Below are 144,179 nucleotides of genomic sequence, written 5' to 3'. Positions count from 1 at the left end.
TTAAAAGCATTTGTTTGTTTCCTTCTTTTCTGATGTGTGAAGTGATAATTGCTAACAATTACATTACACCAGACACATCTAAAGGTTTTACTCTTTTAACCTTCACAACACTCCAGTGAGGTAGGCATCCCATTTTACAGGTAAGGCAACTGCTATGCAAAAATCATATGTGTTTAATTGCTTTAGGTCACACAGGAGAAAATGTAAGGCTTGGAGCGCTATATCTGAGGATCTCTGCCTTCAGAGCTCAGGTTGTATCTATCTTCCAGGAAGCCCAACTCTTGGAAAAACCTTAGCCACTGTGCGCTATGACAAAGAAGACATTGCCACTTCACTTCAGTAAACTCAGTGCTCTGATTGTCTATTTTTACCTTGAAATTGGAGCTTTCTTTTAATTATATTAGAATTTTATTTTCCTACATTTCTTTCAGGTTGCTTAGTCTTTTAAGGTTGTCTTGACTGTTTCACCAGAAAAGGATCACCACCTAAGATTTCTCCCAACATTTTTAGGATTTAAAGAGTGGGATTTATTTATACTTAATTATTTGGGGGTTTAGGATTATTTTCAGATAAAAGCAGATGATCAAGTCTTAATAATCTTTGATAGCTCATTGTTTTGTTCTGGATTTAATACCAATATTTATATACATAAGAGATTAGAAAAAATATGCAAAGGATATGATGGTTCAATGATTATCCTCGGGTGCCACAAAATTCAGAATCCATATGTCCTTCACTTCTTACTGTCATAAAGGAATGGAAGAAACTGTAAATGTCTAACAATCTTGGAGGCTATATTAATGATGGATTCCATGCAGCCTTGGCTATTTTTGTGTAACAGTTCCACCTGGCAGCCACACAAATCACAACTACGTATTCCTTCTGGCAACTTGCCAGGAAGGCAAGGAGCACAGCGTGAGTAGAGACTGATTGTCCAAACTTACTACCTGGGTCCCGGGTGGCCAGGAAAGGTGTACTCCTGGACAGGGAAAGAATTAAATAAAACATTCAGAGTTAATCCTGGTCTGCGGCTCTTTTACTATTTCAGTTTATTCTTGAGACAGAGTACAACTCTTGTTCTCTCATTTGTTCCTGGAGTTACTAGAATGTTCCGAAGGTTAAAGTCAAGGTTCTTTGGCCTCAACTATAGTGCAGGGTCATTGTCCTGTGAGGGCCTCGGGGAAGTGCTACTTCGAGGTTCCTTTCTTATCTATCAGGACTTACCTCTGTTTAAAAGAAGACATGTCATACCTAAGGATTGCAGGATAGACAGAACTCTCCTAGTAGAACTCTTCGGTTAGAATATAAATCCTCACTAAATGGAAAGTAGTATGATTTTGAATCACATATATACAAAGAACCCCACACAACTGGTGCTTCGATTATTGCTTGTTTGAAGGCTAATTCCTCTCTCTCCCCACCTCGTGACATGTTAAGTGTAATCAGTAGACTTGTATTTTTAAGATAGAGGAGTACCTATGGAGGGGATACTGATGGGAAGTGAGCTGATTTGCCCCACAGAGCTCTGGAAATGTTCAGGAATTAGAAGTGCTGAGGACCTCAAAAGGCAGGTAAGGAGTGTGTGTGTGTGTGTGTGTGTGTGTGTGTGTGTGTGTGTGTAAAGAGCAAAAGCAGAGGGATTGTTTGAAAGTCTGTATAAGCAACAGCCAGATTCCCAAGTTGCCATCTACTCTCCGGACCCCTGCTCCTCCCCAACACTTGCAGCAGAGGGGAAGCTTCTGAGAAATGGGACCAGAGACTCTAGATTTGAGGATGCCAGGAACCGGGGAGAGTGAGGATGAGATGACAGATTTAAAACAAGGTAAGTGATACCCTGCATACTGAAAGGTAAAACCTCTTTCTCCTTCCCCTACTGACTTTCAGAGTAACAATAGTCAGTCTTACAAACGCAGGCAGGCGATGGAAAGATGTGCAGCCTCAGGAAAAAAATGCCTATGGACGCTGACCTTTAGGGTTCCACGAAGAAAAAGGCAGCTGGCCACCCAATTGCTCTAGAGTGAACACGACCAACCAACAAGCACTATTCATTCATAATACTTCAATTAGGTGTGAAAAAAAAAAAATATATATACACACGTGTGTGTGTGTGTGTGTGTGTGTGTGTGTGTGTTACAATATCATAGTCATAGTAAAGAAAAGCACTGAAAATAGATTTAACCAAAATTTGGGAAAAGACTGCATTGGAAGGATGGATTAGGAGAGGTAAGGGAGTGTAATTTCTCTTCCACCACAATAAAAGATCATTTAGATAACCTCTAAAACTGATAAATAGAAAACTAGCAACATTTGCATATTACTTAGAAATATGAAAGTAAAGCTAGAAGAAACATTAAAAAATTAAGTAGTTCCATCTCAGGAATACAAGATGAAGAGGGCAGGAGATTGCTGTTTTGTTATACGCCTTTAATAATTATATGATATTTTAAAACTATGGACTAACATTACTTTGATGAAAGTGATATAATATACATTTAGTAGTAAATTATTTCTTTTCAATGAATAATTTAGAGAGTGTACACCTTAATTTAGCCAAACAGTTTATGGGCAAAATAACCCTGTGACCTTCCAGAAGGAACTATAATAGACAGAGTGCCCTTTTGAAAGATACTTCCCATACTGGAGCTAACTCTTTAATGAAAGACAAAGAGATCCCCATTAAGGTAATTCCATGAAGACATTAGAACCCAGAGAAGGGAATGAGAAGAGTTTCTTTCATTAGATGCACCACTCTTTCTAAATTAGCTTGGATATCTTTGCAGGAAATGAACATTACCTACCTAGAAATTCAAATGCTTCATTATTAAAGCATGTTGTTGAGCTGTAGTCTGAGAAGGTAACTTGAAAACTGTGGAGTACTGCACGAATGAAAAATTATTTGAAAGTCTTTGATAAATACACCATTTCTTCATTAACTGTACAGACTCTTTAAAAAATATTTTAAAAAACATTATCTCTTCATCAATATTAGGTCATGTACCAGGTAGAAATCAAGACCAGCCACAGATAGTAAATGAAAAAAATCTACGAGATTAGGAAGCATAGGTCAGGGCTTAGCTGTCCGATTATTCAGTACGAAGGGTTATATGAACTATTTAAAGACCCCTTTGAAGAAACACTGATACTTTTTCCTAGAATCTTCTTCTCCAGGAGTAAGTAATATTATGACCAAAGTGGAGATCTGAAGAAACAGGCTGCTAAAAAAGTAAATCTTAAATTTATTCTATTTCCTCAGAAATTTACCAAAACAAGTTTTAATTCAATGACTAATCAATTCATGTCTTCCCCTATAAAAATATATCCCAGTTTCAGTAGGGATTCTCTCTACTGAGTATCAGACTATCAGAAACCTTAAACAAATCAGAAGAAATAACCAAATGTGACGAGGAAATCTCTAAGCCCAGAATTTCTGAAAAAGCATTTAAAACTCTGTTTACCATCTAGCTTTGTACAGTGGCTTTGCAAGACATGTCAGAAAGAAGTCAGTAAAATCCAACATTTTTAATGTGATGGCAGTATTCTTGAAGAAACAGAAAGGGTCAAAACAAAATTATACAATCAGCAATCATTTCAAAGTATAGCAATGTCTTGGCATGTCTCTCGTATGTACCGAGACAGTATTTGGACATTTTCACCTTGGACTCTTTTGTTTCCTAAAATCATTCTGAAGTTCTCTACCAGTTGGTAATGTCATTCACTGTTTGATGAGGGCAGAGACTGATGCCTACAAAGAAATAATTCAAATAATTTAATTGAAATGCTGAGTAGATTTTTAAATTCGTATCTGGCAACAGAGTCTGAAATCACAGCATTTTGGATTTGTATGAGCCAAGCTTTTGACTGAGAAATGGTTTTGTTTTGAATTCAAAGAGGGCTTGGTTCCAAAGTTTGAACCAAACTGGAGGACCAGAGTTTAGGCTTTATAAAAAGCAGCCATAGAGTAGGGAACACTATACTCCATGACTCATGAGCAGTTCCTCACCTGGCAGGCAAAAAAAAATCAATGAAACTTTTCCAGGGCTGGGAGAGAGGAATCAGAGAAAGAGAGAGAGGAGAGCAAGAGAGCTGTAGTGCCCGAATGGGGACCGTGTTCATTTCCTTCTGGGAGCAGTCAGAGCTGCAGTGGGGGGACATGTTGGCAGAGCTTGATTCAGTAATCAGGGCAAAAGGAGCCTATGCCCCACTTCCCACAAGGATGGCTGGGAGGACACCCTTGCAAAGTGTCCCACGTCACCATGCCTAGCCTCAGTAGAGGATAAATGATACGATGATGAGTTTGGTAGGTGAAGAAGACAACCTGAGTTGGTGCCCCATTGGTTTCCTGTGATCTAGACAAGATCCATTAGTTCTTGAGTCAGGTGCAATTGGAGCCCTGGGTACACAGACCAGGTGTGCGAAGTGGAGTAGACACAGGATAGCTGGCAGACGAAGAAAGGAAAGAATTTGGAATGCTATATTTAAAGCATCTCTCTTGGACTCTGAATTGTTCAAAGAACTGAACCTCTTTCCAGAGACATAAAAACATGAAGCATCAAGAAAATCATAAAGCAGGGGCGGCCGGATGGCTCAGTTGGTTAGAGTGTAAACTCTGAACAACAAGGTTGCCAGTTCGATTCCCACATGCGCCAGTGAGCTGCGCCTTCCACAACTAGATTGAAGACAATGAGCTGCCAGAGGGGTGGCCGGATGGCTCAGTTGGTTAGAGTGCAGGCTCTCAACAACAAGGTTGCTGGTTCAATTCCCGCATGGGACAGTAGGCTGCACCCCCTGCAAATAAAGATTGAAAACGGAGACTGAACTTGGAGCTGAGCTGCGCCCTCCACAACTAGACTGAAGGACGACTTGACTTGGAGCTTATCGGCCCTGGAGAAACACACTGTCCCCCAAGATTCCCCAATTAAAAAAAAAAATTAAAAAAGAAAATAGAAAAAAATTTTTAAAAATGTCAGTAGGCTTTTAAAAACAAAAAAAGAAAATCATAAAGCAACTTGGGCTTTAATTGCAGAAACTTAGGGGGTATTTGGAAAGACGAGGTTCTGAAAAAAGTAACAAGATTTTACAGTTAGGCCTGAAAGAGAGCCCATCACTAGTGCTATGGAAGCTGAGCAGATCTCAGATGTGTTGAGGACACAGAGAGGAAACAAGGGGAGGGCCATGCTGGTGTGAGGACAGCCTCAGCTCAGGAGCTGACAGCCCTTTCTTAGCCACAGGCCAAGGAGGACACTGCCTCTGGCAGGGAGAAGAGGAGATTGGCATTGAGGAATCCGCCCACACTTTCTGTTGCTCATAAGGAAGGACTGTAGCCTACCTTGTTGATGTGAAGGAAGCGAGGGTCACCATGTACAACCTATGGGGAGGCGGGTGTTATACATACAGACTAAGATAAAAGTGGTGCCCCAGGGCTTTGCAGCACACATCCTGCAAACCTCTACTTGAGGGCCCGGGCTAATGCCTGCCTGCAGCTTATCCCCCATCAAGGAAGTCTGTCTGTATCCTGGCTGAAGCTTCCTAAGAGGCGGGGTCAGTGAGAGGATGCACAAAAGCCACTGATGGAGGGATGTGAGGATTTTACTTACGACCAAGGTCATCAAGGTAAACCTAGAGGGCTTGCAAACAGAGATAGAAAACAGATTCGACATAGAGGGTTTCTTGGAAGTGGGAACAGCTAGATGAAAATAAATGTCTTTGTGGCGACTATGGATGATTCACTAGGAGGAAGTGAACTTGGAATTTGGGGTGACACTGGGAAATTTTAAACCAAGATTTGTTTTCCTTAAGTAAACAAACTAAACAGAAATAGATTCATAGATACAGAGAACAAACTGATGGTTGCCAGAGGAGAGGGGGGTTGAGGAGCTGCGAGAAAAAGGTGAAGGGAGTAAGAAGTACAAATTGGCAGTTACAAAATAATCACAGGGATGTGAAGTACAGCACAGAGAATATAGTCAATAATATAGTAATGAGTATGTATGGTGCCAAGTGGGTACTAGACTAATTGTGGAGATCCCTTTGTAAATTATTTAACCCTTATGCTGTACACCTAAAACTAATATAAAGTATTATTGAATGTCAACTGTAATTGAAAAGAAAAAGAAAAAATTAACAGACGTCTATTAGAAGGAAAATGGGCCAAGTAGAGATCCTACAGAGAATGAATGCTTAAGGTCCATAGGGAAAATGAGCTATGTTTAGAATAAACATACTCATTGGGGGAAGACAAAGATGAATATGTTTGTGTGGGTCAGAGTATGAAGGGCTGGGTTTGCATGCTAAAGCAATAGTACTTTATCCTTTAGGCCAGGACTTACAAACTTGAATTTCTACAGATAATATTAAAAAGTGAAGAGTACAGAGTAAAGTATTTCACATTCTTATACTCCACGAATCAACACTGAGCTTCATAATGAACAGCACCTGACTTCGAGGACAAAAGAGAATGGTGGGAAGTGTGACAACACAGAAACATGCACTCAGTTTAAAAGCGGTGATGTTACTCAGCTCCTGCCCCCCCACCTTTTTTTAGGCACAGTGTTGTCAGATATTATGCTTTTTTTCTCAAGAAATTACAGAAATCTAAAGTTCTATTTGAAGTGACCTGATTAGTAAAATTTGACAACCATTTCAATGTAAAAAAAAAATATATATATATATATATACACACACACACACACACACACACACACACACATATACATACACCAATACTGTGAAAACCAAACAAACTATATCTGCAAACTGGATATAGCTTGAGGGACACAAATTTGTAACCTCTTTTAAGCCATGGAAAGAATAAACGTCTATGAAAAAACTTCAAAGACAAGGTTTTGTGTTCTTTCCCAAAATAATACTTGTTGCCCAATGATTCTTCACCAATTAGAATGGCATTTATTGCTTCAGGGAAAGGCATATTCAGCTAGAACGAAGGAGGCCACTGAAGGGCTGAAAAGTAGTGTGTTCTAATGTGTGTTCTAGTGTGTGTGTGTGTGTGTGTGTGTGTGTGTGAGTGTGTAGTCTGTGTGTTTGAACTCAGAGCAGGAATAATTGTCTGAAACCATGCATACACCATAGGTTTAAAGTTTAGTGTCATAATGGCTCAGATAGAAAGAAATTTAAGTTTCTTTATTTGTCAATAAAAATAGAAAAAGCCCCTCATTTCTACAAATGGTGGCAAACATTTCATCCTGCCCCAGTAAAGTACCTCAGACCTCTCCAATTTAAAACCTCATCTGTTTTGGAAAAATAACTGAAGGGTGGCAGAATATGCCACCTCCAAACATGCCACTTTGGCATAAGGATTATTTTGAGGTAGAGGCGATTGCGAAGAAGCGGATATTAGAAAGGTCCTGGGGATGCAAAGCGCAGCATGGTGACTTTATAATTAATAACACTGGATTTCATATTTGAAAGTAGCTAGGAGAGTGGATCTTGAAAGTTCTCACCACAAGTAAAATAATTTTGTAACCACGTATGGTGATGGATATTAACTGGACTTATTGTGGTGATCAGTTTGCAATATATACAAATATCAAATCATTACATTGTACAACTGAAACTAGTATGTTATGTAAATTATACCTCAATAAAAATATTTTTAAATGCTATTTGTCTATGAAATCACTTCCTTAAAAAAAAGAGAGAGAAAAAAAAGTTCCCTATCCTCTCCCTATTTGCCTAAAAACAGAATGTAAATTTACAAAGGTCTCCTTCCTCTGCTCTCTACTGGGAAGTGCAAAAGTTAATCATGGGAGACTAGACCCTATAAGCCTGGAGACAGCACCAGTAGAATCTACATAACAAACTTTAATAACTAGCCTTTGTCTCCCATTAATTTCCCATATATTCGCCTTACCACAATTTGTCACCCCTGGAGACTTAAGGTCCTTTTCCTTTGTCTTGTTACTTCTCTAACATTTATTGTTCCTTTGCTAAGATACCATATAAACTAATGTTCTAACTAAACCTTTGTTACTCACCTCTAGGGTCTCCCATATGCTACATGTGTGATACAGATGTTAATAAACTTTTGTTTGTTCTCTCTTGTTAATGTCTTTTGTTAGAAGGGCCTCCACTAATTTTAGGAGGGTAGAGGAAAATTATTTTTTCCCTCCCCTACATCACCAATTCAAGATTAAATTTAGTTAATGCACAGTCAAACTCCATGTTTAGGCTTTTCTAACTCTTCCTACACTTTGCCCCTAGGGCTGTGCTCTGAGTACAGGTGGCAGGTGGCACACAGCCAGCATTGAGCTATGGAGATGAGTGTGTGGGCCACTTGCAGATCTGCTGACCTCTGCACCTTGATAGCCTAAGGTAATACCTTGCTCAGTACAGACGTCTTAGTCACTGCTGGGTGCACCACTAGCCATCACCTGCTTGTGAGATAGGGCGGGGGCGGGGCTGCCAAGAAAAACCACTAACTGTCAGAGTAGGCAGGAAACTCGTGCACCCAAATGTGGTACAAACCAGCCAGAATGAGCCAAGACCAAGATTCATCTCCAAGGAACCTTCAACCACATTACACAGTCATCGCAATACATTTCCATACTAAATGCCACACCCCCACGCCATGACACTTCCAGAGAAGCCCATATAAGAACAAAACAGGGAGTGTGTCTCAAATTCTTGGAAAACAACCACCCCTTCCAAGAACTAATAAGAATATTACTTTGGGGCAGCCAATTAGCTCAGTTGGTTAGAGTGCCGTGCTCTTAACAACAAGGTTACCGTTTGGATCCCCACATGGGCCACTGTGAGCTGCGCCCTCCACAACTAGATTGAAACAACTACTTGACTTGGAGCTGATGGGTCCTGGAAAAACACACTTAAAATAAATTAAAAACAAAAAATTCCTCCTCCTTATTCCTACATTTGAAAGCCTGACCAATAAAAACCACGGCTGTAAGCAGGATGGGGCTGTCTCTTGCCCAAGGACAGCCTCGACTCTGGCTGTGGCATAGACTACCTCTCAATCAACTCCTTTCCTTCTATTACCTAGCTCGCGCTTGAATTCTTTCCTGCAGGAAACGAAGGACACTCTTTCCGGCAACACTTGGATCCCCTGCTCGGATGCCTATGGTGCTGGCCGGTGGCCTCCCATTCACACTGTGCGCTTTGCTCAGCTGGAATCCTTCCTTCCCCAGGAACACCCTTTTAGCAGTTGTGCATCCCACGTAGAGGCACATGGCCTCTGGATCTTGTCCAGGAATCACATAACCTCAGAAAACCCATGGAAAACTATCATCACAGACTGTTCTGTGCCTAAGCACCCTACCTCACCGCTGCCACTCTACTGTCATTCCCATGTTGGTGTAGGTCATTCGTTAAGGCGGTGTCCTTTCAAATTCCAGACTGAAAATGGTGTACAGCCTCCTCTTACGTAGGAATGTCAAGCGTGAGGCTGTTTATCCCCACCTTTCCCCATTCCTGGAGCTGGAGAATCCTGCCTTCCTCATCCTTTCCTCCAAGCTTCTCCCTGCAAAGCCAGAAAGGTTTTTATTGCCTTTTTGTGTGACAGGAAATTGCCATGACACCGTATCCTATACCCTATGGTTTATATTAAAAACTCTAAACTTGGCCCTCCATGCGTTGGATCTAAGAGATTTAAAGAGAATGTTTTACAAGTTGAAAACAAAACAAAACAGAACAAAAGCCTGTTCTATCTCACATGGCTGACTTTTGTAACTGGTGTGTAGATCCTGGCCTGTTTGCCCTCCAGTCCTTTCCTGCCCGGCGGGGGCCAACTCTCTGGTCTGGGTGGGGTTGGGGGGGCGTGCTTGTAGGCCCCCATGGCAGCTGGCTCTGGCTGGGTTCAGCCACTGGGTGACACTAACAGGAGAAGGGGCTAGGAGAAGGAAGAGAGGCCTGGGCATTTCTCTCTGCCTCAGTAGTATCTCTGGCAGGAGTTGCCTTATCCCACTGTGGATCTATCTTCTGCAGTAACAGTCCCTTCCCTTTGTCTCTCCAGTTTTGCAGCTTCTCATCTCTGGGTGACTTCACCACTCACTTCGGTTTCTCACCTCCTCCATCTCTTGTGAATCCAATTACCTGCCTTAACTTTCCTCTGTCTTAAGTTCTTAAAGCAGTTCCTGTTTTCCTGGTCAGACGCTAACTGTGTCCCTGGCTTTTAGACTCTTGCTTTTGAAATGGGCTACAAGAGTTACACAATGATTCTTTGCAGTCCTGCTATTAAAATCTTAATCCTTCTTAAGGCAAAAAAGGCTAAAAAGTTAGAGGGAAAGTAGTGCTTAAAGAAGTACAAAAATAAAAAAGTACATTAAACATTTCGAAATATCTCATCACCAAAGCATCCACAGTGATTGCGTTCATTGTATTGTTACCTGAATAGACATTTTTGCTGCCCTTCTATACTTAATAGGCAAAGTTCCCAGGTGTTCCAATAACCATGTGGCCTTTCTTGGGTCCTACACTATATCTTCCTTATGATAGATTATACCCCATTCAATAGCAATCCACACAACCCACTCAGCTTAATGGCAGATATACTCAGTTGTAACAAAATCAATTTTTGACACTGACCAAAATGTGGATGTAGGAAAAAGTGTTAGAACATCAGTGTGTAATGACTGGTAACATCCAGTTCACTAAAGATACGAAAATCTGAAGATCCAAATGGGCAGACACAGAGAGCACCCAAATCCAGACAGGTGATGTGCCTGAGAAAGTGGACCCTGTGTATTACAACAGGAAGTGGTGGCATGGTGGAAACTAGAGAGCAGGTGTGTTATTGAACAGGGAAGTGGCCTCTGCCCAGCTCCAGCTCATTATGCTGTGTGAGAATGGGGACCTCTTGTTATGCAATGTTACAATGTTTGAAGAGAAGCCAGAAACCTAGGTTGCGTGTGAAAATCTCATCATTTGTACAGAAATGTCAACTAATTCAAAAAAGTTTTTAAATGTGTAAATTTGACAAACATATCTTGAGCTAGATAGGACCTCATGCCACTAGTTTGCAACCTCTGTCCTAAATAGATGTTATACTTGGGAGCAATACACATTATGCTCAATATACAATATATGTTATGTTCAAATAATGCTGCCTCCACTCAATAACATTTTGGCGTTACCTCCGTAACGTGGTCTATTCTTTTGAATATTCTCATTTGTATGAAATATACATTCGTTAATAAGAGGCTAAATTTTTGAAAATAGCCAAATAATAATAACAGGACTACTTCTTATAAACAAAGAAAAAGTGGGGAAAATGAATTTTTTACCTCTTCCTTTCACTATCCCCACACACATTTATTTCTTCACATCTTTGAGTTTTAAAAATATCTCTGGCATTCTCATTGCTACCATCCATTTGAAGTGATGAGTCCCTCTAGTAAACCATTCCAATAACTTTCCATTTCTCTGGGCTCCTAGGCCATCCGATGTGCATCTTATTATGGAGCAGTTAACAGGTACCGAGCACAATGTTAGTGGCTCAAAGATAAACTGGAAAAAACTCTCTGCCCTCAAGAAATTCACATTCCAGACAAGTTAGGAGGTCCCAGGGCTGTGGTTTTCGGGGGACAGGGAACGTGGATGAGCAGAACTTGGTTCTTTGATGGGAGCCTTCCTGCCACTCCCCACACACACCCCCACCGCTGATTGAATTAGCTATGATCTCTTCATCTCCGCATTGAAAGCAAGATGATCCTACCTACCGTAAACTACCTGTCAAGGCTTATCTCTGCCAAGTAAGCTGTCCTAGTTGGTGTTCCCTGCACATATTATTGTGCTTTTCTGCCTCTGTGTTTGTTTAGGCAGCACTCTCCACCTCAGCCTGTTGAAATGCTGCTTAAACTTCAAAACATAAATAGTGTACTTATCTTATCTGAAAATAATTTGCTGTCTTTTTGGAGTTATTCTTTCTTTTGCGCGTCCATGGAACTTCTTGTCTGTATTTTTCTTTCTCTTTTTTTTTTTTTTTTTTTTTAAGATTTTATTGGGGAAGGGGAACAGGACTTTATTGGGGAAACGTGTGTACTTCCAGGACTTTTTTCCAAGTCAAGTTGTTGTCCTTTCAATCTTAGTTGTGGAGGGTACCATTCAGCTTCAAGATGTTGTCCTTTCAGTCTTAGTTGTGGAGGGCGCAGCTCAGCTCCAGGTCCAGTTGCTGTTACTAGTTGCGGGGGCACAGCCCACCATCCCTTGTGCCATCCCTTGTGGGAGTCGAACCAGCAACCTTGTGGTTGAGAGGATGAACTCCAACCAACTGAGCCATTCGGGAGCTCAGCAGCAGCTCAGCTCAAGGTGCCATGTTCAATCTTAGTTGCAAGGGGCGGAACCCACCATCCCTTGTGGGACTCGAGGAATTGAACTGGCAACCTTGTGGTTAAGAGCCCGTGCTCCAACCAATTGAGCCATCCGGGAGGTAGCTCAGCTCAAGGTGCCCTGTTCAATCTTAGTTGCAGGGGGCGGAGCCTACCATCCCTTGCCGGACTTGAGGAGTTGAACCGGCAACCTTGCGGTTGAGAGCCCACTGGCCCATGTGGGAATCGAACCGGCAGCCTTCCGAGTTAGGAGCATGGAGCTCTAACTGCCTGAGTCACCCGGCCGGCCCATTTCTTGTCTGTATTTTGACATTTACATTCTGCTTTGAAATACAGATTCACGAGGTCTTGTCTTTTCCCCACTAGACTACAAGAACATTTAGGGCATCATCTGCATCTTATTTTTGATCTTCTGCCGGGCCTAGCATTAAACTTTGCACAAAGTAGGCCTGAAGATTTCTGTCTTGTATTGGCCAGAAGATGAGTTCTCCATCTAGTGGCAAAACTGAAAAATTGCATGCAACTTTTGCCTCAACACAATTAAGATACCTTGCGCCCCCCTCCAAAGAGTGCCTCATTGATACTACAGGTTGCTTCAAGTTTAATTGATATTGAGGAATGCACTGTATTACATCTCAAGAAGACATAAGCATTTTTGATCGAAATACTTTCTCCAAGAAATTTTTCTAGATGATAAAAGATGATACAAACAATTAGGAAGATTCCTTTAAATAGGCAAGCTTCCTTTATCAAGCGTAGATAAGTGCTGCCATTGCTTTCTTACCCATGGCATAGCTATCTTGAATAAATGCAGATACTCTAATGCAGATATTCTCAGACTGTTCTAATTCAGCCAACTTGTATTTGTAGAATTTGTAAACTAAACAATTCTCTACAAGACCTGGCACTCAGTACAATTGTAACTATTAGTTTACATGATGGGTCACCCCATCCCAGGCCCATAGCTTCCTTAGCAAAGACTGGTCTCTACCTTAAGTGAGCCCTGTCCTTTGTTCTTATGCTTTGGGACAACATACCTTTGAAATGTCAGAGTAATTTTCTTTTCCAGACCCCTTGGAGGCATAACCACTGTCACTAGAGCACAAAACAAGAAATTCCTCATTGTTATCTTGTTGTGTTGCCCACATATCATCTCTATTTACTGTAATGTTCAATGTTAACTATTGCGTACTCACTAATGTAAAAGAAGTATGTATCTCTCCATCTCAGTTTTTATCTAATCCTAAAGAGATTTCCTTGCTTTGCTTTCTGCTTAAATTTTCTCTTTTGATTCTAATTGCATAAAAAGAACTTCAAATGCCATTCTCCAGAGCACTTTCTCAGTTCCTTGAGATCTTGCTTCTGGGCATGTCCTCAGATTTGGCTCAGGTACTCAGTTCTCTGCTAGTTTCGCATCTTTTGAATCTGGGCTGACTTGCTTTAACCAGTAGAATGTGGTGGAAGTGACACTACAAGTTCTAGAGACGCAGTTTCCAGGAGCCTTTCGGCTCTTGCCTTTTCCCTCTGGGAACACTGCCCTAAGACCACCACATGAGGAAACTGGTCTAGGATGCTGAATATAAGAGACCAGGTGGAAGGAGGACCAAGATGCCCCAGCTGACAACTAGTGCAAACTGCCAGCCCTGTAAGTGAGGCCATCTTGGACCTTCCAGCCCAGCTAGCCCTGTGAGTTATGGGTTACAGTCCTATGAGTGAGCCCAGGCAAGGCCTCTACCTTTTAATAAGAGAACCCCAAAGAACTTGAAGCTATCTTTAGTCCATCACACTATTTCTGTTGTATTCATCTATTGCTTTGTAATTAGCTATGGCAAAACTTAGCAATTTGAAACAACCTCCACATATTTACTCACAATTCTGCAATTTAGGTTTGCTGCACTTACCAGGACAGTTCTTAGCTTGTGGGTGGGAATTCAAGATAGATTTTTCCACAAGTCTGTGTCCCATTGTGACTGCTTGAACATCTAAGGCTTCGCTGGTGTGACCCTGTAATAAAATAAGACATATACATTTGGTCTTTGTCCCTAGTTCCTGTCACAGAGCTCCTAAAACTCGTGTAATTTCCTGAGTGATGGGCTGAGAGACTCTTTTGTTAATCACAATAAACCCCTTTCGACCATATCAGAGTTTATGTTAATATGATGACTCGTGGCCCAAAAGCCCCTAGATAGCTTTAGGATAGGGGCTGGTCACGGGAGAAACCAACCATGTGATTAGAGGGTTGGAACTTTCAACCCAAACCCCCCACAGACTTCCCCCACAGACCCCACAGGTTAAGGGCTCAATCCCACAAGACTGCCCCCACCTCCAGGGAGGGGAGAGGGGCTAGAGTTTGAGATGACCCCCCTGGCCAATGATTTGGTTAGTTATGCCTGCATAATGGAGCCTTCACAAAAATGACGAAACTGTGGTGTTCAAAGAGCTTCTAGATTGGTGAACACATCCATGGCTGAGAGGGTTCACACCCCAACTCCTTGGGACAGAAACTCCTGTGCTAAGGACTCTCCCAGTCCCCACCTTATGAACCTCTTGCTTTGGCTAGTCCTGTGCATCCTTTATAATAAGCCAGTGAAAATAAGTAAAATGTTTCCCTGAGTTCTGTGAGCCATTAAAGCAAATTATCAAAGCTAAGCAGGGGGTTGTGGGGATTTCCGATTTGTAGCCAAGTTGGACAGAAGTGTGGGTAACCTGGGAGCCCCTACTTGTGATTGACGTCTGAAGGTGGGGGCAGTCTTGTGGGATTGAGCCCTTAACCTGTGGGGCCTGTGGTAACTCTGGGTAAATAAGTCAGAGTTGAATTAAATTGTGGGACACTCAGTGGCGTCCACAGAGAACTGGAGAATTGTTTGGTGTGGAAAACCTACACACTTGGTGTCAGAAGTGATGTTGAGTAGAGAAACAGTTTTCCTGTAGCCTGGCATCTTCCACCATTCCATCTGGGTAGCTGAACCTCTTTCTATGTGGCTTAGGGCTCCAAGAGGGCAAAAGTGGAAACTGTCTTGAAAAATCTGGCACAGTGTCACTTCCGCTGCATTCTATTTGTCAAGACAAGGCACAAAGCCAGCCCAGATTCAAGCAGGAGGGGAAATAGACTCCATGTCTCTCTGTGAGGAACAGAAAAGATCTTGTGGCCATCTTTAATCTACCACGGTGTATCCTCTGTCCATAAATTACTTGCATTTCTCCCACATGAAAATACATTCATCTCCTCCCAAGACCTCCCAAAGTTTCATTCAATATGGCAGCAGCTCAGTGTTCAGAATTTCATCATCTGGATCAGGTCTGGAAGTGGATGAAGTTGCTTGAGTGTAGCTTTTCTCCATTTGGAAACCTGTGATCTAAAAATGTAAGTTACCTGCCACCATAACTACTCCCCTGCAACTGAACCCCGCATGTAATGGTGAACCCTACTCCTCCAGGGGCGGGGGAAACTGAAGGCACATGGCAGGCACAGGTCCTTAACAATTCTGAAATCCAGACACACGCTTGCTGCCAATTTCTCTGATCCAGAGGCAAGGACTGTTAACTTACTTACAGTCTATTTCTGCTTCCTGGAAATGCTTCCTTAATCTAGCTGTTGGCTCTGTCCTCAGACATCTTTTTTCTTCTCCAGGAGAAATGGTTCATGTTTGCAGCTAAGTAGTTTCTCAATCTGCTTCTTGCTCACAGAAAGTTGGGGACTCAGAGGTCTCTTTTCATTTTGAAAGCGTGTTCCTTTAGCCTGAGTGTGTACTATTTCTTCTAAAATGTTGTGGGTTTTCTATATATTGTTACAATCTACTTCAGTTGACAAAAGTCATCCACACATCTCTTGGAGACAAGCCCTCTTTTCTGTGGGCTATGAAGTTTTAAAACAGGTCTTACAGACACACCCTCAACTTGATATTGACTAAGGTCACATTTTGCTGGCAGCACACTCAGGCCATTTCTTACTTTAAAAACCCATGGGGGCAGGAAGTTCTGGAAAAGAGTTTTATTTTCCATCCCAGCAAGTCCAAGGTTGCAAATATTTTCTCTAAATTCTGCTTGAAAACTGAATTCCTCCTTTTTTGGTTCATCTCTCCTTCCCATATTTTATTACAGGCAGCTGAAAAGAAACAAATTAGCCTCTTCATCATGCTACTTGGAAATTTCCTTTGGTCTGATTCACAAGTTCATTAAGTTCTATCTTCCATGCTACTGTAGTCATCAGCTTTGCTAATTGTTGCACTACTTAACAATACAGATGACCATCTTTCCAGCCTCCAGTCACAATGTCCTCTCTGCGCCTGCCATCCCTTTCAGCCTTTCCCCACTGGCTCAGTCTCAGAATCACCTGTTTGCAGTTTCTGTTACAGCAGCACACCACTTCCAGTTACTTTCTGTTTCAGTTCTCTACTGCTGTGTAATAAACTACCCCAAAGTATAATGGCTAAAAACAATGATTTACAATTTCTCATGATTTTGTGGGTTGGCTGCAGTAATGTGTGACATTCATCTAGTTGCTCACTGGGGCTAGACTGTGCAACATGCACTCATCCTCCAGCCTGTGGCTCCATCATTCAGTGGTCACTTTTCAGCACGGAGAGAGCATTCCAGGAGAACAAACCCCAATGTGCAAGTGCTTATCAAGTCTCCTTTCATCACACTTGCTAATGTCCCATTGGCCAAAGCAAGTCACACAACAAAGTCCAGAGTCAGTGTTTTAGGGGAAACCAAGGACATGAATACTGGAAGGCACGATTTATTGGGAAGTTACTGTCTACCGCATTCTCCAACTTTCTCTCTTACCATTTTCTTCTTTGTTCACTATGCTGAATTTACACTGTGTTCCTAGCTGTTCCTTGACACAGAAATCTCTGCTTTGCCTCAGCCTTTGTTTTTTATTTTCTCTACCTGGATTATTCTATCTCTAGTCTTCAAATGGCTGTGTCTTTTATATTCTTCCCATAGCAGCTGAAATGTCACCCCCCTCATTACTATCACATTACCTTGGTTCCTTTCTTTCTTTCCATCTGAAATGATCTTTATAAATTTTCTAAGGTGTTTATTTTTTTCTTCCACCAACCAAAATACAACATCAAGAGGTCTTGTCTACTTTGTTCACAGCTGTATTCATAGCACCCCAAATAGGCTAAACACATAGTAAGTACTTAATAAAATGTTCTGAATGTATGAAGAATGAACAAATGGATGGACAAATGAATTACCTAAATTTTAGTGTAAAGAAATTTAGAATAAATTTTTTTTACAAAAACTGTATCAAAATTTTAAATAACTGTTTACTTCTAAAAACTAGGAATGATCCAAAATAGTCCTTTTTGAGAACTAGACTTAATATTGGTTATAGCTGAAATATTTAAAATAAATGATATACTTAAGATTTGCTTCAAAATAATTTGGAGAACATGGGGAAATAGGCTGGGGTACAGAGGAAATGAGATTGACTCGGAATTGATACTTACTTGAGTTAAGGGTACATGAAGGTTCCTTATACTGTTCTCTTATATATTTGTTTGAAATTTCCATACTAAAAAGTTTAGAAATTACATGTGGATTAATAAAGGATTGAAAAGCATTAGAGAGATTGTGAAAAATTTTCACAACTATTAACTAATTTATTAATATTCCCACTTTTCCTACATCTTTTAGAAAGAGATTTGTATCCTTACATGATAGAAGGGAAGCATTTTAAAAAATCATCTAGAAAAATCATTGAGGAGATGATCTGAGGCTTATTTAGAAGTTGCATTTAATCTGTAATGGACCTCATTTTAAGATATTCCTGGAACTTTGCATTCAGGACAGATTTCTGTAAAGCAAATCATTTCCCCATTGATTTCCATTCAGTTGTGGAAAGCATGCTCGTACTTCCTGTTGATTTCCCTGTCTGCTAATTATAGCTCAACGCGGGAGATGGGAAGTGCAGAAGCTCAAGTAGGCACTGGCATTTTGCCTTGATTTGGGGCTCAAGGCAGGTATCTGATGCAACACATTTTTGTGTTTTCTGCCTGGATCAAGAAGGAGAACAGGAGTTTGCTCCAACAGATGCCATTCTCAAGCTGATAGTCGCTTTGCCTGGCTCTGATATCAGTCTGGGGAGTTGCTCATCTGTTGGCAGAATTCAATTACGAAGGGACTTTTAATTATTGTATGTTTTCCATACGAGTCTTTATTTGGGGGACTATAAAAGAAATGTGGCTTTGTTCCAGGTATCAAGGACCCTGAAGACTCAAAGGGCTCAGGGACACCACCAGCCTTCATACAGTACCTGATATTTTCCACCCAGAACTAGAAGAAAACCGTTATAAGTTTGAGAGTTGCTACATCCTGGGCATTCGTTTAAGGAATCAGGACCATGGAGCCAAAACCATCCAGTGACAAAGCCTCCCGGTGGAATGAGCCATGGAAAGGATGATGTCGTCGTGTGGGCAGAAGACCAAGTGGCGGGTTTCCAGGCGGAGCGGGATGTTGCTCTCCTCTTCCTAACGACTCCAGATTTATAACCAGGCAAATCCATTTAGGAAGACTGTTCTGCTGGGGATTTCTGCCTCTGGAATAGAGGTAAGGAACCAAATGGGAATGTGTTTTCATGGAAGTCTCTTCGCTGGGATTTTTCCTCATCCACAACTCACACACACTCTTCATGTAATGTCCGATTACAAAGGTGGTTGAAGAAAGGCCAAGACACAAATGAAGGTGTGGAGGGGAGAAACCTGGGGTAAGAGAGGCGTATCTGTTTAGGGTGCTTTCAGCTGCAAGTAACAGTGAACTGAAAGTATGGGTTGCTTCATCCAGTCTTACCTCCCCAGACAAGCTGCGTATGCTCAGGGAGGCCCTGAAGTTATAATGGAAAAAACACTGGGCCAAGGGGCAGGCAACACGATCGCTAGTCTTGATTCCTTATTTTCCTCACCTTCCAAAACCTGTTTTCCCATTTTGATAAGGAAGGAGGGTGGTCTAAATTCTCTAATACATCGGTTCTAAAGGTCCAGGAATCAATAAATAAATGGTAAGATAAAAATGTGTAGACTATTGGACATGGGCAAACTTAGGAGGGGTTTGTAGTTAGGGCCTCTGGAGAACTGGGGCTTCCTGCGAATGGGTAGCCGATCTTTGAGGAGCAGGACGAACTATCCTCACTTTGAGATTATGTTCAAAGCCCCAAACTGAACTTGACTCTTTGGAATAAGTTAAATGAAGGAATCTACCACAGTGCTTAAGGTTAGTCTCCTGCTCCCTTCCCATAAGTGAAGCCCACTTTCCATATGTACAACCAACTCACCCAGACAAGAAAGAAGACTTACGATTTGCAAATGCAAACACGGGCCTATGTCAAGACTTCTTTTAAAAGAGTACTTTAAATGCATTTTAAAAATATATTAGCATCGCATAATTTTGCAAAGATTACACTTGACTCCAGTCACCAAACTAAAAATAAAAATATTATATTTTTATTGGGATTCAGTTGGATTTGAGAATGTTCCCATTTACAGACTCACACAATAAAATAGGAGCTTAATCAAAGATTTGTTTAATGCAAATATTTGGCAGCCTACCAGAAAGACCATAAGGCTATTGTCAAATCAGTTAAATTTCTGTTACAAGCAGTAAGGGAAGCCATCTGCTGTGGTTGGCAAAGAAATTAACATATTTAAAAATGCAAACACATCTCAGTCTCCCCCTACAGATCTCAAAGCCAGCATCTTGGCTATAGACAATTTGGATCTAATATTTAAGGACTTCAACTAAAATGATATCCAATGTCTTTAAATAGATGAGAGATCTTAGTTAATAAATGTTCTATTTATTTGCAATTTATGAAGGGTGACAATTTCTTAGCTTAATACTTTGTGCCTTCTTAACTCTATTTGAAATCATTAGTGACAATTCAATTTAGCAAATGAGTCTAGTGCCTCTGCTACAGACAAGTCGTTGGGCTTGGTGCTTTGAGGTGTATAATGAAAGAGGCCTTGAAAGAGCTTCCAATCTAGTGGGCGTGGGGATACATACCAGCTGGCTGTACCAGGCAGAATACTGTCATGGAGGCTGGAGTCCAGTGCCACAGGAGTCTTCTTATCTGATAGGCAGGGATGGCAAAGGCTTCCCCTCAGATGGCAGTTAAGGTGGGTTTTGAAGGAGAGTATGACTCATAAAAAAAACAAAAACAAAATACAGAAAACAACTTGAGCCAGACTTGGAGGCATAGAAGTGTGTGCTCTGTTCAGGAAACAGCAAGTGGTTTCCTTTGGCTAGGTACATTTTGTAAAATGAAGCTTAAAAAATTGTGTGGAACAATGGCGGGCATCTATTATGTTTTTTGCCTGGCTTCGATTCCCCTTCTTCTGGAAACAGCACCTTGATTTTTCTTTAGGAAAAACTAACTCTGCCCTTTTTTCAGCTCATGTAACTGGAAGCTGATTGGGCAATGCTATGAACACCATCCAAAGGAGTTTAAGTTGTATATTTTAAGTATCTTATTTAATAGAACGAGGAATCATAAAAACCTTTTTAAATGAAAAATTGTCAAATATTTCAGTAAAATATTTTCAAATACAAAATTTTCAAATACAAGAGTAAAAACACAAAACAAAAACAATACACACGATGAATCTCTAAAATCCCAGACATCCTGTGTTTTCACTTCTGCATATTTTAGTATGCCTAAGCAGCATGGACAAAAAGCATGGACAAACAAAATGCCATTATCACACCTTGTGATTGACTAATTCCTTGCGCTTGACTAATATCTAGTCCATATTCAAATTTCCCCAATTATCTCAAAAACGTCTTTTTCTGCTGGGTTTTTGAATCATGTTCTAAACAAGGTACACACATGCCATGTGGTTTTATAGCTCTTAAGTCCTTTTTAATCTATAGTAGCCCCCCTCACCCCACTGTTTTCTTTATGCCGCTGACTTGTTAAGAAAACCATGTCAGTTGTCCCTTAGAATGCTCCCAATTCTGGACTGGTCTGATTGATTCCCTCTGGTGTTATATAACTTGTTCCTCTATCTTCTGTATTTCTCATAAGTGGAAATTACCCTATGTCTGTTCATTCATAATGAATGAAATGTATATTCATTAATATTAATAGTAATGCTAAGATTGATCAGTGGTTTCAGGGGGTAACAACAACCTGATTCTTCCACTATAAAATTTCTTACCCATCCACTATCTATTGGTTTTATCCATTGATGGTCTTTGCCTGAATTCACTAAAGAAAAATTTTCTCTTTGTCAAGTATGGCTATTTGGCCATCCTAAATACAATTGATACAGGAAAGGAAAATTTCCTTATAATTGCCAATTTTCAACATACTTTAAAAAACAATGTTTTAAAACTGCAAAACATAACAAAGTTACAGAAAGCCACATAAAATAAATTAATACCTTAATAAATGACTGTAAGCAAACACCCTTGTACCCCCCACCTTGGTGAGGAAACAGAACTTTGACAGCCACCCCAGAAGCCTTCCGTGTATCCTTAATATAGTTTCTGTGGTAATCATGTCTTTGCTTTGCTTTATATTTTACCATGCAGTATGCATCCCTAAATACTATAGCTTATTTATCTTTTTTTAAATTTAATATGAACTTTACTATGACTTTTTAAAAGTCTCTTTTACTCTATAGGCTCATTGCTTCCCCGCTCCCCATTTAAATTTATTTGTTAAACGTGACTGTTTGATCTATAGTTTCCCAGTCTCCGGATTTTACTGATTGCGTCCCCATGACACTGTTTCATGATCTATGTACTTTGTGTAAATTGGTAATTGGATATCAAGACCTGATAAGGTTTCAGTTTAATTTTTTGGAAGCAAGGCGACTTCATTGTGTGTTGTGTTCTTCTGTTATTAGACACATAATGAGTGTTTGCCTCTTTCTGTGATGTTAGTAGCTACGGAAGCCTATTGTCTGGATCAATTCAATTTATTTGGGGTTGAAAAATGATGATATTACAATATTGTCACTCCTTCCTCATTTATTAGCTAGAATATTTCTATATAGAGGACCCCCGCCCCATATGCTGTTTGGTTATTCAGGGGCACAGCTCACCCAGGAAAGGCCGGACAGAGAACCATAGAATTAGAATATCACAGTTACTGTTTGCATTGTCTTGCTTTATACACACAACAGGCTCGGAAAGATTACCCATTCTGCCACCACCAATATTATTGAAAGAGTTTAAATATTGTTTGCATAAAAAATGCAAAAAAAAGTTTGCATATACTCTCTCCATTGCCTATAGTTGTATTTTATCTACATTTTCAGAGCATATATCCATTACATAGTACCATGCTTCCCCAAAAATAAGACCTAACCGGAAAATAAGCCCTAGCATGATTTTTCAGGATGATATCCCTTAGACATAAGCCCTAATGTGTCTTTTGGAGCAAAAATTACTATAAAACCCGGTCTTATTTTCAAGTAAACACAGTATGTACTCTCCTTTTTGACCCGAAGATAGTCTTGTTTTTTTACAAGACAATAGATTTTAATGGTCACCACCAGTCCTTGGGTCAACATCTCTCTAGTCATTTGGACATCTGAAGTTTGTTCTAGTAGATTCTTTAAGAAATGTGTGAGAAAATAAGATTGAATGATTGTGCCCTCACAATGTTTCCAACAGAGGATGCTGTCAAACTTAGATTTCTTTGCCAACGTGATAGGTGAAAAGTGGTATAGTTTTAATTTGTACTTCTCTTATTATGAGTCAGGTTGAACATTTTTTTTTTCATGTTTAAGGATCATTTCTTTTTCTGTTCATCATTTGTCCACTTTCTATTAGTGGACAATAGGTTGTTGGCTTTCCCCTTCCCCCATTTTTAGAAGCTCTTTCCTTATTAGGATTATTATCCCTTTTTATGTGATATGGGTTACAAATATCTCTTCCTACTTTGTCATTTGTTGTTTGACTTATAGGGATTTTTATATGTGACCTCATTATATGTTTAATATCTTCTAGAATTAGACGCTCAAGCCACTTTTCAGGTTTTTGGGGGGCTATAATGATTTATGGTCTCATTTTTAACGTATATTCAACTCATCTAGCTTTAGAAAAAAATCACTAACATTTTGTTGGGATCATTTTAAATTTATCAATTAACTTGGGGAGAATTGATATCTTTATGATGTTGAGTCTTCCCATGTAGGAACATGGTTTCTCACTTGATTTGCTCTGGTGTAACTTGTGTCTTTCAGTAAAAGTGTCTTAAAAGTTTTCCTTATGTAAGTTTTGCATATTTCTTATTAAGTTCCTTAACGCCAGGATAGTTTATGTTATTTTGTTGCTAGCATTATCTCTTGCATTATATCTTCTAGCTGTTCGTTTATATATATGTAGAATGTTGACTTCCGCATATCAAAAGCTTTTGAGTTAAGGGTTTCTATGGTGACACTATATAGAAATTATTAGAGAAATGAGAGATAACTCAGTATTTCAAATGAGAAATGAATCCAAGTACTAGGGTGGGGTGGGGAGGGAAAGGAAGAAATAAAGAGATACGTAACTCAAAACATATGACTTGGAAACTCATTTGATGTTGAGCAGGGGATGAAGGAACAGGCACATGAGCTTTCAGCTAGGTAACTGCAATGCTGACAATGTTGATAACAGATAATAGGAAGAACAGAAAGTTGAGGAAAGAGAATTAATTTCAATTCTGCACATTTAGCTTTTGAGACTAAAAGTCAGAGAAAAGTCAAATCTGAAAATTTAGATTTGGAAGCCATCAAGTAGAGCTGCAGGAGTGTTTGAAATGACTAGGGAGAGAAAGTAGAACAAAAAAAGCCAATGGTAGAATATGAAAGGATTTCTATATTTAAATCATAGGCAGAGGGAGCTGATGATCCCTGAAAGAGACCAAGAATGTACGGTCTGAGGTAGGAAGTGAATCAGAATACAAAGTTATAGAAACCAAAACAACAAAGTCACTGGGTTTACTAATTATAAAATCACCAGTCATTTTTGAAACAGCCATGTCAAAACTGTTATCAGGGTGAGATAAGATTGTGAAAGATTAAGTAATCCTATTGACCAGGGGTAGATCTATGTAGGACACTTAAACTGTGTGTATTTCAAACATGTGAAATCCAAATACAAGATGATTTAAATAATCATGTAGTTAGCGGTTACACAACCATGATCAGATGACAATAGCTTGGCCTAAATTAAATTTTATTAATGGTAATTTGTTTATGGCCACATAATACAAATTCAAAGTTCAGCCCTTTGTCTGAATACACATTCTTACTTTACCTCCTGACGGATGTGTTTGTGGTTTCAAGTAAAACACCACATTTAAGTGTGAAAAACTTTTCCCACTCCTACATAAACGTCCTTTTATGTAGGCATTTATAACAATCATAATAGCTTATACTTAGGGTTTACAAAATACTGTCTTATCTCACTGAACTTCACCAAAGATTCTGGAAAGTAGCCAGGACAGGGATCACTATTCTTAATAAAGTGCAGAAAGGGGAAGGAATAACAGAACCAAGTCTAGATCTCAGATGTTCTTCACTCCCAGCCTCTAGGCATGTGTTATGAGTCCGAGTTAAGAGTAGGAAATGCTTATTGAAGGCATTTTAAGAAGAAAAAGACTTACTGTAGGGAATTAGCTGCTTATACATCGATGTAATAACAAGCTTCAGACTGTGCATGTAGAAATGACTCCCAGAACAACACAGTTGAGGTGACCATCAGGGAAATGAGTTCATACCTGGAATCACTGGAGGTCAGGAAGCCAGACAGCGAAGTTGCTGATACTGCTGCTGCTACCATCACCGCCACCACTGGACTGTATTGCCATTCACAGAACCGGTGACTTGGCACTGGAACACGGACCCTTGAAACCTAAGACTCTCAAGTACGGACTCCAGAACACTGCTGCTGAAAACCTATGACCTTGCTTGCAAGAAAAAGGAGTAGGAGGATAGCTCCTTCTTCATTTTCATCCTCCAAATCTTTCAAAAATGCATCTAATAGATGGAATGTAATTCATATCCAGAACCTAAGCTGTGAGGGAGTCTAGAAAATGTAGTTTTTGGCTTCCCAGGATCTGCATATCGGGAAGAGGCTGGAACGAAACTGAGCAAGCCAATCCACAATATTTGCCACAGCCAACTTTTTTGTCTTCATTCAAGATGTTGGCAGAAATAATGAATGGGCTGGAACCATGTGGCCCACCACTAGAAAACGCTCTCCAGATGGATGTCATTACTGGTATTCAAATAACTTGCCCAGGAGTCATGGTTGTAATTGGCAGAGCTGAGACTTCAACCCAGGTCTGACACCAATAATTAGAAAGCCTATATTGCCTTTCCATTTGATTCATTAATTCTCTTTAGTTGTTTAAACAGCTTATAATCCACCTAATTTTATCCTAATCTATTTTTTGGGGACAGCTATGAAACAATAGTCAAATGCTATGCTAAACTCAGGGTATTCTTTCTAAGACTCCTCTCCTGATTTACCAATTCCAGTGAAAAAGAGATGCAGTTTGCCATGATAGGGAATCCATGATGGTTTAGTGATCCTCCTACTAATCTAACATTCCCCACAATTGCTTAAAACCTCCTGGAAGCAACATTGAGTTAGAATTTAGATTTGCATTGAGTGACAGAAAAGTCAAAGTAATTATGACTTAAACCAGAAAGAAATTTTTCTCATGTAAAACATCCAGAGGCAAGCAGTAGGGACTAGCAGGGCAGCTTCCTTCATAGCCATCAGGGCCTCAGGCTCCTTCTGTATTGCTACTCCATCATCTTCAGCATGTGACTTTACCTCCAAGTCCAAGAGAGCTGCTAGGGTTCTAGTCATCACATGTGGGTTCCAGCCAGCAGGGAGGTAGGAGGGCAAGAACACTGAAAGTTCCACATAAACCTGTTGATTACCTTCTTTTGGTTGAGTGCTTGATAAGTGGCTCCACTTAACTGAGGAAAGCTGGGAAATGTAGTCTTTTGTGCAGATGACTAGGAGAATGCTACTAGTGGCCAACAGTAGCCTGCTACAGTGATCTCACTGTATCCTGCAATCCTCTTCGTTGTGCATCTTCCTCATTATGTTGCAAAATTTCAAAATTGCAGTTGTCTTCTCTAGCACCTGGCATAGAGACTGACATATTTTAGCCACTTTACTATTCGTTCAACAAAAAGCCTAGTTTTTATTTTCTAATGAAATTTTAAAAATGGTTTAAAAATATGATTAAGAATACATCTTAAAAATGTGCTTAAAAAGTTGTGTGTAAAACAAAATTTTGTATTTAAATCTTATTTCTTCCATGACTTCCAATATGTTAGGGCATGTATTTTCATGGGGGGTATAGAAGGAAAAGAACTAAAAAAATTACAGGAAACGTACAAAATACACTTAAAATCCAAAAGCAACATAAATGAAAAGGAAGCATAAGGGATATACAGATTGGAGGTTAAAGAGAAATAAAATCCCCACAACAATCAAACTTAGTCATAGTTTTTAAACCAGAATGGAAATTCCAAAGAAGCCACCAAATCAAGCTACAGTAGATAGTTTGATGGTAAAGAACTATGCTTTGGAACCAAATTAATCACAGCTCTTCCTGTTACCTTCATTGAACACTACCAGTTAATCTCTGAGTTAAAATTTTCTCACTTGAAAAATAATATTCTTTCAGAATTGTTTACAATGAGGAAATGAGAATATATGCAAATTATTTAAGTGTCTAGTGCAAGGAAATATTCTACATATCGTAGTAATACCATTCTCATGATACATTTTATTTATAAAATTACTTTCCCTTCTCTTCAAAATTTGGTACTTAGAAATAAAATCTATTTTGAAAACTATAGGTTTTTTTTGTTTTTTCTTTTCCACACATATAAGCAGATCATAGTTCCAGGCTGGTCATATATATAATTTTTTAAACTTTCAGATTAAATATTTTTGAAAAATAAGCCCATCCACAAATTTGTAATTCTAACTGAAAAAATCATTGATCACAACACATATCAAAATTAACCTCTGCTTTACAGATTTAACAGAACAAAAATTTTGGTCTTCTATTATGGTAACAAGTGCTGAGGCAATTTGCATCCATAACAATAATACCTGATTTTTCAACTCAGAGAGGGAAGGCAGTATATCAGTTAACAGTTTACACTAGTAAACAGTCTACTTCTAAATGTAGTCCTTACTAAGAATCTTCTTTTGCCCTGTTCTTGGCTCCTCAGTGTGAATTCTTACCTGTTTTCTACTATATATATATATATATATATATATATATATATATATATATATATATATATATATATAATTGGTACCTCTTAAAGAATGTATAATTAGTTCTTTACAAGACTATGAGCCCATCAAAGGCGGGCACAAGATTTTAAGTCTCTTGTATCTTCCCTAGGTTATGGAACTCATTTTAGGTGGATGACCACATGCTCCAGAAAATGGGCCCTCCCCTTAGCTACCCTGTGTCCTCAAAAATAAGACCTAGCCGGACAATCAGCTCTAATGCATCTTTTGGAGCAAAAATTAATATAAGACCTGGTATTATACTATATTATTATTATATTATAAAGACCTGGTCTTATATTATAGTAAAATAAGACCAGGTCTTATGTTAATTTTTGTTCCAAAAGATGCATTAGAGCTGATGGTCTGGCTAGGTCTTATTTTTGGGGAAACACAGTATAAAAGATGAATAAAGAATCTAAACAAATTGGCTTTAGGGTGGGCCTTTGACCTTGTTTTGTCCAATGAGACTAAATGGGGCATGGAGGGTGGGGCAGGGAGATTTTGGAATTTTTTTCTCTCTGATAAAAGGCTGAGAGCTGCCCTTACCACTTTGTTTGGGATGTATGAAGATACAATATTTGGAGCTGTGGCAGCTATTTTGTGACCATGAGGCAATAGACATAGGAAGGCAAAGTTGAAGATGATGGAACAGAAAAACAGAATCTGGTTCTTGATAACATTGAGCCATTATGTGAATACTGCTCTCTCCAAAATTCTTAAGCTAAAAATAAGTGTCCTTATAGTTATAGCCGGTGCTAGGTTTTCTCTGACTTGCAGCGAAAAGCATCTCATGTATTACACAATATTTTTTTCCCAGATTTGCTTACTGGTTCATTATATCCACTGGTTCTTACTTTGTTCACCTGCTCTTGATTAAATATTCTTTTCCTTCTGTTACTGAGAATTCTAATACTTATTTTAAAGTAACAAGATAGTTCATTTTTTTCATCCTGAGTGATTAGTGATTGTCGTTCTTAGGATTGGTGTCATTTACAAGTACTTTAGAACTTTGGTTTGAGGCTTGTCTTGTGTGGGAGTCTTCCTGTTTTTCACCTCCTCCCTTCCTTATCTCTACTCTCTCCTTTATAACTGCTTCCACCATCTGTCCACACTCGGGGCTCCAGTCCTGCGGTCCAAGATCTATGCACACAGACAAGTAGGTCGTTTAACTCAGGACCTGGCTAAAATGATTGTCCGAGGCACTGGTTGTGGCTGCATCTGTTTCAAGAGTGAGGACTTTCCGCAGCCGCGGAGGTCCATCCACAGCGCTGCGAGAAACCACCCATAGCGTGGGCTGGTCTCTGTGTGCAGGAGGCGCCGGGGGCCCTGGGGCCACCCAGCTGGGGCGGGCGGTCCCAGCAGCAGCCAGGTCAGGGGCTGGTATCTCGGCCTCAGCCTCTCGGGTGGGGCGGCGGCGGCGGACAGAAGAGCCACGGAGGAGCTCGCCACTGAGAAGGCGGCTGGGGAGAGCCACCCGCTCGGGCTGTAGAGGTAATTGATCAGTGGACTGCCAGATTGTTGTAGGAATATTGACCCCACTGACAGATTGTGGTAGATGTACTGGAAGTAAGAAGTTGAAAGCAGCTCTCTGAGGTGCTACACTTCCTGGCAGAGAACTTCACCTTCTACCTGGGCCTGGCACTGTTTACCTATCAGAAGCACGTTTTTAGATCCGTTTTCATCCTTGGAGCTTTCGTTGCCATCTTCTTGGGCAGAGCTGCGCCTATCTACCTGTTCTCCTTCTTCCTCAACTTGGGCAGGAGTAAGGTTGGCTGGAATTTTCGACGTAGGACGTTTCTGGCCTCAGGGGAGTGGTGGCATTTGCACCGGCCGAGACACAGCATCCAAAGCTCGCCAGATGACGTGCACGACCCATCATCGTCTTCTTCACCACCTGATCCTTGGTGGAGGCGCGACGCCCACGTGTCATGCTTTAATGAGCTAAGGGTTGAGGAGCCCTTCCAAGAGGACCAGAACGAGTGCTGGCAGCACTTCAGAGTTGGTACTCTTAAGTCTTGCAATGGGATGGTCCAGAATCTGCTGGGGGAAACTGGACAAAGCAGGAGTGCGAGGGGATATTCAGGCTGTTGTAACTTGGACCACAATTACCCCAGTTCATCCTCACACAGTGGCCCCCCATTAACCACCACTCTCCCAGCCTGGTGTGGCTCATTAGATGTCTGACCAGTCCCCAAGGGTACGATAACCAAGAGCCACCGAGAGCAAGACTGCTTTTATCCTGAGGGTGACCTCACCTTGACTGTGGGGATGGCACACTGCCAATGACTCCTCAGGCTCCCACACGGCTTCCATGAGCCTCGATGGTGGTTAGAGAACAAAGAGCAGCTTGGAGGTGCTGGAACAAGACCTGGGAATGGGAGACCAGGTTTTAAGCTGGGCCACTCACTGCCTAGTGTTCCTCCTGGAGCATAATGCATGAGTTCCCCCCAAACCCTGAAGCGATGGGGTAGGCCCACAGGTGGGGTGAGGCTGGCTGCATGCTCCCGTGTTATTTGAAGTGGGATAGTGTCTGAATGGAACTAACACTTCTATTGTATTGAGGTCTGAAGACATCTTAACATTTAAAATTTAACCTAAGATGCAGATGGTGGGGGCTCAAGTATCTCCAAATCCTCACAAATACAGAACTATTACCACTTTTTCACACAGCAGCGTGCTGTTCAGAGTTAAACAAATTAAAAAAAAGAAACACACACAGCATGCTTTTCAAAAAAAAGTGAGGAGACTCTTCTCAGACTCTGGTTTCATTACTCTATAGGAGTTGAAATTTCTGGCTTTTTCCTGCTTCCAAATCTACAACTCAGGTTCTGATTTACAAGTTCAAAGCACTTACCAGTTTGTATTTCTGGTTCACCTATATTGCTTTTGGATACAGTTGTGCTTTAAATTTTTCTCCACTTTTTTCTATTGTCTTTCTTTTCAAAGCTCCAAAATATGTATTATCTCCATAGGCTAACATTTTAAAGCAAACATTATGTGAATAAGCAAAAGAAATGATAGCTTTTTTGGACATCATGAAAACTCTATGCCATGTACCATTATTCATAGGCAACAAATCCTAAGTGAACAACAGAGCTCTGATGAGTAAAATCTGTGTGTCCTTCTGGATGAACAGCAGAGAGCAGATTAGCAGCACTGTTCTGCCTTGTACTGATTTTCACCCATTTCCCTGAATTTCATGAGCTCAAAGCAGGGTATCAGGTCTGTTTATAAAATGGCATGCTGCCTATATAAAATAGATCCCATAAATCACCTTACGATCCAGTCAGTTTAATATAAAATGTTTTTAATTGTTCTTGAAAACATTTAAAAAAACAATTTTTGAGCACTTTCAATAAAAAAAGAGAACTGAAATGCTACTGCAATATTCAACTACTGTAGTTTCAGCAGGTACAACAGACAACAAAACACTGGGAAATCTGACTTTTTTGCACTAAATGAAAACATGAAACAGGGCTTGTTTTTTTCATTTATGGTGTAGTTAAGCACATTATAGTACAAGACTATTATATGAACCTCAGATGCACTGCACAAAACACTTTCCTTCTTTTTCAGTTCAAAAGTCAGTGCTTATTGCAATTATATGCAAAATTATTTACTTCATGAAGTCCTATCATGATAAACAGTATGCAAAATGTTTTAAACATCAAAACAATGAAAATAATCTGAGAAAAGAACATATTCAACAATAACTAAGCAGAATTAGTAAACATAAAAAAGTAAATAACTTGTGAATAACTATGCTTGCCTGGTTAACACTGAACCAGTTTCAATACAGCCAAGAAAAAAAAAGTGGTTACAGGAATACCTAGTACTGTACAAGATAAGTCAATAACACTCATGCACATTTTGTGATCATGTATTAACATGGTGAAGCAAACTAAACTTAATTCTTCCTGCTGTAATATTCTCATGTAAGAGAATAAGAAATAGAAATATCTCATTGAGATCAATGCACATTGCTACATAAGACAATTTTATCTGTCACTTTGATGACATTTTGTCTTTTCATAATGAAACACATTTAAAAAGTTTAATCTGTGGACTGTATTGTTGCATTTATCCTAAGAGATGTGCCTACCACAGGTTCAACAAATTTAGTGCAATATATGAACCCCAGAAAGTTTGCTGGACGAATTCAACCAAATTTAAAGTGTTTGCTGCAATACTGTACAGGGGGTTAAAAATCCTCCAGTCTTTGTATTTTTATCAAAAAAGATTTCCATTATTTTTTTATTAGTAGGAAGCTAATAATGTAAACAAGGGATTAGAATGGCCTCAAAATCTCCCTTTCAGAGTATCTCATATAGAAAGGCTCCCATCATTTATTAAAATAAATCACACAGTTTCCTTTGGGTATTGCATACTTTGGTGTGCAGTAGTGCTGTGTCTCAATGTACAGTGAAGAAATAACTAGCATCAAGAAAAAAATATCTAACAGATTAAATCAAGATAACAGCAAACACACACAAATGCCAATAACTAGGACATATCAATATATAAACCTCTCAGCCAACCCTAGCACCATTTATTTATCAAAATATGTTAATACCCTACCTTGCAAATTTATTGAATAAAACCTTATTAAATTAATCCCTTCATCACAACTATTAAATATTCATTGACTGTAATCTTCTGATTGGCTTACTAATTGAGGTAAAGGAAAGCTTAGCTAGGTTCAATGTAGCATAGAAATGGTTTAATGTTAGCTTTAAAAACTTAATGGCAATTTTTAAATCTATCTGAAAGTAATCTTGAAAATGCTTAAATGGAGCTGTAAACTAGTGAGAAGTTTTGTGTCAACATGAAATTCATAAATAATTATTCATAGAACAAAATGGGAGCCACAGAGAGAAACATTTTAAAACAAATCCTGAGTGCTTATTTTGCAATTGTGGTTATCACAATAAATAAATTAAGCATGTAATAAAATGCTCCTCTTTTTCAAGTACTATTGATATCCACCTTTGTTTTAGCAGAGATATAAAGATTTGTGGCTTCAGACCTCAGGTGGTGAAATGGTTTTTGTTCAGCTTTTTTTTTATCTCCTTCCTGCTTGTTTTTCAGAGAGGTCCCATGATCAAACTGTACTACCAGATTCAGGAGGAGTGAAGGAGTCAGTCACTAAATTGAGGACTTAAGAATATTATAAGTAAAAAAACTTCAAAATAAATCTTAAGTAGACATTTAATATGTGCATGCAGCCATTGTGATAAAATTAAGAAAATGCTTTTCTTTCTCAATTCCCCTATCTCAGTTACCAAATAGTAAAATATAAAATGTGTTTTCTAACATGCTTGTATTTATTCTGTTAAATTACAATGTTTGGAGTTATTTATACTGTGTGCGTGTGTTTTGTGTGTGTTGGCTCCATATTAAAATCAATATTTTAAAATAAGACTAATGCAAGGTCACAAATATAAATGGCTACTAGTTTTTCCTTTTAAAAATTTTAATGCAGCTTTTGCTTTCCTTAAATTAATAGTTAATATTCCTTTATTTTCTCCTATTGAAGCCCTTCATTGCAGGTGCAAATGGTACTGAAGTCCCAGAAAGTCCTACAGAGATTTTTCGTTCTACAGTAGCTCTATGCTTCAAGCCTAAATACTTGTAATAACCTGAATATTATCCCTGTTTCAAGGAAGACCTTCTTGTCTACAATTCACCTTAGCTATGATTTCATATCTAAAAGATAATGCCAACAACAAAAAAGCCTATACCTAAAATCAATGGTTTCCTCCAAATTCTGTGTAGATCAACCAATGAATTAAAATGAACTTATACAAAACAAAGATCTAGATTGCTGTTGTCAAAGCTGGTTAGTCAATTGCTTACTAGCAAACAATGTGATTAAAACAGGGAACACTATAAAAACTTAAAACCTAACACTTGTTCTTCTACAGCCTACTGTCTTCAGAAACCTTTTAAGAACTGAGGCGAGTCTAACCATTTCCTATTGAAGAAGAAACCACTTCTGCAGCAAACTCTTTTAAAATGTCACAATTAATAGTGAGTGTTTCTGCTGCGGGAGGCACTTCCATTAAGACAAATACAATACATATGTCTTTAGATACAGTGTGCTACATATTATAAAACACAATTTAACCCAACATTTCAACAGTAGGATGGTCCTTGCTTTCTATCCATTCAAAACCTGATGAAGTCATAGAGCTCATGGATTCACTGCAAATTTGTTGAAACAATGGGTCATTCTTTAATTCTTCCAGTGTAGCTTCATCATCTTGTCCCTGATGACGACCTGGATCAAACAGTAGATTTGGGTCTAAAGTGTTCAAATCATTGATGCTGCCTGAGAGCTCAGAAGACAACCTGATATCACTAGAGAAATCAGATGCACTAGTAGTGAGGTCAGAGGCTACCTGACCCACCAGCTGCTGGTTGGTTTGCAAGCCGTCTCCACTCAACAGGTCTTTAACAGTGCTATTGAAATCTAATTGTTGCTCTTCAATTTCTGATTGTGCTTGATTATCTCCAGGAGAAAAACTGATCCGATCGGTGCTATTACTTTTGGTGAGGTAAGATGGTGTTTGGAATTCATAAACAGAAGTGCTGGAATCGATCATATTTTGATTGGCACTAGGAAAAACAGTGGAAGTTTCCAAAATCTGAGTGAGATTCATCCGAGCGGTGTAATTGGACGGTAGGTTGTTCATGCCCAAACCTCTCATTGCGTCATCATTGTCAGAATCTAGTTTACTCAACAAAACATTGGTTATTTTCTTACTGTTTGTCTGCTTCTGAAGAGCATTCGGGAAGGCTGTCTGCATCATGACTGTCAATGGGACTGACTGACTTCTCTGAGCGATGTTGTTGGCACATGCGTCTGTGTGAACGTTTGTGAAAACATGAACTTCTGGGGTCACTGGGCTTCCGAAGGGGGTCACATTAGATCGGGGGATATTGGATACTGGATAGAGGGTACTTCCACTAAGATTACGTTGGCGATGGACAGCGGGGCTCACACTTCGGCATCTGAAGTTGCTGCTGGCAGATGAATTATTTCCTTTATTATCGAGGGGGGCGGGGACTGCAAAACCCTCCTGTTTGTTGGTGTTATTTACAGTGGCACCTTGATGCTGCACAGGAGAGACAGGAGTCAAACGACCGAAATGAGTGTCATGGTGTCTGGATTGAGACTGGTAAGACTGCCCAGGCACAGCAAATGCATGAGGTTTCCGGAAACGGTCTTCCACGAGTTCCTGATAGCTTGGGAGAATGCCATGGCCAGACACTGATGAATTCCCAACCCCACTATACCCATTATTCATCCATTCAAGCTTAGTTTTGTCAGGGTGTGTGGCCATGGGCCTCTGCATCGGTTTCACAGGACTACTTGAGACAATGCTGGCATCATGATATGCCATACTGGAGCTTATTGGGGTAAATGCAAATGGATTCCTGCATTCAACAGGGCTGGGAGGGACACTACTGCTGCAGTTAGAATGCGGGGTACCAATGGGTGTATGTCGGCTACTTCCTAAAGCACTGTCCACAGGTGTGGTCTGGGCCAGCCTGGAGCAAGGGCTCTCCCGGGACAGACTCTGAGACCCAGCAATCATTTCCGAAGTTGGGGTTGGGGTTGGGGTTGGGGTAGGAGTGGGTGTGGGTGTGGGTGTGTGGATTGGAGTGCCATTGCTATGGATTGGATGATAGAAGTGGGTGCTGGAGGCGTGAGATGACATTGGAGCGCCTGGAGTTACTGACTGATTCTGAAGGGTCATTCCCAAACAGTTACCATAAGAATGAGAATTGTTCATTGACATTTGCTGCTCCATAAGCACCAGCTCTTCCACAATGCTATCTTGTGTGAGTTCATCATCAAAAGGAAAGTAGCTTTCATTTGTTTGGGAGACAGAAGGCTCAAACTCCTTCAGTTCGGACTGTAGAGGTAACTGATCTGAAGACTGTGCTTGTATTTGATTCAAAGAAGATTCTTGTATCTGGCTGTGTAGCTGCTGGGTATAGGTGTCCTGCGGCATTCCTTCTAATTCCCAAACAGATTTCTCTAAGTCACTGATATCAGAGTGCTCAGGAATTGTCATAACACTGATATCTTGCTGTTGTTCACAGCTGGCGGATACAAACTCAGAATCCTTAGTGACCTGTTGCCATTCATTTGGATTAAAGCTGCCATCTGTTTTTGAATCACTGTCTAAGAGAAAGACACTCCCTTCAAGTTTTACTTTTATATCTGGAGATGATGATGGTGTTTGCTGTTCTGAAGCCGAATCACTGCTAATAAGAGCAGAAGAATTCAAGGGTCGGTTTGCCACTGTGTGTGAACTGACATTTACTGATACCTTGCTAGGAAGCTGAGCACCGGCTGTTGAACTTTCTGTTTTCCCTGAATGTGGAACCTTTTGGTCCTTCTTAACACTGCCTGGCTTCTGACCTTGTATGGTAACTGCAGAAAGCTGCTCCACAATTGGTTTCTTTACAGGAGGCACCTGGGACTCTTGCAACGCAGAAGACAGTCGCTTTCTTGGACTTCTAGTGCATGATTTAGGGTCTTTATTTATTGAGTCACCATTAGATGGTGAGCTGGTGCTGGTGAATGTTAAGTTCTGAGTGGCAACTGAGAGAGTGAGAGTGCTTTGATTATTGCCTGCTGAAGTGCCTGGTAGATTTTCATTACAGCGACTTTTACATTTGGTCCTCTGGTCACAGACCTTAGTTGTTTTTATTTCAGTGACACCTTCATTTGAAGGTTTTTGCACTACTCCATCTGCATTACCTTTCTGTCCCAAAAGGGCACTCGGTGTTTTGGGAGCTTTAGTCCCATCAGAGTTTTCTTGGCACTGTACAGGATTCTCATCTGACGATACTTCCGGTTCCATTTTGACTTCCACAGCAGACGGTCCCCCAGCACCGCTGGCTTTGGAGCCAGGAGACTGAAGTGAAACAACAGAACCATTCTTGATCTGTGGGAAGGTCCGCGACTCTTCTGTTGTTCCTGTAGCACTGTTTACTGAGGCAGAAGGTTTAAGAGGGGCACTACTATTGCTGGGTGTGAGGGATATTGCTGTCATTTTCACCACATTTAGAGAACTCATGTGTGAAGTGGGTACAACAGCGGTTTTAATGGGGCTGCTAGTAAAGAGGACAGTAGTGGGAGAGCGGATGGTGAGTGCACTGGTGTTGGCTGGTTTAGGTAAGATCTGAGGGTAGCGGTGCCGGGCAGAACGATCCCCACCAGGACTGGCTGGAACGTTCTGAGGAGTCTTTGGTGCCTGTTTCACAGACTGCATGTGCTGAGTGACCACCTGTACATTGAGGGGAAGAACTTTGCCATCAGAAGAACTCATCGGACTTGGTGAAGTTACCAACTGCCTGGTCCGCTGGACCTGTTACAAAGTGGAAAACAAGAAAATCAGACTTGACGAGTCTAGGATACAAACTGTTAATTCCTGTATATGTATAGTATTAAGGCATTTAAGAAATGTAATGCTTAAAAGGAAAAATAAGACAGTTTCTATGTTAGATGAGAGTTCTTATAGACTAGGTTCTATATAATCAGACGCATCAATATTATAATAAATGCAATATAGTGCAATATAGTTACAAAACACAGTAATAAGAAAACATTAAAATGATGAATACTTGCCAAAACAACGATTTTTAAGGAGGTTATAGGAAGAGGAGATAAAATCTTAAAGAAACATGCGACTATAAAGGTATCTACCCGAGTGTGCCAGGAAGGTGACTCACTCCCAGGGAGACGGTTGTGTAAGTGTCTACCTTGTGCGTTAGCAACTAAGCCACTGTAGGCAAGGTCTCAGACAAAACTACTGTCTCTCCAAGTTTGCTATACGGGGAAGAGTGCAAATGTGGTTACCAGGTAGTCCGTGTATTAATGACATGACACTGATGATGATAAGAAAAACAAGGTGACATAGCTCCTTAATAATAGCATCTGTAAAAACAAAAATGCCATCTTGTTTTAGCACGCTGCACTCTCATTTAAAAGCTCCTTTCATCATAACCTCAGCTGTGTGAGACAGGAAAGGAGAAGGCTGTAACTTCTATTTGTCGATAAGGACAAGAGTCGGAGTAGCTAAGGGACTTGCCCAAGGTCCTATGTCCAGCAAGCCACAGAACTAGGTCTATATTAAAGCATCATCAATACACATTACAATTTTGCTCCATCTGAATGCTAAAAAGAAAAAAATATTAAACAAAAAATGTTTGTCATTGCGTCATCTTGGCTTAGCTAGAGATCAAACACCTCTGAAACTGACTCATCTCTTACATAAAGCTCTGATTATGTGCATATTTGACATATCTTGGATTTTTGCATTTTCACTTATTTTATAGCTCACTTTGAAATCAACAATGTATATCCCGAATAAAAGACAACCAGCTGAAGCAGAATCTATGTGTGGTCACAAAATCAGTTTATAACTGAATCTACACTTTTACTTGCCTTCTTCTCATGTGCCAGTTTTAATTAATTGATAGATTTCCCACCATCCCAGTAAGGCCAAACACAATTTAATGATATTACCGGAATGGGACTAGGGACAGCTGCCACAACGATACCAATAGGTTGAGGAGAAAGGATTGCAGGATTTCCATTAGAAAGATTAGTCACTCCATTGGTTGTAGTGCCTTCTGATTTTTTTGCTGTGGATTCTCCTGGCAAAGGGGACTGTAATTTCTGTTCTTGCTGCTTCTTCTGAATTTTCCGTTGCAATTGCTGTTTAGCATCAATAGGAGATGGCAAAGTCTTCATTTGAGGCTGAAAGGAATTACTTTCAGCTGTAGGTATAAAAGCAGAAGGCTGGGTAATTCCTTTAATTCCTGAAAATAAACAGGAAGGAGAGCTAAAATAAATACCCTCCTTTGTAGAAGGCAGGTACAACTATATTTCTTTGAATATGTAGCCATCTACTGGACAAAGCAACCAAAACCAGCAAATGTTACCTCACAATTTCTTTATGAAGAAAGCATAAGGATTAAATTTCCAATTTATAAACATGTGTCAATATAGTTTTACATGACACCTCAAAATATGGTTCCACTCAGGTGACAGCTTTAGTTAAATGCACAATAACAGATGAAGATTTTGAAGAGTAGTAGTAGTTATGCTGAATGTATTACAATTTATCAGATGCCAGAAATTTCGCTCCCTCCTTCTCTAATTAGAACTTGATTGTACTATTTAGCCCACAAGGGGCACTCAATAAATATTTGCTGAAACCATCCATACCTTAGAAAAAACTGGTATGGGGAAGCCTTTAATTTAATTCTACCAGAAATTCATGAAAACAGGTACTACTATGTAAGTATTCCAGTATGATATATGAGAAGTTAAGCAGTTTCTTAATAAGACAGAGGTTAAGATATTTTTAAATAGTGTCACTGAGAAAACTTTTTACATCAGTAGTAAGATCAACAACGAGAAAAAGGAATGATACGATAAGCAAGAGATAAATTTTAATACAAGAAATATTGATTATATAGTATAATTAATTTTATCAAAAGCTCATTTCCCATGTAAGATGTTGTAGGAAGATCATCAGAAAGTAAGCTGTGGCTGGCACCTTGCTATTCCTTTCGACAGTCCAATTGCTGCATTTCAATGCTCGTTAACAGCAAAAACTTGGAGTGGGGAGACAGGACGGAGAGAAAGAAGTAACTGTAAACTCTCACATACTCACTCATCTTTGGACCCCTCTTCTATCCCCTAAGTACTATTTTTTCTTTTTAAATCCAGCTTGAATTGCAGTCTCCCTCCTGGCCCCCAGCCTCAGCTCTGGCTTCTGGGCACCTGCACCCCTCAGAGCCTCTGCCAAAGGCTCAAAGCTGTCTTATCCCTCTTGCCAGGGTTTCTGGACAGGGATGAGTTCCAAGCAGCTGACTTAGAAAAGAACATTTGTAACACAACCTGTTCTCAATATGGAGACTAGATTTATTAAAAACCAAATTCACCTTCAAAGGATGAAGATTAATCACTACCAAAGGTATTAAAAAAAAATGTGGCAATGGCTGAGAACAAAATTTCAAGAGAGATTCTAAAAATGTTTTGAGTGATGATACAATTGTCGCTGTCAGCTTCCCAGGCTGACCATTCTCATACTGGGAAAACATGTTTATATACGTAATATTTCCTATTTTTGTTTAAAAACACACTTTTCTTTACACGTATGCTTTCAAAGTTCATTCAATTCATGCAACATTTCTTTCAGTCAGACTTTGTTCAAGTGCTCTTCTAGGTGTCAGGAGGGATAGGAGAAACAGGATGCACAAATGCTGAAGGGCCCCTATGTTTTAAAACCTCCTTTTGCCAGGAGGTAAGAAGACAGTATGGTGTAATGGAGTTAACCCGGGCTTCTGAGGTAAATAAATCTGATTTCAAATCCTGGCCCCTCGACATTTCTGCCCATGGACAAATGACTTAACCTCCCCAAGTCTGTTTCCTGATCTGTAAAATGGGATTAAATTTCACCTACCTCACAGGACTGCTGGGGGAATAAGTGAGGTGACATATGCAAGCTATCTAGCTAGATACGGCTGTCCTAGCACTGTCCTACTCATGTACAAGCAGACAGATATAAGTCAGACAATTTACATCTTGACTCCTGTAAGAAATTGTTTTGCTGAAGTGGGCCCCAAATTGACCATAAAATGAAAGGGCAAAATAATTACAAACACACACACACCACAAAAAACTTAAGGCTTCTGATGAGTACAAACTGAAAGAAACATGATTCATTATTAAAATGATTAAGATAAAAAAGTGACGTTATTTGAGAGATTGTAATTCTGGCTGAGATAAATCTATTGTAGATATGAAAATATTTACATGGAACATTAGGAGGAATCATCTCTGGAAAACAAGTTTCACATTAATACATTTTTTCATAGAAATTATAATTTCCTAGAGTAATAACACAATTTATTCACTCTTTTCGGTTTATAACGTATGACCTAAATGAGACATTTAAAAACTTTCATCAAACAGATACTTTTACATAGCTTTAATTTAGGAGGAAGTAATTTATCCCAACAATACTTGCAATTCCTAAAACTGCCATTTCAAAGATTCCCATTTGAAAATACTCACTTGCATATTAAAAATCACTCTTGCTATTTTATAGTAATGCTTCATAGAGTTTTTGTTTGTTTGTTTGTTTGTTTTTAAATTTTTAAGAGTTTATTTGAGCCAAACTGATGACATATGCAAGGGAGCATGATCTCTAATACTCCAGAGAGTAAGTTTTGCAGCTTCTTTTTTGCATTTGAAATTAAGGAGGGGACGCAAAGGAGATTGGAGAAAACAAGTCAGGGACTGGATTGCAGGACAGTTAACAAGATGATGTGCTCTCTAACAAGAGGGTTTATACCCCTGGCGGCATTTCAAAGGTGTGTTAAACTAGATGCACTGGAACAACAAGGCTGGCTTAAAACCTGTCACTAAAGAAGTTGCAGGCCTGGGACATGACTACGTACCCACCAGGACGGCCCAGTTAGGAATTTATCATCAGACAACTTATTTTTCTGTGAGACTATGGTACCTCTCACATGGTCCAAAGATGATTTTATTTGTGACCGTTAGTTTCTGGGATAGGAGTCCAGCCAAGTAATTTTAAAATTTAATCTTATCTAATGTTTAATTTATTAATTTAGATACACACATATACTTAAAAGTACATACACACATATTCTTCCAATTTTAAATCAATGGAAAGATTAATATCAACTGGGAAATCTTCAAAATTTCATATTTCAGCAGAGCAATATACGTAAGTATAGCTCTAAGCTTTAAAATGAAAGGACTGCTATTAGTACTATTTTTGTTGGCTCAATAAATCCATATGAATTTACTGTTAAGTGAAGTTACGCGTGAACTCATACATACAAATATTAAAAAGACAAAGAAGTTCTTTGGCTTAACTCTTCTTTGCTACCAACTCCAATAGAGTAACATCCCTGTTGCAGTCAGCTTGTTTCCAACCATTCTGTACCTGGCGGTGCGGCTGCCATCACAGTTAGAGCTGCCATGGACTTGGTGCCTATGTAATGACTTTTTACAAGGAAGCGGGCTAATTCCAAGACCGTGTCAAATGGCTGGCTCAACACTTTCTGGGCCCACTCACACACAAGACGGCAAGCAGAAGAGATAACTTCTTCGTCAATATTTTGAAACTGCCCAGAAGGTTCAGCTCCTTCCAACTTAAATAAAAGAAAATGAAAAAGTTAACTTGTAAAAGAAAGTTCAGAGAAATTAAACCAAAGTACATTCAAGGTACGTATTCTTAATTAGAAGATATAATCTAATTCTGTCAGGTCAAAGTATCATGAAGTGATCCACTGGCAAGCCTATTAGTGCTTTGCAAATAAAAGGCCTACTATGCTTACAGCCCCCAGTACACAGCCATCAGTAGCACTGTGAATATAACATTTAAATGGTTGTCAACCAGTATGTGAATACTAAGAGGTCTTTTGAATCTTTCTAAAGCCTCTTCTGACTTCAATAAAACAAACTATGTCACTAGCCTCTCTCTTCTGAAAACATTTATAATATGCACACTATTCTACAACTTAACCTTTCCTCCTGACAATATATATTGTCAGTATGTATTACGGATGTATTTACACATCAGTAAGATTAGACCTGTATTTGTTCCCCCTAATTTCAGGAACCATGTTGATATAAGTCATGTACGCTAACATTTTTCAGCCACGGTTGAATTTTTTTGTCTCATTTATTTTTTAAAAGGCAGAGGTCCTGGTCCCTGGTTTTATCTAAATGAGACCATGCAGTATGCATTTCAAGGTTGATATTAAGGTACATTTTAACTTATTAAAAAGAAAAGGCAGAATTCTTACCCCATCTCCAGTTTTGTGAAAGTCAAGATTGGGCAGTGTTGGCATATGAACAAAAGCTTTTTTTCTTAGTCCACTGTAGCAATATGTAATAAACAGTTAAGGTCTAAAGTATTCTAAATTAAATGAACTACTTATATAATTAGTACCTGAGACGTAACCATATACGAAATGAAAATAAAATCAGCATGAAATAACAACTACTTTCTGAGTTTCTCAGTAAAAGAAACCTTAATATTATGAACTCAGGATTTTTACTCTTTTGAAACTAGAATAGTCTTTGTTACTGTTACTAGAATGTTACTGTCTTAAATGTAACAAAATTATTCTCATCTGTTATAAATTTAATGAATAAATGTTTTTAATAAGCTGTGCCAGCCACCAGTAACAGGTCAGAAGGAAAGGAATATCCAGATGGAAACCTGGCACAGAGAAGGGAAACTTTAGCCCAGGGCACTGGGACAAAAACAACTCTTAAGAGTGTCACAAGGGCTTTAACCTTTTCATTTCTCTTTTTCCACTGAAACACACAGGATTATCGCCTGTAACATGCCAAAGACACATCAAGACATTTCTGTTTGTACTCAGGAAACAAGGACAGTTCATGTAACAAGTGGTTAAAGAACACCTGGAAGTATTTTAGAAAAGCAGCCTTCCACCTTTCCCCTTCTCTCCTTTCCTCCGTAGAATTGAATTTTTACACTGTGAAAAAGGCCAACAGCTAGGCAGAGAGAAATGAAGTATTTCCAATATGATACAAGAGACCCTTCATGTTACAATCTTCTTCCAAAAACAGGAAGAACTTTAACAAATTCTTAATTTTCATTTCCTTACTCCTGTTTGCTCTGAAGTATTTCTCTATCACAAGAGGGACCTTTTCCATGCCCTGGGTTTAATTTTAATACAGACTTTAAATGGTTGGCTGAAAAATATTTTAGAGAACATTAATCTTCCGGTAGAAGTTCCACAAGAAATTGTTTTGAGTGTTATGTATTCTGCCAAGGAGATCCTTATGTTTCTACATTAGAGGAAGGAAAGAAGATAAGCTAACATCTTTCTCCACTTTTATTGATAATTTACAATTGCTGTACTGTGGCATACCTCAGTAATTCTTATCGTTAAAAAAAACGAGATCAGAACATTAAGTACACATTACAGTCACAGAGTAATGAAATCTATCACAATCCTAAAAACCACTATTTGTAATTTCTCTTGCAGTCTGTTAAATAGATGGGAAAATAACGTTTGTAATTATTCTACTAAGTACTTTTGAGTTGTTTATGATTAATGATTTAATGATTTAAATTTATTTCTAAATATAGCTGCCGGTTGAACTATAACAGCAGACATTCTGTGATAAATGAGAACTTAAGGAAATTACTAAAAAACATTCTGGTAAAGGATATTTAGATTTGCCTCTCGTGCCCAGACGACGTGCCTTCATGTTTGGAAAGACATTCTTCATGATCTTTCCAAAGTCAGCAGCACTTAGTGGATGGTAACCAAGATTGTCACAATAGCTCCTGCAAAAGGAGGAGAGACCACTTTAGAGAGCAACAGAACACAGAACTATACAGCACAGTGCTATTTCAGTATAATTCGATTCCTTTGACAAAGTGAAAAAACACATCATCTTCGAGTCATTCACCACAATTTTCACTGATAGCTGATCACCATTCTCCAGAGACGAACTCAGGTTTAGTTCGCTTGTTTCATCCTCAAGGTATACAGTACCGCTGCTTTCAACAGCATTCAAGAAACTTGCAATAAGAGACACTGGTGGTACAAAGTTTTCCAACTACAATCCAACCTTGCACTTTGAAATAAGTGTATCCAGATCAAGCAGCAGGGCTACAAGTTTCCACATATATATCAAGCTCATGGACTGGGATAATTTCCAATATAAACATTATGTACACCAGACATTGAGACAAAACTACTACACAGTTTAAAACAGAAACATGATATATTAGAACTAAGAGGCACCTAGAGATCGTCTATACCACCACTCTCATCTTACCCATGAGGGAAAAGAACGAAGGCACAGAGAGAAGTTCTGAAGGTCCAGTGTTCTCCCCTCAGCCCTACCACCCTTATTATTGTCAGGAAAAAAGTACATTGTAAGGCAGTAACTTCAAATGTGACCAAAGAAACAAACCAAGTCTTAACTACTGCTGGAATCAGGGGTTCTGTGTTTCTCCAGAGGTACCAGTCATAGGTAAGAGGCCAATCTGTCCTCGACCAGTTCAGCAGCAGGCCAAGGACACATCTTGTTCTGGCTACCAAGACCTTCCTCATAACTGTTGGACTTTGGGAGAACCCCTAGCTAAGAAACGCCAAAGAGGAAGTCAGAGGAACTGCAAAGTACTTTAAGCAAATCTCCCCACCTCACCTCCCATTTCAGCATCAACCAAAGCAGGTTCTTGATGAAGTCATGGGGTGGTGAGCCAAAGAGAGAGCTTTAGGATGAAGCAAGAAAGGAGAAGCACTGGAAGACCTGTTGGGCAGGGTATAATGGTAATTAACTTGAGTTCTTGTAGACTGCTGAAAATACTGGCAACATGCCTGAAGTGACCCAAACACACGAAGTTGAACTGGGAGAGACGCAGGGACCCTTGGGAGTCTTAGAGAGAAGTATTACCCCTTTCTTGGAGACAGTGGTATTTTTCTTTTCTTTTCTTTTCTTTTTTTTAAAGATTTTATTGGGGAAGGGGAACAGGACTTTACTGGGGAACAGTGTGTACTTCCAGGACTTTTTTCCAAGTCAAGTTGTTGTCCTTTCAGTCTTAGCTGTGGAGGGTGCAGCTCAGCTCCAGGTCCAGTTGCCGTTGCTAGTTGCAGGGAGCGCAGCCCACCATCCCTTGGGGGAGTCGAACCAGCAACCTTGAGGTTGAGAGGACGCGCTTCAACCAAATGAGCCATCTGGGAGCTCAGCGGCAGCTTAGCTCAAGGTGCCGTGTTCAATCTTAGTTGCAGGGGGCAGAGCCCACCATCCTTTGCGGGAGTCGAGGAGTTGAACCAGCAACCTCGTGGTTGAGAGCCCACCGGCCCATGTGGGAATCGAACCGGCAGCCTTCAGAGTTAGGAGCATGGAGCTCCAACCGCCTGAGCCACCGGGCTGGCACAGTGGTATTTTTCTTGACTGTGCCCTCCCTAGTCCCACACCAAATTCCACAGACTTCTGGTGGAGGGAGAGGGAAAAGATGCCCAGCAAACACATTCCCAACCATGCTGAAGAGGAGGGAGAAGGGAAAGGAGCTAACACATATCGAGAATTCCCTCTACAGAAGTATTAGATTAGACACATCCTATTTAAATTGAGACTAAATGCAATACTCTGAGTGGTTCGGGGGTCAAAGTTTAAGTTACAAAGTGAAGGGGTGACTGTTTTTGGATGCTGACAATTTAAATGAATTGTATTAAGTCGTAACCATTTCAGTGGCAAGTTAAATCAGTCATTTTATGGCTTAAACCATCACAGAAAGAAAAGGTGAATGGAGCTCCTTTGTATCTCAGGGACAGAACATGTTTCCTTGACCTGGAACGTAACTTCTCTTATCCTTCAAGTCCCAACTTAAATGTTACAATTTTTGAAAGTGCCTCTTATGACTATCCTATCTAAAGAAGTGCCTTTGCTTGTCACAACCTCACCATATTCCCCATCAGTGGACTCTGTTCCTTTTCTTCTCATGACCTAATTATGTAATAGCCAATTTACCCGTTGTCTCCTCAATCAGAGCAGTGACCATATCTGTCTGGTTCACCATCTTATTCTCAGCACCAGGAACAAGATTTAAGAGTCACATTCAGCCTTAATACGACATCAAGTATGCCATATTTAAAACGACAAGAAATGTTAAAGAAACACATAAGGAAAAAAAGCAAAAAAAAAAAAAAAACAAAAAAAAAAACCATACCCAAAACAAAAAAGACTGCCCAGTGGCTTCTATGACAACACTGGCAGATGGGCCTAAAAAAACTGATACCAAATAAAGTGAAGCAGGGCAGTGAGCCTACTGAGATAAAATATCCATTCTATTCTCCCTCTGAGATTTTAATTTTGATGTTTTTTTCATTCTATATAAAAATTTTTTACTTTGGTAGAAGTGGTAGGTGAAAGGTTGGCAAAGTTAATTATCAAAATGATCAATTTGCTTGTCAAATACAACTAATCCTGAGTGTGATTTCAGATTGTGGCCATCTGATTTCATCTGAATTTTGCTTCTTAATTACTCCACTAAAAGAGAATAATTCACCTTCTGGAAGAATGAGTCTTGTTTTTTATTTTTTTTTATAATGACCATATCATTAAAATACTCTTTCGTGGATAAATATAAAAAGCCTCTTGTAGACACACAGACAGCTCAAATCATTTATTCCTCCTGAATCAAACAGTAGGCAATGTTAAGAAAAACCTGTTCATGATTCAAAATTCTATACTTTGATATCTTGTAAGTCAAAGACAAAATAAAGAGAGCCTCAGTTTAAAACCAACAATAACAATGCCGGAACAGGCCCTCAATTTCTTAAATTTTGTGAAATCTTAAAACTGGAAATGAGTTCAGCAGTTGTACAGCTCAACTTCCTGCCAGATGTGGAAATGGCCGGACTCCTAAATGAGGGGTTACCTCAATATGAACACTTGCTCTCATGGGGAGGGCTCTACACTGCGAGGTAAAGCCTACCCAATTTTCAACAGTTCTAATTTTCAAAGAAAAAGAATTTCATTATAAGCATCCCTTCTTCACTGAGACGATCTAAATACTCAATGAATGTTTTTCATCTATTTATTGATGATATATTTGTAATCATAAAGCCAGAGTAATATGACAAACTATAGGTCATTCCAGGCCATGTAGAAATCTTGGTTAGTTTATATCTCATTTTCCTGCTTCATAACTAACTGCAGGTTGATTAAGATATGATGTCAATTAACACCTAACTCAGAATCAGATTATATTTATCTAAGACTCAAAAAGGGCAACAGAGAATGTTAAGATGCTCTAATGCTATTATTAAAATGAGATAATTTGTTTTTTTCTCACTTTTTTTTTCAAGTATGCTTTTAAGACTTTGAAATTAAGCCTCATATTCAACATGAACATCAACACGTCACTCAAAATTCTTGTTAGCAAATCAATCTTAAATGTTTAGTCATACCATTTAAAAATTAATTATATAAGTTAAAGGTATACATTATTTAAAGGTACAAAAATATAAACACAAACCATAAGACGAGTGGCAAAATAAGAGTCAAAGGATACCCACACATACTTGAACATTTTTTCAGTGCTTTGTACGTATTGTATCATTTACTCCAACAACCTTGAGGCTGGTATTTCTTTTTCCTGCAGAGTTGTTTTTATACTCCTTTTGAAACACTAAGTTTCAAACCATTATATAGGAGCTGCTATTTTCTTACGGATGTAAAAAAAATGGTCTCAACATTATTTACGTGAAAACATAAACATGTATTTCACTATATATAAGTACATGCCTGTTATTTATAGTGCCTAAATTAAAAAAATGCCAGTTGGTAAGGAAGGTGGTAAGTAGTCCCTAAAATGCACGTAAGCTGTCTCATCGTAATAGCACATTACTATTACACATACAAAAAGTGTGATGCAAAAAAAAGATCTACACTACCACATAGAAAATCAAGGAAGATATTACACGTGTATAAAATATTATCAAGTTTAACTACTTTAAGGTAAAAAACATACTTTTAATTTGTGTGGGAAAAATTCTATTTGGCATATTCTTGGTCAATCATGCTATACTATTGTCTTAATTATGATTTCAAAATCCATACTGCTTTTTTTTTTAAACCTTTGAACCCCTTCACCAATTTTTCCCCTTAACCCCCACCTTTGTCAACCACCAATCCATTCTGTTAGCTTTTTTTCTTTTAATTCCACATATAAGTGAGATCATACAGTATTTGTCTTTCTTAGTCTGATTTACTTCACTTAGCATAATGACCTCGAAGTCCATCCATGTTGTCACAGATAACAAGATTTCATTCTTCTTTATGGCTGAATAATACTCCATTGTATGTATACACACCACAATTTCTATATTCATCCATTGATGGACACTTAGGCTCTTTCCAGATCTTGGCTATTGTAAAGAGTGCAGCAATAAACATGGAGGTGGATATACCTCTTTGAGTTAGTGTTTTAGTTTTTGGATAAACAGCCAGAAGTGGAATTGCTGGATCATATGATAGTTCTATTTTCAATTTTTTGAGGAAACTCTATACTGTTTCCATAGTGGCTGCATCAATTTACATTCCCACCAATGGTTCCCTTTTCTCCAGATCCTTGCCAAGACCTATTTCTTGTGTTTTTGATATTAGTCATTCTAACAGGTGTGAGGTAACATCTCATTGTGGTTTTGATTTGTATTTCCCTGATGATTAGTGATGTTGAGTATTTTTCATGTACCTGTTGGCCATCTATATGTTTTCTTCAGAAAAATGTCTATTCAGATCTTCATATCTTTATAAATACACACACACACACACACACACACACACACACACACACATATGGCTATTGTGTTACATGAGTTCTTTCTACATTTTAGATATTAATCCCTTATCAGACTCCTATGATTTACAAATATTTTCTCCCATTCAGTAGGTTGGCTTTTAATTTTGTTGATGTTCCCTTTGCTATGCAAAACTTTTTCATTTGATGTAGTTCCACTTGTTTATTTTTGCTTTTGCTGCTTTTACTTTTGGTGTCACATTAAAAAAAATCATTGCCAAAACCTATGTCAAGGAGCTTACTGTCTATGTGTATATTTTCTTTTGGTTTCTGGTTGCAGAGTATCTTTTTTCTATCCTTTTACTTTGAGTCTATGTGTGTCCTTACATATAAAGTGAGTCTCTTGTAGACAGTATATAAATGGTTGTTTTTAAAAAATCCTTTTAGCTACTCTATGTCTTTGGATTGGAGAATTTAGTCTATTTACATTTAAAGTAATTATTGATAGGTATATACTTATTGCCATTTTGTTCATTGTTTTCTGGTGTTTTTGTAGTTCTTTCCTGTTTTCTTCTTCTCTTGCTCTCTTCCTTTGCGCTTATATTGCTTCCTCTTTAACCCTTGTGTTTACTACAGGTTTTTGCTTTGTGGTTACCACAGACTTACATATAACAACTTATATCTATAACAGTCTATTTTAAGTTGATAATAACTTAAGTTTGATTACATTGTAAAGCCCAAGATTTTTACTCCCCCTCCACATTTTGTGATTTCATCCCACATTTTACATTCTGTGTGTCCCTTAATTATTGTAATCAGTTATTTTTACTACTTTTGTCTTTTAATCTTCATATTAACTTTATAAATGATTTATCCACTACCTTTACTATATATTTGCCTTTCCAGTGAGACTTATTCTTTCACAAGTTTTCTTACTAGTTTGTACCCTTTAACTTCAGCTTTAAAAAGTTCCTTTAACATTTCTTGTAAGGTTTAGTGATGAACTCCTTAAGATTTTGTTTGTCTGAAAAATCTCTTTATCTCACCTTCAATTCTCAACGATAACTGCTAGATACAGTATTCTTAGAGATTGTTTTTCTTTCAGCACTTTGAATAGATCATGCCACTACCTTCTGGCCTGCAGAGTTTCTTCTCAGAAACCCCTGATGGTTTTACAGGGGTTCCCTTGTATGTAACAAGTTGTTTTGCTGCTTTTCAGATTCTCTCCTTGTCTTTTTAACTGTTCACATTTTAATTATAATGTGTCTTAGTGTGAGTCTCTTGGGGTTAATTGGAACGTTCTAGGCTTCTTTGATCTGGGTATGTGTCCTTCTTCAGGTTAGGGAAGTTTTCAGCCAGTACTTCTTCAAAGAAGAACTCTTCCCCTTTCTCTCTTCTTCTGCGAGCCCTATAATGTGAATGTTAGTGTGTGTGATGTATCCCATAAGTACCTGAACCTATCCTTACTTTTTCTTCAATCTATTTTCTATTTTCTGCTCTGACAGAGTGAGTTCCACTGCCTCGTCTTTGAGTTTACTGATCCTTTCTTCTGCTTGATCTAGTCTGCTGTTAAACCCCTCCTGGTATATTTTCAGTTCAGTTATTGCATTCTTCAGCTCTGTGATTTGTATTTGGTATTTTCTTATACTTTCCACCTCTTTACTGAAGTTCTCACTGTGTTTATCCATTCTTCTCCACTGTTCAGAGAGCATCTTAATGGCCATTACTTTGAATTCTTTATTAGGTAAATAAGTTATCTCCATTTCATTAAGGTTTTTTTCTGAGGTTTTATCGTGATTTTCGATCTGCAACATATTCCTGTTTCTTCATTTTGCACTACTCTGTGTTTCTATGTAGTTTATGAAACAACTACCTCTTCCAGTCTTGAAGAAGCGACCTTGTGTAGGAGATGAACCTTGTCTTTTAATCATGCTCTAACTCTTGCTTGTCTCTCAAAACTTTTGGGTCTGTCCACGCAGATTATTATATTTTTAATAGCTTCCAGTATGTACCAAGACCTGTCAGTGTCCCAGAGGGGAGCATCTCAGCACCTAGACTTAGACTGATTGGAAGTCAGATCCCCCGGCAACAGCCTTAAATTAGTATGTAAATATTGAAATATTGTCCCATGAAACTGAAAACATAAGCCCCACTGGCCACCTGTGCTAAGCGACCTGACCTGGAGCTGCCCTCTGGGTAAGTCGCAAAAATGAGGGCTCCTGACGAGTGTATAAAGCTCTTTCCTGGGAGATCCAGCAAGCAGGAGCAAGGCAGAGGGAGAGTGCCAAGATGGCATCCACAGCATCCACTTCTTGAGAGCAGCTCTGCAGGCCACTAGATGTATACCGATCCTCAAGCCTGCCCCTCAGGCCAAAGCTCCAAGACAAGCAAAGAGGCCTCCTTCACAGAAAAACTGAGGGTGAGTTCCCCAGTTTACTAGGGGGTGGTAGCCTGCCAAAAGCTGTCTGATTGGCATAGTCCCTAGGGAACCCAGGAATGAAAGCACCACTGACCAACAGAGACAGATGAGTAAGGGATATCCCCTGGGCCACAGCTGTAAAATCAAGGCCCCAGATGTAAAAACCAGGGCATGAGACACATGTAAGGCTTTTCTTTGGGAGACACTCGTGCTCTGGAGAAACGCAGAGGGAGAGGTCCAAGATAGCACCTGGTCTAGCACCTGTGTAATTCCTCTACCATCTCTCTTCTCTAAATTTCCACCCAAATTCAGTTTTACTACACTAATAGTTCTTCAATAGTTTCAAACGTTTCTGAAATCATGTTAGTAAAAGGATAAATTCAGATATGAACATGGTTGTCTACATAAAAAACAAAACAAAACAGAACAAAAAACACCCAGTAAACTCTAACATTATCTTGTATAATCATACCATTTTGTAGATGAAGAAACTAAGGAATAGAGAAGTGAAGATGATTTGCAATCATAGTTACTTAGTGAGTGGTTCTTTACATCACACTTGTGAATCAAGCAGAATTGTATTCAATGAGTATTCAACACATATTTGTTGACTGGTGGGCATGCAACATTGTCAAAAGGTTTCTTCTGAAGAATAGTCAACAGTCACCAATCTACTTAGCTGCATAAAATCTCAAACTGATAAATACATACAGTTATAATGTAAACAGTATGACATTCTTTTAGAAACTATGCTAGTAGAAAATGATGAGTAATATACATTTACCTGCCTTTAATGATTATATAGGAGAGAAAAATGAACAAAGACTTAGAATCTTCACAAAACAGGATATCCAATTGGCAAAAAATAAATAAAATTAGTCATCAAGGAAATACAAACTAAACCCCAAATGGGAAAAAAACTTAATGTCCATACAAAGTAGAATGGACAAAGAAATTATGGTATGCATTTATAAGTAGAATAATACTAAACACAATTTAAATGAATGAAACAAAATTACACAAAACAAAATGCATGAATCTACTATGGTATTAGGTTGGTGCAAAAGTAATTGCAGTTTAAAAGGTTAAAAATTGCAGAAACTTCCTAGTTCGGCCTGGTGCCCACCAGAATAAAGCTGGAGTGTTCTCAAAGCTTTATCCCAAAGAAGTGTCATTATTTGTCGTGAGTGGTAGATTCCACAGAAGAAGCCACCTACAGGCTACCTGACCTGTCATGGAGCTTGCCCACTACAAAATGCTTTCTCCCTTGCAGGGGTGGAAGGGTGGAGCGGGGAAGTTAAAAAGTACTAGAAGCAAGGATCCTAACTTCATGGCTGCCTGAGACAGTGGATAAAAGTTGGGGCAAACAAGATATTAACCAAAAAGCTTAGAAGAAAAAGCTGGGAAACAAGATGTCCATAGAAGCTTTGAAAAACTCCGACATATTCCTGGGAACTGACATATTCCTGGGAACCGCAGAAGGCCTTGCATATGTAAAGAGCTGTGTGTACTTCAAGAACTGAGAAGGCCCTGAGCTCTCACCTCTGGCTAAACTTGAGGCTCTGCAAAAGCAGGAAGTGAAGGTTAAGGAAGGGTTTTCAACTGCTGGATTGTTTATGGTGTACAAAAATACACACATACACACACACACACACACAGCCCTTTGGCAAAGCCTGGGACATTTAACTGGTCCAAGGTGTTTAAGGAAATCTCTGTCCAATCAATAGCTGACCATTAAGCTAACCAAGTAGAAACTTCAATGGCTTGACAAAAAAAATGAGAGAATTTATCACTAGCAAAACTGGTCTTATAGAAGTACTAAAGGGAGTCATTCAGGCTTAAATGACAGGACACTAAACAGTAACTCAAATCCACATGAACCAATTTATTCTTCTTATATTGCTCTTTCTGTAGTAAAGGTAACTACAGGATCCAGTTCTTTCCACAAGTTTGGGAAGTTCTCATTGACTATTTGTTTGAACATACTCTGTTCCCTTGTCTCTTTCTGGTATGCCTATTATTCTTATATTGCTCTTTCTGTAGTAAAGGTAACTACTTAAGTAAATTTAAATACACTCTATTTGTTGCTTTGTAACTCCTTTACTCTCCTATCTGATCCAGAAGACAGCTGCATAAAAATGAATGGGGATGAAGGAGAGAATAGATATATAAAATTCACTCAAACATATACATATATACTTTTACACAGATGGATATCTAAATTAATTAGGTTGGTATGCATGGGTGAGAGACAGAGTGTGTGTGTGTGTGTGTATACTCACACTTACAGTGCCCAAAAAATGTATACATGTTTTAAGAAAGGAAAAAAACTATTAAAATTGTAATACTCAATATATACCAATAACAAAAGATGAATCCAAGTCACGTTTGACTTCTGCAATTACAAGAGGTGCTCAAAGTAGTTACCATCAGCATCCAGACACTTCTGATTACAGTGAACTACTGACTGAGCAACGTTGACTAAAGTGTCCACATGTATACATTTTTTGGCACTCCCCCCCAGTATACACACACACACCACGCTTTTTTAAAAAAAATAAATTATGCTGTTAACTAATCTCTAGGACAACTACAGAAGAAAATAATTTTTAAAATATACATAGTAAAAGAAACAAGTGAATTAAAATGGTTTGACAGAAAATACCTATTTAACACAAAAGAAGTCAGCAATGGGTAACTGAGGAATAAATACAGGCATAAGACACATAGAAAACAAATAGAAAATGGCAAGTGTAAATCCTATCTTCTCAGTAATCACATTAAATGTAAATGGATTAAATTCCTCAACTGAAAGGCAGGGATAGGCAGAACAGATTTAGAATAAAATATGATCAAACTATATGAGGTATGATCAAACAATATGGTGAATGTTTAAATAAAAAAAAATTTATTACAGTAAAAGACACATTACCATTAATCCCCCTCAAAATAATCCCCCTCTCTTCGAACACTCTTATCCCATCATTCTTGCAACTTTCTGAAGCAGTTCTGGAAGACCTCTTTTGTGAGTGCCGGCTGCCTCGATGGCCTGAGTCATTTTGACTTTGGGGAAGAGCCAGAAGTCGCAGTGCCCGATCTGGTGAATAAGGTGGATGAGGACACATGGTAATGTTTTTGACAGAAATTGCCATGTACCAAAAGTGATGTGTGACATGGAGCATTGTCATGATGGAGGATGATTTACGACACACTTTTAAAACACACCATCTCTCAACCATAGCTGATTTCTCACACCCGACTGACTGCACCGAACAAGTTGAAACTTGTCACACGCTGTTACTAACGTTCGATGCGCTGCTTCCCATACTGAAGATCTCTGCCTTTACATTGGATGGCACTTGGCAGCAGCATTCACTCTATTTTGTCATCACAACAGAAAGGCTCTGTGTCACACATCACTTCTGGTATGGCAATTTCTGTCAAATAAAAACATTACGGCGTGTCCTCATCCATCTTATTCACTGGATCTGGCACAGTGAGACTCCTGGCTCTTCCCCAAGTCAAAATGACCATGAAAGGTAAACGTTTTGAGTCTACAGGATATTGAGGCAGCCACAGTGGTGTAACTAAAGACACTCACAAAAAAGGATTTCCAGAACTGCTTCAGAAAGTGGCAAGAACAATGGGATAAGTGTGTTCAAAGTGAGGGGGAATATTTTGAGGGGGATTAATGGCAATGTGTATCTTACTGTAATAATTTTTAAAATGTAAACATTCACTGTAGTTTTCGATCACACCTTGTATGTCATCTACATACTACATATATATTTTAGATTCAAAGACACAAATAGGTTGAAAGTAAAAGAACAGGATATAGCATGCCAGAAGTAACCAAAAGAGAACTGTAGTGGCTATACTAATATCATAGGAAAAGACTTTAAGATAAAAATTGTTACTAGAGACAAAGATAAACATTATTTTATGATAAAAATTTCAGTCCATCAAGAAGATATAACAATCAACTTATTATGCACCTAACAACTGAGTTCCAAATACACAAACAAAAATGGACAGAATTGAAGGGAGAAATAGATAATTCAACAATAACTGGAGATTTTAATAGTACATTTTCAATAATGGATAGAACTAAGTAGAAGATAAACAAGGAAACAGAAGACATAAAACAGTATAAATCAACTAGACCTCACAGATATCTATAGAACACTCCACCATCTAGCCAACAGCAGAATATACATTCTTCTTAAGTGCACATGGAATATTCTCCAGGATAGATCATATTTTAGGCTATAAAACTCTCAGTACATTTGAAAGGAATGAAATCACATAAAGTATTTTCAGCAATTATAATGGAATGAAATTAGAAATCAATAACTGAAGGAAATGGGAAATTCACAAATATGTGGAAATAATAATAGGTCAAAGAAGAAATCATAAGAGAAATTAGAAAATACTTTGAGATGAATAAAAATGCAAGCACAACACACCAAAACTTATGGAATGTAGTGAAAGCAGTACTTAGAGGGAAATTTATGGCTGCATATACCTACATTAACAAAGAAGAAAGGTCTCAAATGAATAACTTAATCTTCCATGTTAAGAAACTAGAAAAATAAGAGGAAACCACAACCAAAGCAGGCAGAAGGGAGGGAATAATAAGGATTAGAATGGAAATAAATGAAATAGGGAATAGAACAAAATTAACACATCCAAAAATTGATTCTTTGAAAAGATTAACAAAACTGGTAAACCTTTACCTAAGCTGGCCAAGATTTAAAAAAGACTCAAATAACTAAAATCAGGACATTACTACCAACCTTATAGAAATAAAAGGGACTAAAAGAGAATACTACGAAAAACTGTATACCAACAAATTTGACAACCTACATGAAATAGACAAATTCCTAAAAAACCATAAAGTACCAAAATAGAATCAAAATGGACTCAGAAAGAAAGAAGGCAATCTGACCTATAAAAAAAGATTGAATTAGTAATTTAAAAAGTATCCACCAAAAAAAAAAAAAAAAAAAAAAGTCCAGGTCTAGATGGCTTCACTGGTGAATTCCACCAAACAGTTAAAAATTAATACCAATCGTTTGTAAATGCTTTCATAAAAATAGAAGAGGGAATACTTCCAAACTCATTCTGTAAAGCCAACATTAACCTGATTCTAAAACCTGACAAACGCATCACAAGACTTATACAGACCAATATCCCTTATGAATATATATGTGAAAACCTTTAAGAAAATACTGGCAAACTGAGTCTATCCATATATATAATTTATGATTTATCCCAGGAGTACAAGATGGGTTTAACATGATTTAAAACTCCCATTCTTTAAAAAATATATATAGCTGTAATCCATTTTGCTTTCTTTAGAAAATATAATTTTAAAACTTTTAACTTGTTACTTCCTAATACTTGGATCTACTTCTCGCCTGTCTGCAGTCTTTCTATTTTTCTTATCTCTCAAGTTATTTAAATCCACACAGCAAATTATAGTTTTAGGCAATGTACAGTCAAATGAGAGAATAGCCTGGAACTCCCATATACTCTAATTCTGTGGAAACACAAACATACTTTCTTCTTAGCAGATGTTGTGAAGCTAATACATGTTACTGTGCTGTTTGTCTTATAACACTCATATTATTTGTATGCATATATACTAACTGTATGTGAACTAATTCATACTTTGAGCAGCTTATTTATTCACACTATGTGGAAAGTCCTAACCAACTTTACTTGTAATTACTTGCCTAACCTTTTCTACTCATTCAGTTTGATATTACTCAAATTTAACAAGTTTGCCTTCTCACCTATATGAACCACTCATGGAATCTGAGTTCTAGCCTGATATTCATCCCTAACTAGTTTTGTGACACTGGAAGAGTCACCTAACTTCTCTGGGCTTTAATATTTACATCTATACAATGGGGATGGGAGTGTACTAGAAGACTTACGAAGTCTTTAACAATACTGAAATTTTATGTCAGAGATCAGATTCCATTCCCATTACTGTTAATATTAAATTAGTGACCACTATGTAGAAACACTGTGGGGAAACAACAGTAAATAAAATATATTCTTAGTGAAGTGGGTTTTTTTTAACTAAAATACCCAGACTCAGATACCCATACTGTATAGTACTACAGTATGTATGGTGTTGTACTGATTATAAAGACAGGTATAATTATCAGCATAATTCTTTCAAATTTCATGAAAAGAACTGATATTTTTTTCCTAGTCACATTATTATAAAAAATTTCCCTTACTTACTACTTCGTTTTAAAACTCTAGTCTAGGTCACTTCTTTTTATCTTTGCTGAACTGCAAATGAAAAGCTCAAAATTGGAGCTCCCACTACTCACCCCAAAAAATATGTTTTGGTTCTCTTTTGTTTAGGAAAACCCTTGAACTTTTCTCAGTGAAAAAAATTATAAGGATTTATGAAAACCTTAGAAAATGATTTAGAAAAACAGAAAAAATGTTATAGAAAAATAGACCATGCCTTGCCCAAGGCAGGAAACTTTAAGAAACATAAGGACTGCTTTCATGAGCCAGAGTCACACTTCCACAAATGTAGGATGCTGTCTCTAATGGTGATAGCAAAGGGTTGTGCAGTGGAAGGACATTACTTCAAAAATGTGAAAATCCTGGCTTCCCTTATTAATTCACTAGGGAAATGTCATACATTAATTTGCCTTTTGGAAAACTAGCAGGACATCTCTGGATAACTAGCTCCTCAACATTTCCTACTTCAGACAACTTTTAGAATTTTAGAGCTAAAAGAAACCTCAAATCTCTTCAACTGCCTCATTTTAGAGATGATGCAACTGACAAAAAAGTGGTCAAAACACTTGTTCAGGTCATACAAGTTTAATGACAGAATCTATTCGCTTGATTATCAAACCAGGGTTTCTTCAACATATCAGACATTTGCCTGATATTAGCTTTTAGTGAATTCAAATTTGCTTCTTTGTAGTATCATAGGGTTATCTCTATTTTAACAAACTTGAAGTTAGTGAAGAATTTGTGAGATACACACAACATGATTGTATATAAACACACATACACACACACTCATGTATTCTTGATGAACGTTAAGAGCTGTGTCTTATTAATATTATCTTCAAAACTTATTATAGGGACGGATACATAGCAGGTATTCAACAGATTGTTGTAGACTGAGAGAAAGAACTTTATAAACTTGAATTAACATGCACTGTTAGCTTTAATTTTCCTAAAGGGAAAAAAACCTAAAGCTCTTCAGTTTTACTTTGTTCCCTTGATCATTTCAGACACTTTTCTCTAAATTTTCTCCAGTTCCATTATGTTTCTTAAGGTGAGGAAATCAGAATTTTGAATGAGGGTAGAAAGTTCTCTTTCTAGATACCGATAGTCTTCTCAATAAGTGTAGTTCCTTTGCATTATCTTACATTGGTTAACAGCAGCACTTATTTGACTGTTTTCTTCCAAATTGTGTAAGTACAACATATTAATGCTTGCTGGTTGACATTTCAATACCCAGAACATTTTGGTTTTATTCACTCTGCCAGAATAAATTTCCTCTTCCAAATCAATTATAAAAATGTTAAACAAGACTAGATTTGGCATCTAATAACTTTTCTTTATCCAGAAAGGCCCATTAGCTTTTATACTTTTGTTTCCTGTGTTTAAATAAATTATCTATATAATCAAAATTATTTGAGTATCTAATATGTGTAAGCCACTGCACTCCTTTTTCCATGGGTAAGTAATTCACAACACTTCAGATATCTTTTTCTTTGGTTGGTATAGAAAAGGATTTAAAAAGTTTTGGATTCATGAAAAAGGCCTTTCAGAATAAAAACATATTTTAGTTTTCCATATGCACTGATTTATTCATTGCTTTCCACTGTCCTTCTAACCCCAATACCCTTCCTGTTACCCTTAAGAATGCTACAGAAATCCACTTATTCAGCAATCCTACGCCACTGTCCCTCTACCCTCAGACACCTCTCCTGTCATCCAGGAGAAGTCCTTTTATTCAGTAATCCTGTCCTTAGTTACATATGCTACCAGAGAAACTTAGAGGTGGAAGGAGTATCAGAGACTTCTACATTAAACTCCTATATACCACCGTGATATTCACCAATGATAAAACAAATCATTGTAGCCAAGTGTAGTACTTAAGCTTTTTAATACATCGGTGTGCCTGACATATACATACAATACTTACTTGTACTCATCATAGACTTCCTGTTTGGGGAGTGAAGTCTCAGGATGTTCCTCTAGAGTATTCCGAATCCAGAAAAAGGCATGCCTTTGCTGTGCCCGACTAGATGACATGGCATTCTGATCACTAATCGTAAAACGAAAACAGGTTTTAGTTGCACTAGACAGCAATTCGTGGACAATTTTTGAGACAGGGCTAAAATGTTCCACTAAATAATTCTGTGTAAACACACTATAAATGACCAAAACAAACTCAGGACATACAGCAGAAGTCCAGTTATCTACATAGAAGTGTCCACCTGTGGTTGTGAGTTATTTTCTACAGCTAGTGTCCGACTGAAGTGATTGCCCCGTTCCATCCCTCCCCATAGTCTCTAAAGTGGTTTAAGTGATGGAGCATTAACAACAGAAGGTATTTATTTTGGCCAAAATTACCTCTAATTGGGTATTTGGTTACTTACTTGCCTGTTCATTTGCATAAACTTACTAAATCATCAAACTTTTAAGAGTTATAGAAAAAATTATTTTCTATTTGCTCAGCATTCTCAAGTAACTGCCCTGAAATCTTACTAAAGCACTCTATGCCCTAGAACAGGGGTGTCCAAACTTTTTTCAACGTTTTTCACCAAGGGCCATATGTGGTAAAATACACAAACAGCCGGGCCACTCACTGGAGAAGTACATATTGCCTCACCTGGTTTATTTAAGTAAACTAAATATATTTTTGGAATTTGCTGCAGGCTAATTAATAATGGATTGCAGACCACAGTTGGCCCGCGGCTGCAGTTTTGACACCCCTGCTCTAGAAGGAAATTCACACCAGAGAGATGTTAAAAGGACAAATCTCCCCCTATTGCCCTTCCTGTAACTGGGTCCCCTCCCAGGCAAACACCTCCCTTAAACACTGTAAGTTTGTATTACATGGCAGTGTCACTTATAAACTAATTCCATGAAATGGACACCTAAGATAATACGGAAGCTCCTCTATTAATTCTGACATTGATCTCAGTTAACTATAACAATAATTTATTTAATTCCAAAGATACTAGAAAGTTTCTACACAGAAAATGATTAAAATAGTTGTGAAATTTAGTCCGAGGGAAAAACGGTATAAGCAACAGAGTTTTCATTCCATTTCTTTTTACACACAATTGTAAAGTAATAGAATGTTAAGCATATATGAATGTTAACTTATATGAATGAAATTAATTCTGAAAAACACTTAAAAGGGTAAAGAAACTTTTAGAATGCATGAACCAACAACTTCTTTCTATATTTTCTAGATGAGACTATTACATATCTTTAATAACGAAAATATAGTAATAGCCTCCGGCATTTAAAATATCTTACATTTTTCATATATTCATGTTCCATAACGGCAATTTCAGTTTTTTTTTTCTTTTTTATATTTTGTGATCTACTCACCTAATGATACCTACTTATCGGTTTACTCTTTAGTTTCTGCTTCATTTTCACAATCCCTATACTTCATAAATATACTGATCTGTTTATAAAACATATCCCAAATTGCATTTCACAGTATTTACCCAGGTGCACAAATGAATTAGCAAAAACTATAGGTAAACACTCAACCAATTATGATCAAAGACTAAAATGATGTTTTGCCATTCTGATTTCCTAATTTCTGATGATTTTAAGAATAGTGCAACAAAATAACAATCTCTCTCTCCAGATTTCCTATAAATACTATAATGAGGGCAAAGAAAAGAGACATACCTTTTCTCTCCATTGCTGAGACCAGAAGGCAGCTGAAGGTAGAGGTAGAGTTTCTCTAGGTCTGTAAACTTCTCAACTTCTTGCTGGTTACAAAGGATTAAAACGAAAGATCATTTTAAAAACACTTGTTTCTCCTTCAACACAATTTACTAACACTTCTCTAAAAAAATATTGACTGTCTAAATTTAAATCAGATAGAATGAGTCACCTGCCAAAGAAACAAGATCTAGGCTTTTTTATCATCACTAAAATAATATAGAATTTTGGTAGCCTAACTAATTGCATTGCAATTGAAAATGTGGACAGGTAACTGGCATTACTGGTGGCAGAATTTATTATTATATAATAAAGCACAGCTTAAACACAGATCCAACTTTTTTTTTTTTAAAAAAAGCTTAAAATGACATGACAGCCTATTCTTATTCTCACCAAAAGTCATCTACAAAACAGTTTAATCTTAGAATTTATCCAGACTGATTTAATCTACCAATTACATGTAAATAACTCCCAGATCCACATCTTGTTTCTTTCCACTGTCAATGGGGTATTTTCCAATTAGCTCTCACTCTAATACCAAATAGATTTACCAGCAATATCTTTATAACTCTCCCCTCAAAGGAAAAAAAAAAGGCAAAACACATTTCCAAAAGACACTTCCTTTCTCAATTGTTATTTAATGCCTTCTTCTCTCCAGTTCCCGTGTTCAGTTTTGGAGTTTGCTTAATTTTGTTCCTCTTGGTGCATTCTACTTTAATCCTTTACTTATTCTTCTTTAACGCTTTCCCCCATATTCTACCAGTCTCTTTATTTTCCCAGCCACCACATTAGTCTAGGTCTTCAGCTGTTATTCTTTTTACAATAAAGAAGAAATCATTTACTCATTTATTTATTTATTCATTTTTATTTTCTGCCATGTTTCACAAACGATTTTACGGTAACTACGAACTTACACTGTGTATCACAATCTATACAAAGACCGGAAATACACAGCTGAACAACACAGTAATAGTCCTTGTTCTTAAGGAACTTACAATGATTCTCAAATTATTAAAATGTTTACCTAGCTGATTTCCCTGCCTCTAACCTCTCCCCATTTAACCTGTCTTAAACATAGTTGCTACTGTGTTTCTCCGAAAATAAGACCTATCTGGAAAATAAGCCCTAGCATGATTTTTCAGGATGACATCTCCTGAACATAAGCCCTAATGCGTCTTTTGGAGCAAACATTAATATAAGACCCGGTCTTATTTTGGGGGAAACACGGTAAAATATTTTTTATTGATTATTATTATCGCCCACTTAATTCTAACAATGTCTACCATATTAAATTCAAGGTAGGTTATGTTACCAAAGAAACCCACAAAAGTATCATCATGGGCAACATTTGAGAAAATGTAATATAAAAAAGCATTTTTTTTGGATAAAGGAAATATGGTGTATATAAGTGCAATGGAATATTACTCAGCCGTAAGAAAAGAATGAAATCTTGCCATTTGCCACTACAACATGGATAGAACTTGGGGGAATTATGCTAAGTGAAATAAGTCAGACCGAAAAAGATACATACTGTACGATCTCACTTATGTGTGGAATCTAAACAACAACAAAAAGCAAACAAAGAAAAGAAATAGCCTCCCTCCCCCCCACCATGAGTTCATGGATATAGAGAACAGATTGGTGGTGGCCTGAGGTAGGGGGTGGGCAAAATGGGTAAAGGGGCTCAAAAGGTACAAATTTCCAGTCATAAAATGAATAAGCCACAGGGATGTAATGTACAGCATGGTGACTATAATAAATAAATAAATAATACTGTAGTGAATATTTGAAAGTAGCGAGGAGTGGATCTCATCACAAGAAAAATAAATTTTTGTAGCTATGTCTTGTGACAGATGTTAGCCAGACTTATTTTGATGATTTTTCAATATGTACAAATATTGAATCATTATGTTGTACACCTGAATTTAATTTTATGTCAATTATACCTCAATTAAAAAAACATCACGGAAACAAAACCTTATTTTTGATGACTAAGAATAAAAAAACTTCATACTGTTGGAGAAACCTTGAATTCTATAGTTTTCAAATTTTACATATACTAGAGAAAAGAGCAGAGAAGAAATTCCAGGAGGAATTCAGAAGATAATCCAAATTAGGATAAGGTGCCAAAAAAGATGATTTAAAGATGGATGCCAGAAAAAATTTTGATAAAGATCAAACTCACTGCCTTGTTTTGTTTATTTTTGCCTTTCGAACAATGAAAACTTATTACTGTTAATTACTCTTTCATTTGTTATGTGGGACTCAATAGACAGAAGGAAAAATCTGGAGTTTACTGAAACTGATAATGGCAAAATTCTATGAAGCAAATGTGAACAAAATGACTACAGCATGTAGCGATGGCATTCTTTCTAGTCCAGCAAGGCTGAGTTTACTGTGAAGAGTTTTGATTTTGGATATACTGCGTTATTTATAGTTAATTACTGGCTTCTAAAACATTGACCAGTTGTGTAGTAGAAGACCTTAACCCTCCTTGATTACTATCAAGGCAAGAATATCAGGTGGCAAGTATGTTAAACATCAGATTATTTGATACGTCTTGTTAAGATTTAAATGTTAAAAATAAGAGTTTTCTGTTCCATGTTAAGATTTACTGGTTGTCAAAAAGAAATATGTTGTCTGGATTTATGAAATGGAAGAACAAAGTTGCTTTATTTTTAGAGCATTAGAAAAAAGATGAACTGCATAAACTTTTAAAAAATGTAATTTTTAAATTCAGCCACAAAAAGGACTGATATATACACCATGGATGAACCTTGAAACATTATGCTAAGTGAAAAAGCCAGACACAAAAGACCACATATTGTATGATTCCATTTCTATGAAATAACCAGAATAGGCAAATCCATAGCTAGAAAGATTAGTGGTTGCCAGGGATTGAGGGGAGGGGAGTATGAAGACTGACTGCATAATGGTTTCCCTTTGGGGTGATGAAACTAGTTTTGGAACTAGACAGAGGCAGTAATGGTTACACAACATTGTGAATATACTAAAATATCACTAATGGTAAATTTTATGTTATTTGTATCCTACAATAAAATTACACCGTAGAATACAGCTTGGCATATTTGGCAGACATATCTGACATATTTGACCTGAAACTTCAAATGACAAACTTCAACATTCCCATTTATTAGGCTTACAAGTCTTCCATTTTCTTGAGTTGAATAAGTTAAATTCTCAAAGCAAAATTACTGAAAATGGTTTCAAGTTTCGGGAAACCTCAAATATTACCTAGTCCGTTAAATGAACCAAGGTGATAATTTCCTACTGTTGTGGTTGAAGATCTTGCCTGAAAGCTTATGAGGACTTCTCATACATTTCAATCTTAGCAAAAAGATACCTAAAAGGAATTTTGGAACTAAAATTTGATTTAGATGTCAAAGACATTCCAGAAAACCACTGTGGAAAATTTTGGGTAAAAATCTCCCTCTTTACTCCAGACGTTATGTGTCATCATACCATTTACATAAGGATACATTTATGAAACTTTTTTTCAAACCTTTGGCTATGAAAACAAAGCAATGCTACAGACAGCATTGCAAATGACCTAGATAGTGTTTTGATCTTTCACATTTGGACAGAAAAGCTTGGAGCAAACAAACCGATTCAACATTCACTTTGATATCATGTGATCCAGAGGAAAATAAAGGTGTAATGCAAGATATGCAAAATCGTTACTTTTGGATGTTCAAGATGTAAGTTGGTTTGAATCCTACCACTTGATTCCCTTCCCTTCTGAAGCTTTGGCTGATAAGTATTCACACTAAGAACTATCTAATATTCACACAAGGAGTTATCTAATTCCTTCTATGAGGTGCAAATAGAGTGAAGAGAAAGAACATGGGACACAAACGGTGCTTATCAAATAATCCATCTGCTCACTTATATTTCTCAACCTCTACTGCAGTTAGCTTGGGGCCATGAAATGAGCACACACGATGCATTTCATTTCGCAGCTGACGTAGTTAGGAATCAATGTGTCACGTCTCTGCTTTTTCCCCATTTGTGCACCTTCCAAGGTATGTGTTTCACTGGTGAGGCTACAACATGACAGAGTTTGTCAATATAGGTTCCTGAGGGATCAATGATTTGTGCTGTACATAAAATGTATTAGGTTGGTACAAAAATAATTGTGGTTTAAAAAGTTAAAAATTGCAAAAACCATAATTACTTTTGCACCAACCTAATAAATGAAAATAATTTTTGTAATCAGACCACTGATGTTTCAGGCTTACTTTGTTAACAGCAACATAGCCTAGCCCATCCTGATTAATACAGAAAGTAGGCTTTTCCCTCTAGCACTTCTGAAAGAACTGAAGATCCCCATTATATATGCAGATAAAAATGTAGGGAGAAGAAAAGGGCTCCTCTCTGTAATCACAAAAGCTTTCATTCACTCATTCGTCGAGTAGTATTTAACTTATTTTGAAATTTCAAATTATATTAACCAAGAACATACTTATGTTTTTCAAAATGGAACACAGGCTAAAAAAAGGTCGAGGAGCACCAGTTTAGAATATACAGCTTTCACATTCTCTTCCACTTAACTTTTACTTAAAACAAATAAACAACCTAGTTAAAAATTCAACTCTAGTATGTTTCGTATACATGATCCTGCAATACGCCTGTTTGCCCCTCTACTTTCAGCCACAGAAAATACTCAGGAATTTATACTCAATAAATTCATATTTACTGATTGTTTTAAAAAATGTTTTTCACTATGTAGTTACACCCCCGCCCCCCCCACACACACACACTAGACTGAAGATGCTGATTTGTCCAAACTGAATCACCTTTTGAGGTAGAATCCTGAAAGATAAGAAAGAGCCTGATGATGGGAACTCTTTAATATTTTAATAGCCTATTTAAAATTTAAATTATAAAGTATTTCAAAGTACATAAAGTAGGTAAACATGTATCACTATCCATATTTAAAATATGATAACTTTCTGCCATTGTTGCTCCAGAATTCGTTGACTTTTAAACAGATTTATACAATAGTGTTACATGAATTAAAACAAGTTTATTCATTTTTCTACTGATAGATAACTAGTTATTATAAAATTTCACTACTTCAAGTATTGCTGCAATGAAGATCCTTATTTGTGACCGCTGTGTCCCTGTGTGAGAGCTTTTCCTATGGAATATAACCAAAAATATAAGTACTTGGTCATAAAGGATGTACGTGACCAATTTTATTGGGTATTTCCAAACTACAGCCCAAAACTGTTATGCCAATTTATATTTCCCACAGCAATGCTACAATTTCTCCACATCCTTGGTTAAAATTTAAGGTTTAAATTTCAGCTAATCTCATGGATACGATTACCCAAAGTATCTCACTGTTTTATTTCACATTTTCTGATGAAGATGAGACTGAGTATCTTTTCATATTATTTATCATTTGAGTTTAATACAATGGCTATCAAGTTTTATTTAGCATGCATCAGGAACACCTGGAGAGCTTGTTAAAAGACTGTAAGACCCCTCACCTCCAGAGCTGCAGTTTCTGATTTAGTAGGTCGGGAGTGAGGGCCTGAGAACCTGGATTTCTATTAATAATAAGTTCCCAGGGATGCTGACGCTGCTGGCCAGAGGCTCACATCTGAAGAACCACTGTTCAAGGAACTGCACATCGAAAACGGGGATATTTTGGGTGGGGATGGAGAAGGCAAAGGGATTAGAAAGTACAAATTAGTCACAGTATAGCCATGGAGATATGAAATACAGTTTGGGGAATATAATCAATAATGTTGTAAAGATTATGTAGGGTGCCAGATGGGCACTGGATTTATTAGGGAGACCGCTTCATAGACTGTGTTGATGCCTGATCACTGTGCTGTACACCTGAAGCTGAATAATAATGAATGTCCACGACAGATAGATAGATAGATAGATAGATAGATAGATAGATAGATAGATATGGGAGGTGGAGTACAACATAGGGAAGATAGCCAATGGAATTCTAACAGCTATACTCAATGTCTGAGTATTGTGAGGGGTGTAAATGTCTAAGTATCACATTGTTTTGTAAAAAAAGGGGGGATATTTTATCATGTAATCTGTATACTAACCCTCTACTGATTAGAAATGCTGCTAATATCTTCCCCTAGTTATAGTTTATCTTTTCATTTTGTTTTTGAGTCCTGTGATAATTTCCAGGCAAATATACCAATCTTTTCATTTATAATCTGTGTTTTTTGCATCCTGTTTTGAAATCCTGCCCTATCCCAATGTCATAATGATATCCCATGTTTTCTTTTTAAAGTTTTGTTTTTCACATTTATGTCTTTAGGTCTTTAATTCCTCTGGAATTTACTTTTCCATAAGATATAAAGTATGGACCAAATTAAAATTTTTCCACAGGGTTAGCTAACTGTCCCAGTATAATTATTGAGTAATTCACCAATTCCCTTCTAATTTTTCATGCCACATCTATTATGGGATTCTTGCTTATTGTAGGTTAAAAAGAATGTCATCTTTACTTTCAGTATTTAAAAACATCTTTCTCAGAGTTGGAATTTTATTTAGAAAAAAAAAATCAACAATTTATTCTTGAGAAGGTCACAGAGCAAAATGCATGATTCACTGATCTTTCCTGAATTGGTGTTATAGAAACTTTTCCCATAAGAATACCACTCATTAACTGATAAGTATACTGATAAAGCAGCTTTGGTGGAGCTGCTTTATTAGGTCACCAGTACATCTCCTACTGATAAACAAATAGCTAATAAAAATATAGGACCTATATTATATATTACAGATGAATGAAGCAGCTGTTACATGAGCTTGACTGACTGACCCTTCAAATCTAATCTAGCTAAAGCAGTAGGATATAGTGGTGAGGTACAGGATACAGAATCAGAAGGCCTGGATCTGAGTTCCAGATTTGCCACTCGCTAGCTTTGTGATATTAGGCAAGCCATTCAAGCTGAGTATTAATTTTCAAATATGTACAACAGTGGCAAAATGCTCATAAAATTTTTGCATTAAAAGTAGTTTATAAAATGTATGTATGATAAATATTCTGAAAATACAGAATTGCTTAAAATCAGATTTTCGCAGAAGAATTTATAATGCAGATTCCATCAAAAAGCACAGAATCTTTTATTTGAAAAGCAAGGTATCTTAAGAAATTTAAGCAATATGTAGCCTGGTGACCTCACTAACTTAGGAGGTAGATCATAAGAGCAAAGCTCCTAGATTTTATATGTGAGCATTAGACTTGGCCATGGTTATTGAAGACAATGTTCCCCCAGCACTGACTTTCCCCAGGGTGAGTGCAAAAAAGGGTGGATACTCTTCCCTCCCAAGCCATCAAGATGAAATTGAAGTTAGATAATATTTCTGAAAATAATTGTGCTACTGGAGACAAAGGAATCAATCTAAGCAAATAGGTCAGAAATAAAAGCTTTTCCCAGGTTGGACTTGGAACAAAATGTGTAACTTTCCACTTATCGCCTACTGTCATAAAAAACAAAAAACAAAAAAACCTGAAACAATATTCTATATTTCAAAAACAGAGTTAATTTTTAGTGTTTCTGCTTGTCTCCTCAGGACATTTGCCTCTGAGCTGTCAATACATACCAGATGGACTGCACAGAACCAGGTAGAATTTTGAATGTCTTATTTCTCAAACTTGAAGACCTTCGAACAGATGGTAAGGAAATATGTTCCTACTATTTACTGGCATAGAATACAGCTATAATATAGTCTGAGTGGAGAGATCTGCTCCTGTTTTTCGGGACCATCTTGAGTCAGGTTTACTCTACAATTTCTCAAATGTTAATACAAAAGGATTTCTTTTGTTTGACATAAATTTCTCTGCAGTGATGTGCTTCCTGTTATGAGAATTCCACTTCACGTGTTATTCAGGTTGTTTCCGGGGAAAGGGCTGATGCTGATGAAGAACAAAACAATTAAAAACTTAATTGAGGAGTTTTCATGCAAATCCTTTATAGTGAAATTATATCCAAGGTATACGGTGTTTCCCCGAAAACAAGACCTAGCCGGACCATCAGCTCTACTGCGTCTTTTGGAGCAAAAATTAATATAAGACCTAGTATTATATCACATTATATTACATTATACTGTATTGTATTGTTTTGTATTGTATTGTATTACATTATTATATTACCCGGTATTATATTATATTATATTACCCGGTAAGATCAAGTCTTATATTAATTTTTCCTCCGAAAGACGCATTAAAGCTGATATTCTGGCTAGGTCTTATTTTTGGGGATACACGGTATTATTTTCATTTCCAGAAGCAGCAGAAACTCTCCTGTTGAGATTTATAAACACCTTTCAAGAACTGTCCTCGTTAACAAGGACTGAGTTCTGATGAAACATGACTAACAGGGTGTTTTAATTTGTTTTTTAAACTTTACTTTTCAAACTTGTACCAGAAAAAAGTTTTACAATTTTTTTTATATTTAAATTAGTATTTAGAACAGTCAGCTTAAAATCCAGAAACCTAAATTCTCCAGTTTGATTATTTGTTAAGTTACCATGTATGGAGGAAAAATATATACACTCATAGAATAATCATACTTGACCTTGATTTTGAAAACTAGAAAAACAAAACATGAAAAAAAATTCTAATCTTCTTTCCCCTTAGGTGACACTGATTCAGGAGTAGTGCCTAAAAGCTTCTTTCTTCACCAGAGTCACTGACAGGAGGATCAAAAGGGGGAAGACAGAACCCTATTCTATAGCCTTTTTAAAATTTATGGAAATGTCAACATACGTGATATTATATTTTCTCAGGCACCAGAAGTTGTGAAAGCTGTCCTTCCACAGGATTGAATAAGGAAGATAGAGAAAAGGTCAAGGTATGAGGACTGTTTTTCAATGCTGTTGCTTAGGATTCTTAATTTTCGGTTTTCTAACTTGCAATGAAAACCATGGTGGATGTGTGTGTGTGTGTGTGATTTTCTTTTGAGAGCTACCTACTAGGAGCAATGTAAAGGGAAATTGTTTTTCTACTCTCAGTTCTAGAAAACATGAATCAAATGGGAAGAGTAATTTTTATTGTACTTATATTACTGTGAGGATTACTCTATTTATAAACCTACTGAATTCGATGTCAAATGAAAATGATTTAATTTTCTGTTTGAAATGTTCTGCTCTGAGATAAGGAATATGTGATCTGAGTTCATTTGAAAGATGTCAGTTACTAAGGGATAGTTAAGGAAAATAAAGCAAGGCTAACAAGCAAACTTCAGCAAAACTCAAAATCTGTTTCTCACTTTCTTCTTACTAATTCTGCTGGGTGACCTAGAGAGTTCATGACCATCTGAAAACAAGCTAACAAACAAAAATCCCCTTTCAACTTGCCTGAACGACATACAATCAATCCTAGAGGAATTGTGACTTCAAGAAGCCCTAAGGGGCTGCAGTGTAAGCACTGGAAAATTCACACTCCAAGATACATATGTAAGGTATTTCTGAGTAGATTATGTGTGTATTAATTAGGAAGGTTCTGCACAAAAATATTAGAAATAGATTAAATTACAAAAGAAAAAAGTTAAAGAGCATGCCGAGGACATTAATTACATCTACACAGTGGTCATCACCCCCCAACCCCTCTAGCCTAGGCTTAATAATAAAAAAGGAAGCTGAATCTCTGAAACTGAGTAATGCATAACATGGTAGCAAGTATCATGGCTACATAAGTACATAAGTGCCCAAATGACTAAAGACCAAATAAAATGCTGAGACAAGGGCATATGTATTGTTAAAGTACTCCTATAGTAAGGTACTAGGGTCTAAATAGGCAGAGCGTACATAAACCATAGCGCTCTGCCTATTTAGTCTTTTTGAGATAGGGAGGACACATCTGTCCATAGTTAAACCCTACAAAAAATGACCATCATGGGATGATCACATAGTATTTCTCTGGATCACTTCAGGTTATTGTCAATGTTTCTGTACTCTGTCTGAAAAGACCCTAGAGTCTCACTAGTAGTTGGTGGAGAGGGTGGGGGCACTATAAAGAATAATAAGGTTTATTTAGATCATTCTAGTCACTGTGTTTTTAACGTTTTTCCAGCATGGAAAGAAAGGATGGTACCTCAGAGCCCAGCTACTATTGTATTTTCAAAAAAATTACATTTCTAATTGAGTCTTCAAAATTACAAAGCAACAACCTCAACAAAGTAGGCCATGGAGAGGAAAAGTCAGTTCCTTAATTCCTGTCTGCTCCTGGTAAACTCTACTCCTTTTTCCCTTAGTCTACTTTTGAGTAACTTTGAAATGACTTAAAATGCAAAGTTAGAACTAGAAGACTGTAAGAATTTGTTTTCTATCAGAGCACATTTTCGTGTATTATGTCATTCTTTAGATATGAAGATATTAATGAAAACTGAGTTTCTTTCAGGTATTGGTAAGAGATTGCCATTGTAGTCTTTCCTGCTACTCTTTGCGACAATTAAAATGAATTTGAAAGCTAGTTGACAATGATTAGGGTATTTTTGAATCACAATGAAACAGAAAAGTTACCAGAACTCATGATTTGGGCCTGAGTGGCAATGTAGAATTTAGCCCCTGTGAATGGAATGAACAGAAAACACTATCTATATTGTCCTCCCATACTAAGAGAGAATAAAATAACTCATGTGCTTAATGTATTTTTAAAAAAAGAGTTTAAAAAAAATCCTCCAAATGGCATGGCCTTATACTGATTATTTCTTTTTGAGATACTCAAAAGACAAAACAAAACCAGCTATTTAAATCTAGCCCTTTCGTCAACTTTATTTCCCCCAAGTAATTCTACACAAAAATGCTCTTTTGAAAGTTAGTGATTTCTTCTCCACCAAGTAACTGAAAGGAAAAAGTCAGGTTCTGAGATAGTTCTTTCCTAACGGTAACCCCAGTGCAACATCAAGACACCCCCTATCTTCTATTTTAACAATAAGCCTTTTTCAGGTCATAATGATTTTTAATTCGATATCCCAAACAAAATTTTCAGTTTCAATCAAGTCTGGGTCAGTAAGGTGACCTTGGTCATCATTTAGCATTCATTGTGACAAGAATTTGAGGTGAGAAAGTATGCTTTCTCCCATAAAGGAGGAAAGACAGGAAGTCCTTTCAAAGATTGTATACACCTCATATATGCCCCTTCAATGACATATTATATACCTCTGGAGGGCAGGAGAGGAGCTATGCTTCTTGTTAAGAATTACTCCTTGAGCAAGTTACTCAAATTTATGTATATCTGGAAATGTGTCATCTATCTTAGAAAGTCCCACTCTAGTAATACTGGTCTAGTTCTCAGGAAGCAGACTGTCTATGCCCTAATGTTTCACATATTTTTTAGTTCCCATCCAATCACTTCAGCAGTAAGCACATTAAAAGAATTGGTTTCTAACTTAAAATGTTAATCATGGAATAGACTTGAAAAGTTTAAAAATTAAATGAGACCATTCATTCACTCATTCAGCATGGAGTATCTATTATGCTTTAGGCATGACCTTACATTTTAGTAATGAGGAGACAGTTAACAAAAATTAATGTATATCTATTACATGATGATGATAAATGCCAGGAAGAAAAAGTGTTGGAAGGGGCTACAATTTAGAGTGGTCAGGGAAGGTTTCACTGGGCATTAAGAAGACAAAATGTTTTGCACAATGGCTCACCAGTAGGCAAGACTCTCAAAAGAGTTACCATTATTCTTTCCTCTACCTTACTTTGGCTTTCTATTGAATGACTGGCTGTTGTAATGGCCAGCCAGGGCAGGAATTGATACTAAAGAGAGGTCATATTTGTAAGAGACAAAAATAGAGGCTGTCTTCTCATTCTCTGCCTTCCTGAATACTATGGTAGCTCCTCCAAGCCTGTAAAGAATGCCTCTCAGAAGAATTCTGCCCCAAAAGAATCTCACACAGAGGCCACAAACTTAAATGCCATGTAAGTAACGCAAATGATTAAAGTAGATTACAGGTAACAGAAATGTCTATGTTGGGGAGCTAAACACATGGCAAGGACTGAGAAGATTGGAGTACACATCATGTTTGAAAGGGGTATCTGCTATGTAGGTGCAGACAATTGCCGTTGTGTAGAAATAAGGACCCCATGTGCTAAGTTTTCAAAGGAAACCAGGCACTTTATTTTTTCTGTGAACTTTCCTGATTTTGAAATTTCAATTTTTAAATGAGCCAACCAATTTGAAATTTTAAAAATGTCAGTGAGAGCCAAACAAACACCTCTGTGGAACAGATCTAGTCTGTGGGTCTCCAGTTTAGCTCCTCTGGTCTACAGGGTCATGGGCTGCGTCCTTCCAGGTAGAATGTTTGATCACCTTGACAGGGCCTGCTTATTATCATCATCCAGTCCGTATCTGAACAACTACATGTTTTAATGTCCAGGATCTCTGGAAGATATAGGACTTAGATTCAGAGCAAGCCATGAGAATAAGATGCCCTAAGCCAAGATGAAAAACTAGAAAGGTTATACTCAGAATACTCTCTATTGTAGTGTTCCAGATATGAGTCTGGTGAGAATCCAGGTACTGCTGAACTTCCACAAAGATATCCGTGATAAATGAATAGACTTTCTACAAGAACAGATGGCTTGCCCTGCCCACTTTCCCCTTATCTGTTCCTAACCAACTTATTACTATGCTAAACAGAATTTTTCAAATGGGGTACCTCTGTTGTGATTCTCTCTTCAGGTTTTAGATTTTGTAAAGGACAATTCATGTGTGCCCAGAAAGTTGGTTCTTAAGGTTTATTTAATAATAAGGCTTTGGTGCCCACTAAAGAAGGAAAATTTTTAGAGACTATAGCTTAAGCTGTTAATTTTTGTTCGTTTTCCGAAGGAGGACAAACACTATTCCAGTAGAGGTAGGAATAAAGAGCAGAGGCCCTGAAGGATTATTTAATCAGTACTCAGTACCTAAGATACACTGACTATGGATTAAATACGATTTCACCCTTTCCAGTTTTGTACTGTATTCCCTTTGTAAATGAAAAAAGGGGTTATAACCTCACAGGGTGATCTGATCATAAATTCCTAAATGGGCAGGTAAGTCATGGTGGGTAGTCATGTCCCAGGCACATAACTTTTTAGTAAAATATTTATCTTTGCCTTAAGGGAGGCTTGTCCATTGTTTCTGTGCATCTAACTTAACAAACCTTTGAAACACCTCTTTCAGACCCAAGAAGTGTAACCACCCTCAAGAGAGCATATAATCTTGTTAACTATCCTATAATCCAATATCCGTCTTTCTCACACCTCATGTAATCTTCCTTAGTCCCCCCCTTCATTTCAAATGCATAAAAGAAGCTGCAAAACTTATTTTCTGGGGCATATGAGATCTTGTTCCCCCGCATATGTCGTCAGTTTGGCTCAAATACACTCTTATAAAAATTCTCTACAGTTTTGGACGTTTCTTACGTGGATACCTTGCAAGAGGATCCTACTAAAAAGAAGGTTCTCCCTACCAAGGAAACCCCCCTCACTACTGAATAATCTCATGATGGCATCTGTCACCTAGTTTCAGCCCTCCGAAAGGAACAGGCTTTCTGGCAACTTCACATCACTTTCAATTTCTCCCTCCTAATGATAATTCTAGGAAGTCCTCCTTTGGTCAACTCTCACAAACAAAACCTATTCCAGGAGAGCTGACTTAGGTCAGGAAGCCCCTAACTCATCTGTGACAAGGAACTCATTAGACATGTTCAATTTTTGCCCAGGTGAGTTTCTGTGGCCTTTGAGGTGCACAACAAAGCATGCTCTGTAAAACAGTTGTTTTATTAGGCTCTGCTAAGTCACCAAAAAGGCCAGGACTGCATTTTTCAAACCTAGAAGTAGCTGGCAGTACATAAGAGTCCTCTCTTAGAACATTGGTCAGCTAGTGAGTCCTGAAAATAAAGCAGTATACTCTTCCTGGGAGGTTTAAAATATGGACTTAAAAGGATTTAAAATACTCAGCCTCCCCTATTCCTGGTTTTAAGCCTTTTATCTCTCCAGCTGATGGAGAAATAGGTAAACAAAGATTGTCTACTCTTATCTCTATGATCTCACTAGGATTGCTGTTGAATTGCCTAGTCCACTGAGACAAAAATATTTTATTTCTTGCTTTCAACTGATTTCCTGACAAAGCTCAATGTTATTTGTTTTAATGTTTACATATGGTCATTTCCCCCTCTTTTAACTGTTAGTAGTTCTAATAATTCCAAAGCAGAACTAATCATTTAGGTAATCTGAATATTAGAACTGGTGGGAAGATTGCTTCCTGGTGGTATACACACCTAAAAAACAGTAATATAAATAGGAAGTTCTCAATATCCTGGTAGTTCTGAATGGTAACATGTGGGAAATAATTTCTCTCTATCCAGAACTTGCCCTATAGATTTCACCCATCACTTCCCAAATAATAGGCCCTAGACCATCAGTTTCATGAAAAGTTTTACGAGGGGAAAGAAGTTTGGAATGCACTGAATACTTGTTAAGATTCATGATATACAGCTGCATATTAATAATAGCTCTAAGACACATTTTATTTCAGACTTCATGAAACATATTTGACTTTTGGAATTTTTTTTTTTTTAAGCATAACATGAACAGTCTATGGAATTATTCTTCCAAGGACAACACTGGACTATTATTTCCCATCCTCCTGTGGTTGATGTTCACCAAACCAGGCCTTTTCTACACCAAACATTTAGGATTTTTTTCTCTCATATTTTAGGTCTTGCTACAGCTATCAGGTAAGTTCAACTTAACTGAACTTAAGGGGACTAGTTAATATAGATTGAACAACTTTCACACTCTGCTGGGGTCTAGCTAATCCTCTGGTGTTAGATATATCAAGGGTAAGATTTTGCCTTGACTACGAAATAGGTTAGGAAAAACATATGTGGATCAGCTTTACAAATGTATACTGATACTATAAACGTAAAATTGTTACAACTTATGAGAAATTTAAGACATGTTGGTTATTATTAAAATTAAGTAAAAATCAACTCTTTATTGCAAAAACATTAACAAAAAAAATTTATTTACAATTATGCTATGACAAATATTTTCATTGTCTTTACTGATATAAAGCAGGCCAAGTGTGAGGCTTTAAAAATAGCAGAGATACAATATTATATTTTTTCACTTCTAGTATATTTCAGAGTGCCATAATTCTTCACAACTGTAATCAATTTAAATAACTAAAATGATTTTAGCTATAATATTTTGTTTTAGTGAGCATACTATGAGTTTTTTTAAATGGCATTCAAACAACCTGCTTGCAAAAAAGAGACTGCATTTAGAATTACTGATTACTAAAATTCTGTAAGATAATAAGGCCAGCTTTTAATCTTTTCATTTCTGATCTATTTTCAAGGTGGAAAATTACTTTCAAGAACATTTCCTTGATTATAAAAAGTAGAATTAAAAAAAATTCAAGTAAAAGCTCATATTTCAGACACTTTAAAAATAATGATATAGTTTATCATAGTTTTTAAAAGCCTGGGCTCTGGAGTGAGACTATCTGGATTAAAAGTCTAATTCTACCAATTAGCAAGTTTTATGACCTTGGGTAAGTTACTTAACCTGTTGGAGCCTGCTTCTTCATCTATAAACTGAGGATGGTAACAGATTAACCTCATAGCAAATTATGAGAACTGAATGGTGAAATATGTAAATACTTGTCTGGCACATGATAATAAACACTCAATAAATGCTAATAATAAAAACAACAAATACAAAGAAACTGTTTAGAGGATATTATGTACATATTATGCATTCTTTTCTATAATTAGTTTGTGAAAAATCATTCAGCATTTACTGAGTGTCCTCCATGGACCATACGCTGTGCTAAGCACTGGAGATACAAAGACCATGAAGGACTGCTCTTACTTCCAAAAGCTTATTTTTGGAGAAGACAAATTAATCTCGTGATTAGCATGCTATATGGTAAGAGCTTTAAGAGGGGTACTGAGCTTTAATGGGGTGCATGAAAGCAGGGGCCCTTAACATGAGAAGGTATGGCATATAAGTTGGATTCATACATATATTGCTAAATACCTTCTTCTTTGTCTTCCTCTAGTATAGAGGATAGAAAACGAAATATTCTATGTTCTAGTTTCCCTTGCAGCTAGGGACACCCAAAAGACATTGCTCTAGAGGTTGAAGTTCCTGAAGTAGGTTTTCAGAATAAAGTAGGTGAAAATGCAGACAGAACTTCCCTAGAAGAAAGTCCTTTTGCCCTTCCTCCCTTCTTCATGCCTCAGCACTTGGACAGAAGGCAAGTAAGTGCAGCAGCCATCAATGATCTAACAGGACAAAAGATAACACAGCCAAAATGCAAGAGTGTAGGACTCTGGTGGCTGAATTATTGCACCATTATTGCTGAATTATTGCACCATTTCCTGAATGCCTATCTTTGGATTTACTGGATGATACAGACTCTTATTTCTTTAAGCCACCGATAGATGGCATTTTCTTTTATCTGCAGCTGAATGCATTCCTAGTACATAAATTAATCTTTCCGACTAGGTTTTTGAGCCGAATCCAAAGGGAGTAGGAGTTATCCAAGGGAAGAAATCTGACAAGGGCACCGCTGGCAGAGCATCTACATGGGGGAGCATGGAGTGTTGATACTGGCACCTGCTCGACAATATGCACCTCTGGCTTCCTGGATGGCTCTGGCCAGGTGATTCCCAGCCTTCTCCATCTCCCACTCCCCATGTTTCAGAGATTCAATCTCTCCCCTCAGTGATTACACATGGTGAGCATTCATTATTAAGTAGTAAGTTCTGTGATGAACATAAAATGTGTTTCTTGACTAATGTTTAGCCTTCTAGAAACGTAAATTTATGACAATTAAGCCAATTAGATTCACATTATCAATTTACACAGGCAATGCCGTCAACTGAAGCTACCATGTGCACTGTATTTACACTAGTTATTTAATAATCACAACTCCTTTTTGATCTATGATCTCCTTCTTTTTTTTTTTACAGAACTAAACTAGCTTAAAACTGTCCAAAGTCAGACAGTAATGGCAAGGGCAAAGATTCGCATGTAGGGCGGTTCCATTCTGCAGCCTGCTCTGGGCCATTCTCCTACACTGCTTCATGCCCAAGTTCCTGGCCTCCGTGTCCCACTACACTTGCTCAGATCCTTCCTGAATCTATTTAATACGTTTTAGTTCCCCATTTGGGCTCTGAGGAGGTGAATGGGGAGATTCAGGCTGGTTAACACTTAGTAGGAGAAAGTGTAAGGAAGGGGCATACCTAAGCTGAGTAGAACAGAAAAAAAGGGAAGAAAGCCAAAAAAGAAAATAAATGTTCTTTCCCTCTAAAGGAAATGTGACAAGTTTTTATTCTTACTGGCAAACTGTAAAGTAATTCCAAAAAATAAATTCAAATGTTTTAACAAGTGAATGGTCTCTAAAAGGCCTAAAATGAAGGAGGAAACAAACACTTCTTTATATTTTAAATTGCAATCTGTTTAACAATTGATTCATTAGTTTTTACTCATTCATACATTCAATATTTATTGATCATTCTCATGTGCCTCTGGCGTATTCCAATGAATATGTTCTTACACACAAGAAGCAATAAAAATGCTAATTATAATTATCATAGAGGTGACTATATAATACAAATAAAAAATAAAGGTAAATACAGGATATTATGGGCCAGAAGATGGATCAAACTCAGACCTGAGAAATCAGAGACCGATTAAACTCATAGGCAAATTATGAAAACTGAATGGAGAATTATGTAAAACACATGTCTGGCACATGGTAATAATACTCCAGAGGTGACGATACCTAAGATGAATCTTAAAATAGAACTAGGTATTTTCCCTCTCCCCCCAAAAGAGGGGCATAGTCTAGGGCACTGGATCAGAGTTTCTTAACTTCAACACTACTGACAATTTTGGGCTGACAAGTCTGTTATGGGTGATGTCCTGTGCTTTGTAGGATGTTTAAACAGTATCCTTGGCCTCTACCCACTTGATGCTGGTAGCACGTCCTCAGTGTGAAAACTAAAAATGTCTCCAGATATTGTCACATGTCTCCCGGGGGGCAAAACCACCTCTGGTTGAGAACCACTGTTCTAAACCTACACTATCCAAAATGGTTGCTCCTAGCCACATGTCGTTATTGAACTTCAAATTAATTCAAATTAAATACAATTAAAAGTTCAGTTCCTCAGTCACACTAGCCACATTTAAAGTGTCCAATTGCTACCGGTGGTTAGTGGCTACCACATCGAATAGTGCATAGAGAACACATTTCTAACCACAGAATGTTCTAATAGACAATGCTGGACAATGTTCTAGAATGAGAGAATATATATTCTCTTCTCTTACTCCACCACTACTCACTACAGCTTGCAGATAACCTGTGGAGGGAGTGGACAAAGATGAGCTAAACAAGAAAAGTAAGACCTGAGCATGAAGAGTCTTCAGTGCCTTACGAGAGAACATCAGGGAGTCAGTGAAAGGTTTTAGAGCCAGGGTGTGAAATAAACAGATTCACATTTTATACACATGATTGTGAAGGTACTACGGAGAACGGAATGAAAGTGGAGAAACTTGAAGCAGAAAAACAGTTGCAGATTTCCAACAAGTATGGTGATCCGGATTAAGGAGCAGCAGTAGGGATGGACAGAAATGGAGCAATCAGGGAGACGGATTTGATGGGATTTGGATTATGACTAAATGTGAGGTAAGTTGAGGAAGAGGGTGAAGTCAAAAATGACCACCAGGTTTTTAGGTTGAAGGAGCAAGTACATTCACTAATGTAGTATGGGAGAAAGAACACTGGCTCTCCAAGATGTTCATGTCCTAATCCTCGAATCCCCAGAACCTGTGAATCTTGTGCCTTACACAGAAAAGGGACTTCGCAGATCTGAGTACATTAAGGACCCTGAGATGGGGGAGATTATCCAGTAGGCCCAATGTAATCACAAGTGTCCTGGTAAGAGGGAAGCTGAGGGAGATGTGACTACAAAAAAAGAAGTGTCAGAGTGATGCAGTGTAAGACTCCAGCAGTCACTGCTGGTGTTGAAGACGTAGGTAGCTACTAAAATCTAGAAAGGCAAGGAAACAGATTCTCCCCTCAAGCCCCGAAAAGGAACACAGTCCTGCTGACACCTTCATTTTGTCCTAGTGAGACCCATGTCAGACCGCTGACCTACAGAATTAAAAGATAATAAATATGTGTTGTTTTAAGCCACGAAGTTGATGGTAATTTGTTACAGCATCAGCAACAGGAAACTAACACAGATAGGTTCAGAATTCGCAGTATGATACAATGAGATTGGTTCCAAAAAAAGGTGAGCTTGAAGTGCCTATGGGACATCCAAGCAAAGCTGGTCAATTAATAAATAGATGGATCTATGGGTCTGGAGTTTAAGTTGGGGAGGTATAATTAGGAGTCATCAGTACATTGAGAGTAATTGAAACCATCAAAGTAGCTGAGATCACCATGGGCAAATACAGAGAGAACGCAGCAGACTCAGGTAGAGGAAGAGGCCCGTAAAGAACACTGGGGAGGAACAGCCTAAGATGTTCCTTAATTCAGGAAAACCAGAATGGAGTGGCATCTAACGAATTAAAAGAATGAGAATGTACGAAACCAGGGGTTAAAGGGATGATGGTCAATAGAGTCAACCCAAAAAGCATTGTCAAGTTAGGAACTGAGATTGTCCATTATAATTTAGTAGTAAGAGGTCATGGTATTCTCAATAAATACAAGTTTCAGAAGAGAGGTTAATACTAGAAAACTTATTACTGGGGTTGAAGACTGAATGGAAGGTGAAACATGAGATTTGAGTTCAATCAACACTTTTTATTAAACTGACTTTCTTCTTTCAAAAGAAGAAAACGGTAGCTAGAAAAGCATTGCAGGAAGTATTTTTATTATAGATGGGGAAAAATTAAGCCTTTAACTACTAACGGGAAAAGGCCAATAGAAAATGAGAGAATAAAACCCAAGAGAAAGAGAATAAACGAAGTGAATCTGAGCTAGGAAGAGATGGGAACCAGAGCCCACAAAGAGAGCCATCAACCTTCAGACAGGCAGAAAGATATTTCTTCTGTTGGGAGACAAGGGAAGGATGGCAAAAACAGGTTACAGAAGTGAACAATTATTGAGCTGGGAATAAGAAGCAGCGTTGATTCATTCTGTGGAATACCTATACTGGATCTTTCTATTTTTTCAAGTAGGAGGTAATATCATCTGCTGACAGTGGGAAAAAGAAGATGTGGATTTAAGCGCTTTAGTTAAATAAGTTTGAAATAGTTTTGGTGGAGAATAGTGGGAAATAACTCACTAGAAAACAAGGAGGGTTGAAGGGGCCTGTACAACATTTTACTGAATCCTTAAAAATTGCTACTAATGGACCTCTGCATGTGGCCACACTGCATGTAGTACCTCATACTAAAGCAACTCTCCCAGCTTCAACTAGTAAAAACCTGAATGAAATACATGCAGCAACTGTTTTCAGAAATTGGATAACAGAGAGCACAGAACTGTTATTATCTCAGAGAAAAGAAACAAATGAGATGATTCCATCTAAAAGCAACCTCTGAACTGTGGTACAGGGAGGGAGAATCCAAGCAGAGCATGGCAGCAGATGAGCTTAAACAGACACAGACAGGTGTTTGAGAAGGAACAAAAAAAAGGAAGGAAGGTAAAGCAGTAACTTCAAAATCTACACAAATTCTTATGTGCAATTGGAATCTCCTGCTGAATTTTAAATGTGTATGGGTAAAGGAAAACTTCAAGAGGCTGGACAAAGTACTACCAGGGAATTGTAACTAGCAGTGACACGTTCAAGTTCTAATCACACAGAATTGAGAGATCTCAGTAAACACCCAAGGAATGTAGCATAGACGCCAGAGAGGTAACATTTTAATACAAAAGCTAAAATAACTTTAGAGTAAATGTCATTCTAGACCTGCCCCAACAAGGTGTAAACACAGCCTCAAAAGGATCAAACTGATCTAAAAGTAATTAGTTGATGGCCAAAGAAAACTTCAATACACTTTAAAGGTTGAGAACAGAGTCATCACTCTAAACAAACATACACTAAATTAAAAATTAGTAGACATGCAAAGAAGTAGAAAAACATGACTTGTAATTGCAACAAAACATAATCAATTAAAAAAACCTTAGAATATAATTACCAAACAAGGACTTTAAAACAGGGATTATAAACATGCCTAAGGGTTTAAAGAGGAAAAAAATAGAGAATATAAAAAAAGAACGAGGTGGAATTTCTAGAACTGAAAAAGTAAAAAAAATCTAAAGTGGATAATTCATGGAATGAGATTTATAGCAGATTAGACACTTCAGCAGATTACAGACTTGAAAGTAAAGAAATAAAAATATCCTAAATGAAGCAAAAAGAATGAATACAGCCTTACTGACCTGTATGAAAATACTGAGGAGTGTACAACACAAGTCCTAAGATGGGGGGATGGTGGTGGTGAAAAAGAGTATTTGAATGGTTGGCAAGTTTTAAAAACTGATGAAAAAATACAAACCCATAGGTTTGAGGAAACTCAATGAACTTCAAGCAGGACCAAACAACAACAAAAATATACTAAGGCTGTTATAGTAAAATTTCTGAAAACTACTAATAAATAATCTTAAAAGAAGCCAGAGGAGAAAAAAATGAATGCATCACAATAGTCCTCCCTTATCTGCAGGGGATACATTCCAGGATCCCCGGGGATGCCTGAAACTGCAGACAGCACTGAACCTTATACATACTATGTTTTTTCTCTATACATAAATAGATACCTATGATAAAGTTTAATTTAAAAATTAAGCATAGTAAGAGATTATCAACAATAAAATTAAACAATAACAATATACTATAATAAAAGTTATCGGAATGTGGTCTCTTTCTCTCCCTCTCAAAATACCTTATTGTGCTGTACTCACCTTGTCACTTAAAGGAAGTACTTTGTGACTTCTCTTTGGCACATCAAAGTTGCCAGCATTACTATTCTTGTGCTCTGGGGCCATTATTACATAAAATAAGGGTTACCTGAACACAAGCACTACAATGCCAAAACAGTTAATATGACTGCTAATATAGCTATAAAGTGACTAACAAGCAGGTAGCCTATAAAGCATGGATGTGCTGGACGAAAGGATGATCCACGTCTTGGGCGGGACAGATCAGGACAAGACATTTCATCATGCTACTCAGAAGAGCACACAATTTAAAACTTATGAATTGTTTATTTCTGGAATTTTCCACCTAATATTTTCGGACCTTCGCTGACCACAGGTAACTGAAATTGCAGAAAGCAAAACCATGGGTCAGGAGGGTTTACTGTCTATACAAGAAAACAAGATACGAATAACTACAAACTTCTTAATGAAGACTATGCAAGCCAGAAGAAATGCATCACCACTACTAAAATGTTGAAAGAAAAACTATCTAGAATTCTATATCCAGTGAAAATACTCTTTGTAAATGAAGGGAAATTAAAGACCTCTTATACTACAAGGAGATAAATATAAAAATGATATACATACATCAACTATACAGGTAATCACAAGACAAAGCTTGTCAGACCAGATAAGACACAAGCATACGATGTTAATAACAAAAAACATTAACTATAAAGACCCAAATTGCTTAAAAGTAAAAGAATGGAAAAAGATATACCAGGCAAACAAATGCTAAATATAAGAAAGATGGAGGGGCTATGGTAGTTATCAGACAAAACAGACTACAAAGCAAAGAATATTAACAGATAAAAATGGAACTATCATAATAAAAGAATCAATTCATAAATAAGACATAATACTAAATATTTACCCTAGTAATAGCTTCAATACATGAAGCAAAACCTGACAGGATCAGAGAGAAACAAGGAAAAAAAAACACCTCACAATCGCAAATAAGAGATTTTAGCACCCCTCTCAGTAATAGAAAAAACAAGGAAAAAGGAAATCGGTAGGGCTAAATTACGTCTTAAAAAACAATAGCCAACTGGACCTAACTGATAATATAAAGAACATTTCACTGGTTGACAGTAAAACATACATTCTTTTCAAGTACATATGAAACATTCAATAAGATATCACATAAACTCAACTACTTGGAAATTGATATCTATATCTAAATCTATCTATCTATATTTATCTATATATGTCTGTGTGTTCCATGGGTACATGAGAATACACACACACACACACACACACACACATATGTGTGTTCCATGGGTAGAAGAATAAATCAGAATGGAAAATAGAAAAAAATTTAATTGAATAATGAAAACACAAAATCAAATTATGGGATGCAGCTAAACCAGTGCTTAGAGGAAAAATTATAGCATTAAATGCTTGCAACAGAAAAACAAGTTCAAAGTTTCTTTATTAAGGAGCTAGAAAAATGAGAGTAAACTGAAACCAAGGTAAAGAGTAGGAAAGAAACAATACATATTAGGGAAGAAAGAAACAAAATGGAAAATTGACACAAACAAGAAAGAAAAACCAGAAGCTAAAACTTGATATATAAAGACCAATAAAATGATTAAACCTCTAGCTAAACTGATCAAGAAAAAGGAAAGCAGATACAAATGGCTGTTAGGAATGAGAGAGAATTGCTACAGATCCTACAGATAGTCAAGGATAATGAGGTATTATGAACAACATTATACCAATAAATTCAGTTATACAGCAGAAATGAAAAAATTCCTTGAAAGACACAAATACTAAAACTACATTAAGAAGAAACAGAAGCACTTAATAGCCCTATAAATTCTTTCCCACAGTTAGTTTCACTAGTGAAATCTATCCAAACATTAAAGGAAACAAAATTAATTTAAAATAATTCCTTCCAAAAATAGATAAAGAAAAAACACTTCTAAACTCATTACACAATAATGCCAACATTATCCAGATATCAAAAAAAGACGTTACAAAAAAAATAAACAGATCTAAAGCCCTAATTAACACAGATGAGCCTTTAACAAAATTGCAAATCCAATGTAGCAATATACAAATGCATAATGCAATATACAGAAGTATAATTAATGTAGAGTTTATAACAGGAATGCAAGGATGGTTTACTTTTTAAAAATTAGTGTAATTTACCATGTTAATAACAAGGAAGAAGTATTATACCATGTGATTATTTTGATATGCGGAAAATCATTTGATAAAATCCAACATGTGTTTAAGATAAAAACCCCTTAGCAAAATAGGAACAGAAGGGAACATGCTCAACTTGAGAAGAGCATCTATGGAAAGATAATGCTAACATATTGTAAAATGAATAAATAAATGATTTCCCCCTAAGATTGACAATAAAGGAAGGGAGTCCACTCTCACCATTTCTATTCAACATGGTCCTGGAGGTCTTAGCAGTGCAGTAAGGTGAGAAAAATAATTAAATAGACATTTAGACTGAAATGGAATTAAACTTTTCTTTATTCATGTGCAATACGAATGATTAGGTAGAAAATCCAAAGGACTTGCCATATAAACTACTAGATCTAACATGTGAACTTAGTTAAGTGTGTAGACTACAAAGTCAATATAAATATTAAGCAGTAAAACATCGGAAAACATTTTAAAATGCCATTCAGGCCAAAAATCTTAAAATATTTAGGAATAATTTAAGCAAAATAGATACAAAACCTATACACAGAAAGCCACAAAACACTGCTGAGAGAAATTATAGAAAAACCAACTAATATAGAGATATATCATGCTCATGGATTAAAAGACTTGTCATTAAGATGTGAACTGCCCCCAAACTGATGTATAAATTCATTATAATGCCGATAAAAATCTCCGTCACCACCTTCTGAGGTCTTAATAGCACTTGAATATATTTTGACAACAGACTGAATTTCTGGAGAGCAAGGGAATATCTTTTTTATTTTGTATTTGTACACCTAGCATTGCTAGACAGGAGGTGTTCAATAATTTTTTTTTGAAGTAAATGCAAAAGCATCTGTATTTTCATTTGTAAAAGAGGTAACAAGATTACCTACTTCATAGGGTTACTGTAAGGCAAAAAATATTTTAAAAGATGATTGAGCGAAGGGGAAAGCATCCTCATTGACATCCACTCACAGCTATTAGGTTAGAAAAGCCCTGGAGAACTGATCAAATTACCTCTTCTCTGAACTACTTAATAAGCTAAGAAGGTATCAGACCCTACAGACCCTCTCTCCCCGCCACACATACAAAAGTTAGCTTATCAGGAAGACGCAAACCTGAATAAGAAAGTTCTGATGTCACAAGTAGAGAAAGAGGACTCACTATAAGGACAGTTGGGGGAATCTTAACAGTAGAGTCACTGAATGTTCCAGAGCCTAGGGAATATTCCATCAGCAGAGATTTCAGGAAAGAAGTCAGTAGTATTCCAGTAGCCCTAGGAACTACCTGGTTCTTTCCTCACATGTTTAAGAGAAGCCCTAAGGAACTACAAATACAATCTAAATTTAAACTATTATGATGCCTTTAATTCCTGAAGGCCAGCAATCCAAACATGAAAAGTGTACTGTAACAACAAAAACAAACCCAAGAAGCATTTTAAAAAGCTTTCATTTAAACAAATTCTTAGAGTTCTAGAAGTATAACCTAAACTTAAACTGTTATTGTGGCTTTAATTCCTAAAGTCTAGAACCCAAATATGAAAAAATATGCCATCACAACAAAACTAATCCATCAAACATCTTAAATCTTACCTTTAAACAAATTCTTTGGAGTTATTAGGACAGAAAAATAAACATCCACTTTATTAAATGTTTAAGTGATCTTTAGTAAAAGCTAGTAAGTTTCAAAAACATGCAATTACCTCAGATTGTGATTTCATTACTGATAAGATAAAGGAATGCAGATAACTTATAGCCAGTTCACTCCTAGGGCTGTAATTAAATGTCAAGTTTTATTCACTAAAACTGGGTTAGATTTAAAATAAACATTTACTCAAGAACAATATATTTTTATATAGTGGGGAAAATCTTTAATCTTAAGAGAATTTTAAGATTAGTTATTTTACTTACCAGAATGCAGTCCACTTTAGATTGTACAGTTTTGCTGAAAGAAAAAGAAAGCTGGGTTATTAAGATAAATTTATTAAATATTTGAAATATTCTCAAACAGGGTAACTGGTCTTCCCTACTATGAAAACAAGTAAAACTCCTTAAAATCAGGCATCATATCCTAAAACTGTATTTTTTCACAAAGCAAAACAAAAATCTATTTTCCATTCACTGTACTAAAGTTAATCCCAAAACATGATCAGAATATTTTCTGAATTCACTGCTGCAGTCAACCTGTTGTTACCCTGTATCATTGTAACACGTTCTGAATAAATACTTTTTTAATGATAATATAAAAGTGTAGATGTATTATCATACTTAGAGATAGGATACAGAGTTTACATTGAATTGTGATTTTTACTGTATGCATGCCACTATGGACAATAATTTGTTCAGCATTTAAAAGCCACAATGGTGTAATGTTATCTGTAGTTCTAAAGACTTGTTATAAAGCAGATTCTCCTACCCTCTCTCTCATGTACATGTGCGCGCACGCACACACACACCAGGAAAGGGTTCCCTAGACATACAAGTAATAATAAAGATGAACTAATATGGTAATAAATTAGAGGGAAATAATATATTTACAAATCAACCCACTATATATCAATTTAACTGAGCTGTTTAATATAAGTAAACACATTCATATAATACAAATGAAGCCAATATAAAACTGAACTGTCATTTGGATTTTGTTATAACACAGTAAAGTGAAAATGCAATGAAATCATACAAAAGTCCAGAAATAGTTTATACACAATCTTTAAAATATGTTACAAACCAAATTATCTTCCATAAAGGTTTAGAGCCACATAAATGTCAAAAAAGTGGTTATTTACCTTTGCATACAGCTAGAATAAATAAAAACCAGCATTTAAATCTCATTTCAGTTAATGCAATCAAAAACCTCAAAACTTTACACCTGTACTTAGATTTCAAATTTCATTTCTTAAAGAGCAAAGTAAGACTGAATTAAGTTCAATTGCAAAGTTCAGAATGACTAAAAGGAACAAGAAGGTAAATGATACCTCTAGGGAAGAGGAACTGAAATCCTCTCCCCACAATCCCACAAAAATATTTTCAGAGGTTTTTAAATTTTGGGGGATTATCTGTATAGCTTATCACTCATTAACAGCTAATGTGCACTATTTTTCTCTCTTCTTAGTAACTCTCTCAGTTTCCCTGAGATAGAGTGCTCTATCAATTTAGAAATTCTGCTAAAAAGTAATGTATCAAGAATCCAACCACTTCTCACCACCTGGGTCTAAACTACCACCATTTCCTGTCTAAAGTGTTACAATAACCTTCTAACTGGTCTCCCTGCTTCTCTGTCTTTATCCCACCACCAAGCCTGTGGGCTATTCTCAATGAAGCAGTCAGAGTGATTCTTTGCCCAAACCACGTAAGTCCTTTGCTCCCCAGTCTTAACACAGCCAACAAAGCCCTGCAATGTCCTCTGCTATCTTTCTAATTTCACCTCACTAGTCAACTCATTTATTCAGTTCCTGTCACACTGGCCTCTCCAGGCAGGGGCGGGGCCTTTGTACTGGCTTTTTCTGTCAGCAGCTGAGACTCTTCTCCCGTATAACATGTTTGTTCCATTTTCTTTGTGGCTTTGCTTGATGTTCTCTTTCACAGACAGTTCTTCCCTGACTTCCCTATATAAAAAACTCTCTATCCCTTTCACCCTGTTTTACTGTTCATTGTTGTACTTATCACCTGTCATTTTATATTTTTATTAATTTATATGTTTACCAGCTATCGTCCTTGAGTAGAATTTAAACTCCATGAAAGAAAGCTCTGTCCGTTATGCTCACTGCTGTATTATCATCTGGCACATGTTAGGTGTTCAATAAAATCTGCTATATGAATAAATGACAAAAAAACACACTCAGTCCCCCATATGAAGAAAACTCTTTAGAAAGACCATTTAAGAAAGGATTTTAAGAGAAATTAATATGAAATTGAAAATGTGACTATTTTTTAAACCATAGATCTAAATATATTCCTCTTCTACCAAAAATGGACTGCTCTATGGGATATCTAAAAAGATGACTATGTCTTCCTATGACAAACAACTTGGCAAATCTCTAAAAAGCATATATAAAAGACAACCTTTTAAACAATAAACTTATAAAGTAAAAGGAAAGCACTTCTGAGTGAGATATGAACTTGACAATCGCTTAATCTAGTCCTTTGATATTTTGTACTTCATACTTAATATAAGCCTAATAGAAGGATAGAGATGAAGTTCCCTTTGTTCTTCTGTCTAGTCCCGTTCCCCTCCCTATCCTCCCAGACAACCATCATTATTAATCTGATGTGTAGCCTTTCCAGTTGATATTTCAATATTTGTATTAGGTATACAAATATCTATAAGCATTATATTCTGTTGATCAGTGAAGCTTTAAATGTTTGTATAAATGCCATTACAATGTATATCTTTTGCAATTGTTTTCATTCAACATCGTTTTTGAGATCTATCCATATTGATACATAGGTTAAGTTCATTCACTTTAACTGAGGAAAAGTATTTCATTGAATTAATATATCAAATTTATTCATCCATTCCTCTATTCAAAGTCAGTTACACATTTTCCAGTTTTTCTACAAATGATGTGTCAATACATGTCTTTTGGTATACATATGAAAAATTTCTCAGTTATATATCTAGAAGTCCATTTTCTCGGGCTCATGGATGTATCTTTTCAATTTTGTTATATATTGCCAAATTTATCTCCTAAGTACTTGTATCCATTTATACTTCCATAAGCAGTAGACAATAGTCCTTATTTTCCTATAACCTTATGCAAATATATATATGCATGTCATTTATACATGATATGTAAAATGCATATATTACTTGCCATTCTAAAAGATATGAAACTTTTAAAAATGCTGTTATTTTCCCAATTACTATCAATGCTGTGTATGCTTTCACCTGCTTATTGGCCATATGGGTTTTCTCCTCCATAAATTGTTTATTCATAACCTTTGCTCATTTTTAAGTGGAGTTGACTGTTTCTTATTAAATTATAGTAGTTATTTATGTGTTCTGGATACTAACCCTTTGTTACTTTAACTTTGTTAATGATATCTCACTAAATGTTAGTAATGATATTTACTGAAGTTTAAATTTTTGATTGAGTCTAATTTATTTCTTCCTTTATGACTTCTGTTTTATCTTAAGAAACCCTATCTAGCTAAGGTGTCATATTCTTTATTTCATTCTAAAATTTTTAAAGTTAGCTTTTTTTGATTTTGATCTTTATTCTAATTAGAATTTATTCTTATGTATGACATGGCCATATATATGCATATATATGTATTTTCTATTGGGCAAGTCAATTGTTTCCTATTTTATTATGCTAAGTTTCCATGTGTACTTGAATCTGTTTCTGGCTTTTTCTCTGTTTTATTATTAATCTACTTGTCTATCCCTGAGCCAACACCACACTTGGAATTTATTAGTGCGTAAAAAATTTAAGTCTAGTTATTTGATTGTAGGACCCTCCTTGACCATTTTCAGAACAGTCTTGATAATTCTTGGACCTTTAATTTTCCACGTGAGTTTTTCAGTTGTTCCAATTCCATAAATGTCCTGCTAAGATTCATACTGAACTGTACTGATGTTATAGATTGAACTAGGGGAATCGATTTATAATTTGGATTTATTTCTGTTTGTCCTTATAAATGTCTTATTATTGTCTCTATATCTTTTATTAGAAAGAGTCCTAAGTAGCTTATAAATGGTATTGTAAACTGTATCCTTCTTTTCTTATGATTCAAACTGGTTTCTGCTGATGTGTAGAAAAACTATTCGTTTTCTAGTGCTGACTTTATATCCAGTGGTCTTCCTGAACTCTTATTAGTTCTACTGGTATGCAGTGTCTCCTGTCAGTAATAAGTACACTTACAATTAATGGAAATATTTTTCTTTCTAATCTTTATACCTCTTCCTCCACCCCCCTTTTTCTTATTTAATTACTTTGGCTAAAATCCTTTGTCTAATGATGAAGAGTAGCAGTGATCCTTGTTCTGTTTCCAAGCTTTGTTTCAAAATTTTAATATGATATATAATAATATTCCATTTAGTGGGTGTTTTACAATTTTAAAATATTAAAATATTTCTTGAATATTGGATGCTTTGATTGACTCAATTAAAATTTAAAAAATGCTTGCATATGGTAATGTTCTGCTTTGGATAATGACAAGGTAAGTTACATTGGAGTAACGTTCCCATACATACATAACAATTATAAACTATGGACAAAATATAAAGACAAACAAGGTGAAATAGAGCATCTAAAAGCAGGCAGCAGCTGGAGGGAATTCATCCTTGAAAGCAGCTGCAGTGAGTATGAGTTGTAGTAGTAGTTACAAGGCCGTTGCCTGAGGGCACTTAACCCAGGCAGCAACCATCACTCAGGACTGAAGAGAATCTCTGTCTTGCCAGAAAACGAGCCAGAGGACAAACTCTGGGGCTCTCAGAGCCACTGTAAAGTCAAAGATGAAATCCCAGAAAGGTAGGTGCCACAGAATTTCTGTATAAACTATACTCAAATATTTGGATGATCTTTGTTTGGAGAAGACTCCAAGGTTTCCAGCAAAAAGCAACAGCTGGAAAAATGGAAAGATCTGAGTTGAGACCTCTGCTGCTGCCTATTACAGCAGAGAAAATGTTGGGATTTTGAATCTAGCCATGTTAACTGTCTACCAGGACAAAATAATAATAATAATAATAAATCAACACTCATCAGAGAAAAATAACAGAATCCAAAGTCTACAACATATCACACACAATGCCTATGACACAAGCAAAATCCACCAGAATGAATAAACAGAAAAAAAGAGACCCAGAGTCAAGAAAAAAAGCAGCTCATAGAAATCAAATCCTAAATAATTTAGATGTCAGAATAAGCAGACAAGGACTTAAGCAAATATTATAAATATGTTCCAGGCATTTAAAGGAAACTATGATTATAATAAATGTACACATGGGAGAAATCTCAGCTAAGAAATGGAAGCTATGAAATGAAAAACAAAAAACAAAAGATATTCTAAAACTAAAAAGTACATCTGAATTTTAAAAATTCATTGAGTTACCTTAACAGGAAATCAGATACAGCAGAAAAATGGTCACTAAACTGGAAAATAAGTCAATACATCTTACTGAATCTAAAGAAGAAAGAAAAAAATGTTCAAAATAATAAGCAGAGCTTCAGAGATTTGTAGTACGGTATCAAGTCGTCTAACTGTATGACTGGAGAGGAGAGATAATGAGGAAGAAAAATTAATGACAAATGGCCAGAATTTTCCCATATTTTATGAAATACTCAAACTTACATATCCAAGAAGCTCAGCAAACTCCAAGCAGGAAAATTATAAAGAAAAACACACAAAGATGTAACATAGTCAAAAGGATGAGAACACAAAGATGAAAAGCAAATCTTCAGGAAGCCAGAGTAAAATAACATTATATGCAGTAAAAAAGTGGTATGGATGATAGCTGACTTCTATTTAGTCAAATGATTTGTAACAGAGGTACCAAAGCAATTCAAGAGATAAAGGAAAACCCTTTCAACAAAGGCTGATGGAATAACTGAATGTATCTATAAACAAATGAACATACCTCATTCTGTAAAAAAAATTTGAGCTGGATCATAAATTAACCATAAGAGCTTAAATCATAAAGTGTCTAGGAGAAATCATAGGAAAATATCATGACCTGAGAATATACAAAGATATCTTAGGGTACAGAAGCAATAACCATTTAAAAATAAATAAATAAATCTCCATCAAAATGAAAATCAACTTCATCAAAAGACATCAACTAAGAAAATAAACAGGCCACCAATAAAAAGAAAACATTTACAAAACATACCTGGTAAAAAAGACTTATGCCCAGAATATATAATGAATTCTTACAACTCAATAATAAAGACAGGTAACCCAATTAATAGATATGCAAATAACTGGAATAGATAATTCACAAAGGATATACAAATGTTCAATAACCACATGAGAAGATGTTCAACATCATTAGTCATCAAGGAAATGCAAATCAAAATCACAATGATATGCTATTATATACTAATAGGATGGTTACAAGTGAAAGCACCAAAAGGTTGGCAAGAATTTGGAGCAACTGCAACTGTCATACACTTTTGGTGGAAATGTAATGCTTTGCAAAAATTTAGTAGTTAAATATAAACCTATAATTTAAAATAACAATTCTGCTCCTAGGTATTTATCCAAAAGAAATGAAACTATGTCCACAAAACAGACTTGTGTTAATGTTTACAGAATCTTTAATCATAATAGCCCCAAACTGGAAACAATCCAAATGACAGTCAATATAAAAATGGATAAAAACGTGGTATATTCATAGAACGGAACACTGCTCAGCAATTAAAAAAAAGACCCAACTCTGATACATAGAAGAACATGGATGAATCTAATATACATTATACTGAACCAAAGATACCACCAAGAGAGGTTCATTCTGTACAATTCCATTTATATGAAGTTCTAGAATAGGCAAAATTAATCTATGGTGAAAGAAAAATTAGAAAAAGTGGCTGTCTCGGGGTGGGGTGGAGGTTAACTAGGAAACAGCATTCAGGGCCTCTGTAATATACTGCTCACTTCACTTTTCCAGAAAGGACTTCATCCTCTAGCCGCTGAAAAGTGCTTTCAGCAGAAAGCCCTCAGTTGTCAGCCCCCTAATGGGATTGCCTATGCTGAAGAAAACTTCACTTCCCAAAGTCACATCTCCCAGGGACAGGCCACAGTCAGAGGCTGATCACCTTCTGGGAATAAAGGCCCATCTCCCTGTCTCAACTTGGGGCAACTCAGATGGGTCATCCCAAATTCAGAACTCTGCAGTTTTGCAGTTTAACTTTCGCTCTGCTTCCATTCCTTCCACAGATGCAAATAAGGTGGTTCCCAAAATAGGATTCCTGGACTAGCACCACCTGTGACTAGTTAGAAACACAAACTTATGGGCCCCACCCCGTACCTACTGAATCAGAAGGCAGAAGGCCCATCACCAGCAAAAAGCGTCCTATCAGCTTTTTGTGCCTCACTCTTAAATATACGCAGATGGGTATACAATTACTGTGTTTCCCCGAAAATAAGACCTAGCCGGACCATCAGCTCTAATGCATCTTTTGGAGCAAAACTTAAAGACCTGGTCTTATTTTAATATAATATAAGACCAGGTCTAATATTAATATAATATATAATATAATTAATGTAATATAATACCAGGTATAATAATATAATACTGGGTCTTATATTAATTTTTGCTCCAAAAGACGCATTAGAGTTGATTGTCTAGGTCTTATTTTCGGGGAAACACGGTAAGGCAGAATATTCCCCCTTTTTAAAAAGAGGGTGTGGGGGCGGCCGGTTGGCTCAGTTGGTTAGAGCATGGTGCTCTTAACAAGGTTGCCGGTTCGATCCCCACATGGGCCAGCGTGAGCTGCACCCTCTGCATCCTCAAGTAGACTGAAACAACTACTTGACTTGGAGCTAATGGGTCCTGGAAAAACACACTTAAAATAAATGAAAGTTAAAAAAATAAAATAAAATAAAAGGAGGGTGTGAAATCCCTACTAGAAAAAAAATTTAAATCTTCACAAAGGTAAAAAACAAAGAAAGAAATTGGGTACTATACAAATTAAAAAAACTTAGTATTTTCAGAGAGCTAAAAAGTGATGACTTAGAAATTAAAACTATCGGGCTGGGTATTTTCTGGTTGCCGTTTCATATCCACTTCCCACCCTTGCAATAACCAAGGAGGCTTGCCTTTATGCATTGTATTTATATGGCTCTTTCCATGCTGCTATCCAGTGGGCCAATATTAGTCACTGGAAGGAAATTAAAAAAAAAAAACCAAACAGAAGATAAGAAATATTTATTCCACTTGGCTTTCTGACAGGCAATGAGTTAGTGGTTGGGGAACTGTGGTTCTTAGCAAGGCTTGTAAGACCTTTAAAACTCATTAAGCTATGAGCATCTAAAACTTCCAATCAAAAATGAAAGTTAAATATGTAAAAATTTAAAAAAATTTAAAGTTATCAAACAAGACAATGAGATTATCTACGGATACATTTGGAATATATGTGGAATTAACTTATATTTTCACCGCTACTTCAACTAGCTAAGTTTAAAAAAACCTTTTCAGCAACAGGAAAAATATGCACAAAATACACTCACCACTCAATAATAAATAACTAATGTACATTTGACTATGCACTTTTAAAAAGGTAGATAATATTTCACTTTTTAATATAGTTCATTGTTTAAATGTTCATTTTCCTTTTGACTAAAGCTATTTTATTTCATCTGCAAATAACATGTTCAAATACAGTATATGTTGAACTTTATATTTTTCTAAGTTTTTTGACATTTTATAAACTGTTGATAATTGATTATATTTGATATGCATTAAATGTCTGGTCTCACTTGTTGTAAAAAAGTTATTACTTTTATAAAAATTGTAATAGTATTGATATTTTGGTATTAGATTAAAAACTCATAATTTTGCTGTGGTATCATAATTACTAAGTTTATGGAACATGCTAATCATTCATCTTCTAAATCTTTCAGTTCAAGCTTTTGCATATCAAGTCAGATCACCAGAAGGTTATAAAGTAAACCCTAATCCCAAACCAATGGAGTTGGGAAAAACACACCAATAAGGAGAGCATATAACAATGTAAGAAACAGAGATACAGTTTAAGAAGCTTATTTTGTTTTCCCTAAATCAAATTACACAGTGGAGCTGGGGAAAAGTTTCTCACCTAGTGGGGGGCTACACAAGAGACAGTAAATTTAGGAAGCAATGTGATTTAAAAAAAAGAGAGAGAAAGAAAACTTTATCTAAGCCTAATTTACCTCACAGAACACTTCACAAAAATACCATATAATATTTCCCTTTCTTCAGACTTGAATATAATGCAATAAAATACATTAACAGTCATGGGCCAATCTAAGTAACAGTATGCCTAAAAGAACAGTTAGAGACTTAGCTTGCTAGGAAAACTTCATAACCTCTGTCTCCCTGCTTTCAACAGATTATAAACTATTTGCTTATTGCAGATATCACTCTAAGAGACTTCCCCTCATACCTTCTAACACCAGGCTTGGCCTCCATCCAAAAGTTCAATACTATTTCTACATTTATCCAGAGTTCCCAAGTGTGAATTCAGAGTGATTCACAATCCCTATATACTTGATGAAAAATTCTTGTGTTGCAGAAACAGAGATCTGAGAATACTAATGACTATACTTCACCCACGGAAACTCTGAGGTAGGGAGATACAGTGTGATACATAAAATGTAAGAAACTCTTGCATTCTAGCCTTGTCAGGACAAACCAACTCTTAGCTTCCTCTCCTGTAAAATAATTGTAATTCTGTTAAAAATATATTGACTTCAGATTTTTTTTTGTGGATTATGACTCAGCTCACAGTCCATCATAGTAAAACATATTTTTACCTTATACTTGTCCATAATAAATGTCAAACATTTACTTTTAGTTTGCTCAAATGAGAACAAGATTTTACATTTTCAAAAATAACCATAGTAATAGTGGCTAAATCTATAAAGACTGAAAGATATAACCAGAAAACTACCCTTATTCCCACTATCTGGACATTTTGATTCATTTACTTAGTATGATATCTTAAAAATAATTGGGATCTGTGGGTGAGAATGGGAGGAAACTGGAATCATTGTACACAGCTGGGAGGAATGTTAGATGACATAGCTGCTGTGGAAAAACAGTTTGGTGTTTCCTCAAAAAGTTAAACATAAAATTACCATGATCCAGCAATTCTTCTCCTAAGTATATATCAAAAGAAATGAAAACAGGTATTCCAACAAAAACTTGTATATAAATATTCATAGGTGCATAGTTTGTAAGAGTCAAAAAGTGGAAACCCAAATGTACAGCAATGGATGGATGGATAAACAAAATGTAGTACATCCATACAATGGAATACTGTTCAGCCATGAAAAGGAATGAAGTAGTGATACGAGGTGTGATCAAACAATATGGTGAATGTTTAAATTAAAAAAAAATTTATTACAGTAAAAGACACATTGCCATTAATCCCCCTTAAAATACTCCCCCTCACTTTGAACACACTTATCCCTGCCACTTTCTGAAGCAGTTCTGGAAGTCCTCTTTCATGAGTGTCTTTAGTTGTGTTGTCGTGGCTGCCTCGATGTCCTAAACCATTTTGACTTCAGGGAAGAGTCAGAAATTGCATGGTGCCAGATCCAGTGAGCAAGGTGGATAAGGACACACCATAATGTTTTTATTTGACAGAAATTGCTGTATACCAGAAGTGATATGTGATAGAATTAATTCTTCTAGTTGAAATTAGTTTTAATGTTCAGAGCAACAAAATGAGTTTTATGATAAAATTAACAAACATTTATAATATCCTTTGTGAAAAGCAAGAAGTTCATTTTTCATACATAAAAAAGTTTCAATTTTTGAAATGATTCATTTGTAGAAAATTGTCCTGGGTATGTGAGGGGACTTCTTACGTGACTCGACACATAGCATGTGAACGACTTTGTTTTCTATAGTCTACAGCAGTGGCTGTCAACTAGGGATGTATGATAATCTTTGGGGCATTTTGGTTGTCAGAATGTCTACTGACATTTAATGGACAGTGTCCAGTAATGCCAAATATCCTATAATGCATAGGACTACCCAGTAAATGTCAGTGTCCCTTTGAGGATAATTTCCTTTCAAAGCAGATCCCCCAAAGATTCTTAAGAGCAGGCAAGAACTCTGAACAATGACTATTTTAAAAGCAGGGGGACTGTTTAATTATTGATATTATGAAAATTGAACTTTCAACTTCTTAGGGACATTATTCCATTCATTAAGTTAATATATTCTTTTCTACTATTATTTTAAAATAACCAAGTTGCAAGTATATAGGAAAGGTATACAGAATAATATAACACTCATGTACCTGCCAGCCAGTTTGACCAAATTTGAACATTTTGCCTTTTTTTCCCTTAAGGAAGAAAACTTTATGGAAAAAAACTGAAACTCTTGTGGGTCCTTTTCCAATCTCATTTCACCTTTCTTTTTTCAGTGGTGAACCACTATCCAGAAATCGCTGTTTATCATTCCCATGAAAGATTATATTTTCACTACAAATGTTGAGTATATCCATACAGAAGCAATATAAGTTTTATTTACTTTATAGACATGAAATTATGATGCATGTATCATTATACCTTTTTTTCCTTTTACTTAATAGGCTTTAGAAGAAGTTTATTTATTTGGATTTGTTTTAGTTTATCCATTTTAACTGTTACATAGTGTTATGGTTTGAATTGTGTCCCTCCCACCCTAAAATTCACATGTTGAAGTCCTAATACTCAGTACCTCAGAATGGACCTTATCTGCGGATAGGGTCTTTACAAAGGCAATCAAATTAAAACCATCATTCAGTCATTTGGGAGGGCTCTAATCCAATATGACTGGTGTGCTTATAGAAAAAGGAAATGTGGTTATAGAGACACACAGAGGGAAGAAGATGTAACAAGACATGGGGAGAAGGCCATCTATAAGCCAAGGAGAGCAGCCTGGAAGAGACCCTCTCTCACAGCCCTCAGAAAGATCCACCCTGCCAACTCCTTGATCTTGGACTTCTAGCCTCCAGAACTGTGAGAAAATAAATTTCTGTTGTTTAAGCCACTTAGTCTGTGATACTTTGTTACAACAGCCCTAGCAAACTAATATACATAGTATTCCATTGTTTGAACATTCCACTTTATTTCCAACTCTACACTGTAACACAATATTGCAACAAACATTTGGCGCATAGATCTTGCTATACACATTGCAAGACTTTTTCTCAGACAGACACATATACAAACATACATACACAAACCTTGCAGGGGAATTCTGGTAAGTTGATCTTCAACTTTCTATTATTGCTGAATTGCTTCTCAAAGTATACTCCATTAGCTGTGTATGAAAATGATTTCTTTCTAGCCTCTCCAAAATCTGGTAATGACAGACTTTTGCCAATCTGATGTGTGTGAAATATTTTGTTGTTTTAATATGCATTCCTCTATTAGTGAGTTTGAACATCTTTATATGTTTAATGACCACTAAACTTAATTCTGTGAACCGCCCACTCATATCCTTTATCCATTTTTCTACTTGGTTGTTTGCCCTATTATTATTACTATTATCTCATTTATTTATAGGGGTCCTTTTATACTTTGGATACTAATCTTTTGCAAGTTATTTGAATTATAAATATCTTCATCTGCAACTTGTTTTCTTTATATGGTGTTCACTGTTTTACAGAAAGCTTTTATTTTAATATAATTAAATTTATTAATATTTTTCTTCACTGGAAGTGCTTTTGGTGTCATTTAAAAAAATTCTTCCTTATCATGAGGTCACAGAGGTTTGTTTTTTTCTAAATGCTTGCTTTTCACATCTGGGGGTTGAATGTCCCTGGATTCTGTGTGTAACATGAGGCTTTTTTTTTTTTTACCCCCTCTTTCATACAGCAGTTAACTGAAGATCCCAGAGGTCTATCCTTTCCCTTATAGACAAGGCCTACCTCTTGTTAATCTGTTCCCTAAGTCTAGCATTCTTCCTGGTACACATTTGGCAATTATAAATGTGTGATCAATGAAAGGAGAGATGGAAGAAAGAGAAGGGAGGGAGGGCAGCAAGGTAGGAAGGAAGTGTGAGAAAAAGCATTTGGATCACGGTCCTTGATGCAAACTAAGTATCAGAACCATACAAGTCAAGGGGGTAGACTGAAGGAAGGTGGGCTTTCCAGAACTCTAGAATGTTGGGGGCAAAGATATTGCTTACATAACTGGGAGCTGACTCTGCTTTTTCTCTTCCAGGATAAGAATGTGGCCTTGCTGGTACTGAATTGGTTCAAAAATCCAGAAAACTGTGATGTTTTGTAAATATCACTTGGTAATTATGTTAAGTTTTTGCAGAATGTTCACAACAGCCTAGATATATAGACTAAGATATACCAAGAATTTGATATAGCAACTGTAGCTGAATTTTTCCTGTAGGAAAGGTGGCAACATGCAGCATAGGAAACATAGATCAGAAAAGCTGTTTAAAGACATGCTGCATTTACTACTATTCAGAATAGTCATCTGGCTTTTATATCCTTAACTAAGTAATCCAAGAATGTACAATAGGTGGATACATAGTCTCTTCCAACATTCTATAACTTGAAGGTCAAATGGGGTGGGGGTGGAGGATGGAGGGAATAGAAAACAAAGGAGAAGAAGAATGGCACCTAAAATGACTTTTGCCTCAGAAGTCCTCAACAGAAAAACAGCTCCCCAGAGCAGCATTATAATTTTACTATAATATAAGACCGGGTCTTACATAACATAATAGAAGCCCGGGTCTTATATAATATAATAGAAGACCGGGTCTTATGTTAATTATTGCTCCAAAAGAGGCATTAGAGCTGATTGTCTGGCTAGGTCTTATTTTTGGGGAAACACGGTATATGCCTGTTACTCAGATGAACTGTTTTTTTTCTTGAGGTATATGACACTTCCTCCAAAGATTTCTGTGAAGATTAAATAAGATGATTTATATAAATGCCATACTGTAATAACAAGCAAGTAACAGATTCTTAATGGTAAATGAAACTAAATCTAGTCTAACCCTTTCATTTACTTTAAGGAAATTGAAGATCGAAAAGGTTAAATGACTTGAGCAAGGTCACATTAAGTTTTATTTGGCCCCACTGTCCACTAACAATGCTACTATTATACCTGATAATCATGCCTCTGTTTTACACTGGGTTTTTAATTAAGAATTGTGCCCTGGTCTCATCATTTTGGAACTTCGTTCTCCAAAAAACATTAGGTATTGCTAGTAAGTGAGCACCTTAGGTGAAGCTTTTGGCTAGCTCCCAAGTCACACTCTTTACTGGGCTTCAATGCCCTCTAGTGCTGATCTGCAGAAGCAGCCTCAGGTTCCAAATACAGGCAAATGTACCTGGTAAATTACCTGGTAAACAGGTAACAGTGCCCGTTAACAATAGTGAAACATGAGGTAAGTGCATGCACATAGAGACCCACCTATAAGGACGACTCTCTTTTCTTTGGGAGATGAGATGTTGAGAGGTTTTACTTTCTTTTCAAACTTTCAAAAAGCTTTTTACACTTTTTGTTCCTGTTTGAATTTTTATAATAAACATATAAAACTTTTAAAAATAAACTAAAACATGGAGCAGGACACAATCACGTGGATAGCCCAGTGGGGAGAATTACTCTTCTTCCCCTACGGCATAGCTTCAGAAAGAGTTATACAGCCATGCAACTTAGTTATCTTACGCTACATTACGAGAAAGCTCGGTAGATAAGGCAGATCTTTAAATTAAAAAAAAAACAAAACCCACACGAATAAAGGTAAATGACCTCATTTACTTTGGATGCACCTTATGTGTCACTCAGAGAATTACATCAATATGTGTAAGTCTTTTTAAACTAAAAAGGATTAAACCAATCTGTAGTATTTACTATTAGATGTTTAACTGACATTCTAAAATAAGGAAACCAAAGAGGGAATGGCTATAAAGGACTGAAGTTAAAACAAAATTTCCTCAAAAATGGCAGACTCAGGCAATGATGCTTGATGTGCAGATTGGAAACTATTATATGTTAATGTCTCAGGTAAACTGCCACAAGAATACTTTTTTTTTTTTTTTTTTTTTAAGGAGGGCGCAGCTCACAGTGGCCCATGCTGGGATCGAACCAGCAACCTTGGTGTTATCAGCACCATGCTCTAACCAACGGAGCTAACTGGCCACCCCAAAGAATACTTCTTAAAACTGAAGTTAAATGACCCGTGTGTATACTGCCTTCACTCTTGAGACATGATTTACTACTTTTTTCTAGGTTTTATTTGGGCAGTAAAGGGTTCAGTATCCCAATATCTGTTCCAAAAAATGAAGCCACCAAGTTCGATGTCCTAATGTCCTCCATTTAATTCCAACAATCAGAGCACTTCTGTCCTAACGAAAAGTAACAAACTTGAAAAACAATTTCATAGTTAACATTAAAATTCTCCCCCCTAAAGCACTAAAAGAACCAAAAGTGGAGAGACTGATCTAAAAACAATCTATGAAGTAGAAAGCTGTCTCAGGGGATCAATTTCATAGTTAACATTAAAATTCTCCCCCTTAAAGCACTAAAAGAACCAAAAGTGGAGACACTGATCTAAAAACAATCTATGAAGTAGAAAGCTGTCTCAGGGGATCAAAGAATACTCAATGATCAAATGATGCTTCAGAGAGGAAGATACCAAGACGGATATACTTTAAAAGTAGAGTAGTTATCAATGGAAATGGGTAAAATAATTTATTAATGATATAGTCTGAAAGGTCTGGATTTTTCATCTTTCTCCCTATGCCTAAAGAATGGTATTAATCTGTTTAAGTGATACTTCAAAGAAACTTATGGGCTGAAGGATCATTTGATCTTAGGCCAAAAGTTTTCAAAACATAAAAATAGTGTTCCTCCTTGAACCAGAAAGCTTGACAAAAACCTAAGTAAGGAGGTTCAGCCTCTGACACCTGTTAGTTTAAGGGAAAAGTGTTCATATCTAACTGCCCAAGGGAAATGTAATACAAGCCACATAAGTAATCTTAACTATCTAGTAGTCACATTAAGTAGTAAAAACTAATGAAATTCATTTTAATAAAATATTTTATTATTAATATATCAAAAATATGACCACTGCAATATATAAGCAATATAAAAACTACTGAAATATTTTAGATCCTTTTTTACACTGTCTTTGAAATCCAGTATGTATTTTACACTTAATAACACATCTCAATATGATTTAACCATATTTCAAGTGCTCAACAGCCCCATGTGGCTAGTGGCCAGTGTGCTAACAATGTAGGTTTATGGCACAATATGTTTCATGGGCTACACTTAAAAGAATGTAAGAATGTCTGATGACTGATACAGAGGTGAGCATGCAGATACAAAACAGATCATCTGTATTCTTTAATTATACGACATACTCCTTACAAAGTATGTAAAACTGTCAATCTCTTGGGTAGACTGCCTTCAATCATGATACATGCAGAATAATTCCTTTCTAGATTTTACTAAGATAATAAAGTGATCAGTGTCCTGATATCCACCCCCCCCAAAAAAAAGTCACTAAGCTAATATCCCAGCGTCTTCCACGTAAAGCCAAGGATCACAAGCGAAGATGATAAAGCATTTATATGTTGTAGTCAGTAAGGGATTATATTATAACATAGGCAGAAGATAATTGTCAAGTATAAAGACGGAGTATGAAGATGTTAGAAGCCAGCCCATCTGGAATGCCTAGAACATATGACCATCTGGAACAGAGAACTGCCAAGTTAGAATACGTTAGTGACTAGAGTTGCATTTTGACTGTTCCTCCCAATATAAATAGGCATCCCATGGGAAAAGTAGCCGATATTCAAGTAAATTAAGAATTGCTGAGTTAAATAAAATTAAACTTATTCTAGGTTCCCCCATCCCTATAACATACAACTATTTATAGATCATAATGTGCTATCATGCCCTGTGTCCTTTTTAGAGTGAGTTAGAAAGAGGGCTACAGTACTCAGTGAGTCCCAACTAATTTAACACGGAAACTGTTTTCATGGATAATCTTGAGGAACTAGTATCCCAAGTTGGAAAACAACGGGAATACTCCCATAACCCCAGGGAGAATCAATGCTAGAGTACGGGTGAGGGTTTTAAGGAAACCGTACTGTTGGGCTGACTTTGACGGTCTAGTTCCTAACAACATTCCAACACAAGCTCTAAGGACTAAATTATCAGGAACACCTCTTTGACTTGGTCAAGTATAAAAAGTAAAGATTTGTCTGTACAGCTATCATACCCACCACCCAATTCCTACATTCAAGTAATAATGGCTATGAATTAAAAAAGTAAGTAAAATCCTACCAAAAAAATCTAATTTTGGCTTTATGCCCCTACAGACCAAAAAAGAAACATTATAAAATCAGATGGGAGTAATTTATCTGAATTGAAAGCTGCTGCATTTGAAACCAGGCATGTTTACAAACTTAGTGAACTTCACAGCTCAAAGTTAAATAAGTAACCAAGCAATGAGAATAATTAATGAACACAGAAACATCTAAAACTGCCACATTGTCCAGAAACAAAAGGGATCAAAAAGCCTATAAGAGTACCAATTAATACCCAAAAAGCAAAAAGAGAGCAATTTCCCCAAAGGATGGAGATTTTTCTATGGCTTGTGGAAGATGTCACTGTTTTATTTATTGTTTATTATGTCTCCCTCAACTACAATGCAAACTTCATGAAAGCACGTATTTTTGACTATTTTGTTTACTGCTATAACCCCAGAGTTCTAAAAGAATACCTGCCTAATAGCAGGTACTTATTAATATTTATTGAATAAATGATTATATGAATATTAAGGAAGGATACACTATACAATATGATTTAAAATAGAGCAAAACAAACAAAAAATATTTATAGGAAAAAGAAATCAAAAGAAACATGTTTTATAGATAGTGGAAATAAATTCCTTTTTGTTTTAGAAGTTTTCTATAATGAATATGCTTTGCTTTTAAGATATAAAAAAATAACTGTTCTTTGTTTTTTAAAAGTGCATTAAGATTACATATTAAACAAGAAGAAATGCATATGGGTAAAATGAACTAAAACATCTTTCTCACTAGTGATTCAAACTGTGACACTATTTAAATCATTATTTAAATCAACGTTAAGACCATAAATATTTGCTAACAGAGCACTGTGGGAGATAGAAAGATGAATAAGGTAAGGTTGCTGCCCATCAGGGGCTCAACACCTACTGGGAAAGACACACACAGTACAAAATGCAGTGTGTGCAAACTGTGATAAGTGCTATACTAGAAGTACAAGGAAAAATGTGGGGAACAACGGGAAAGAATACAGTAAACTGGGGTGGCCTAATTATGGTCTTGAAAGCTGTCTTTGAATACGCAGAGGGAAGAGGGAAGCATTACTGCTAAAGGGTACGGACAAAGCCAAGGAAAAGAGATGGCACACTACACGACAGGTCAGCCTTTCAGAGAACAGCAAATACTCCAAAACATCTATCAGGCAAGGGATGCAAGGTAAGGAAATCCTCAAGGGATAGGCATACAACCCAAATGTGTGATACAGCTGCTCCTAGTACTATGAAGATGTGATGGGCCACGTAGTGAAATGGAACAAATTGAAGGAACTGACATTAAAAATTTTGTGAAAGGCCCTGTGTTAATCTCTGGTAGAGACACTGAGTGTAAGAGAAAGGAGGACAGAGAAGATAAGCTAGAAACAAATTAGAAGTGTTTGGACTTGATCCTGGAAGCAATTTAAAAATACGTATTTTAAAACTGCTTTTTTCAGAAAGGCTCAAAAATATATAAAAAATAAATTGTTTTGAGAATCACTCCCAACATTATTGAAAAGCAATATTTTAGTGTGTTTTTCTTCCATTCTCTTTTTCTAAGATTAGGGTTTTTGTGTGTGCATGTGCACACATACGTGTGTATGTTTGGCCATGTGAGATTGTGCAACTGCTGTTTTTTGTCCCACTGATATTCTAACAAAAGAATTTATTCATTTATTCTCCTTAAACATTTTAATGTCATCATTACCATTCAAATTTTATTCTGTTCTGATGTGTCTTTTAATTTGGACTACAAAGTGAAAAAAATTAATACCTAAGTTTTTTTGTTTTTTGTTTTTAGTAAAATTTTTTTTGGTTTGTTCTGAAACGTCTTCTACTACTTGTAATAGGAAAAAAAAAAATCTTTCACTCCACCAGAAATTCATTTCTATTTTTTCAGTCATCCTAGGATGGGGTTTTTTGTTTTTGTTTTTTCCCCCTTTCCACCATTTATTCACCTGGAATCTTGTTGATGACTGCTGTAAACTGAAGCTCTAAATTTAACCAATTGCACTAATACCATTTCTTAAATAATCCGCCTGCTGATTTGTGAGGTCCCTTTTATCACATATTTGCATTATAATTGAAATACAACTTGATTATGATTCTAAAATTTTAAAAAGCATGAATGACAGTAACAAACAATATTTCGTTATTAATCATTACTAAACGTAATAGTTTTATATTTGGAAATCAAGGTATGAACAATTGCAGTCCAAAATTATGCAAGTCCAAAATATATTGTTTTGTTTTGTTGTCCATCTGTCACAATCACTCCAGAGCCCATCCATCTCTTATGGTACCACAAAGATTAATTAAACACATGTAATATAATCAAGTAGCTAACATACTATAGCCCTGACATCCCAGAACAATTTCCTGTAAAACTAACTGGATTTCTCTGGCTGGGTTTGGTTATAGTCCCTCATAGTTCATTGTCTACATCCACGAGATCAGTTGGCTGAGCAACCTAAGTTTTTCATATCGCATTGCTTATTTTCAACAACTGCTGTGTTTTCCCGAAATTAAGACCTAGCCAGACAACAGCTCTAATGCATCTTTTGGAGCAAAAATTAATATAAGACCTGGTCTTATTTTACTTATAGTAATATAATTTACTTATATAATGTAATACCTGGTCTTACTTTACTATAAGACCAGGTCTTACATATTATAGTAATATAATATAATACCAGGTCTTATATTAATTTTTGCTTCAAAAGACACATTAGAGCTGATTGTCCAGCTAGGTCTTATTTTCGGGAAACACGGTATAGAGAACTTATTCTATTATTTAGATAAAGCAAGACATAAGTTGTACCTCTATCCAAATAGGTTGAAACTTTAGAATATTCACATTTCACATCTCACTTCAGGAGTTAGGAATCCCAAGTGTCATTTTAGCTTAATTCCTTTCTGTCTTCAACTGCTTGGAATTTGGTAGCCTTATAGCTAGAGACTAAATCAAGCAAGCAATCAACCTAGCACAAACCTTTCCTTCTGTTAAACTTGCCTGCCAACTCATACCTTCTCTACAGTACATTAAGTGCTTTTGCATTTTTTTTCATATCAAAGGCTTTAGCACATCTTTTCTCAAAATGTGATTAGGCTTTGAAACAACCTGATAAAGAAATATAGAGCTCTCAGCTTCTCAGATTCTAAATGTAAGAAAAGCAAACATAACATTTTAATAAATTGCATAGATAAGTTCTTTTTCTATTTAAAAATGGGGATAGGAAGGTGGGAGACAGCGTAAAAAGGTAAAAGAATAGGGGCAAAAGGATGAGAACAAGAGAGCACACGACAATAAAACAAAAAGAGGACAGAGAAAAATTTCAGGGACACAAACTAGGAGGTTATGAATTATCTGCTATACACAACTTGTACTATGTGAACATGAATGCTGTTTGAGGAAATATTTCTCTTTTCATAATTCACTGGAAATTACCTCGTGTCTTATTTTAGACTAAACGATCCACACATAAAATACAAGTTTAAAGAAGTGGATATAATAAACCAATGCAGATATTTTGGGGCCTCAGAGAGTCTGCCTGAAGTAATGACTAGAAGGAGAGGAATTGGTGTTTGACTGTAAAGATGAAAAGGAAGTACAAGTGGAGTCATCCCACATTAGCTATCCCGCTGGAGGTCACCTGGAGGACAGAAAGCAAGGAATAGCTTAGGGGAGGGTCACAAACAGATGCTATAGGCCAACTTCAGAGGCAGAAGAATAGAAAAAAAGAAAGCGATGAAAGGAACTCAAAGAAAAACTGGGCTTAAATGTGCTAGGAGCAAAAATGGAACAAGAAAAGTAACGAGAGAAAACTGTAAATACTTATACACTGTTAAAACCTAACATTTAACACAACAAAAGTGTGGCCCTGATGTAAATTACCCACTAATGTTCAAGCCTGTACCCAAAGATTTCCTCATCATCATGATATATATAACCTATAGAATGAAAAACTATAAATCACTATGCATATACTGTATGAAATCCTCCAGAGAGGAAAAGTGTAAAAACAAAATTGCAGCCCCAAAGAAAAGTGGTACCCAACACTGGGATGGCAGTAAGAGTGGTAAACCACCCACCAGAGAACAAAAGGAGCTACCTTTCTATTTGGAGGTTCTTTGTATCCATTTTTTATAGGAGAAACTTTTTTTGGAGTGCTCTTTTTTGTTTAAAAACAAACAAAAACAAACAAACAAAAAAACAACTTTGAAAATCCCAGGGAGAAAGACATAGTAAGAACTTTATTGCTCTTGGAGGGGAGTGACAAGAAAGCCCTTTTTTTAAAAGAATTAAAATAGATATAAAAGCATAAGTGCTTAGTTAATCTTGAATTCTCTGGAAATGGCCTTCAAGCAAGAAATCACAGCATCCCAAAATTAAGTCTTAAGGATCATAGGCTGTCGATACGCCAGACCTTCCTAATGCTTTGTTTTCAAGTTAGGCTACATTGATCTGACATGTCATGATTTCCAGAGGTTAAAAATAAAAGTGTGGCAGTGACACGACAAAGTTTTTTCTCCTTCCCTATGTCCCCAATGAGAAATTATAAAGAAATTTAACAACTCTCTATTAAGAGCACTGAACAACAAAACATTGTATTACAAGGCAGTATACAATGTATACCAGTAAAATCTACCACACTAGGGAAAGGAGAACATGTAAGTGAGTTTCAGAAAAATGTTTCACACTGCAAACTAAAAAAACCCAACTTGAGGTTACACATACTAACTTTGAATTCTGATAAAATGATTTCTTTTTGGTATATTAAATACCAAACTAAGCTTTCTAAAAGGTCATCTATAAACAAAAACTTACAATAAGCTATACTTTTATACTATTGAAAATAGTATATCAAGAAAACCTAAGATTTTTAATGGTAAAAACAAGTTTGCTGTTTTTACTTATAAACTTCTACTACACTTAGTAACTTACACCTTAAAACACTACATGAGGGATTGGACAGTAGAAGGTGGGAAAAGGAATAGAAGGAAAATTGCACCAAACCCCCAACTAAAGGAACTTTGGCTGTTACTGAGTTAGCTGGTGCATTCATTCTGCACTGGGGAAATACCTGTGAGAGACACAATCACGGTCCTTATGGTGCTGATATTCTAACAGAAGAGACCAAGAAATTATATAATTTATTACGATTGTAATGCATGGCAACAAGAATTAGAACCTAGGAGAAGAGTGATTAAGGACCTAACTTACCTTAAAGATTCAGGAACGTCTCCTTCCTTTTGTAGTTAATTGAGCTAAGCTCTGAAGGAGAAGTAGAAATTTACTAAAGGGGGGGGGGCAGGGTGCAGGTTGGGAGAGCTTGTACCAGGCTGAAGGCCAGCAAGTGAAGGAAGGCAGGAACAAGGCCAATTAGAGATCTCAGAATGGTGTTCTAATCTATTAAAATCATGATCTAAATGCAATTACTTAATCAAAAGTTTGAGAATTCAAAAACAGTAATTTACAAAACTCCACTGCAAGAGGAAACCAAGGCTACTGGATTGTTATAAGGATAATCATTTGCATGGTCTTTAAAACAGTACTTCTATTGTGAATCCACAGTTTTTCATTCTGGTTATTTAAAATAACTGCATTATGTATGTAAAATATTTCACACCCTCACTTTTTACTAGTCTAGTTAGGTAATTTATTCCAAATTGCTGATGATTCATTATACTCCAACAGATTATGAACATTTAGTCTCTTTGATGGCAAATCTTTCAAATTTAGTAATAGCACCAAAGATACTGTACTTAATGTGCAAGTATGTCCCTTTAATAACAGAGCCTAATATGTTGCATCATTTTTTTAATACAGCTCTATTTAAAGAAAATGGTAACAGTTCTTGTTTATGATTATAACAATACCCTTAAAAATTTTGGAAAACAGAGACAAGGATAAGGAAAATGAAATCATTCATAGCTAACCATAACACCTTGAGACCACTACTTATTACTAATTAGAAGCATTTACTTCAACTTTTACACACACACACACACACACACACACACACACACACCCCTAGTGTGGAATGTCGGTATCCCATCACAACCTGGTCTCCCTGTCTCTGCCCTTGCTCCTCTAAAGTCTCTTCTTAACACAGCAGTCTAGTGAGCCTTTTAAAACCCCAGTTGGGTCACTTCACTCCTCTGCTCAGAGGCTTCCAATGTCTCCCATCTCACTCAGAATGAAATCCTAAGCCTTAGTGCTTACGAGACCTGCAAGGTCCTACAGAAATCCATCCCTACTCTACCTCTGACCTCACAGTGACCCTCTACCATCCTGTTACCACTTGGTCTCCTGGGGTGGCCTTCTCAGGACCTTTGCATTGGCTGTTCCTTCTGCAAAGGAACTCTCTCCCTTCAAATATCATCATGGTTCCCCCTATTGCAGTACAGTAATACAGTAATAAGAATCAAAAGTAATCATCTTGTAAACAGATGGTATGTTAAGGTAAAAAAGTTATTTGCATTTTATTGTGGTTAAAAAAATAACAGCCAACATTTATTGAGTACTCACCATGTGCCAGATTCTGTACTAAATGTTTTACATGAGTATCTCATTTGATCTTCACTCAACCTTATGAGATACGCACTATTTCCATTTTACTGATAAAGAAAACAATGTCAAAAGGTTAAGTTACCTGGGTGGCAAACCTAGGCAACTAACTTCAGAATGCATTATAATGACTTATGCTGCTACACTGGACTGCCTCTTCGTGATTCTGATGGTTTTCACTTTAAAATTGTGAAATGTGTAAGATTTAAAAAATAAAATTACTCTATTTTGTAAGCTTTTATGCTTGGCAGAGAAATTTTCTAACCATCTTAAAGAAACTTAATTTAAAACAGAAAGTACAATCATCTCACTGGTTCAAAATATATTACAGAAAAGTGACAGCTGACATTGTGCTCTATAATTACAAATGTATAAAGTAAAAATATATAAAAATGTGTGCCACAGGAAGACTCACATAAGTATTTGACCAGTTATAAAGTGCAAGGCAATACTTAGACAATTCTTTTAGTAGTAAGTATCTAAATAGAAGCTGTTTTTTTAAAATCACATCTAAAGTAATGCAAGCCTGGTCCACACAGGATAAAGGCAAGGAAAGACTGTAGAGAAAAATAGAGCCAAGAGTAACTTCATCTTTTGAGTTTACAGAAATCCATGTCCTATTGTTAAGCCTCACCAACATGTACACCAGAAATACTACCTCAAATGCTCCTATTGCCTTTGAACCTTCAGGATTGTAATTAAATAACCTTTCCATTTCTAATCAATCCAGTCAATATAATTCACTTTTCAACTGCTTTTTAAAAAAATCAAAACATTCTTACTAGATCATGGTGATGATTGCACAAATTTATAAATATACTAAAAATTTACCACTGAACTGCACGATTAAAACAGGTGAATTTAATGGTATGTAAATTATCTCATTAAAGCTGTTTTTTTTAAAAAATCAGACTCTACATAAGAAATGCTCAATAATTACTTGTAAAATTCTAAATGGAAGAAATGAAACAGTTTGTATATAAAACTGGGCACAAAATATGCGCATTTTCCCTTGAGCTCTTTATAATTTAAGTACCTCACCCCTTCTTTGCAACTTTTATAGCAAAGGTTGTGAAGTATGTTACAAGTAATTGGTTACTAAATGTTCAAGTACCAAAGTCTATGAATAATATACCTGTAGACAATATATATAATTGGGTCTTGTTTTTTTAATATACTTTGACAGTTTGTCTTTTAACTTGTGTATTTGGACACTCACATTTAAAGTGATTATTGCTATAGTTGGATTAAAATGTATCAAATTTGTAACTGTTTACCACTCACTGCCCTTTTTGTTTCATTTATCTCTTTTTGTGTCTTCTATTCTAGTTCTGCCTTCTTTGGTTTCATTTGAGCATTTTATGATTCCTTTTCCTCCATTCTCTTAACATATCAATTATACTTCCTTTTAAAATCTTTCTAGTGGTTACCCTAGGGTTTGCAATGTAGTTTTAAGTCCACTTTCAAACACTACTGCTTCACAGTTAGTGCAAGTCCTTTTTTAAGAGTATTTCTCCCTCCCACCCCTTATAACATGGTTGTCATTCATTTCACTTATCCATAAGCTATAATCACCAAATACATTATTTTGAACAAACTATTATCTATTAGATCAATTAAATATTAAAGCATTACTTCATCTTCATTTATTCCTTCTCACTCATCTTCATGTAGATCTGAGTTTCTGACTTGTATCATTTCCTTCTCTTTATAGAACTTCTTTTAATATTTCTTACAAAGCAAGTCTACTAGCAGCAAATTACCTCAATTTTTGTCTGAGGAAGTTTCAACTGACATACCTTCAAGCTGAGTCTTTCCTCAGTCATGTCCAGTCTACTGATGGACCATCAATGGTATTCTTCATTTCTGCTACTGTGTGTTTGATTTTTAACAATTCCTTTGGATTTTTAGAGCTTCAACTCCTCTGCTTGCATTACCCACCTGTTCTTGGATGTTTTCTACTTTTTTTCATTAAAGTCCTTAGCATGTTAATCACAGTGGTTTTAAATTCATGGTCTGATAATTCCAAAAATCTGTGCTATATCTGCATCTGGTTCTGATGCCTGGTTTTCCTCTTCAGATTGTGTCTTCTGCCTTTTAGCATGCCTTGTCATTTATTGTTGAAAGCCAGACAATATTGGGTAAAAGGTACTGAGGTAAACACGAGGTTTTATGTTTATCTGGCTAGGAGTTAGGCTGTGTTTACTGTGGTGTCTGAGGCTAATATTTTCTCTAACGTCCTTGTTTTTGTCCCCCATGTTCTTTTTGGGAGTCCCTAGACTCCTTAAATAAGGTCTGAAGCTTATGGTTGTTTTTATCAGTAATCCTATTATATTATACAGGAACCCCACTGCTGTGGTGATAATGTGGGGTGGGAGTGAGCCAGATTGGGGATTTTCCTTCCCTCGGGCTAATGAGGCTTTGGTAAAGCCCCAGTTGGTTAGGCTCTGGTAAAAGAGCTTCCCTTAAGGCAGGCCTTGTTAAAAAGAAGAGAGAGCTCTGGGCTATTTCAAAATGGCTCCTTTTCTCCTCCTCCCACTGTCCCTGCCACCCATGCAGGAAGTAAGAGGTTTTTCTTACTGGTAGAATCTGATAGGGCTCCAGGTAAAACTCAGGAAAGTGTGGGGACTTCCCTAAGGCTGAGACACTCTCAAGCTAGCCCATGCTGAGTCTCCAGCAATTCATCAGTTGTACTTTAGAAAGTGCTCCCATCCATAGTGGCTTTAGCTTTGAGCTTCTGCCAACTGTAAGCTATGATTCTCTGTATCTGCCTGTCTGTCTCCAGTTTTCCAGGCAGCAGTTTGCCCCGTGACCTCCATTCTCTGTGGATCTAAGAAGAGTGGCCGATTTTCAGTTTGTTTGACGTTTTTTTCTTGTGATGACAGGAGTGACAACTTCCAAGCTTTGTGTCAGACCAGAAACCAGAAGACACTATACTTTATCGTCTTCACTGGAAGTTGAGTTAAGACTATCCACAAAATATAACTCTCACTCATTTGCATTCTCATATGCTTTACGCATAATCCTGCGTTTACCCAAGGGAGACAGGACCATATCAAGCAGGTGACTATCATCCATTGTTTGCCAGTAAAGGGAGTGAAGACTGATTGAGAACTGATATCTGTATCCTTTGAGTAGTTTTCTCAGCATGGCAATGAGATACAGGAGTCCACGCACTGCTGCCCAAGGGCCCAAACCTGCCAGCAGTAGAACAACTCTGGCCATACCCATTCATTTATATATTGTCTAGGGCTACTTTCCTGACACAATGGCAGAGTAACGTAGCTGCAACAGAGCTTGCAGCTCTGTTTTTGGCTTTCTCCTGCAAAGCCAAAAATACTACTATCTGGCCCTCTCAAGAAAAAGCTTGCCAACTCCTGGGTTATGCATCCCACATTTTCTTGCACATGTGATCACTGGTATTGTGTGTGTGTGTGTGTTAGTGTGTGTGTATCTTTTAATTGATGACCTGGGCTGAGTGCAATAATGACTCTGCACTATTTAATTTTTATTCATCAATTCATTTTACATACAATTACTGAGACTAACAATTTTAGTTTCGTGGAAATCTTTTACAACACAGTGTAAATGATGCTATAGCAGAATTATATTCAAATACTATGAAAATTAAAATAAACGAGTCATTAACTCTACCTGAGGTACTCAAGGATTAATACTAAAGTTCTGCCACAGAGTACTTTGGCTTAATATTTCTTTATTAGAAGATCCTTCCTCTAAGCTAGTGGTTCTCAAATTTCAGTATCTATCAGAATCATCTGGAGGGCTAGTAAAACAAAGACTGTTGGTCACACCCCCAGAATTTCTATTCCAGTAAATCTAAGGTGAAGCCCCCAAATTTGCATTCTAACAAGTTCCCAGGTGATGCTAATACAACATTTTAAGAAACCACTGCTCTTAACAAACCCCGTAGAATCATATAAAGACAATTTTTAAGCTGAAAGGGTCTTTTAATCTAGTTGTTGTACCTCTCTGAAAGGATATCAGACCCCCCAAAAAATCAAACAAACAAAAAGGCTCTATGTCAGATAGAAAGTCCTAGCAAACTAGGTGCTTTTTATGAATTTGAAACACTCCGGGCCCTCAGAATTGTTTTCCTGTTTGAGTCATTCCCACCTCACTTCCCAGATAAAGCCACCTCCCTCCGTTATGTGCCCTTAACTCACAGGTTTCCTCTGCCGTCCATCTTTAGGCTTTAGCCATGACTAACCGGTTACCTTAGCCTTACGTCTTGGCTTCTAAAATAAATACCAGGTCAAACCCTCCCCCAGGACCACACTTTAAAGAAGTGATCTCCACTTCAATGTTAAGGACTGTGTGTGTCGAGGGTGCGACGGGGGATGGGGGTGTCTTCAAAATTTCTTGGGAATTAGGTCGGGACACAGATATAGCTGATCAGTCCACAAAACCCTAACTAAATACTACTGTATACTTATTCATAAAAGGTTATTGAACTACGTAGTAGTCATCTCAGTATTTTAAAAATGAGAGACACAATGGCTCTCACTTCGGACATACCGGAACTCGTACATTATTTTTCATCTAGATATACAGTGAAAGATATTTGACTAGTAGAACTGAAACTCTAAATAAATGATTACTTCAGTTTTATCAATGCAATTAAAAAAATTGTTTCTGTAAAACAACATGAGTTTAACAACCTGTTTGGGGAGAAAATTACCACATTAAAAATATTAAATATAGAAACTTTAATATATAGAAGAAAAATAATAAAGCGCCTCTAAGAATATAGTAGACAAAAATGGTACTAGTGAGTACCTACTGCTAGATGAGAAATAGATACAAAAGGTGTTGCCCCTAGCTTCAAAGATCTTGTTAATTAAAATGGCACAGGGAAAAAAAATTACGAGTGTGTAAGTGCTTAATTGTACAGAACTCACTATATACAACATGAAGTCAAGAAAAGGCCAATGTGGACTGGAATAGCTAAAGAATGTTTCATAGTATAATGATTTGAGCAATGACTTTAAAAATGGTTAAAGTATGATTAGGTAGGATTTGAAAACAGAGAAGTGGAAATTCCAGAAAAGATATAAAGGAATGAAAGCAGGATGACAAAAATAGAAGACAAACAGTGAAGTGGAGCTGAATACTGGGGAACAGCAAAAAATAGGGTTGGATTGAATGTATGGGGCTAGATTATACAGGCCTTTGAAAGCTGATGGAAATCTTTAGATACGACACGGAGGGCAAGGCGAAATTGAAGGTTTTTAGAAGGGAATTACCTGAAAAAAGGATGTTTTAGAAGACTTAGTTTGGCAGTGATATACAGCAAAGTTCAATCGGGGGCAGGGGGAAAGCCAGGGGCAGACAGTGGCTATGCTGGTGCTGTAATATTCCAGGAATGAGATGGTAAAGCACTGAGCTATCTATGGTCCTGGAGTGGAAAAGAGAAAATAAGGAGAAACTTAAGTGACAGCGCAAACTTGGCAACTTGTTAAAATACTGGGTATGGGATGGGGATAAGAGAAAAATCAACTATGAAACCAATGTTGCTAGCCTGACAGAATGTGGTATCTACTACCAAAAGAAGGAGAAGAATTGGAAATGAAAGCAAATTGAGGCAGCAAGGCACGATGGCAAAGAAGAAGGGCTACTGTGAAAAGGCCAAGCTTACAGTGACAATGGTAGCGCCCTGTACTCTGGAGAAGGAATGAGTAGATGTGGTTCGAGTTGTCTGTTCAGCCTATCTATTTCTTGACGTTAGCAAAGAAGTGAAAAGAGGAAAACAATGGATGGCTGAGAAATAAGTGTCTGGATATTCAAAATTAAAGAGCATCTAGAGGAAAGGGAGCTGGAAGAAAAAAAAAGTTAATCAGAGGTAAGGTCCACAAAAACAGGGATCTCGTATCCTTGCCCAGGGAATCCCCAATGCCAGGCAGAGTAGCTGATACAAAAGCAACTCTCAAAAAGGAATGAATGAGAATTTCCAAAGGGCGAAGGAATCAAAGTGAAAAAAAGTTAGAGACATAATGAAAGATAAAGACTGAAAAAAGGCCACTGAGTTGGCAAGAAGAGCAGGAAGCCAGATGCAAGAGTTGAAAAGGACAAGAGCACAGAGAGATCTAACGAAGTGGAGATGGTAAGCTGATGGAGAGAGGTCAGCTAAAAGGAAGAGTAGCAGGACAGACAAAGGGCATTCTTTTACTTGTTTGGATATTTTTCCAAATGAAAAATAACACCTGCTCATTTAAGAAAATGTGGAGACTGAAACAGGAGAAAAAAAATCATAGTGTTCCACCACCTAAATGCAAACACAGTTAACACTTTTAAAATGTATGTTCAAACTTATTCCACCAAAACAATGAGTGGGCTTACATATCATACAACTGAATAGAACTTGAGGGGAGGGAAAGGGATAAGGAAAACAGCAAAACCAGCGAGCAATGGTTACTGTATTTCTTAAATTTTTTCTTAGTGGTCAATAAAAGCACTTTCCTGCTTTAATTATTTTTTATTATTGAGAGTAAAGATTTTTGCATATTTGTTAACTGTTCATATTTTTCATCTTATAAAATGAGTATTTACATTCTTCATTCACTTACCTACTGACTTTTTCTCTTATGACTGAGTGAGCTCTTTAAGTCACTGAGAGATCAACTCTTTGTTTTACTGCAAAACCTTTTTCTCCAAGGTTGTTTGCTGTTGTTTTAAGGAAGTCAGTCATAGGCATGTATAGTCACAGGAAAAGCAGCAGTGGAAAAGAACCGTTTGATGACGGTGACCAAAATGGGGTATATGTTGGAACAAATTCCATAAATACACGGAAAAGGATAAATCCAAAACGGGAAAACAAACTGCATCGGATAACGGAAAAGTCCATAGACAGAGATGCTAAGATACAGGAGCTGAGATATGGGATGAATGATATAGGAGGGACCTCACACCAAACATTCTAATTCTCTTCACGCAATGGCCATCCTTCAGGAGAGTCAATTCAGGGCACACAGTCCTCTTCCAAGGCTGTTACAGGAGCAGTTCCTGGTCCTCTGTCCCCGTTCCCACCCACCCCATCCCTTTCTTCTCTACTGTTACTCTATATTCTTTCTTCTACCTTTGTCCATTAAAATTTAAGTGAGAGGATTGTGATTGGTGGGAACCCCACTCCTCAGTCAAGCCAATTTTGTCCTATTTTCCTCTAATTATTCTCATTACCAGCAAAGCTTACCATCATCAACAACTCTCAGTCTAATTTCTGCTAGTGGAAATAAAGATTTCCCAGTAAGCACATTGATAAATGTATCTGGATCAATAGCTCACCCCTTGACTTTTTTACTAAGGCCACCACTCTGAATTTTGCCAACAATAATATATCCTCACTGAATCCCTCTCTCTTCTAATTCTGTACTTGTTTATACCATTGCTTATATCGTCAATGCATTTTACAAAATCTTACTTTTGTTAAATTCAATTGATGATGCACACAACTATTCACACAAGGAGTGAATGCTTTCAAGACAGACATGGTGTCTTATTATTTTTTAATCTTCCTACGTCTATATGTAGTACACATTAAAATTCCCATGTCTATATGTAGTAGATAAATGGGTCCTGCATTCGGTTTTCCTTGACCACTTTCGATTCTGTAAGTTCCGGATGAGTCTTTGACCTTCGCACTCCTTTGAAATATGTGTCTACAGAATGTGGCCAAACACTCCTTACTAATATCTCCTCCTTCAGAAAAAGGGATCACACATTTACTAATCTGACAGTTAAATGAAACACCAACTTAACTCCAAGCAAGATGTCACTGAAGTGACACTCTTATCTAAGTAAACTTTTAAAATTTCATATATACTGCAAAAACAATGGCAAGTTCTTGGCTATTACATAATATTTTACTGTCATATTGTAAATTACTTATTATGTAGTGTTTGTTTTGTTTTAGACTTATTGTCTCTGAATTTCTATGAACTTTACATATTAGAAAATGAGAATGTTTCACTTAAATTCAGTAAAAATTCACTAAAATGGACTCATCTCAGGTAAGACCAGTCTAAATTAATGGGGGGGGGGAAATTTATACAACTCAGATTCATTGTTCCCCGGGAGTTGGGAAAAGTTTCACCGAAGCAGTGGCGCACGAGTTGGATCTTAAAGGTAGATACTTATACCAGCAGAAAAAAAATTTTTTTAAGGTAGCAGGTAAAGAGACCCACATAAGCATAATTAGAGAAGATAATGAAAGCAAAGAAAAAGATAGGGCAAACTGAAGTAGTGACTTTATATAGTAATTTCCTGTTCTCATCTTGTAGCTACGGTATTACCATACGGTATTACCAGGTGATCAAAGTAGGAAAGTCACAGAAAAATAGTAACAACACAAGTAGAGAAAGAAAACCCAAACCTAAGTACTCTCCATGCTTAGTATGTGTCTTAAATTTAGGTATCCTAAATGGCAATACCATAGCCCTAGGGACTAATACCCTCTAACATGACCAACAGTTCTAATGCTTTGCCTATAAGAGCTCAGAAAGAAAAGGGGAGGTAATTATAGGTCATAAGTACCATCACTTCCTATCCCCACGCCCTAGGTAGCCATTGCGAATCAATCAGATTTAGCATGCAAATTCAAACCAATTTGCTAATCCTGTTATTAGAATGAGTGTAAAAATATGTTTTGCTCTCTGAACCCTTGCTATCCAAACTCAGACTACGAATGGGTTTAGGTAAACATATATATTTTAGATAAGACTATTTGGAGATGGTATTTCACAGCATATGAATTCTTGTCTCCCAAAATTCCAAGACATAATAGATTGCAACCTGTCACTCTGACCTCTCACTCTTCGAATTCAGAAACCAAATAGAGAATCAAATAGCAAGGAATATCTGTATGTTTTCAGTTTGTTCTAAGATACTAGGAATATCACTTCCCAGACAACTTTTTGTAATATATATAGGAGCCACCGTAATCGATACCTGGTAGAGGTATTATGCATAATTAACCAAACCTCATTGTTTTCTATTTTCTCTTATAAATAGGAGGTACATAGGGGTGGCCGGATGGCTCAGTTGGTTATAGCGCGAGCTCTTAACAAGGTTGCCCGTTCAATTCCCCCATGCGATGGTGGGCTGCGCCCCCTGCAACAAGACTGAAAACGGCAACTGGACTTGGAGCTGAGCTGCGCCCTCCACAATAAGACTGAAGGACGACTTGACTTGGAGCTGATGGGCCCTGGAGAAACACACTGTTCTCCAATTAAAAAAACAAACAAACAACAACAACAACAACAAAAAAAACGAGGCACACAGATAGGCCAGGAAACAGAAAAAGTAAATGGCTCAAGAAATAAAAATTAAATTGTTTTCAAGCTTTGATTCATGTGGGTTAAGGTTAAGTGTTAACTATCTTAATCTTAGCAGTCAAGTGTATTAAGACTTCAGAGCTTATTGTTCTTTATTTATTACCCTGCACAGGGTAGGAAGATTCTTCCACCTATTGGTCCACGCTACTCATCCTTAACCTGAACTCTTAGAACCCTTGAGATAGAAAGACTGGTTGAACAGGAGGCACTAGATAAGGAGGCACTAGTTTACTGTCGGAGGTACAGAGTAATCATCTTTTTGTTTTGTTCTTCTTTGTACTTAGAAAGAACACTCTGTCACAATGATGCGCAAATGTCTACCCTCAATGAAGAGGAAAAGTTGTGAAGCTCCACCCTACCCGAAATTATTCTGGAAAGAATACACACCTTTCTTATTTACCTAACCACGTTTACAATACAACATTCATCACTGCCTTAAAATATTATTACTACAGGAACAAGGTCCCGTGTGAGGTGCTTACAAGAACTGAGCACCTCTTTATAAACAAAACACGCACACAAATAACCACCAGTGCAATCTCTCAACTGGCAACTAGTAAACTCCCCAACAACAGGGATTACTGAATAGCCTTACATATTTTTGCATAATCAACAGCTCTTAGAACACTTTAAATGTAATACATGCTCAATAAGTATTTGCAGACTGAATCTCATACAACAGACCTCTCACACAAGGTAGCAATAAATGAATAACACCTTTAGATAGTCCTCCAGAGCTAACACCCAAGGAAACATTGACACATCCTAATAATCCATCCTTTGGAAATGTTCTGCTGATTGACTGTGATCAGTTAATGCTGTTAGTCCTCACTATGCTTATAGTATACTTTATTATTGCTGTCAATATTAATTTAGTAACAAGAGTCATAATTTAAGCTAAAAAAAAAAACTTGTTGTAAGGTCATCTAATATAAACCTTTCATTTTCTGGACAAGGAAACTAAGGTCTACTTTTCCTACAATTGACACTTTGATACTGGTCACCTTTTTCCCAGGTCTCCTAACTGAATAAAAGAGATGTTTTATTGCACATTTTTGCTGAGGTTAATACTGAAGGTTAGTCTTACAAGTGAATGGACATTCGTCAAATGCCAGTCTCCTACATATGTAGTATTTTGTATATGGCTGGTACTCAGGTTAAGTACCAACACTGTTCTTGCTTAAAGTGCTCAATTTGAGTAAATGACAATATTCATTTTAATTATTTTCATTTGTACAATTTTAATGCGCAATCACTAATATAAAAAGTGATTTGATGTATGTTTTTATTCAAAGCATATTTCATAACAAATAATACACTTCTGCCTTTTCTACCACTGTGAAGCTCATTTTCCCCTGTAATACTAAAAACTAATAGTGATAGAGAAACCAAATCAGTTCTGTACATAACATCATTAAAGACACCTCCCAATGAGGAGGGCAAATTGGTCAATTATTTATACACAGACACCCATTACCTATGCTAAACAAGGCCAGAAAAGGGGGCTTGAAATTGCTTTTCTGGTCAGTATAGAAGACAATTTCATCAGTTTCAAATCATAGAGGAGAGCAAGGAACTGCCTTCTTTCTGGAATAAAAACAGTGTTGGGATGCAACCATCACATCTGGCCTCAAAAAAGCATCCAGTCTTTGGTGTGCTTGATATGGAAGACAGACTGAATTCAGGGTAGATAGCATGTCAACCAACTAATCAAAAAATATGCAAGCCAGTTGATATACTAATCAGTCTCTAATTTTAAAGCAAAATGAAGATCATGCGCTATGGTTAAAATAAACTCTAAAGTTATGAACTTTATAGTAAATGTTTCCCACTGCAGCTGAAGGAACTTATAATAAAGAGCTAACAAATTGCCTGACCTAGCTAATAAATTGTCTGACCCAGACCCAAGGACAAAACTTAACTACTAAGTTCTAGGACAGGGGACAGAAATCTGGACTAATATGGCATCACTATGTAAACCTGAGGATCACCATACTTTGCTCATTGTAACTAAGAAATAAGTTGAATAAAATTGCTCAATTTGGGATTAAATTAGAATTTAGACAATATCCCAAATGGTCCACATATATTCTACTTTGATTATAATTCTAAGTCTAAAATGCACTAGATTCAGAAGTCTGTATGACTTATAAGACTGAATAAAGACAGGGAGCTCTGGCCCATGCACTGCTTCTAGGGTCTGATAATAAATCAGAGGAATTCAATTTATCTGTTTCCATAAAGTGGGCAGAACAATCACACATCTTTAGGACTGTTTTAAGAAATGATTTACAAGGTCTTATTTGCAAATAAAGAGTTACATAAATGAAAATAACAATTGATAAAAACTAATTCTTTCCCGAATCCCTGAATTTTTTGAGTAAATACAGTATTAGAAAACTTTCTACAATGAAACATCAGTGTTTCTTTTGAATTTCTAGGTAAAGGTTTAGAGTCTATATTACAGCCTGATTGTAAATATGTTTGTTACTCCCTCCCATGTAAGTATGATTATTCTTAGATCTAACTAATCACAAAGAAGATTGTAAATGTAATTTTTTCTATCGTATTTTTTCCACAGCTATTTTATTCTACCAGGGTTTCAAGTAAAACTGCTTCAAAATGGAAAAAAAAAATCACTTAGTAAAATTTTGTTTGTTTAAATACAATTTTCTTTTTTCTTTCTTTTTTTTTTAAAAAAAACTATGAAGACACTGGGAGATAAGAGGAAAGAAAAATTTCCTTTGGTATTCTTTTTTTGGGTAACGAAAGAGGGGTGCGATGTAAATTAAATAATTTACCGTGAGGTTAGGTTCTGGCTTTGTTTTAGGTTGCCAGAATGAGTCTTCACTTACCAAAAAGATATGGGCTACTAGTTTTCTTTTTTGAATGAAAAGTTTATATTATAATTCTATTGTTTACAAAATATGCAGAACATTCTTACAGCATATTCAGGATTAAAACACACCTCTGTAAGTAAAGCTCCTTTTAAGTGAGTAGTGCAAGGCATCTGGATCTTTGTCCATAGAGTGGGAATGAGGAAGATAAAGAAAGATGCAGGCCTGGTAACTTGGACTTCCGTTGAAGACATTCATAAGTATGTCACACAAACATTACAATACTACCAAGTTAGGAGTATTTTTATTTTCTAGACCTATCTTAAAAATACATATATCCAATTCTTACAAAATACGGTTCCGATCTCACTAAATACCATAATTTCAACTTTGAATACGTCATCTTTTTTTCAAAGACTCATTTAATGCTTGAAATTACCATGGGCATACTTTTATCAAACAGCATTTTAGTTTAACAAACAAAAGTAAATAATTATGAAATGATATAATAAAGAACTCATTGTCCAGCTAAAGGCCTAAATCACATAGTGTATTTATATTTGTAGAATAGGACAAGTACAGACTTGTTTGTGATCTCCAAGTCCAATAATTTAGAAACTCTGATCTGCCTAAATGCAAAACCCATTTAATAATTTTTAAATTTCACATTTCTGTTCAATGTAATTTCAAATTCTCATTAGTGATGTTACCAAAGATTGACATACGAAGTAGTACAAAACTGATAATCTCTCAGAACATGACCAGGTGATAAAAAAAAGGTGGTAAAAAGATATTGTTGCCTCAAAAAATGTGAAATGAGACACCTAAAGAGTTGCAATCTTAGCTATTAAAAAAGATTTCAATTTAACATACATGTACTACTTTTTAGGAAGAGATGGTATTGAAGGAGCTTTCACTTTTTAACGTCTTTATGTAAAGATTAAAACCTGTACATTTGGGGATTAAGATGATTGTTGCCCGTTATTTTTTCAGAGCAAGTATCAAAAACTGAAGGGCACTCCACGATAAGTTTTTCTCACATTAAAGTCAGCACAGTTAAGTTGCAATGAATTTGTAAACATATATGATTAATGAAAGAATAATTAAAACAAATCATTTACCAAAAAGAGCACTCCGCTATCATTATTATTGAAACACTTCAATCAGCTGCCTATATGACTTACTCTTATTTTCAAAATATAAAATGAAGGTTCTTTTTCCCTTACTGTTTTCACAATAAATTAAAATGTGTATTGCTAACTCAACTAACACATTGCCTATCTCAGTCTTTTCCCTGGCTATTCTTTTAAATTTGTGTTTCTTAAAAGATTTTAGTCCTTTTAACTGTGACATCCCTTACCTGAATGTAAAAACCAAAGTGCTTAATTCAATTTAATGATGATTTCAGGAATACTAAAGTTAAACTAAGTTAACAGGGGGAAAAAACCACTCTGGTTTCTGGAAACCTTGATGGTAAGTAGGATATTAACCATCTCTTCCTTTAAATTACAGCTTTAAAAGGGGGGTGAGGGTATCCATTGAAGAATAAATAAAGCTCTCTCTCTCTCTCTCTCTCTCTCTCTCTCTCTCTTTCTCACACACACACACACACACACACTGACACACACACACACACACACACACACACACACGACAATCCTATTTATCTGACCTATTCAAGTAGCCACAACAGGACTATTGTCAAAGCCAAAAATATTCTCATTTAAAATATTTAAACTTCATTTTAAAATTAAAACTGAAAGCAAGATACTCAGCTGCCAACTACTGTGTAGTATGAAACTATTAAAGCCTGCACTGACCTACTTCATATCATCATCATGACAATATGGATGTATGCCAAGAAAATAATGAAAATTACTATATAACAAACCTTAATTTTTTTATATAAAAATTGTCACTGTTTAGAAGTGTGTAAATATTGTACTGCAATGCCAGCCGTTTTATGATACATTACTTTTTAAATTGCAATATAAAAGAAGTTTTGATATTTTAGTAGTCAGATTCAATGACAGACATGCAACATTTCATTTTTAAAATCAGATTTTTTATACCATATTTAATTCTATTTTTAAACTACTATTAAAAGCAGTCTCTTAGACCAAATTCCAAATATTGCTTTCCATTTTTAAAATAGCTCTACATTTTAAAAAAAATGTCAGCTAATGAAGAATACTGCAAAAAACAATGCAAGTTCACATTCAAAGAATATGTGTAATGGCTCTAACAGGATAGACTTAACTCAATGTATTTAATTATTAAAAGACTGCCACCAGCCTTTCACAGTTTAATGCGGAAATACTGGAAATTCTCATACAAGAAAGTACAGGAACAGCAAAAGCTATTTCATCTAGTTTCTAAAAAAGACACACAAAATGGCAACACATTTATTTTAAATTAAAAACCACTTTACAGTGTAAACTACCACCTTAAAATAAAATATATTAAATATACTAAAGAAGCCCTTTCTTCACAATCAATGGAAATAATAAACTCCCTGAAAGAGAAATTTAATCTGAGAATAATGAAGGCAAAAACATCCAGAAACAGCAGCTAAAGCAACTGAAAGGAAGAGGCACATTAGGTTTTGTGCTGCCTATTAATATTCCTGCGCACAATGTCTGTTTGGTGAAAATTCACAATACACTTCTTCCTCCTGTATGACTGCAAAAAGGAGTAAACACATTTCAGATTCCTCAGTCCCAAATTCATGCTACTACCATCATGCAAGATGACTTAATTTCGACCCATATTCCTCTCACACATAAGTGAAAACCACAAATAACTTGTTTATCTGCACTCACAATTAAAGAGGGGGTAAAAGCATTTGGGGGCTATGGAGACTAGGGGCTGATGCAAAGTCCCCACACCTCCAGAGGCCCTGTAAATATGCACCCGACTCTGGATACCCACATTCAATGAAAGCATCAGCCTGCTCCTCCGCTTCCCCGCCCGCCGCCCTCCACCCCCTTTGCAGCAGAAATGTGCCTGGGCTTTTTTACCCCAGCGATGGAGGATCCTCTTACCAGATGGAGTTCTTGATCTCGTGTTGCAGCGCGCTGGCCTCTGTCCCTGGCAGCCCAGGCACAAGGGCTGGCAGAGCCACCCCCGAGTTGGGGGCGTTGGGGGGAAGCTGCTGATGGGCATCAGGCTGCTGTGGTGGCGGCTGTTGTTGTTCCTCTGCCATCGCTGCTGGAGGGGTGGGAGGGAGGGAGGGAAAATGGGGGCGCGGGGAAGGGTGAGGAAAGAGACGGGGAGGGGAGGACGAAGGGGGATAGGAGGAAGGGGGAGGGGAAGAGGAGGAGGAGGAGGAAGGAAGCTGGATAAGCTAGGCCTTTACCCCAGGGCTCGAGTGAGTCGCTTTCGCCTGCCGCCTGGGGGACATCACCGGGGAGACCCAGCGGCTCCTTACGGCCAGGGCGCTTCACCGCGGGAGAGGCATGGCGGCGCCCCTCAGCCCCCCGCCGCCGCCTCCTCCAGTCAGCGGCCGGGGCTGGGGGCGGTGAGGAGGGGGCGTCTGAAGACGAGGTGGGGGGGGCAAGGCTCCCCCAAATCCAAGGAGAATGGTTGCTTGGGGACTTCGCGGCCCGGCCTTCCTTTCTTGCCCCCGGGGCTTTCTACTCCGGGAGCCCCGCGCTGCTGCAGCCCCAGGCTCAGCTCCACGCCACTCCCCACGCCACCGCCGCTCGCTCCCGGCCCCGCCGCCGCCGCCGCCGCCGCCGCCGCCGCGGCCACCGCTGCCCTGCCAGCCCCCGAGGCAGCCCAGCGCGCGCAGCCGCACTGCGGCCCGGAGCAGACGGCAAAACACCTACCGCTCTGCCGGGCTGGGGTGGGGGTGGGGGGGTACGGGGGGGGCGTGGACCGGGTGTGCGGGTGACGGGTGCGGGGGCCTGGGAGGGGGGCGCACGGGTGCGGAGGGCGGCGCGGGCCAGCGGGACCCAGAACGCGCGCCGCCGGGGAGGAGGAAGGGACTGGCCGAGCTGGTGGAGGAGAGCAGGAAAACGTGGGGGAGGTGCTGGCGAGAGAAAGAGAACTTGCGTGAGGAGGAGGAGGAGGAGAAACCAAATATAATATTTGGCGTGGAAATGGGATTTTTTTTTTCGCATCTTCAAAACAAGGAAAGTAAAATTAATCAGCATGATCGCCCCTCCCCTCGACAAGTGAGGATTGCTTTCGCCCTGGGTAAATGGAGAGAATTTAAGCAGGTAAGAGGATAACCTGACTTTTCAGAAGCCCCCAAAGAAAAACACCCGTTGGAATTAACCACCATATAGGTAATTCAGTCTTGAACGGAAATCGCAAGTCAGGAGCTGGGTTGAGTGCTCCTCAGTCGGGCATTCAAAGCCCTCCAAATCTGGCCCCACTTTAGCTATCCAATCATAGCTGCCTCCATCCCCCTGCAAGAACTCCCGGCTCCAATCAGTGAAGTCTCCATGCCATTCTCAACGCGCAGCAGATTCATTCTTCCTTCGTGCCTTTGCTCATGCTGTTCCCCTCACCTCCCCACCCCACCCCCTTTCCAGGAATGCCCTCCCTCCTCTATACCGCTCTCAAGCCAACCCAGCCTCTAAGGCACAGCTCAAGTCGCGGCTTGTCAGGGTCCCTGGCAGCCAAGGCCCCGGCCTGCCTATGAAGGAAACGTGTGTAGTTTTCTCAACATGGAGGCCCGGGCTCCAGCCACAAGCCCTTTCCTTTGGAGCCAGTTGAACCCCTGGACGCACTCCGCCCCTTACCCCCCCATTCACACTTAAGAGATAGCTTTGTCCATGAAGAGTAAGACTGCCTAGCTGAAACAAGCAAGTCCCCTTTAAGAGCAGAATTGGCTTTTCTAGGTGGGGCTGATCAGGGAGGCCTAAACTGCCTGGGTGTAGAAGACAACAGCCAAGGCCTCTGGCACCAGATGGAACAGCTGCTCGGCTCACACTGACCTTTCTCTGGGCCTGTGGGTGTTATGAGCGCTTCAGCTTTAACTTTCCTGACAGTTTCTATCAGGTCTCTACCTGACAAGATTCTCTGGCCACTTTCCTGCAGTGCTTGGACTTTGGGCCATGAGGCTCTGCCACCTTTTAGACTCTTTGTGGGTGGGAAATCTGATTGGCTTGGGCTTCCTGGCCTTTGGAGTGCTCAGTTCCCTGCCTTGGCCTGGAACCCTCTTGCTTTTGCACTCAGGCCCGGCCCACAGACTCCACTCCCAGATTCTCCCTGAATGCATGGTGGGGAGAGGGAGGGAAGAACACCTGTGTGCAAAACACAGCTCCTTTATGAGGATTCCAAGCTTCTTGGTTTGTTTGCTCCCTGAATACCCTTTGCACTGATTGTTTCACACAAAAGAACTCCCTTTTCCATTTCCTGAGGTCACTGTTAGCTTAGCCATTTTAGGGAAATACAAGTTGTTCATGAATTCATTTGCATATGTGCCTTGTATCCTATGTACCGATTTTTCTGTACCAAATTGATAGACGTGATATGTACTAGACAGAAGCTTTGAAGAATAAAAATAGCTAATATTTGCTGAGCACTCTCAGTGTGCCAGACTTAGCACTTTCCATACATTATAATAGTTATTCCTCCCCAAACTGTATAATGTAGGTAATATTATTCTCCCAATTACAGATGAAACAAGTTTAGAGGGGTTAAATAACATTATTAAAATTACCCAATTAGTAAATGAGTGAGCCAGGGTTTGGATCCTGAAAGTCTTAATTCTACAACCTGCAAGCCATGCTGCAAATGAGGTTATACTGCGAAAATCCTGAATGTATTAGGTTGGTGCAAAAGTAATTGTGGTTTAAAAGGTTAACAATAATTGCAAAAACCGCAATTACTTTTGCACCAACCTAATATACATCAGCTCTATATCCATGGGTAAAATGGAGGAAGTAAAAAGGCCTTGGGAAAGGTCCCTCATATTTAATTTTTTACCTGGCCAAAGGAGAATGATGGTTCCACGGTGCCACACCCTGGGAGGGGGAGATCCTAGGGTGTGGGAGATTCATCCATGAAAGGTAATGTATCTGAGACCTGCCAAAGGCCTTAAGAAAAGGAAGCTGAGAACCAAGACGTTTCTTTAAAAGTTCGCTACTGGGTGTCACACAGGCTGGCTTCCCGAGTGCAACTTTTGAGGTTTTTAATAGGTTCCATAAAAGAGCCATGTCACCCCAGCAACCACTAGAGGGCTCAGCAGAGCTGCCTCCCTGAGCTGCCCTCTACTGGCGGTGCTGAAGAGGGCATTGCTGAGGCTTTGGAGCCTTGAAGTGCTACAAACAGGTGATTGGAGGAGACATCTGGACTCTTTTAGGTTCAACCAGCGACGACAGGAGTTGCAGATAGTATCAGACTGAAGAGACCTTGTTGCCAGAATGAGACATCAGATAAAAAAGGGTTATAGTCCCCACTACTCAATTGACATGTGGGAGTAGAGTGTGCATTTTGTTAACCGTCTTCAGAGAGGGCTGTGATACAATTATGCCATTAGAAACCTAAAAGAAACCTGATGAAGTTACCCAAAATCTTGGGTCGGGACTCAAGCTAAACCCAGACCCCTGAATAAAGGTAGCAGTGGAGCCATGTGCTTCTGAAACTGTGTGTGTACCCCTCTGTGTTGAAACCCTGTATAAGGTCCTCAAGGACCCAGAATCAATGAAGCTCATTTTCTCAGACCTTCAGTTTGACTCAGTGAGAAGTCATGGAAAACATTATAGTAAGCATGAATTTTTAAGATTATACACTAAATTTTGAGTTTATATTTCCCAACCCTGAGGAGTATAAGTCTATTCTCCTGACTAAAGTGCACTCAGAAGTGGAAAATTGTGAGAAACACTGATATAGTAGAGAAGAAATAGTTCAGTTTTGGAGTGAGAAGACCTGGGAATTCAAACCCTCTGTTTCCATCTCTATAAAAATGAAAATAATGACCTACTTCACAGTGTTGTTATGAGGAACAGCATGGAAAGTGATGTCTAAACCACAGAAGTGCTGTACACATATAGAAGATAATGTACAAGGTGGATGGATTGTGAACGCCTCAAAGGTAATGACTACGTTTTATTTATCCTAGTAGTCCTGGGATAGAATTCTTTACTCTTAGGTGTTTAGTAAATATTTATTGAATTCAGTAGTTACCTAATCTTAATTTTCTTAGCCAAACACATTATACCATCTTGCTCTCTTGTGCCTGCAAACCTTGTCTCCTTTGTGAAACTAAACTTTTTATACTGTCCAGACTGTAGCATATACATTTATCATAAATTTGACATGCCTGATACGTAATAGTATTGGGCACAGAAAATACATATAAATAATAAAACCTGGTCCCAACTTGAAGTAGTTTACATTCTTTGGAGCAGAGAAACATGTTAATATGTATTAATTATACAAGATGATGAGCTCTAAAATAGAATCATGTCTACTAATACTGTGGAGACATAGTGGAGGGAGGTGTTCCTGTTCAAGGTAAAAGAGCTGTTTGGAGAAGGCCTTTTGGCTAGCAATTGAATTGAGTCTCATTGGATGAGAAGAAGTTCAATAGACATAGCACTGAGGGAAGAGGATTTTAGGTCAAGAGCAGCATGAGCACTGGTGTGAAGACAGGTCACATGGGATGTGTGAATAATGCATAGCTCAGTGTTAGCTCTGTGCTCAGATTAGTAATGAAGTGTATAGTAGAGGAAAAAGATGGGGCAAGAGACACAAGCCCATTTTACAAAATGTTACTCTATGTTATTAGTTATGATTGTTCTGACAAAAGATGAGGCCTAAAACAGGTTTTGTCAGTGATAAATATTGGTCAAATATTAGAGTGTACATTTCATTTCCACAAATTATGGTGGTTTACAGATACAGAAAAGATAAAGTTCTACTCTAGTCTCCTTTTTTCCTCCTTAAAAATAAAGACAAAGTGTTTCTTCATTCTCTTTTTCCCGTGATTATTACTTGCTCTGTCTTCTTCCATTGCAAACTTTTCCCTCTAGAAGCTGAAAGAGAAATACGTTATCACTTGCATGTTATTATTTGAGAGAATAAGGAAGAAAGGCTTTCCACCTCCAAAAAACATCATTCTCTATATCAGAAAGAATTGGTTAATTTCCTTGGGCTACGCTGTTGTCTTTCAACATGCATGTAGTGCTAGAGGAGCTGATATATTAAGTTCCACTGCTGTAATATAATTGAATTTTCATCCTACTTTTAATAGCATTAGAGGGAGGGAGGTGGGGGAAGCAGGGAGGGAAACAATAAAAGAAGAAGCAAGATTACAGAAGAAGGAGAGTGTAGGATTCAAAACCAAATGCATACTGGCAAATTTGGATAAATATTCTCCATGTCACACGTACTAATGTAAGTATGATGTGAGAATATGAATTCTCCTGTTACAGCACAAATACTCCATTGTGTGATTAAAACAATGGTATGTTAAGGCAAAGTTAGCCGAACTATTCAAATAGTAGGCATGGTAGCAGGCTATTAACAGCCACTACCTGGCTACGTGACCGTATCTATATAAGCCATTCTTTCAGGTCCCTTTACTTATCTCTAAGGATTAATGGGATAAAGTTCTCATAGAGTACTTGGCTCTTCAAGAGAAAGGTATTATGAAAATGAATACCAGGTCCTGCTTCAATTTCACTTAGAAATTTGTTGTGACCTTATACATGTTTATGTCGTGTCCTGCAATTCTCTTTATATTAAAAAAGGTTCAAGTTAATATCTGTTTGAATTTTAAAGGAAGTGTTTACTTTTACTTTGGGCTAAAAAGGTACCAAGTACAAACCTGATATCTTGGAATTTCAGACGAGCAGCAGCTGTGAACAGAAGCAAGTAAAGTAAAAGCATATTTGCCTAACCCTAAAAGTGACAAAGAAAGGACACTAAAGCCAAACCTACCTTGAGGAAGTCAGTGACGGTGCAGTCTGAACAGGCAGAGCCTAATCAGTAATCACCAACTCTATCATTCCTCAGTTCCTTTCAAGGCACATTTAAGTACCTATTATGTACAAATTATTATGCCAGGACCTCAGAAAGATTTAAAAATAAGTGGTAAATACAGTATTGTTCTGACCTTTAAGTTCATACTCTAATTAGAACACTAGACATCAGCCCACACATCTTTTTAAAAGTAAAGTAAAAATATAGGGGACAAACAAAAAAAAAAATAAGTGTGTGACAGGATAATTTATTGAGCTATTAATTTGGTTTATGTTCTCCGTCTATTATCCCTCCCCTCCATCCCAAACAAGTTTCAAGGGAGTATTCCTAGGCAGAAGAAGTTGTGTGGCAGGAACTCTCTGTTAGACAACTCAGGAGGGTGGGGGGCACCACTCACATTGTAAATGAAGCCTCCTGGACCACAGCTCCTTAAATGCACTGTCAGTGTTATCCCTGGAGTTGTGCCCAGAAATCTGCCTTCCAGGTTCCTTGCTCCTTGAGGAGACTTTGCTAGGGGATTAAAGATGTAAAGGCATCTGGGGAGCAAGGGAAAGGGAGGGAGGAAGGAAGGAAGGCAAAAAAGAAGGAGGTGTTGGGGATAAGTGGAATTATAGAAAATGAAAAAATTCCCTAAACTGGAAAGGAGTAAAAGGTTGATATTCCAGTAGTGGGGATACGAGCTGTGCTTCCTAGAAGGACCCCAATAAATATTCAAACCTCGGATGGATGTGTGATGACTCAGAGAGGCTGGGTGCCCCTGCCACACTTGGTCCATGAGCAGAGTTTTGCCTGGTTTCTAGGGATCATATATCCCTAAAGAATGAGGACACCGAAGTCCATCTTCCCCCATTTTCTAAGCTCAACGTAAATCTTTCGAGACTTTAGTGCAGCTCTAGGGAAGAAAGGAGGGAAGCCCAATAATACCTGGGGTTGACTTTTCATCTACTCCAGCAGAATTAAGGCTGGAAATAATCAAATTTGAGGTGAATTTAATTTGATTTAAACAAAATAAAGAAACGTGGTATTTCTTGCACACTCAAACCTGTACTTGCAAATTTATACCTACTAGTGGTGGACACTAAATACAAAACAGTGTTAGGTGAGATATATGTATGATTAAGAACTGCAGTGAATGGCACAGCTAATACCTGCTGAGTTTAGAGAAAGAAAAGAGCAAAAGTAGCTAAAGTAATCAGAGGTGACTTCATAGAGGACCTGGGACGGAGCTAGAGTGTAAGGAAAGGGAAGGAGTTTGTAAAGGTGGAAGAAAGAGTGGAGGCAAGTGAGAAGGGAAAGCAGTATGAACAGAAACAGGAACATGAGCAGGCACAAGAAGAGACTCCCAGAAGAGTGGCCTAATTGGAGTGAACACCTGACGACTAAGGTTATATGGGGTACCAAATTCCAAGTCTGAGCTTCTGTACTCACTGTATAAGGCAGGGTTCTATCGGAGACCATAAGTAGATTTTATTATAATATTTATTATGACTATATATTTAATATTTATTATAATGGTATTATTATAATATATCATTTAAAGGAATGGGTTTACATGATTGTGAGGGCTGATAAGTCTGAGATCTCTAAGGCAGGCCAGCAGACCCGAAACTCGGGAAGAAGGAGATGCTGAAGTCTACAGTTGGAATTTCTTTTTCCTCAGGAAAATCTGTTTTACTCTTAAGGCCTTTCACCAGATTGGATGGAGCCCACCCAGATTATGAAATATGAAGTCCTTTACTTAAAGCCAACTGATTGTAGATGTTAACCACATCTACAGAATATCTTCACAGTAACACTAGATTACTGTTTAATTGAACGTTAGCGTAGCCAAGTTGACACAAAATTAACTATCACATTCACTACCCTCATCTCTCCTGTATTTGAGAAGAGGAAAAAGTCTTCACACTTTTTTCTTATGGACCTCAGGAAAGATAATTTCCTATGAAGTAGGCTAACTTGTCTCCTTTTCTTGGACATATTTATTTCTATGCTCTTTCTTGTACATAAACATACTTATTCCCAAGAACTTTCTGTTTCTCTTTATCCTTTCCCTCCCTACCATCATCTGAAGTTACAGGAAGTAACAAGCGAGTATTGTGGTTGATGTTAGTTGTTGTTTTCATTTATAGCACCTCTAGAGTGTCTGTTAGTGTCATTCGCCTGAATCAACCGAGTCTCAGGCTGTCTGCCCCTTGTAAGGCTGCCTTCTAATGGGCTCTCTTGATGGAGGCCTCCATCCTTGTCACTTGTAGGCTTGGGCCCTGGTTGGAACAGGGCTCAGCGTCCAACACAAGGGCAACCAATCGGCTCACTAGATAGTGACCTGTGAGCTGGCTGATGTAAGAGCTTTGCCCAAGGAAGAGGTTAGTAATTAATTAACAAATTGATTTATTTCTTGGAGAATATGAATATGATAAAGAGAGAGGGTTAGGCAGTTGGCAGTAAAAACAGTAGCTGAAAGACGCACAAGAGAAGGCAGGCCTCAGAAACCATTAGACAACAGCAACCAGTAGAGGCAATAAGTGAGGAGAAACTGAGAAGACAAGCTGAAAAGGCTTACAGAAGGAGCAACAGGCCCAGGGCTTCATAGGAACTGAGCAGATTTTCTGATGGAGCTCCAGAGTAAGGGGGCACAAATGTGGAAGATAATTGGCCAGGCCTTATTCTGGGAAATCCAGAAAAACCACCTAGAAACCCAGGAACATATATACAAGTGACCTCTTAGATACTTCAAGAGAGCTCAGGAACTAAAAGTTCATTTAGATTCCAATGCAGTTCTAGCAACTGATTTATCTCCTCATACCGAACAGGACAAGGTTTTCACTGTTCCCTTACTTTGGTGAGAATCTCTCATCCTCCAAATGACTCTTAAACATATAGTTATAACCCTGATCACCTGAAGGGCTCAATCATATGTCAAAAATTGCATTCTCTCGCAAGTCTCCCCTTATCCATTTCCCACCCCTCACCCACCCTGTTTGAATTAGCCATCTCTTTTTTATGGTCCTATAATACCTTCCACAACCTTATGTCAGAGACACTATCTCATTTTATGGTAAATGTAGGTGTACTTGTCGATTTCTTATATCTACCCTCCCCACCCCCAGCTCCTAGTACTATTCTTCTCTATATCTCCAACATACACATAGTCCCTACCAAAAAGTAGCCAAACAATAACTGTTTACTGAATGGAGTTATTGAGTTAGAGAGAGCATCTTTTGTTCAGGCCAAGAAAAAAAAAAAAGCAGAATGCCAGAAAAAGCAGAATGGGCTAATTAGAAAACTCAATAGCTAGTCTATAATAATAGTGCAGGAACTGAGAACTTAGTTAATTCATAGTTAAAATTCACATCTCCATGGTTCTACAAAAATTTCCCACGCAGCCAATTTTGTCTGTTCAGCTTGACATTTGTTGCTACAATTCTCCAGTTTTAAAGGTACTTTAGCCAGCCCTGTTCCTTTTGAGGAGAAGAGTCAGCTATGTTCTCCCTTTGGCCTCCAGTTTCTCATCTGAATTCAGATCCACACTCTTAGGTGGGCCAGGCTCCAGGCTCACTCTCAGGGAGATCCCCTGGGCTTGGGAGCATAGATAGAGTCCAGGATCCAAATCCCAGCCATACCACTTGCCACTTTTGTTGTCTCAGTCAAGTTCTTCACCTCTCGGAGCCTCAGTTTCCTAATTAGTAAAAATGGGGATAATAACTTCTTCACAATTATACTGAGGCTTTGATGCAAAATATTTGTGAAAATACCTAGCACAATGCACATAGTAAGAGCCAAACACATGTGACTTTTCCTTCTTTTCTGTTCCTGGGGAGGTGGAGAGGAGCAGGGAAGACATAGGGTAAAGGACAAAGGCCCTGACAATGACAGGCGCCCTGAAAACCAAAAGTGCCAGCAGCCTCGGGACCATGTGCCACCACTTTAAAATCTGATAAAGCACAGGTCATGGTCACCCAAGGCCACACAGTACCTGAGGCAATTGTCATGGGAGATTCCTTGATTAGAGCATGGAAGGGCATTCAAACCCTGCCAGGCTGAAATTGGGGCACGGCAGATAGTGAGATAGGTACCACTGATGGCAAGGGACAAAAAAATGTTTGCCTACTCCAAGCAAAGAAAATTGAGAGATTCATCAAATGCTGTTTTAGAGAGTTCTGGGAGTGTACCGAGGTGTCTGACAGCAAACCCCTGCAAATCACTAACCCCAGGCTGAAAAAGGAGAAAGAGGTGAAGGTGTGAATAATCAGTTGGGAAATCTCAGAGTATTCATAGGAATTTCAAACATATCCATGCCTTCTGAGGTCTGGAAAGAAAGTTGATTGAGACCAGCAACACTGATTTTCAGGGACTTCAATGCCAAATACTGTACGGGGTCAGAGTCTATGCTTTCTAGCTACTCTAGGAAGAGTTCCCTAAATCAGTATTAAAAACTGATAAAGTTAGTTAGCTCATGATGTATTCTGAGCAGGCTACTTGGCAGGCAGGGGATGAGGTATGGCAGGATGGTGGTAGAATTCCAAAACAGGATGAGCTCGTTAGCCAAATTTTTCTGACTGAAAATGTCACAACTGTCACTGATCACTGCCTAATGTGTCAAGTTTGTTATTAGGTGGAAAATAATTATAGCTCTTCTGTAACCAGCGTCTCCCACCCCCACGAACAAACACTTTTTAACTGAATAGACCACCCAGTCTATTTTTAAAGGCAAGTGACTCAAGACTAAATACCCATTTCCATTAGAGTTGGTGAAAGTCATTTTATCATTTCAAATCCTCTCAGCTATATTGTTGGAGTAGGGCTTCAAATTTCTTTGTGTGACAAAGATACTCTTTCTGAGTATGTTTTGAAATAAAAATGGTAAGATAATAAGTTACCACCCACAAATAAATTATATTTAATGGTGTTTTGAAAGAGTTAATTTAAAAATCCTGCATATGAAGATTAAATTAAGATGTCAGACTGAAGGAAACATATCTCTGTCAAATCTCATGAAATGACAGAAAAGGTTGAGAGATGGGAGGGAGGGGGAAAGGAAGGAGAATAATTGGTTACAGGACTGGGAACCAAAAGTGACATCAATGTATCAAAAATTTTGAGGAGATGGTATCGGACCTGGAAAAACAAACTAGAGCAACTGAACCACAAATACTTCTAAGCTCAAAACTGCTAAGAGGATAGAAGCAATTTCAGAGAAGCTCTCAGCTCAGAGACATCAGATCCAGTGAGTAGAGGGTCCTGGGGTAACTACCAGAGTGATGAACTGAGACATTGCATTTGGAGCAACTGGACTGCTGATCCCTTTTCCTCCTCCTGCTCAGAATGGTCCACAGATTAAAGCAGTGAGCTCGTGGGTCCTGGGAACAGTAGCAGTGGACCTTAGGAGGGACAGCGAGACTCCTCACTCTGAAAATAAATGCTCTGCCGAGCAGTATGTTGTCCTTCTCTTCCTTTGTAATCACCAGTCAACCCACATTAAGCAGAAGTAGAGCGCTAACAGGGAACCTCATTTACAAAGTACAAGAATAATCAAACACAAGAAAAATACAAGTTAGTAGAGGTACCAAACTCAGTAAGTTCTGAAATAATACCTATGGAATGAGAGTTAGTAATTAAAATTTCCAAATAAGTATAAATTTATTTTAGAAATTTTATTTTATAATTTTAAGACATTAGAAGTAAAATATATACTTATATGTATTACACATATAACAATTATCCTCAAAGAGAATGAGGCTGCTATTATATCCACGAAAAGGAAGCAAACAGTGATCTTAGAGATAAAAAAATATGATTAAAAAAATACTAAGCAGATGTGGATTACCAATAGAATCTCCTTAAAAGGTTAGATATAGGATGAATTTTTAGCAAAATAAATAATAAATCTAAGAAAGATGAAGATGTTAAAGAAACAGTAGAGAGGAAGGAAACTAGTTAACATGTGGTCAACTAAATATGGCATATGTTTAAAAATTGGTAACATAAAACTAAACTCTAGATGTTGGCAAACTTTTTCTGTAGAAGGCCAGAGAGTAAATATTTTCTGCTTTGTGGTCCAGTCTCTGTTGCAACTACTCAGCTCTGCTGCTGTAGTGTGAAAGCAGCCATAAATAATATGTAAATGAATATGCCTGATGATGTTCCAATAAAACTATTTACAAGACAGACAGCGGGACAGACGACGCAGCATGCAGGTCAACACTAGATGTTGGGTTCCAAATGACTGCAACATAAAGATGGAAGACACAAGTCATGATAGAGAGGAGGGAAGTTCTAAAACCATGATATCTCTCTCTCTCTCTTTCTCTCTCTCTCTCTCTCTCTCTCTCTCTCTCTCTCTCACACACACACACACACACACACACACACACACACACACACCCAGATGGCAGGAAAAAAGTTAAACTGTCAATAATCACAGTATATGACAAATGGATTCAATTTCTTCAATAAAGATAAAGAATCTCAAATTTGGTAAAACAAGAATACCAACATATCTTGTTATAAGCTATAAGAAATACATCTAAAAAGAAGGTTGAAAATAAAAGAACATGCTAAGATATATCAACCAAATACTAAAAACGGGTAAGGATGGTAACCTTAATGTTAGACAAGAATTTAATGTGACAAGATAAAGAACATTCATATTAACGAAAAATACAATTCCAAAGAAATTCTATTAATAGTGAATCTACAAATCCAACAATGTAACACCAAAACTCATGTTTATAATATAACTTATAAAGTAAAAACTGATAGAAATACAACTAAGAATGAAAGTACAGAGCCGTTTTGGAAGACTTCAAAATGCCTTAGAAACTGCCAGATCAAGTAGAAAAAAAGCAAGTAAGGGTGGAGAGGATTTGAATAAAACAATAAAGAAGCTTGAATGAATAGGTATAAAGGACTTTTTCTGCAATAAACGGTGAATGCACACTCTCTTCAAACACATGCAACATTATCTAGCTTCTAAAACACAAAGAAAATGTTAATAATTCCCAGATAAGAAATCATTTAGGTCACATTCTTTGAACACACTGCAATAAAATTTGAAATTAATAAACAACAAGTATAATTTTTATAAATTTGGAAATAAAAAAAACACTCTTAAATAACTTTAACTTTGAATAATTTTAATAAAAAATTTTTAATGAAGTTTCAATTATTTCAAAATAACTAGCTAAAATTTATTAACCATTACTATACAACAAGCATTGTACTAAGTAATCTACATGGATATCTCATTTTATTATCACAATAATTCTGAGAGGTTGATTTCATTATCATCTCATTTCACAGATGAGGAACCAAAACACAAAGCTCTGTTTAATAACCTGCCTAAGGTCACAGAGTCAATACACGATGGAGTTGGAATCTGAACCTGATAGTAGGGTCCAGAGCCAATATATCTAACCACTACAATAAGAAGGACACTGCGATCAATACAAATCAAAATCTACATATACTAAGAAAAAATACACACCCTTGAATGAATACATTAGAAAACAAGAAAAGATTGAATTGAAGTAAACCATAGATACAATTCAAGAAGCTAAAGGAGGAACAATATAAGTGTATGAGAAAAGCATTACTAAAGAAAAAAATAGAAATGAATGAAGTAGGGAGAAAAGTAAATTTGACTAAAACTAAAGTCTGATTCTTTGAAAAGAACCAAAAATGTCAAAAGTCTAGAATGTCCAGCCAAGGGAGAGAGAGAGACAGAGAGAAGAGAGATTATCAACATCAGAATTGAGAAGGGGACATAATTATAGGTTTGGAGTAGATTCTAAAAAGTCTGAGATAAATACTAAATTTAAGCTAATAAATTAGACAAATCTAGATTAAAATGATTTCTATACACTATAAGTCACCAACATTGGTCCAAGAGAAGATACTCACCTTAAAAGAACAAACACCAAAGAGCACAGTACGTACATTGAAAAGAATCAAAATTCTATCTCTTATAAAAGGTCACCAAACACAGATCGTTCTACAAGAAAGGAACAAATAATCTCTTGCTATATTAATTACTAAACTGAAAGTATGGGAAAAATAGAAGTTTTCTATTTCATTTACATTGAGGCTGACATGGCCTGGATATTAAAACTATACAAGGAAAGCATACACTTGTTTATGAACACCAACACAGACCTCCTAAGTATTAGCAAAATGAATCCAGAAATATATTTTTTAAAGAGTCATAGCTAAGTAGGGTTTATCTGACAAATTTAAGGTTGATTCAAAATTCAGAATATATTAATGCAAGTATTTATATTCAAATTAAAGAAAAATATATAATTATCTTAAGAGGTGCAAAAAAGCAGTTGATACCATTTGACTCCTATTTTTGATTAGAAAGAAAACCATTTTAGCAAACCAGAAGTAGAAAATTCTCAATTTTAATTAAAGATGATGAACTAGTAAAAGCTTTCCCACTTTTCAATATTGTTTTGAGAATCTTAGTCAATGTCATGTGATAAGAAAAAGAAAAGTTAAAGGTGGCAAACCAGGGGAAGATATTTTCTATTTTTATATATATATATATATATATAAACATATGACAAATATATTTTCTATATACAGACATAGACATAATATATAAAACACAAAAAATCAATAAGAAAAATACAACCTAATATAAACATGTGCAAAAGATATAATCACTTCAATAAGAAGAAATATCAATGATGACTAGAACTATAATTTTAAATAACAGTGAGTTGCATTTTTTGCCCTTAGAATTGATAAAATTTTTAAAGATTAATATCTAGTGCTTATAAAAGTGTGAGGAATTAGGTATTTTCATGTACAGTTGGTTAGAATATAATTTGTAAGGCTTTCTTAGAAAGCAATTTCACAGAATTTACAAAAATTCTTACTCTACAATTTCTTTTACTCAACAATTTTGTTTCTACAACTTTAAAAGAAATTAATTGTAGTGCACAACAAAATACGTATTTATGTGCACAAAGAAAATTCAAGAGTGTTTGTTGCAGCATTGTTTTAAATAGTGAAAAATTAGGAATAATCTAAATATCCACTGGTAGGTAAATGACTGACTTAATTATGTTACATTGGAATATTATAATACTATGGAATATTATGCATCTGTAAAAAAGAGGCTTATCTGCTTTAGACAGAACAAATGGCAAGATGTATTTTAGGGGTAAATAAAATTACAGAATTGTCAAGTGTGAATGTGTATTCTTTAAAGTTGCACATATGCGTGCATGTATACATGCATGTGATTTGGAAGTAAGCTCTCTTAATGGTATTCTTTAGGGAGGACAGCAGGAATGGAGGGCAGGAAATGAAGTTAGGATTAATGTTTTACTCTGTATATTTGAGTGTTCTTTGAACCTTTCAGTGTTGTTTGAATATATTCATGTAAACTACGATTATTAAAACTTTCTTTTTTTAGTTTTAATGTACAGAAACTAAAGTGCACAAATTATAAGTATACAACCCAATGAATTTTTACATCTGTATAACTCATGGAACCACTACCCAGATGAAGATGTAGACTATTTCTGCTCCGCAGAATGCTTTATTGTGCTACTCCATTGTACCCACCACCATAGATTATTTTGTCTGTTTGTGAAGTAGAATCATACAATTATGTTGGCTTTTTTTGGTTTACTATCATGTCTGTTATACTCATGTATGTTACCAGTTTCTTTTTTATTGCTTGTAGTATTCCATTGTATAAATATACCACAATTTATTTATCCATTCTGTTGTTAATAGACATTTGAGTTAATTTCCAGTTTGGCGATATTATGTACTAAAACTGCTAGGAACAGCCTTGTAAATGCCTTTTGTGTGACATAGTCATGCATTTCTCTTACATTCCTAGTATTGGAACTGCTGGGTCATAGGGAGGCTTTAGTAGACTCCTGTGATTCAAAGTGGTGGTAACAATTTACACTCTCATTAATAATGTATGAAAGTTTCAGTTCTAGTTGCTCCATATCCTGGCCACAACTTCATACTGTCAGTTTTTTTCATGTCAGTCATTCTGATGAGTGTGTACTGGTATTATGGTTTTATTTTGATTTGCATTTCCATGATAACTGATCATATGAAACATGTTTTCACATCCTTATGTCCATACTGATATTCTGTTTTGTAAAATGCCTGCTCAAGTTTTATTGTTCATTTTGTTTGAGCTGTTTATCTTCACTGCTTATGTTTTACTTACTGATTTGTTGGCACTTCTTAGATATTATGGATATGAGTTATTTGTTGTATGTATATATGCAATATATATGATATGTACACATATACATACGAAGTCTGACAATTAAGTTCACGAACTCATCCTAGAAAAAGTGCTGCATACCTCATTGCTGAATATCACTATGGTCACCTTCTAAGTACTTCCCTTGGAAAGCTATGCACCAATGCCAGAGCCTAATCCACCCATCAAAGTAATTAAGGAACTCTTTCTGGAATGGCCATCAGAGCTGTGGTCGTATTACCCTTGATGTCCTGAATGTTATCAAAATGTCTTCCTTTCAATATTTCCTTTCTCCTCAGGTAAAGAAAGAAGTCATTGGGGGCCAGATCAGGTGAGTAGGGAGGGTGTCCCAATACAGTTATTTGTTTACTGGCTAATAATTCCCTCACAGACAGTGCCATGTATTGTCGTGATGCAAGAGCCATGAATTGTTGGCAAAAAGTTCAGGTCATCTAGCTTTTTCATGCAGCCTTTTCAGCACTTCCAAATAGTAAACTTGGTTAACTGTTTGTCCATTTGGTACAAATTCATAATGAATAATCCCTCTGACATCAAAAAAAGTTAGCAACAGCGTTGCAACAAGTTCTCAAACTTAGTTGTCAGACCTTCGTATACGCATATATATCACAAATATCTTCTTTTAGGCTGTGTCTTGTTTCACTCTCTTAATGGTATCTTTTGATAAATAGAATTTCAGAACTTTAACATATCAATCTTTTCTTTTGTAGTTTTTGTTTTTTTGGGGACTTTTTAAAGAAATCACTGCTTACCCCAATGTAAAAAATATTCTTCTGTGTTATCTTCTAGAACAGGGATCAGAAAACTATGGCCATGTGGTCTGCCACCTTTTTTGTAAATAAATTTTTATTGGAACACAGCCATTCCCATTCATTTATGACTGCTTTTATGCTACAATACCAGAGATGGGGAGCTGTAGCCAAGACCATCTGGACCACAAAGTCAAAAATATTGACTATCTGGTCCTCTACAGAAAAACTTTACTGACCCCTGTTCTAGAAAATTACTGATTTCCTTTCATATCAGGTCTATCTCCAGTTGGAATTAATTTTTGTAAAATGGCATAAAATAGAATTAAAGTCTATTTGTTACACATGAATTATACAATTGTTTCAGCATCATTTTTTGAAAAAAAACCAAAACTCTTACTACCATGAAATTACAGTGGCACTTTTGTTGTATATCAGGTCACTATATATGTGTGGGCCTATTTCTGTACTCTCTTCTGTTTCACTGTTGTACTTATTGCACCAATACCACACTGTCTTAAGTATTGTAGCTTTATGCTAAGTTTTGATATCTGATCTTGTAAATTTTACCTCAATTTCTTCTTCCTGATTTCTTGGCTATTATATGTTGTTTGTATTTCTGTATAAATTATAGAATCCTCTAATAAATTTCAATAGGAAAACCTGGTGGGATCTTGATTGGGATTGCACTGAGTCAATAAATTAATATTGGGAGAATTTACATTTTTACAATATTGAGTCTCCAAATCCATGAACATGGTATATCTATCTATTTGTTTAGTCTTTTTAATATTTTCTGGTTCTGCTGTACTTTGTAGTTTTCAGCTTAGTGAGCTTGCATGTCTTTCGTCAGATTCACTTCTAGATATTTGAGGTTTTTCAAAGCTATTGTTAATAGTACTGTTTCTAAAATTTTATTTACTAATTGTTGTTTACAAATGCATAGAAATAAAATAGATTTTTGTTTATTGATTTTATATCTAGTGACTTAGCTAAATTCATTTATTAATTCTAATAGTGTATACATTCTTTTGAGTTTTTCTATATTTACAACCATTTCACCTGGAATGATAATTT

General features: G+C 37.1%; 1 protein-coding gene across 3 annotated transcripts; it reads right to left on the bottom strand.

Moving 5' to 3' along the window:
• Positions 1 to 30,861: 30,861 nt before the first annotated feature.
• On the bottom strand, positions 30,862 to 126,892 carry RFX7 (regulatory factor X7). 3 transcript variants are annotated; one of them, XM_033108254.1, is made up of 10 exons: positions 126,514 to 126,892; positions 126,200 to 126,365; positions 87,354 to 87,387; positions 61,290 to 61,372; positions 59,557 to 59,679; positions 43,853 to 43,969; positions 42,450 to 42,534; positions 41,585 to 41,792; positions 38,122 to 38,417; positions 30,862 to 36,961 (listed from the first exon to the last, which is right to left on the bottom strand). In XM_033108254.1, the coding sequence occupies exons 2-10, from the start codon at positions 126,358 to 126,360 to the stop codon at positions 33,698 to 33,700; spliced, it is 4,371 nt and encodes a 1,456-aa protein (XP_032964145.1). In that variant the 5' UTR covers positions 126,361 to 126,365; positions 126,514 to 126,892; the 3' UTR covers positions 30,862 to 33,697. The 3 variants fall into 3 exon arrangements, with proteins under 3 accessions (XP_032964145.1, XP_032964144.1, XP_032964143.1); XM_033108253.1 differs by having other exon boundaries at positions 126,200 to 126,362; XM_033108252.1 differs by having other exon boundaries at positions 126,200 to 126,892.
• Positions 126,893 to 144,179: the final 17,287 nt, after the last annotated feature.

This window comes from Rhinolophus ferrumequinum, chromosome 6 (genome assembly GCF_004115265.2).
Source record: "Rhinolophus ferrumequinum isolate MPI-CBG mRhiFer1 chromosome 6, mRhiFer1_v1.p, whole genome shotgun sequence".
In the NCBI taxonomy this organism is placed as follows: domain Eukaryota; kingdom Metazoa; phylum Chordata; class Mammalia; order Chiroptera; family Rhinolophidae; genus Rhinolophus; species Rhinolophus ferrumequinum.
The sequence above is the reverse complement of the archived record's forward strand: the minus strand, read 5'-3'. Positions and strand labels throughout refer to the sequence as shown.

Excerpts from the sequence above, each read along its gene's own strand:
- RFX7 (XM_033108252.1), bottom strand. The coding sequence starts at position 126,360 with ATGGCAGAGGAACAACAACAGCCGCCACCACAGCAGCCTGATGCCCAT. Across the intron at positions 61,373-87,353 it reads CTAAAGTGGACTGCATTCTG|CAAGAAGTTGAGAAGTTTAC; the intron begins GTAAGTAAAATA and ends CTTTGTAACCAG. Across the intron at positions 43,970-59,556 it reads GAAGTCTATGATGAGTACAA|GAGCTATTGTGACAATCTTG; the intron begins GTAAGTATTGTA and ends CTCCTTTTGCAG.